This window comes from Colias croceus, chromosome 14 (assembly GCF_905220415.1).
Source record: "Colias croceus chromosome 14, ilColCroc2.1".
Taxonomy (NCBI): domain Eukaryota; kingdom Metazoa; phylum Arthropoda; class Insecta; order Lepidoptera; family Pieridae; genus Colias; species Colias croceus.
This window is the reverse complement of record NC_059550.1, coordinates 1,621,064-1,765,242: the sequence shown is the minus strand read 5'-3', so window position 1 is coordinate 1,765,242 and position 144,179 is coordinate 1,621,064. Positions and strand designations below refer to the sequence as shown.

At 32.2% G+C, this 144,179-nt stretch overlaps 3 protein-coding genes across 3 annotated transcripts; 2 read left to right on the top strand and 1 right to left on the bottom strand.

Moving 5' to 3' along the window:
- Window positions 1-22,414: 22,414 nt before the first annotated feature.
- LOC123697541 (60S ribosomal protein L7-like) lies at window positions 22,415-22,943 on the top strand. Its single transcript, XM_045644086.1, has one exon. The coding sequence runs from the start codon at window positions 22,464-22,466 to the stop codon at window positions 22,941-22,943; it is 480 nt and encodes a 159-aa protein (XP_045500042.1). The 5' UTR covers window positions 22,415-22,463.
- A 15,328-nt stretch (window positions 22,944-38,271) lies between these two features.
- On the bottom strand, window positions 38,272-118,523 carry LOC123697323 (connectin-like). Its single transcript, XM_045643794.1, has 4 exons — window positions 118,482-118,523; window positions 70,076-70,115; window positions 40,581-41,641; window positions 38,272-39,608 (listed from the first exon to the last, which is right to left on the bottom strand). Exons 3-4 carry the CDS (start codon window positions 41,629-41,631, stop codon window positions 39,121-39,123), a joined length of 1,539 nt encoding a protein of 512 aa, XP_045499750.1. The 5' UTR covers window positions 41,632-41,641; window positions 70,076-70,115; window positions 118,482-118,523; the 3' UTR covers window positions 38,272-39,120.
- Window positions 108,322-110,623, top strand: LOC123697540. The gene is made up of 2 exons (XM_045644085.1): window positions 108,322-108,328; window positions 108,637-110,623. The coding sequence occupies exon 2, from the start codon at window positions 108,638-108,640 to the stop codon at window positions 110,621-110,623; it is 1,986 nt and encodes a 661-aa protein (XP_045500041.1). The 5' UTR covers window positions 108,322-108,328; window position 108,637.
- Window positions 118,524-144,179: the final 25,656 nt, after the last annotated feature.

Below are 144,179 nucleotides of genomic sequence, written 5' to 3'. Positions count from 1 at the left end.
GGGCATGTCCGACTTGCGGGTTAACAATTTAATGATTGCCTTTGTGCATATTGAAATTCAAAACACAAACATTTAATAAATTACACTCTTTAACTACTATTGATTCGTCGTATCGTTTGTGCATATTGAAATATAGCGGTCTGCCCCGGCTTCGCCCGTGGTAAATATTTCACAATAAAAGGTAGCCTATGTTCTTTCTCAGGGTCTAAAGATTGTCTGTGCCAAATTTCATCAAAATCGTCAAGGCACGATTCGTACGAATGTGCCACGAGTCAAAGGAAAGCGGCTTTTTATAGTATTCGACAGCTAAGCATGAGACATGAAATAATGACAACTAAATTGAAAAGTATTCATAAAATCAAAAGTTACGTCTAACAATATTATTATGTTTAACTTGGATAAAAGTAAAACGAAACGAAAAAATAGAAGAAAAGGTTTTAATCTAAGTCTCTGTCAATGTAAATGTATTCTGATGAGTATGTACATAATATTATTAAGGCTTATATGGGAAAAAAAAAATGAAATATTAATATCATGTTTGATTTTTTTTTCTGTAGGTACTTAATCCCCATAAAATGCGATACTAATTAAATTAATAATTTGTTTAATAAAACATTGATTAGTAACGGAGGAAATATCATGTCTATCGAACAAAATAGAATAAACTAGGACCAAAAAATTTTAACAGGTATTCCAATTTTTTATTTGTTTCTATGTAAGGATGACTTGTTAAACATTCAAAATACTACGAACACTACCATGTTATTTCTAATGAAAGAATATTTGGAATATATTTCAATGTGACCTTTGTCATAACTTGTAAAATATTATTTAGAAATAATACAATTGAAAAAATAGAGTCCCAAGTGAATGTAACAAGTATAAAGTAATATTATAAATCATTATTCCTAATATTGCTTTAATTTTTAGAACAGCTTCAAAAACAAAATCTATAATTAGAAAAGTTAGTGGTAATTATCCAAATAAGAGGAAATATTAAAAACACAAAACTAACCGAAACTACGAACAAACACACAGCAATTAAGAATGTATCGTTACAAAAATCCGAGCTTGTCATACGGCACACGAAAACCGAAATCCTCTCGTATTCCCTACAATTCATGTTTTCATACAGTCAGAACTCGTATTTACCGATATTTACGCGGGCACGTTCCAATATTTTTCACCACCGGCCATTCTGCATACATTCCCATTACCGGTCGCAACGGGCTTTACCTACATTGTTAGTTATTGTACGAACGCAAGCGTTCAGTTAATAAGAATTAGAGGCGCTTTATAGTTTATGCAGACGAGCCTTTGTGAAGCTTTTTTGTTTAACTGTTGTTAGTGAATTTATTCTGTAGGTGTTTCGTATTAACGTTGGGTAATATTGCCAATATAATATAGCTTTACTTTCAATAAATATTTACGAATAAATAATGCAAATAATACAGAAATGTACATGTGTACGTTAGATAATAATTATAGAGTAAAAACATATTTTTCAGAATTGATTATATTAAAAACACAAAAAGTGGGCTATAAGTGACCGTAACCTAAACTAGACCTAATATAAAAGATACAATTTTTATTACTACACCAGTAGGTAATATAAGCGTATTTTCTCAGTCGTAAAAATACCCCGAACTTAGCAAGTTCAATAAACGAAAATATCCTAATACACTCAACGTTTCTCTGAATATCACCACTATTTCGTAAGTCAAAAAAGGTCGAATAAAGGGGACATTCCTCGAATTGCCTACCTTAGCTCATAAGCCGTGAAGCATATAAAATATAATTACGTGAGCAATGTGACGTAGTTTTGTGTGAGGATCGTGAGCCCCAAGGTAAGGTTAGGTAACTCTGACAAGAAAATTATAGTGGACAGCGAAAAATAACGTATGGTATTGGGTTAATAAGACCGTATGTGTTGTAAGTTTTATATTTGCAGTTTTAGTTATTGTTCTTGTGTTAAATTCAGATTTAGTTTATTATTTATTTTATTTTATTTAAATTTGGGTTTACGATAGCAAGTTTAACTTGTCCCTAATTCTATAAGCAACCAATGTATATATTTGAATTTAGTAATATTGTCATTTCGAATTCATACAAATCATGTAAAATATTGTACAGTGTACACATTAAAAAGCTTTGAAATGCTATAATGCGACGAAAACAAAGCCACTATCATATAAGATAGTACAATCTAAGCAACCATTCCAAAATCAAAACAAAAGAACACGCCCAACCATTTCCCTTGTCCCCAGTCCACCCCTGTAAAGGGCTGCAAGTTTATGAACATCTTAATTTGTGAAACTACTCCATTTAATGGCACGGATTTTCCTCATAACGTGTAGAATGAGTGTCGGAAATGACTTCATAAATTGGGCCCAACTCGAAAACGTAACATAATAATAATATAATAAAATACTTTCGCCATAAATTCACGAAAAAGCGAGCATATTATTCACGTTATTTATGATATAAACTGCGACGTCACATTTTGGGAATTATTATTAGCTTAACGCACGGTTTCACTTGCTAAAATGTATCGCAAAAAGAACGTTATTTATTGCTTTGGGATCATGACCTGTACTTAATTTAATTTAAAGAATAGTATTATAGATAGAAATCACAAATAGTTTTCTTGGGTTTAAGATCGGCAAGCCGACTAAGGGCTGATTTTTCAATCCTTGGTTAAAACTTATTCATCGAATAACGTATTCCCTAAGCGTATTCCCGTCCGATTAGGGCCCTTCTGGCCTCCTCCACTCAAGCGACAGCCCAAGCCGAGGTTCGAGATCCCCGTCAAGGGGGGACGCCCTTGTGCATGTCGCTACCAGGGTGAACCTTCAGTTCACCCCCGCGTCCGCGTTAAAATGTAGAAGCCCTTCTGGCTAACATTGAGAAACACCTTAAAAAAAATTATAAAAAATATAAAAAAAAAAAAATTGTATTCTAATTGTCAGTTTATAGGTGACATTTTATAATGTTCTGGTAATACTTTATTGGACGGATAACTTTTAACCAAGGATTGAAAAATCGGCCCTAAATAAACTTACCACGATTTAGATTTTACCAACCCTATTAAAGCAATTATAAATATAAGTACTGAATTAAGTCCATAAAAATATGGGCCATATATTACGTTACTGTAAGCACCAAACAATCAACTGTCCACAGCATTCATCAAAATATTCAAACATACGTTAATAAAAACAAAATAAGGTATGGACCACGCATTAATTCGAGCTGAATGAATTCAATTCCATTGTCCCATTATATACCGCCAGGGGGCGTACATCTATTGTTTACCATTTATTAATTAATCTACTGGCGACTAATCCAGGATATTTTTTAACGTGAAAAACCAGTGAAAAATTCCCGCAGCGCTAACTCGATACGTGAACACTTTATTTATTCCATCCATTCGTTTTAATGAATTATATCTGGTGTAGAAAAACTTTAATGGAATATGCTGTTTTTCGTTTGCAGTTTATTGGTATATTTTGAGTCTGATGGGAGTATGGTATAATATTATGTTTCTTTTGGGTTTGTTTTAGTGATCTTTATTACTAGGTTTTTGCGTATATAGCTTTAATTTCGTGCTTCAAATTTTAACACGCTTTTATTAGCTTCACTTGTGAGTTTGTATGCTTGCATGTTAGTATTATGATCTACTTCTTTAGACGCAATTTTGACCAGACTTCAAGAGGAAGTGTTAATTCAAATTTTTTATACTACTTATCAAGGATCAATGACAATTCAATATTTAATGAGTTTTTAACCTATTGCCTAGCTTCTATCGCGGGCCTTGAGCGCGAGGGCCGAATCCAGAAATTCCATAACGAAAAAAACCTCACGCTCCCCATGGGGACGGGCACGAAGGTGTGGCTTGAAGGCATGATATGCAATAGTCTAGTCTTTCTTCTATTTTTAACTGTAAGTACTTATGACGTCAACGTCAATTACTTTAAAAAACCATTACCATATTATAATATTCATCCATTGAATACTCTTATAAAGAATCCATGATAAACAGCACATAGAACTAAATCAAATGCCTTTAAATTTAGATTTTTTATTCTCAACAATAAACCTAAGCAATTTCAACATAACGATTCACATGAAACAGGAAATTAACAGCTCAAACAGACGCCTATCCAAAATAACAAACGTGAAGCGTAATGTATCATCATAATACATTGCTACTTACCACAATTTAAACCCCTTTGCCCTTAATTACCCCGTAATGTAAACGTTACATGTTTTTTTTTGTTTAATCGCGAAACAATTGTATTTTTATTTTCTTTCTGTCCTCATAACCCGGATTTTTGTAAAGGCCTTCCCTTTTCATGCTTTTTATGGGAATAAAGGGGCTCATATATCGTAATTACATAACAAAGGCTGTTGTTTCTTTTACCTGGATATTGTTTGAATATATTAACGCTTAAACCTTTTAATGTTAATATTGTGTTTTAATTATTGCAATTGTTTTAATTGCGTTTCATTTAACGTAAATGATGAGATTATTAACGTTAAAAAAGAGCGTGTGTGTGATCACACGTGTCAGAAGTGAAACTTCTTTGTCAAGATTCATTCCATGACGCAACCTTGAAATTTTACTGTCCACGCGCCTAAAGAATTATCACTACAAAAAGTATGAACCTTGAATACAAAAATATAATGTACGAATACTGTGTACTGTATGTAGGTACCTACTGAATTCATGTGTAGGTACTACGAATGTAATAATACTACAAAAAATATTAAATGTATATTTTTACAAAAGCATTACATCAGCGTTTTTCTTAAGTACAGGTAAGCCTTGATAAAACATTTTTAGCCTATCATAAAACATTTTTAGAATATCTAAAGAGGCTTCACTCTATTTATGTTACCACGTAAGTTTTCCAAAAGATCGGATAGTTTGATTCATGTTAGTAAGGAGAAAGATGATAGTATGAATCTTTTATACGATGAATAGTATGTAGTAGTATGAATCTATTTAATGATACCTAAACAAATAGATTTATAATAATTATTATGTATGGAAAATTTAGTGAATGTGTTTTTTAGTCAATCTACCTATCTAAAAGTGTATTCCATTATTTTTCTATTTATTTATTTTTCAGCGTACACTTTTTAATTATTACTAAAATATTTATTCTGGTTTATTTTTAAGTTTTAGTGGTAAGTATGTTATGAAGAAGGGCTTAGAAGAGATAAGTAGGGAAGTTCACTTTTATTACAAAAAATAAAATTGTCCCATAAAATCCCGATAAAAATCCATAAAAACCGGTCTGAAAGATTATATGAAACTTACACGCTTGGTTTCAACCATTTGTCCAACAAAACACACTACTACGCTAAAATTAGTCTTACTACATTAAATGTTATCCTAAAGAGTAATTTAAAAGCCATTAGATCCCTACTCAAATTTTATGAGCCATTAGAGAGTCCTCAGTAACATTGCTATAATATAGATTATATCTTGATTTGCATTCAATTAGAACTAGGTAGCTATGCAATTATTATATGTAGAAAATATTTAAATCCGAGTTCCTGGTAGTATTTTCGTAATACTATTTCGCGTAAAGAAATGTTTAAATCCGAGTTCCTGGTAGTATTTTCGTAATACTATTTCGCGTAAAGAAATGTTTAAATCCGAGTTCCTGGTAGTATTTTCGTAATACTATTTCGCGTAAAGAAATGTTTAAATCCGAGTTCCTGGTAGTATTTTCGTAATACTATTTCGCGTAAAGAAATGTTTAAATCCGAGTTCCTGGTAGTATTTTCGTAAAACTATTTCGCGTAAAGAAATGTTTAAATCCGAGTTCCTGGTAGTATTTTCGTAATACTATTTCGCGTAAAGAAATGTTTAAATCCGAGTTCCTGGTAGTATTTTCGTAATACTATTTCGCGTAAAGAAATGTTTAAATCCGAGTTCCGGGTAGTATTTTCGTAATACTATTTCGCGTAAAGAAATGTTTAAATCCGAGTTCCTGGTAGTATTTTCGTAATACTATTTCGCGTAAAGAAATGTTTAAATCCGAGTTCCTGGTAGTATTTTTAATATACTACTTCGTTTCATGCGAAAGAGTGAAATTGGATTATTTCATCCTATTTAAAATGTTATAAATGCGAAAGTATATTAATTATTTATTTGATCGTATGTATTTCTTTCATCATAATGGAGTTGTTGGATATCTAATATCCTGCTAATATTATTATAAATGCGAAAGTTCTTGAGGATGTGTGTGTGTGTTTGTTACTCTTTCACGCAAATTTTACTGAACCGAATACAATGAAATTTAGTACATATATAGAGGGTAACTAGAATTAACACATAGGATAAGTTTTATCCCGAAAATCCCACGGGAACGGGAACTATGCGGGTTTTTTCTTTCAAAACGCGGGCGAAGCTGCGGGCGGAAATCTAGTCACCTATATTTGTGACTAAAGAATTAAAGATATCTTTTAACTTTTAACATTTGAGAGAGTGATGTAATATTATAAGCTACTTTTACCGAAGTAAAACTCGTAAAGGATTTTTTAATAAATAAAATATTTTATATAATTGATCCCTGTTAAGGGACAGTAAAAAATAAAATAAATAGAACAAAAACTATTTGAAAAGCTTTAAAATGTTTTTATTTGCTGAGCCATCCTATCGAGGTAAATATTTGCATTGCATATAGGTCCGTGCTTTTGAAACACTCGTTTTTATACAGTTTTATGCGTGAAAAATATTATTTAATTAAAAACATTATTAAATAGCCTTATTTGTATTCCAAATACATAATAAATTACATTATAAATTTTAGAACCACGGTATCAAATATCCTTAATATATTATTATAAGCCACAAATGAATCTAAAATGATATTAAAATTTTGACGATGTTTTTAAATAAAAAGATTAAAAACCCGCCACAAAGAACGCTAAAATAATGTCTTTTTCATTAATCCCTAGTAATTTTTTCATCATCAAACGCGAGACCCTATTTTTGCTAATTATTCTGAGAATTCTTCTACTGTTTTATAAATTCACTAGAATAATACCTACTTTGTTCTTATTTTTTTAAACATTAATTAGTAACATTATAAATATGCATAATAATAACGCAACGCGCCTATTATCAGGAAGTACTGGTCCGATTTGAAAAATTATTTCGGTTTTAGATAGCCCATTTATCGAGGAAGGCTATATATCATCACGCTAACCAACCAATAGGAGGTGAAACCGCAGGGTGCAGCTAGTAGAAATATAAATGTTCTTAGTAACTCCATAAACTATATTCGCATAACAGATGCTTCAGCTCGTTAATTTCCTCCACTCCTTCACGACGAGTACAAAACGGTTAAAACCGTTAACTGCAATACTTCACTAAACACCTTATCCATAATAAATATCCACTACCACATTAGTAAAGTCGGTAAAAGCTATTCGAGAACACGTGTGAATCACCGATGCACTTAGCTTGAAATATCTTCTGCTAGTAATGATTAGTTGAGAAACGCAGAACATTTTATGGTTGTGCCAAATAGAAAGCGTATATCGCGTCAGAGAGCTTACTTGATGCCGCGCTATATCGCCGAATAGTGTGGTACTACGCGATATCATACTGTCAAACAAAGCGCCGACGGTCTAGTCGACCTTCTTCCAAATGGGCAGCGTTGGGCGGGTAGAGGCAATCACGATAGTGTAGAGGACCTAAATGTCTATGATTGGCCGTTACTTATTATAGAATTATAGATGTTTATTCTGAATCACTGTAAACATTGACGATCTGACAAAGCCAATCGGTTGATGTCATGCAAAAGCTTAGAGGTTTTGATTCACAAGTTTGGACACGGACTCTATAAAAATGCTTAATTAACTTTTTTTATAACTGGCATGACAATTCAAGTATATGCATGTCATGCTATCATTACCTGTCTAGGGACCATAATATTATCACATATTATAGCGCGGCGGCAATTTAACGCTCAACGCGTTAAGAACGCTTGCTATCTAGCAAAGCCATTATTTGGCTCCTGGAACTCTAGCATATTTCTATGACTCTAATCTTATAGAGGGTGGAATTTATGTAGAATGCTACGAACGCTGTGTTCGCTGTTTTTCACCGAAATGTGGGTTACAATGTTGAATGTTTTGTTCTTGCTTTGGAACAGTTCTGTGTAATGGCTTGAAGCTACTGAAGGGGTTATTTGGTACTACTCTAATAAGTACAATAAAGAACTCCTTCGTAAGTCAGATGTATCATAATTTGTTATTATTTAAGTCGTTTATGCAATGTTTCTCAAAATCAGCCATGTATTTTATTCTTTCTATTCCCTAAAGATAAAGTATTAGGACATTGATTTTAGACATACCTACATAACAACGTAATATGAGAACATTTAAATTATTTCTTTACGATTACTTGATAAAACTTTCTCTACCATAACGTCTATTTGTACCTTCCTGTTTGTACTTACCAAAAACTTCAGATAAACTCTAAGCATTGTACAATAATTTTATTCCAACATAATTTACAGCAGTAACGACAAGGATCAAGGAAACATAGAAGCTATTGTGTTCCACACAAAGGATGCATAAAGTCACAATATTTGCGAGTACTCTCTTTAAATTTAAATTTCAAAAGTATTCAAAACAGTATCACAATCGTACAAAGAATTCTTTATCGTTCGCTTTCAGTAAATTGTTCTTTGAGCGTCTTTGTTAGGATATTCGCACTTTATCTATATTGATCTGTAGAAGATTCTAGTAATATAACCGTATGAAACGCTTATGTTTCTGGAGAATGTACTATTCGGTTCGTATTAACAATTATCGCAAGTCTCTTTATCTACCCTACTAATAGAAATATTATTTCTACAGTTTATTAAAGCGGAGTAATTCAACTTAAAACTAGCTGCTTTCCAAGACTATATTCAGTTTCACACGGGACCAAAGTAGGCTATGCCACTTCTGAATAGCGCAGCTTGATATTTATGAAAAACAATTCATGATCAGTACAGATTAGACTGATTAGTACTTCCGAAGATTACAAACAAGCAAATAGGTCACAAGAAAAGGAATATTTCTTATATTACTATGGATAGTAATTTAATTAAATAACACGTACTTTTAATATATTTGCAACGGACGCGACAAACTGACACGAGTCACGTAAAACAAAAGTTATTTGAAGAAGAAACGGATATACGTCATATTCAATAGAAATAATTCAATTTTGCTCCGAATACACAATGATTTGTTGCAAGCTTTCATGTGAACGTGAAAAACGCATCACTGATGGATCCTATTCCTCTGTCATCATCAAAATAGATTTAGTTGAGCGACGCGTAAATATTTTTAGTGTTAACAATCAATCTGAATATAAAATATGGATACATTTACCGTCGCTTAGAATAAATCAAGTTTATAAACGCTATAAATTTTATTGTAGAATATCGCAACTTGTAAATTGCCTTTTTTGTGATTAAAACTCAACATGTCACTTTATGGATGTTACAGATTATGATCGTTAAATTGGTTTATGTGTTTACGGCAAGTAGAAGGTTAAAACTATGGGTTCTTTCTCGGTTATTGTTCGAAACACGATAATTGCAAATCACGTTTCATTCTGGATTCTGGTATGGATCTGGTCTAATACCTTAGCCCGCGATTCCTAATATTGTTGATTCCATTAGAATCTACATTCTACAGCCATACTACTTTTCTACCTTCGCTATAAATGCCCACAATAGGGCATTTATAGCGAAGAGAATTCCTTCTCATCCTTCATTTGCCTACTATTCGCAAGCAATTTCTATCATAATTGACTCCCGGATCGAAAACTTCTTTGAATCTATTTCAAACCAAAAAATAAATAAAAATAAATAATCATTTTCTACCCAATCAAGTCACCAAACCAGAACTGACGTGAAATCCATTATAAAACCCGTCAGAGCGCGCAATAAATACTTCGCATGATAGAAACCAAATCCAGCAAGTGCCAGGGAGCCACAGATTTAGAGTGGCAATTGTTTTTGCCTTGGCACCGTGTTCGACTGATTTATATGACCGCTTTCCAATTAGGCACTTCAAGTGCTTTTATTTATTGCACTCTTTGGTTGTTCTCACGTTTGAGGGTGTTTAGAAGTGACGATGGATCCGTTTTAATTTTTAGTCGGGACGTTATTTGGGAAAATTGGTAAAGATTACAAAACTAGCGATGCTTCTGATGATGCAAATATTTTGTGTTTATCGATTTTCATACTAAATGTATTATATTTTACAAAGTGCTTATGTTTGTAGAAGTTTAATTTAAAATTTAAACGTGTTAAATTATTTTAAATAATATTGTTTTATCTTACACTTGGTGCGTTACTATTGTGAAGAAGACTTAAATTAATGTTCATATTAAATGTGTTATCTCTGTATGCAATTTTAATTTCACTATGGCATTACTTATCTTATCGTTGTCTAAGGCAAATCTATATCTATACATATAATAAAATCGTAGGAAAGTCAAAACTGTACATTGAATATTTTTTTAAAAGAATACATAATCCATGATCTATAATCGATATAGAAGCCAAAAACATAGTTTTTAGAATTTTTGTCTGTTTGTCTGTTTGTCTGTTTGTCTGTTTGTCTGTTTGTCTGTTTGTCTGTTTGTCTGTTTGTCTGTTTGTCTGTATGTATTTCCTTGCTAATCTCAGAAAGTACTGAATAGATTTACTTCAAATTTTGCATGAATATTCCTTAGAGGTCGGGTGAGGATAGTTTATACATATTATCATGATATCACCTTCGGGGGAGGAGCAGTGAACCTTTATTTTTCTTACATATTCCGTGTACTACGACAGCGTACAATCTAAAGACTCATGTTTCAATGTTGGTTTCGAGTAAGCCATGCTATTATCTAGCTTTACAAAATAAATCTATACATATAATAAAATCGTAGGAAAGTCAAAACTGTACATTGAATATTTTTTTAAAAGAATACATAATCCATGATCTATAATCGATATAGAAGCCAAAAACATAGTTTTTAGAATTTTTGTCTGTTTGTCTGTTTGTCTGTTTGTCTGTTTGTCTGTTTGTCTGTTTGTCTGTATGTATTTCCTTGCTAATCTCAGAAAGTACTGAATAGATTTACTTCAAATTTTGCATGAATATTCCTTAGAGGTCGGGTGAGGATAGTTTATACATATTATCATGATATCACCTTCGGGGGAGGAGCAGTGAACCTTTATTTTTCTTACATATTCCGTGTACTACGACAGCGTACAATCTAAAGACTCATGTTTCAATGTTGGTTTCGAGTAAGCCATGCTATTATCTAGCTTTACAAAATAAAAACTATGTCATTTACGTAATTTGGGCAGAGAAACAGTTTAATGAATTTAGTAGTATAATAAAGACAAATTTGAAACAGCGCCATCTATGAGATTTCGTAAAAATCAAATCAATTTACATGTTAACACTACTGAACATACTGTTGAAAATTAATAATTTAAATATAATCATGTTATTTATTTAACTCTTTAACCCATATCTTCCCTTCCCTATAAGGTGCGCTTATATTTCGTGTGAATATACTACATTTTTAAAAGTGAGGGTAGGTAGATGTTTATTATTTTAAGTCAAACTAGACACCATTACAATTAATCTAACATTGATTGCGTTCATTGGTTACATTTTTAAAATCTTCGAGTTTTATAAATTTATAAAGAATAGAAAAAATTCGATCACGAGGCGGGACTCGAACCCGCATAATTTCGTGATCGAATGTTTCTATTCTTTATAAATTGAATGTCATAAAACCAAAAATATCAAATTCAATCTTCGTGTTTTGTGAATTTTCACCATACAAAAGGTAAGTTATTACTTTTATAGGTATTTATTTTTTATAATGATAGCAATTCGTGTATTTTATTGGTTTTATAAAGTATTTTATTACACTTTTAGAATGAAATAATAGAATGATGAATTCTTTTTGACTTTTACAAGATTTTGAGGTGCGTTGGGAACAGTAGTTTGTTGATAAAACTTTATTTGTAAGTAGCTTTTTTTATAGATTTACAATTAACTTTTGATTTTTTTATTTACAGATTCAATATTCATAAAATTATATCGCCTTTGGAAGACTATTTCTGCTGACAATTTTACAACACCACTTGAAAATTGATGATTTGATGATGAAGATAGTGGCAGCGAGGATTAAGTGGAAATTAGTAATCATCCGCTTCGTCAATTTTTGACTGAAGTTAATGTCCAACGTATGGTTCAATCATTGGAAGTATCTCGGGTAATTTTGGAGGATATTTTTCAGGAAGGAGAGAAGGGGCGGCCAACCATTTATCAAACTACATACTACGTTTTAGGACCGAAAAAATGTTATTGTCAAATGAAACATAAATTTTGCACTCTCAACTGTACAAGTTATGATTTTTATTCTGACTTTGCTCTTATCTGATTATAATATTTATCGTTATGGCTATCGAGGCACCGACCGTACTGGGATGAGAGTACATGACTCATCATCCAGGATTGCTTAGAGCATTTTCACACTGAAAAAGATGTTTTCTTTGAATCGTAGTTGCTTCATTTATTTATTTTTAATCATTTTACACAATATGTTTTATATTTGTCCATTTTCATTATATTTTATAAATAAAATGGAACCAACATAACTTTGTTGTGTATCATTTCTCTATTAATAACCCGTAGGCATATTTTACGAGGCCCCATTTAAGGTGCGGTCCTGAAATTATAAAAAGTTAATGTATACTTTTGCCTAATATAAGCTCAAGCTCATTTTTAGATAAAAAGAATTTAGTTATAAATTTATTAAAATTTAGTACATAAAAGAAATTAAGTATGTTACGATTTTATAAGAAAACACAGTATATTTATTAGGCGGCGGCCTGGCGGCGGTGATCTCTTCCAGGCAAAAGATATTAATCAGCTCAATAAAATTGAATAGTATGTTGTTAGTTATTCTTTAAATTTACTGATTGTAATGAGCATTTCCGCATGCAAGTTGTATCGTAGTTTAGATATATCATAGTTTTGACACATTAAAGTTCCAACAAAACCCTCAAATTTTTGGGCAGAGTTGAGCAAGATAATTTAAAAAATGTGCTGTGTTAAGTATTATAGAAAAGGTTAGTTCGTTGATAATTATTATTTCTTCATCATTGACATGTTGTTAAATGTTATTACTAAAATAAACTTTGACTGTTAATCATCTCAATTCTTCAATTCTTCAGTATTTACCTGTATGATTATTGCTTGGTAATTAATATGTATATTTTCATGTCGTATAGCTAATAAAATTATAAACATAAGTGTGATGTGAAACTAGCTGGATTTATTTTTACACACTCACAGCCATATATTTTATACTAGCTTCCGCCCGCGACTCCATCCGCGCGGAAAAAATTAAGATTTAGTTTTTTTTCTACGTATTTTTCCGGGATAAAAAGTATCCTATTTTATGCCCAGGATAATAAGGTATAATTATACCAAGTTTCATCGAAATCGAACCGTTAGTTTTCACGTGATGCCTTCACATACAGACAGACAGACAGACAAAAATTTTTTTAATCACATAATATTTGGGTTTGGTATCGATCCAGTAACACCCCCTGCTATTTATTTTTTCAATATTTTCAATGTACAGAATTAACCCTTCAACAGATTTATTATATGTAATATAATATAGATTAAAATAGTGTTAACAGTGTAAATCATAATATTTTTTCACAATTAAAAATATTTCCTTTTTTCTTATGGTGTTGGCATCGAATTAAACCGCGCTGTCGTTTCGTTCACTAAAAGTGATGTTATGAGGACCGAATATGTAACCGCCTCAACTTACCTACGGAAACGAGAGTAACCTGCGTTGTCTGTTAGTTATTGTATAGTCGAATTTAACGTTAGGTACATGGAAATTGGAATCTAAATATACCTATTATGTATACTTATATTAAATCTGTACATGAAATATATTTCCTAAATAACTATCACGGGGTGATTAGGGATCGACACTGATGCTAAAGAAGCAAACAGTAAAATTTTTGTCCGTCTGTCTGTCCGTATAACCGTTACAGAAACAAAAACTACTCGACGGATTTAAACGAAACTTGGTACAATTATTTTTCATACTCCTGAGCAGAGCAGTAACTCCATTTTTAAGCTTTCGTCGCGTGTGCAACCTTTATGGTACACAGAATAAAGCTACACAGAAATCATGTATGAAAGAAATGTTCTCCTTATTATATAAAAAATATCTCCCGACATCATAAATGTCTATCTTTTATGGTTGACTCACAATAACACGGTAACTTCCGATAGCTTAGGAGTTCGAAGCTTTCTGATTATATTTGTCTATAACACTCTGAATCTGAAACTTTTACTCAATATGAAGACCGTTTGACAAATGATAGGGTGCATAGATGTCTATCGGTACTCAGGAACTCCCTGGGCGTGTTATAACGCCTAGGCCACAGTATTACAATTTTTCCTACAGCAGGGCGACGAATGTATTTTCGCATAGCAACGGAGGGGAACTCGCGGGGGGTCAAGTGACGCGGGCCACGTACCATTAACATGCTTAGTTTGTGGTACCGAGCGCGAAAGAAAGTCATCGTGTTTTTATTTTGTTACTATGTAAACTAACGTAATTTAATACTTAGCTACATATTCTATATCGGTGCGCTCAAACTGTTAATCTACATTTAATTTAGATTATTATATTTTGAAATACTAAGTAATGTAGAATTTAAATCACATTCATTCATGTTTTCCTCAGATTTTCGATTTTCTCCTATTTTAAGATTTTCTTATCAGAGTTTTCAATTTTAATGTAGTTAAATTTTAAAAGAGACAATTAAGAACATTTAAAAATAAAGTGTCACGTATTTTTTTTAAACGACGAATGACCTAAAACGACGTAATCGCGGACGAAGTCGCGGGCAACAGCTAGTATAACATATCAAGATAAATGTGCTAAAAATCCTTTCATCTGTGATGTCCGATAATTCTTACTAAATATAAACAAAATATACGGTAGAATTCTTTTTCATACAAGACATCCGATAATCGTATCGTGAGGTATAAATAAATCGTCTCTTAAGTGAAATGTGGTAGCACGTTTTGTTGTAACCGTAACGTATGTGACTTTTAATTTAGATAGAAGTGTCAGGAAGTTGGTTTTGGCTAACAGAGATTAACAGATAAATACTAAAATTTTTAGTTTTAACGAAAAACTAGTTTGAAACAGACGGGTGCTGCGATAGTTTTTGGAATAACAAGTATGTTCTTTGCAACTTCAAATTGATAAATTCGTTTTGTATTTTATTGCTAGACGAAATGAAAACAAAACAAATAAGGAAGCTATACAAAATGACACTATAAAGTCGTAAAACTAATAAGTACCTCAACCCTTAAATATTTTTAACGCAAACAAAAACTTTGGCGATCATCTAAATTTATGCCATCCCAAAATAATACCGCAAAGAGGAACTGATATAAAACTAAAGCCATACTACTGGGGTCAAGAAATTCATGAGCCACAGAGCAATATAAATAAGTAAATTAGCCGCGCCATTTGAGGCTCGCTCGAATGACCACAAACTTCCTCTGAGGACACTCTGGGTGCTTATAATGAAAGTTAAGGGTCAACTGTATAATATCCATTGCAAGGGGCTTTGCGTATCGACTGTATGGAGTTTAGAAGTGTATTTTTGTGTTTGTGTTATGAAGAGTCTCTCTATGATGTTATATTTATAGTGTAGTTTAGACATACAATGTTACATATCCTTATATATTTACTCATTAAATAACAACTTATCAATAAATTAAATAAATGTCTGAACAGTGGTAAATTCTTTCACTTTAATGGACTCTTAAGAAAAATATTTACTCAAAAAAATATTTTGTGTTTATTTGCAGAATTCGCTAGATGCCGAGTAAAGCAGTGAACGTCCTACAGCTGTAAACGATGGAAGATTTTGGCAGTTTTAATAGTGCATTATGATACACAATAGACAATATTATTTAAGTTTGTTTAAATGGTAGTCGTAGTATCCATACGGTACCAATAAATGATTCAAATGTTGCCATTTAAAAGGACATTTAAATATAAAAAGCAAACATAATTTTCTAGACTGTAGGACAAGGACATCATCGTTTTTCTGATAATTGATAGATATCAGAATGCAGATATGTATTATTGACTATACTTGATTTTTTTCAATTTCTACGCATTTTTCTGTACCCATTACACAGGACAGTCTATGTGAACATACCCATACATTAAATAGTACATGCTGAGTAGTGCGCATAGAAGTTAGTTTCCGGCCAACGAAATTAGGGTCAACGGTGGGGAGTTAAAAACTTTCAGTTCCCTAATCACCAGTTTATGGACTCGATGTTTTGTGGATTTTAAAAGAAGATAATGAAGAAGTTTTATAGTGTTAAGATTATGGGAAGTGATCATTGTGTTAAGTACCTATTTATTTAGTCAGTGATAAGAAACATAATACGTAAGGCTGGAAGCTTATTAGGTAGATACTTTAACTAGTGTTCACCTAAGTAATAAGCTTCCTTCCTTATATAATATGCAGATAACTTCAAGTCTTCAACCCTTAATATAAATATAATATATATATTTAATATAAATTCAAGATGCAGATAATTTTATAGACATCTCCATAGTTTATTTTTATTCAACTAGGGACATGAAATCGTGGTTTTCTAGAATAATTCTGGAAATAATCGCCATTTTTCGTATGACTTTCAATTCATATATACTATATTGCATAGTAGTTGCACTCTACTGCACATATACAACATGCATATTATAGTTTACTGTGACATATCGTACCCAGTAAATTAATATCCGTAAGAATAAAACAAGGAGAGGAAATACATTTTCTTACCACGTAGGTAGTTGAACTACATTATGTACTCGAATACAGGAACACTACAAGCAAAAAACGGTACCAAAAAAATATGGCATAATAAAAGTGTCATTTGTCCATAGCATGCATGGTAATCGCTCAAATATCAACAAAATTCGTGCAAACAAACAGTGTTTGTAGACATTTTCTCATGCTATTAACTTTTTTTATTTAAATGAAAGCAGCATACTATCGCTTAGTTGGCGAGTGAAAAAAGTTTCTCATCCCATAACCCAGTTAATGGCTCTGCCCACCTTACTTTGGGAGTGGTACAATTCATCAAAATTCGTAAATTTTTGTATAATTTAAGACTTATTAATACGATATTTTGTCCACTGTTCGAATGGGAATGAGCCTGATCCACAAGTATGGCCAGAAGCTTCCAACGCGTGCAGATATGTTTTTATTGTTAAAAATAACAGTTTCGTCACGATTTTTTCCTTCATCGATTCGATTAGTGGTGATGCATGAAAATACATGAATTTATTTACTGCACGCTCGCCTGCAGGTCTCGACCTCTCGACATATCTATTTGAAATCCGAGTTCTTCACCACTGAAACACTACTACTTATCTACTAATTAATATTATACCTACATTAAAAAATATTATTTATTACCAAAGATAAGTACATCATTCAGTTCGACATCATCAAATTAGTTGAAACATGTAAATTGAAACTCATAGTCCTTCTCTCTGTGTTTAGACAATAGCTGCCTATTTCGTCGGTGATTAAACTAATGCGTGTATTATTATAATACAGTTCAAATTATATTTAAACAAGGAATAATTATTATGCTCTTATAAACATAATATTATCTATACGGAAATCAATTGAAAATTTACAAACAAAATACTCTTATTCCACTACATAATAAGTCAAAATTAAAAAAAAACCTCTCATTTATTTTTTGTCAGGCCTAATTTAGAGAAGGGCTTAACTGGTATTATGTAACTATCACTGAAAAAAAAACCGAAATATTTAATAGTAACCTTTAATTCAGATAACCGCATACCAACTGTTATTGTCTTATCAAACCTGATTTAGGATTTACACAGCAAAATCATATCATACCAACTCCCAAACAACTAAAGCCATGGGCACATCTAGCCAAAAAACTCCTACAAAAATCGCTTTCCACAATACCTTGTTCCCAACTATATAAGCGTAACTAGCTATTACTCAGATATACACATTAGTGTACTCTACAGCAGCTAGGGATTAATTAACCTCAAGAAAACAGGAAAAACAATTTTATTCCGACCTTCCGCCTTAAGGACTGAGATTATTTTTTTCCATGAAGATAATGGTTCACTGGAGTTAAGGTCTAAGCTTCAATGATTGGTTTTATATTTCTTTGAAATGAGCTTTTTCTGTGAATATAATTATTCAAATATATAAATTCAAATTATTTTTTTTATTAGGATAAACTTAATAAACAATATATTATTATAATCGATCTTTTATTTTTTTATCCAAAACTAAAAACAAAAAAAGGTTTTTTTATGTATAACTAGCGGTCCGTCCCGTCTTCGCCCGTGGTACATATTTACGTTTTCTCTGCATAAGAACCATTCTCGTACTTCAAGGAATATAATAGAAAAATAATTATCGAAATCGGTCCACCCGTTCACGCGTGATGCCGTGACCAAGGAAAACGGGTTTCATTTTTATATATACTTATAGATTTACTATTATTCAATAATATAGATTCGATGACATAACGTGCTTAAGTGGATTTATTTTAAACTAGAGGTCCGCCCCGGCTTCGCCCGTGGTACATATTTCGCAATAAAAAGTAGCCTTCCTTTCTCGGGTATCAAAATATCTCCCTACCAAATTTCATGCAAATTAGTTCAGTAGTTTAGGCGTGATTGAGTAACATACAGACAGAGTTACTTTCGCATTTATAATATTAGTATGGATAATGTAAAGAATCGCAATATTATGTTAAATTTTCAATAGGATTTTTTAAATAAGAATTTTTTTCAAAACTTAAGTACTTATACAATTCATTTTTTTATAAACCAAGCCAAAAAATAGATAAGAAATATTATAAGCTACGAATGGAAACCTGCTTCGTTCTTGCGAGCTTCAGATAACAATAAAAACAGTTTACTTAAATGAAAGCAAGATATTCTGCAGCAAAATAAATAATATGCATTTCTTCCTTTTGCCTTATGGTAATGATAGTTGTGCAAAATTAGCGATTATGCAGCCAAGTTTAAAATGCACCTTAATAGACTAATTATTTTTTTAAAAGGTCCCAATTTCCTTGACACTGTTCCCTTTTATAGCACAGCACTCTAAAAATAGGACATTTTGTGAATGCTTTAAAACAATGCAGTTATTCTTATTGTAATTCTGAAATAGGTAAGTACTTACTGTACGAAATTGTTATGCAATAGAATAGTTTTAAGACCTAGAATTGCATAAACTTTCAAACTTTATGCGTAGGTAAGTTTATTTTTTTATGTGAAGAGCAAGCAAACGAGCAGACGAGACATCTGATGGTAAATGATCATCGTTGCCCACTTGCACCCACAATACCAGGGGTATGGTGAGTGTGTTGCCGGCCTTAAAGGTAGGTAAAGTGTTGATTCAGCTTTCCACACAAAGCTAAACCAAGTTTTATTATAACGACAAAAAGTAGCCTACATCCTTCTCCTAGGTTCCATCCATCAATATTGATTCAAATGTAATGAATACGCAATAAAAAGAGACACATATGGATTTGTATTCGCATGAACATTTTTTATAAAATGTATATCTATTTTAATAAATCAACGTTTGAGTTTATTATAATTTACTAGATTTTTTTGATGAAACAGCTTATTTAGATACTGCCTAGAATAAAAGAATAGACTATATTAATAAATATTAATAAAAAAAATGTTTTGTGTCTTATTAGTACCGTAACATAACACTCATATTATACACTCACAAAATTTTCATCTTTATAGTACAGACAGTTTAAATTTCAATCAAGGGTATAATTTAAAAGCTCACGTAGCTGTTGCTATAAATGTTTTAAAATTCATAAATCGAAATTTTAAACGTTTCGAAGTTAATTATAATTAACCGGGTATTATAAAACCATTTTATATCAAGGAATCACTGACAATACTCAGCTCGTATCAAAGTACCCTCTTTTTATGTACGCGATTTCTGTTATTGGTATCTTTGATCAAAAGGTAGTGGTGGCTCAGTGGTAATGATGCTGACATCATTATACTTATAATCGAAAGTCTGAACTTTAAATCGATCAGTCGGGGGTTCGAGACCAGGCGAGCATGTAGGAAACAAATTGACTTTTAAAATTATATGCACATGTTGATAACATAACCACTAATAAATGGTGATAGAAAATCGGAAAAAAGGAAACCGACACGTCGAAGAGTCAAAAGTTCGACGACATGTGACATCTGCCTGCACTTGGCCAGCGTGATGGATCATGGCCTGTACTCTCATAGGAGGCCCGTGTCCCAGCAGTGGCAGCATTAAATGGGCTGATGATGATGATATCTTTGGAATATCCGTCATCACTCCATTAGTTGTATCTGTTAAACGACGGGAAAATCGCAATAATAATGCGCCACCATTTAATTTCGATTATACAGAAATTGGCAATTAATTTGGTAATCTCATTCTGTAAAATACTCAAATAATTTATTATATTGGGTTAACATAAATTGGCCAAATTGTCTTTTTATTCTGGCTTTCGGCCAGCTTATTTACAAATTATACAATTGTAGGTGTTTATGTGGTGTTTATCGTTGTATTTTGTTCCAATTATAATGAAGGTTTAATATATTTTGATATGAAATTATTTCTCAAATATTATAATAGAATGATAATGCATGAATGGTATATATCCATACTAATATTATAAATTCGAAAGTAACTCTGTCTGTCTGTCTGTTACTCAATCACGCCTAAACTACTCAACCAATTTGCATGAAATTTGTTATGGAGATATTTTGATACCCGAGAAAGGACATAGGATAGGTTTTATCCCGGAAATTCTACGGGAACGGGATTTACTTTGAAAACGCGGGCGAAGCCGCGGGCGGAAAGCTAGTAGTATATATATCTATTATACACGTGAAAGTTTGTGAGGATTTACCTATATTCAAAATCACTGAACAAATTGCGATGATACTTCACAGTGAAGTAGCTTATGTGCCAGAATTATTATTCTGGCACATAAGCTATATTAATACTTGCTTATGCTTGTTCATTCGCGGGTGAAACCGCGCGGCACAGCCAGTCTTCTTTAAACACAAATATAGTTTAAAATTAGGTATCTACCATCTAAAATGAAGATAATTTAATTAACTGTGTTACTTATAGAACTTAACCGGCATATTTAACTAAATCGAACTTGTTACAGACTTAATTTGTAGCCAACTTAGATGCTTCGATAAAAGAAATAAAATACAAAATTAAAGTTCGCTCCACTTTAAGTTTCACTCGGTAAAAGTAGACGAAGTAATTGGAGATAATAAGCGTGTTTTTTCTTTTAAATGTTTTATTTAATAAATTCTTGGGAAATATTTTTCATAATTGAAATATTTAATTTCAGTTTAAATTTAATTTAGAGAAAAACTTATAGAATTTTAAAGATATTTTATGTTATTTAACGAGTATAATTTTTTTATATTATAGATATTATATATATTTTATATATAGATAGTGAATAAGTATTTGAAATGGTTACAAGGTTACTTTATCGACTAGAACACACATAAAAATATCAGCCCACTAGGGCAAAATCAGTTCATCATCTAATAACCTATTTGAAAAGATCATGGTATATGTTATCTATACTAATATTAAAAAGCTGAAGAGTTTGTTTGTTTGAACGCGCTAACCTCAGGAACTACTGGTCCTATTTGAAAAATTCTTTCGGTGTTAGATAGCCCATTTATCGAGGAAGGTTATAGGCTATATATCATCACGCTACGACTAACAGGGGTGGAGCCACGGGGGTGAAACCGCGCGGAGTAGCTAGTGTAAAATATGTTTGAACCTTATCCCAAATATTTGAAGGCCCACATAATATATTTTTAGGTGTTTAGGTGTACTAAATAAAATACTCGCTTACGAAGCATGCATATTTATTGTGCGCGGCGTAAACGTCCGGCAACGACAATTTTGAGTTTCACACTGTATATAATACATTAAATTTATTATTACATTATGTGTTTTGTAAGTCAGCAAAACCCCTACAATATTCCCCCCCTTTTACAAAAAAAATAATATGGAAAAATTTAAACAATTAATATAAAACAGGCAGATACAGGTTACATGATTATCACACAAATAATCGGTCGTAAGCAAACGTGTCACATTACAAGTACGATACACATAATAAGCTACAATTGCGAAACAAAAACAAAATAAAATACAATATTATGATGATTACATGACGTTATCTGTCGTTCTTTTTAGAATTTGACACACGTGCCGCGTGGAGTTTTGCCCCGCAGCACAATGGTCGCGACTACAGACAAGAAGCCCGCTGAGAAGAAGGTGGTGAAGGGTAAAGAGGACAGCAAGAAGCTGCCAGCAGTCCCTGAGTCAGTCCTTAAGCACCGCAAGCGCAGGGAAGCACTCAAAACCCGCAGACTACAGGTGACCCTTAAAAGACGTTCAGCCGCCGTCAAGAAAAGGAAAGAAATCTTCAAGAGGGCAGAGCAGTATGTCAAAGAATACAGAATCAAGGAGCGCGATGAGATCAGGCTAGCCAGACAAGCACGCAACCGCGGCAACTACTATGTTCCCGGAGAGGCTAAACTCGCCTTTGTCATCCGTATCCGTGGTATCAACCAGGTTTCACCCAAGGTACGCAAAGTCCTGCAGCTATTCAGACTGCGTCAGATCAACAATGGTGTCTTTGTTAAACTGAACAAGGCCACCGTCAACATGCTCAGGATCGCGGAGCCCTACATCACGTCGGGGTCACCACTTTAGGTGTTTAGGTGTACTAAATAAAATACTCGCTTACGAAGCATGCATATTTATTGTGCGCGGCGTAAACGTCCGGCAACGACAATTTTGAGTTTCACACTGTATATAATACATTAAATTTATTATTACATTATGTGTTTTGTAAGTCAGCAAAACCCCTACATATTCATACCGCTTAATACATAACTATAGGTAAAGGAATTCAAATTAGTGAATAAATACTTACGAGCATTAATATTACGGACATCGTCCAATGATCAAAATCCATACGCATACCAGTACATAGAAACCAGTAAAAGGAATAAAAGGACCTGCTGCTCTATAATAATAATTAGTAATTACGAAAAATCTCGATACAGTAGATAGTTTTAACATTTGCAAGCCGACAACATCTATACATATTTTAAAACAAAGTCGCATTCCGCCGTCTGTGTCTGTATGCTTAAATCTATAAAATTACGCAACAGATTTTGAAGGTCTTTTTTAATAGATAGAGTGATTCAAGAAGATTAAGGTTTGTACTATTTGTTAAGTTGGAGACAAAACGGGCGAAACCGCGGGCGTAAAGCTACAGGTTGTATTTTTCATCACAATTATTTCATGAGTTAAAAAAAATAATGTACTCAAACTGAAACAAAAAAACATTTATTTATTCAATTAGACTTCTTCTAGAAGCACTTTTGAAACGTCATTACATATTTTTAACATTAACCACCAAAAGAAAGCAGTATCTACGGAGAAGAAACGGCAAGAAACCCAATAGATGCTCCATAGTTGCTTATTAATTACTCATTGTCATACTATCGCAAATATAACAAAGCAAAACTAAATAAATAAGGAACGAATACGTGTCCAAATAAACAATGCGTTCAAAGCATTTCTATAACGATAACAATAGACAGATATCGCGAAGAGCTCTTATCCGCATGTAACGGTTTGATGGCGATGCCGATATTACACGCTCTTACCGCAGCTGTGCCATCGATCCATTTATAGCATACGATATTATGTCGTGGCGGTGTCGTTTCGGATAGTGATAGAGTACGATAGTAATACGATTTCATAAAATAAAATATAACTGATAATATTTTGTTGCTCTAAATCTGTATTTTTAAGTAAAGGTAAAAGGGTACCAATAAAGTGACACGCATAATTTTTATTAGGTATTTAGTATATTCCTGATATGTTACTGATTCCTTCCACAATTTTCGTAGCAGTTGTAGAGAAGACTTCTAAAATATCTAAACTCTACTCTCTACAAATTAATAAACAGCATATAATGCTTTTGTTTTTATTGTACTAAAAAGAGAAGCATGGAGCAGGGAGAGAGTACAGGTACGTAGATTAGTGGAAATATTAAATTAATTTTAATCATTATCATCTAAGATCCTATACATAATTCACTGTAGAGATGATCATTCAGAATATTAATATTCTCTTTAGGATTTAACAACATTACATTACATTAACATTACATTTTGTGTTTTACATTCAGTGAGATAATTCTTGTTAAATAATGAAATTGTACCCCAATATTCATCATATTACAAAGAAGAAGTATCTATCGTATTATTTGTTTATCACAATTTAAATAAAAACTACGACTACCGATTTCAAAAATCTTTCACCAGCATTATTCCTTAAAACGGCATTATTCCTGAGTAACGTAGTCTTTATTTTTTGTTTAAATGTGTGTTGGATTTAACGTTTTTCTTTCTTCTATTTTATTTCGTTTTCATCCCATGTCCACCTATAATAGGTGGAACGGTGACGTGGATACGTAGAAATTATAAATGTAAAGTACTCTTTATCTTCACGATATTACAGTCGTGTCAGTCGTGTCGTATGGTGTAAATGAGATAGTACGGCAGTTCAACCGCGTTGTATTCGAGTTAAGTTCTAGTAAAAGCAACGTTGCTACAATCGTGATTACTGCGTTGTGTCGCTTTCGGCTCTTACGGCTTTGAACATTGAAATGAAAGAATTTATGGCGTATTGAGCAGGTGTTTCTTACTTGATTATTCGCTATTTGGTTATGTTGGGACAAAATATAAGAAACGAATTTATCTATCAAAATCAAACCAGATCTTAACGAATCGGTTTAGTCATTTTTGGGAAGAAAGATGAAAAACATTTTGACAGATTCTAATAAATTAATGTTTACTTAGTATATAGTATAGAGGCTAGATAATGGGCCTTTTTCACAATGGCCAGCGTTGGCCCAAAAAATGATCGTAGATGTTTGCCGCCATTACGGTGATTATGAATAAACATCAATAATGACGGCCGATCATAGACAGGCCCTCTATATTATCGTGACCGTCTCTACTCTCCCGACGCTGCCCATTGTGAAACAGGCCCATTATATGGAATTTAATATATTCAATTTTAAATAGTTTTAACAGTTACTAAAATAGCAATAGCTCTAGGCTTAAGTCTTCACCGTCTTCGTTAGTTTTATTAAACTTGTTCTAAAAGCTCGAAATCGTAATACTACACAATTGCTCTTTTAACTTCTAACAACAGCCGGGAAAGGCTTTTTACTTGTTTTTGAGAGTAAAGTACAAACTTGGCTTAGCTCTTAATGTAGGTGACTTAAATACATCCATTACTTTGATATTCACTTAAATCCTTTTAACTAATGTAGTACCTACTTATATTATATCGCAGGATATTTTTGGACATGGAGTTAATATTTAATACAGTAATAACATAATTATAATAGAGGCTCTGATATTGACTATTAAAGATGTGAAATTAAAAATTCATTTATTTACCAAAAAACTTGGTAGGTATACAGAGATGTTAACAATTCAGTACCCTTTATTAACAGCATGCAAATTATTTATACAAAAATTTGATGTCACTTAATTTTAATTTATGTCACAAACTTAGATTCTCTCGTAGTAGAAGTAATCGTGTATTTTAGTTAAGTAAATCTATTGTCTATGTAATAAAGTAAATCTGAAATATTCTTGTTTTTATTTCTTACCATATTATTCGTAACACTTAGTGAAATGCATTTACCCATATGCATTTAGCCATAAGGATAAATGATATGAAAATATAATAAGAAATCTAGAACATACAATATTATAACAATTCTAATCAATCACTATCCGAATAAAACTACACCGAATTCATCAAAAAAGTTCCTTCTAACGCAAAAAGAACAATTTGTATCACACACTAAACAGACCCATACTACAACCTCCATCAATTCAAACATCTTGAAAACGTCCCGCAGATTAGTGAAGATCAAAGGTCGAAACTTATCTCATTACTCGCTAATCTCTAGCGGTCAGACCGGACCACAACTTGTAAATATCATGTATATAATAATATGTATTATGTCATAGTGATAGGTGTTATTATTGGATACGTACTTCCCGCGCGGCTTTGGGTAAGTTTTGTGAGTGTACCGCGTCCTTTATGAGGAATTAATACAGGAAATTAAACAGACGTTTTATTGGATAATCATAGGGTAGTGAAAGTATGAAAATTTAAAATCATTGGTTGAAGTGTTATTATGGGTTTCTTTACGACAATTGCGTCCTTCATAAATTATTTATTTAAATTACACATTAAAGATCACTGCTTAAGTCCACCACCAACCACCTCAAGCCTTTCATATTTTTAACCGACTTCAAAAAAAGGAGGAGGTTATCAATTCGGCCGGTATGTTTTTTTTTTATGTATGTACACCGATTAGGTACTCCGAGGTTTCTGAAGTGATTTACGTGATTCTTTTTTTGTTCGATGCGGGATGGTGTCGAATTGGTCCCATAAAATTTTTATTCGGATAGGCCCAGTAGTTTTTATTTTATAAGCATTTTTGTCTGTACTTGTAAATGTAGCAAGTGCAAGTTTGAAGTCGGTTGTTTTTAACGCAGTTATATAGACTTTTTATGTGTATTATTTTTTCTGTATCGTTCATAGTAAAGAGTTTTCAATTATATTGATATACAATAATACACCTGCAAAACGTGACAAAAACACTCCTCCAAAATAAGATGTCACCTCCACAAGTACGCAGCCATGTCCCATTAACCAAGATCTTATAAGTTATCTCATTACTGGGCAATCCTCCTGCGGACAGCAGGTTTAATAAATGGAGATCATTGAGTACTGTAGGGTAGTATAAAGAGAACTGTAGTGTAGTTGCTTACTATGCATTGTCTCGGTTTGTCCTTTGTTGTATTGTTTTGAGCTGTTTTTATGGGGCTGTGCTAGAATGATGAAGTTGCTGTGCTAGAAGGATTGAAATAAATGCTTATGGATAAAAAGTAAGAAACAGTCAAAGAGTAATTTCACAGGACGAAAAGTATATATAAATAAGTATTATTAATTGCTCCTTTATAAGGATTAAAATACTAGTGAATATAATACACAATACCTTATATATTTCGTTGGTCAAACATTATTTTATTTTAATTCTTTATTTAACACACACATAGGTACAGAAAATAAGAAAAAGAAAAGAGAAAAACATACAAGATAGGTACACATTTTCCTCGTTCCTAATAATATTAATAATATAATATATTAAATAACAGTATAATTATATAACGTAACAGAGAATTTTAATGTGCTCTATTACATCTATATCTATAATATAAAAATGAATCCCAAAATGTGTTGGTAAGCGCATAACTTGAGAACGGCTGAACCAATTTCGTTAATTCTTTTTTTATTATATTCCTTGAAGTACGAGGATGGTTCCTATGTAGATAAAACGTAAATATGTACCACGGGCGAAGCCGGGACGGACTGCTAGTCTTATATATAAAAATGAAACCCGTTTCGCGTTGTCACGGCATCACGTGTGAACGGCTGAAACGATTTCGATAATAATTTTTTTGCTATATTCCTTGAAGTACGAGGATGGTTCTTATGTAGAGAAGACGTAAATATGTACCACGGGCAAAGCCGGGGCGGACCGCTAGTTGTTTTAATAAAAGCACAAGGCCTATAGAATTAATAATAAAGAATAAAATAATGAAGTCTTATTGCCCTGATTAAATAATTAAACGGTACGAAAAAGCGCGATTATAAAAGTTCTACAATCTCAAAGAGTTAGAACAAATAGGACAGATTAAAAATAACTAAAAAGTGCTACCATTGAAACTTCAATAGAACGTTTATTACAAAATGCAAATGCATAGCAATTTTTCAAGCAGCCTCTTGAGGGCCGGCTGAAACTTTTTCAATGACAATTAAAATAAATGCGAACGATTGTACTTTAGTGTGGTAAACTTTGTGACTCGTTAACAAAGTTAACTGTGGAAATTAATATCTAAGTTTATTGAGTTTAAAGATATGTTAAAACACCTTTTAAACTCAAGTAATGCGTGTTTAATTACGTGGAACATAATGTTCGATCCTGTTAGGTATTAAATAGTAGACATTGCAGTAGCCTTTTGCTAACAGGATACTAGCTTATTTTCCAATTTTAATAAATAAATAATATAAATAAATAAATCATTTATTTCACTTAAAACATTTTACAAATTAATGTTTTGAAAATCTTGTTTTGTAATAAATGGTGACTTAGTAGAGATAGTAGGTAGTACGAGAATTACGATTATGTCTAAATATTAATATACTATATAACAATCTATTTTATAAATAATACGTAGCAAATATACTTAGCCTTGAGTATCCATTTAGCACATGTCGGTTACAGTAGTAAAAGTTACGACCCGTATTTGCTACAACGTAAGAAAATATCCAACGAATGCTCGAATAGTAAGATGGCCTTTGCTGAACCGTCGAGTAAGCTATATGCTCGAAATATAAGAACTCCTTAAGAATAAATTATTCACTTCCCCGCGCACATACTGAAGTCCAGTCACTCGCACTCTCTAACACAAATCCACCACACTTGTTCCTAAATCCTCTTAATTTGACACGCTCCGAATTACACCCTAACACAAGGCAGCAAGATTCAATTTGTCATGAGCGAGCGTGTCATAAAGAGGTGTAAATCGTAACTATAAAATAGGGCTGCGACTACAGATTGTCGATTATCGAATTTCAATCACGTATGCTCATTATTTACGCCATGCTCAGCGACTCGAGACAAGATAGTCAGGTGTCTTTGATCCCCGTGCAGTCGTTTGACGTGATACAAATTGTTTATTTTGCACGCTCTGTGAATATTTATGACGATTAAATTGAATTTTCGTGAAATGTGGCACTGGAGCAACCGTGTGGTTATTTAAATATGAAAATGTTTGCGGATAAAATAAGGAAGATATATTTAGAATATAAGCCATCAAAGTCTAGTGTAACCCATTTTAAATGCCAAAAAATAAATGATTCACTTTATCTATTTAAAAAAAAAAATATGGTTTTTAGTCACGACTTTTAAATATAATCATTAATTATATTATATGATTGAAATTATTTCAAGTAATTATTTTTGTGATAAATAATAGGCAAATGAAAGATCGCACAATCCTTTTACATACTTAATTCAAAATTGTATTCCCCTCCCTCTCTAAAGTACAAGCAAAGCTCAAACACTTCGCGTACAGCTTTCCTATCTTGATTGCACACTCATGCATCGCTACAAAATCCTTCCTATCCCTAAAGATGTATGAATAAAAAAATTGCCATCCTCTCAACTATCGATACAAGCACATCACTAAAGTACAACTAAAGCTCAAACAGTTCGCGTACAGCTTTCCTATCTTGATTGCACACTCATGCATCGCTACAAAATAACAGTTATGCTTCAATTGCTAGCACATGTGAACTGGGAACGGATTTATAATAAATCTATTGTTCCTTTGCATAATAGAGAGGAGATGGGACAAATCGGAGGAATAATATTGTCTAGTGTAGGTGTATAGTGTGTTTATAGTGATCTTTAATAGAATGTATCTAGAGGTAATTCTTCTTCAATAGTCACGTATGACGACTTAGTTATATCTACCACATTTGTATTGTCTAACCTACCTACACTACGAATATTGTATGTATTTATTGATCTTTATTAGAACGTAAAGAAAATCGACGTATTTATCTTCTTCAAGAGGACCTAAGTCTATCGATATCGACCTAAGTCTACATATTATGTAGAGATTCAAAACTTGACGATTTTTAAACATGCCTTCTCGTACACTGAAATTAATGTTAAGGCAGAGATTAGATACTAGTTAAGGGGAGACGATACACTGTGACACTTATTTCTTCATCTATTCAATAATTAGTCATTCCATACTAATAAAATTTTCTTAAGTCTTGCAGCTGTTTGCAAGTACCACACCAAGAAAACAAAATGAATCTCAATTCAATAATAATTTTTTAACATATTATTTATTTGTGTGTATGTTCTTAAACCGATTACAATCATTTTAATCAACAATGTACCCGTTTGTAGTTTAGATATTTCCTCTTTGTCGTATTGTTATTTATAGGTTAGATTAATCTAAAAGTCCGAGGTTCAATCCCTAGTCTAGACGAGATAAAATGCTTCTGGATTGGCACAGAAGGCTGAAAAACGATGCATTTAACCAATATATCTACACAATCTAGGACCTCACTATTTTAACATGACATTTTTTTTTCCTTTTCTATAAGAAAATTTTCCATATAAATAGCCTTTGGTAAACATAAAAACAAACCATAAATTAACCTTCAAACAGAAAGGACATCCATTGAAATTAAATACGTTTTTATTTAATTTCGTTTCGTCATTGAAATCGTATTCGACAATAATCCACATTAAATAGATTCTTGGGTCTTTAGAAAATAATTCGCTATTCAAAGCGAATTACTTTTCCCTATATTAAGACGGCAATGAGTAGAATTGCGCATTTAAATATTATAATGTTTTGTATATAATTTTAATGTTGGATAATTTGTTAGTATTAAAATAAAATATATTTTAAACTAGTGGTCCGCCCCGGCTTCGCCCGTGGTACATATTTCGCAATAAAAAGTAACCTTTGTCCTTTCTCGGGTATCAAAATATCTCCATAGCAAATTTCATGCAAATTGGTTCAGTAGTTTAGGCGTGATTGAGTAACAGACAGACAGACAGAGTTACTTTCGCATTTATAATATATTAGTATGGATAATTAAGTAACTAGCTTTGTATCTTGACCTGGATCAGTATAGTTTTAGTATAGGTAGTATAGGTGCAGATCTAGACATGAATCTATCAGCTCTATGTCTAGTTTCGCCCTAATTCCATTAGCAGTTCGTGTGTAAAAAGTTTCAAGCGTCTGCTATGCATAAAACAAACTTTCACCGTTTTGTAATAGTTTGCCATAGTAGCCTCTTGTTACCTACGTCATATTTTATGTTATACAAAATATTATTATAATCTTTAAAAAGCAGTTGTTACGCCGTAATAGTTTTGACTATGAAATTTTTAACATTATCTTAAAATCTTTTCTTGTCTCTATATAACGAATGTTAATCGTTTTAAAAGTTATTGGTAAATTAAAAGTATATCAGAGCATATTTAAATTAAGCCAATTTTATTGATTTTCCTTTGTCTATTATATTTACTAAAACTAGCTTTCCGCCCACGGCTTCGCCCGCGTTTACAAAGAAAAACCTGCGTATCTCCCGTTCCCGTGGGATTTCCGGGATAAAACCTAGCCTATGTGTTAATCCAAGTTACAATCTATATGTGTGCTAAATTTCATTGAAATCGGTCTAGTAGTTTATGCGTGAAAACCATACATACATACATAATTACAAACCTTTCCTCTTTATAATATTAGTATAGATAGAAAATATCTTCTGTCTCTATCACATCAAGTTATTTGGTAATAATCGAATTAAATCACATCGATTAAAAGCTATCAATACACAAGGGAGGAGTTAGGACCCTTCAAGTATCAAAGATAGAAAGATGCCATTCCAAGCCACTATTTATTGCGGTCAACCCCAAGGGTCCTAACTTTATGGACCTAAAGGACCTAAAGTTCTAAAAATAAACCCTTTTTAAATTTATGGCCATATGTGAATTTGTTATTTTATTTAACTGTTAAATCAATTAAACTATGTCAATTTTTATTACGTTTTACTCCAGAAGTTATTGTATTATAAAGAGTGGAAGTAGTAAGTTTTACTTCGAATAGTTAAAATTATGCATTACTTACATACCTATTATAAGGCTTGATATATTATCTTTACATTTAAAATTACTTACCTTTTTGAATAGTAGAGTTATTCCTTTTCTATGTTTATGTTTATTACGTACAATAGTCTCAGTTTTTTTCATTAATTTTATTTAAATAGGATGATGTCATCACTACATAGTATAAAACAACGTCGCTGTCGCTGTCTGTCCGCCGCGATGTACCTATATGCATAAACCCTTAAAAATACATAACGCATTTTGAAGCGGCTATTTTTAATATATAGAGTGATTCAAGAGAATAAGAAACTTGTAAAATAGAATTCAAGGTTTTAGTATATAGTTTGTAATGTTATAGTCAAAGCGTGCAAAACCGCAAATGGTAATGGTAAAATAAAAACGAATATTTTACCTCATAAACATTTCAGACCATTAAAATATAATATTAAAATTCATTCAGATATCGCATAATTAAATCCCTCAAAATCCTGAACACATTGTAACCTCAACCGTAAATTAATCGTTAAAAAGCCCCACTTTTTGACACTTTTACCGTCCGCCCGTTAATTCCCGTCTCGAAGATGCAAATGTCCCTAAAGCTCATTAAGCCGATCTAATAAATTTCATCCCGTTTGCTGGAGAATTACAAATGTTCTCATTATTGTTTAGATTGGCTGATACGTTATCACGACGTGGTGGGAATTGAAAGGCTAAGCGGGTTGATATAATCGTTGTTTTTACGGGTGAGTTGGCGCGTTTAAAACCTTGTTTATGCTTTGTCTGTGCCGATACATCTTTATTCTTTATATTACATACAATGCTATCGTTGGAATTTTTAATACACTTGTCGTCGATTATGGCGTCCACAGAACTATATCAGTTCTGTGATGGCGTGTACCCTCATTGGAGGCTGCATGGGATTGGAGGCGCGTGTAATGATGTATTTACGCAAGTTTGAAGTTAGAGAAGGTACTATATACTATTACAATTTTTAGTGGAAACTTTGCTGATATGTGTATGGTTTTTTATCTCTTATTTATAAGTAAATATTGTATTGAATTGTTTCATTCATTCTTTTTTTTTGTACTTTCATATTCACATACAGATCTTATTATTTAGCGAAAAACTATAATATAATTATTTAATCCTACTGCAACAGGACTTTACCTCCTACAGGTACATGGTTTACTCCACCAATACTGGATCTAAGTCTGAGTAAGCCACACTCAATCGAAGTTGTTACTAACAAGTGTCTACTCGACTTGAATCGAAGTCTATTGTTAGACTATTTTGCATTTGTATTTGAGAAACGTTCATGTAATGATGATTGGAGAGTTTAAATAGTGATGTATGATGTTGGGAATTTACTGTAATTTACTAGCAAATTTAGCTTATTACGAAATAAAAAATAATGTTACCCTTCCAAAAAGTGGACGTTCTCTGTTACCAATAGTTATTTTGCAACCACATTTATTTATTATGAATTTAATGGATAGTGTTGCATACTAGTCAAATTTTATCCCAGTAAATCCTTCTAATATAATAGGAATTCAATTTAAAAAAAAGTTTGTGAGAATGTATGTAAAATGTATATTTATTATTTGTTACTCTACACACAAAACCCCCTGAACGGATTTTTGTGATAGATAGGTATTTTGTAGTAATGTAGTTTCTTTACCAGAATTATAAGCTATCATTTAATTACTTTTACTTGTTTTTCCTTACTTTCCGATTATGATACTTACTCTACGAAAGTAGTAGAAGAAATAAACTATTAACACATTCTAGAACTCAATTAAAATAACACCTCATATTGCAACACATTAATATTTCACCCGTCTCGTTTGCAGTTTCTCAGTTATTACTGAGTCGCATAAAACCGCATTAAATTGTCAAACTTGCGAGTGTTGATCACGACCCTCAGTTTACAAGTTACCAACTCAGCTGACCTACAAATGTTCCTGTATAACTAGTATTTTAGTAGTTGGAGTTAAAATACTTTAAGAAAAGGAAGTAATAAATGATTTTGTGATAAAATTCGTCCTTTAAATTTCAATTTAATGTTACTTGACGCGAAATTGATAGTATACCTACGTAGATATGTTATGTTTTCATTTTTTTTATAAAAGTGGGGAAATCTTCCAAAGATACCCACAGCCCCCGGGGAAGGAGCCGTGGATTATGTCGGATTCTTACCGACTAAAACCCCACTGTGTTCTGTCGATCCTCTTTAATGATGGGGCCGCGGATATTGGTTGGAATTCTTCCGCGACATGTTATGTTATCCTAATAATTATCTCTCACATTCAATTGCTAAATATTTTATATTACTATAATACGATACCTATATCGTATTTCTAAGTTTTATCTGTAACAGCTGTTTGATGACCTAAAAAAATAAAATAAAATAAATATAAAGTCTTCGCTTTAAATCCCGGTAAACAAAAATGTATAAACAATGGGCGATTTCATTTTAATTGACTACTATATATCTATAGTTTATTTTTGTAGCATTTATAAACAAAATACAAATCGTGAGGTTTAAAAAAATCGTAAGAACCTCTAAAACAAGTCCCATAAGAAAACTTCCATCCCTCTCCCTTACATCCCTTACAATTTTACCATATACACAATCTACCCCTTCAATTTTATATAGATTAGATCGCCCCCTTAGTAAGAAGATCCCAGAGGTCCTTTCGCTCCCTGGGAGTAATAAAAGTTAGGAAGTAATAAATACGATATTATGTCGCTCAAAAGTAAAGAGAGGACGATTAATAATTCTGCTATGCATTTTCTCCATACTTTTTGAGGCGACACATCTTTTTAGACTATAGTGAGATATAAAATATAGACTTTTACATTAATAGAATTATCTAAAAAGTATGTAATAGATCCAGTTTAAGTAAAACTATGCATAAATCAAAGTGCTGCCATGTTTAACGCACTTAACTTCCGTAGGTACTTTTACTATGATATCTAATGAAGGATCATTAATTAAATGTTTACATAGAATAAAAGAAACTTTTGTTTTAAAAAGGAAGCTTTTATTTTCACATGGATCGACAGGGTTTTATTAATGAATATAAAATAACTTAAATAAAAGCCACGCTATAACTTCTATACAGGGTGTCCCACTATTGGTATAGGTACCTACTAAGCGCGAAGGAACTTGTAGTTTTGCATAAAACTTCTCTAATGTAAGCATTTTGTATATGAAAACATATAATTATAATATTGTGGCTCACGTGCTGGTGGCAAAGTTGAGCGGGTTGCTTGTGATGGGTGTAAATATAGAGTTTTAAGGAATTCATATATTTGAAAAAAAATGCGTCTGGAATAATCTTATAAGTATTTTTTTACGTACTCAGCGTATGCAAAACTATAACCTCTTTTGAGTTAGCTTTTGAGCTTTTACCCTGTATAAGACATGTTTTATTTTAGAACCAAAAGTTTATCTACAGTACACATGTATTTTTAAACAAATCCGATTAAAACCGAGCAATTTCTCTTGAACACAAACTAATACTAGTTCACTATCAGATTGGGTAAGAATTAAGTTTAATGCTCTTAAGACACCACGTATCTTTAAGCCATAGCTTTAGAGGAAATTTATAGGTGGTGTTTATTTAATACAGATTTATTTCAGCTATGGTTGAGTACGGAAATAGTGTTTTAAAGAGTTGTGGTGGCTCATTAAGAAACTGTCTGAGAAGATTTAATACTGTATCTATAAAACCTCTGTATTGATTGTTTTTCATGTAATAGAAGTTGTAGTTAAAGTGTAATATGTACAATTAAATTATTTTATTCGTAAGTAATTTCTGTGTATTTACTTTAATGCTTTTGCTATCTACGAATTAGGTATGTCGAAAATATCTTTACCTATATTATAATTTTTCATGTAACTATATTATATTATCTTAGTTACATGAAAAGTGCATAAAGATTATTTAAAAGTATTTAAGATTTAATGTAGAGTTTAATAAATGAGAAGTTTTATACAGTTGGCTTCGTTTGTTTGGCAACGAAACTTTTACAACAACCCCTATTAGCATCAAGTCCTATTTTCGTAAAAAAAATTGCATCCTCTCGCTATTGCATATTCATTGCCAGTGTATAATCTATCTTCAAGGAACATTTCTTCAAAATTGGTTCAGTTCTTTCGTTCGTACGAAAAAGTACAAATACATAGGTAGGTAGGTATATTTTTATTATTTATCGAGGAAGGCTATATAGGCTATATTATATTATCATCACGCTAAGACCAACAGAAGCGGAGCCACGCGGGTGAAACCACGGAGCGCAGCTAGTATTTCTGTATGGTTGTTTCATAAAGAAAACAAGAAAAATATTGGCCTTTCCCGTTTTTGCCCACTCTTTCACGGCTAATTAATCTACTATGTTGATGAAAATTAACAAGGCTCATCAGATGTAGGTATGTTTGATGTACCTACGTACTTATGGCATATCCTTTTTATATAATTAACATTTTTTATTACATAATAGATTTCCGCCCGCGACTTCACACGCGTAATAAAAGTAAACCATGGTATTTCCGGAGTAGGTAAGACCTATTCTTTGTCCTTTCTGGAGTCGTGCTATATCTGTAGCAAATTTCTTTCAAATCGGTTTAGTGGAAGAGGCTTGAAGAAGAAATAAATAAACAGACAGTCTGATAGACAGACAGTTTCGCATTTAGGTATTATTATATTAAGTAGGTAGGATTAGATAGCTTTTTCTAAGTACAATCGATAATGCGGGTTGTAGGTTGATCACAAATTTCTAGCATTCCCCGAAGAAAATCAAAACTGATAAATACAATTTCTGCGAGGCTTAAAAATCTATCCTCACAGATAATTTCGGATGATCACGAATGTTTATTGTTGTTCTGAAATTCATTTATTAAATGTTTAATATTATTTTCTCTTGATAAGCCTTTACCTCACAAAGTGATGCGGGCCTTTAAAAGCTCTTTCTCACAAATAATAACTTGCTAGTAATGTGCCCTTGCTTTACTTGTTTTTTCTCTCTGAATAATTATAAATTATTAATAGTACTAATAAGTTCAGTATTTGTTGATATAATCATAAGTTTAATTTCCTTTAGTAAAATAATCATAATAATATGATAATTTCTGATTATTACACGCTTTAGTACTCATTAGTGTGTAGGAATTAAAATCAACTCATATACTAACTTACTCGGCACACGTTGTTTGCCATCTATTTTATCTATTTTTAAGTGATCATAGTAACCTTGTTCTAAGAGAAACCCACTAATTGAAATCATAAAAAATCGGTCGAGTCGTTTCAGATTAGTTTGATTACAAATTTACATGAGTTTCTTACTTTTAGGATGTATCGATGTTAGGCTATTTCTTAAAAGATTCTCAATTATTTAATCGAATTGAAATAATGTGACACTATGATTATAATATACTACTAGCGGTAGTAGGTAATAGTACTAGCGGTCCGCCTCGGCTTCGCCCGTGGTACATATTTTGCAATAAAAAGTAGCCTATGTTCTTTCACAGGGTCTAAAGATTGTCTGTGCCAAATTTCATCAAAATCGGTCCAGTAGTTTATGAGCCTATTCATTACAATCAAACAAACAAAGTTTTCCTCTTTATAATATTAGTGTAGATAAGTATATAGGTATACTAGCTTTCCGCCTGCGGCTTCGCCCGCGTTTTCAAAGAAAAACCCGCATAATTCCCGTTCCCGTGGGATTTCCGGGATAAAACCTAGCCTATGTTACTCATGGATAATGTAGCTTTCGAATGGTGAAAGAATTTTTAAAATCGGTCCAGTAGTTTATGAGCCTATTCAAACAAACAAACAAATTTTTCCTCTTTATAATATTAGTGTAGATAGGTACCTATTATAGGATAGAGTTACAAAAATAAAACCAATTTGAAAAATGTACACATTTATTTGATACAAAAACGCTTTGTCAAAATATCTTATACAACATATTATTAAAACATTTAAAACGTTAAATACACTAAAAGACGAAATTACACAATTGCTTTTTAGATAGACAAAACACATTTACTTGCTTACTTCTACTTAAAGTTAAAAAAAGGAATGCTAAAATTATCTAAGTCTTTCCGGAAATTAGGGGTGAATTCGGTTCTATTTTTTTTCAACATTTATAAATCTATTTTATTTTATGTAGACATAAAAAAAGACGATGATAATAAAATGTTCGGATCTTTTTTTCTATACTCAATACATTTATTACATTTTTAATTTTCATTGCGAACTTATTCATTGAAAACAAAAAGGTTAAATATCATGGACATTCAATGCCGAATCTGTTTCAATTTTATCTCATAAAATAGTCTTTGAAATACATTTTATTTCAGTGTCTGATTATTAATTCTTAAGCAGAATTGTTTAATAAAGGCTTGAATTCTTTACATTAAGTTACAATATTTTTATACTATAATGAATTTCAATAAACAAACAATTCAGTTTGTCTCAAGTGATATCAGAAATAGAGACCCCTTTTTTGATGTAGGTACTCTTCGTCTATTATAATAAAAACCTTTAAAATTATTATACCAATCATAGATATATTTTGACTAGATCAATTCATAAGCTCAATTAAAATACACTAATTACATTAAACATTAATTTTTATCCTGTTTCGGTAAATATTATCTACTATTTAAAACACCTTTTACCAGAAATCACTGCATCGTAATTGATAATATTTTGAAAATGTGTAAACCATAAATTGAGATTTGACTAGACAATTGGTGAAAAATAATGTAGTTTAACTATAATATAATATTCTTACGCATTGGTTTATAATATTCTATGTTATTTACCATTATTATTTACAAGATGGGGCACTATATTACAATACTGTTATTTATTATTACCCTAGAATAATCACTTAATTAACATCTATTGGAAAACCTATTTCTATTAATGAAATAGTTAAATTAATTTTGTCATATATAATTGAATTTATATTCTGTTGATTAGCGTATTTCACAATCGTTATATACATATTTTGTTAGATTAAAAGTCTATACCTCATTCATAATGACTAGAATATTGGCAATATAACCTAAGTGTTGAAAAAAATAAAAGACACACTCCAGACTAGAATGCTTGTAAGGGAAACTCGTTCAGCGGAATTAATGTCGTGAAATCTAAAGGTTTTCATTTCATTCTGTATTGGTATCACTGGGTCTACAATGAACGGTGGGCTCTCTGTTGTAGTCATAGTTTCTTTAGGACAAGGCAAATTTTCCGCTGGGATCTTTAGAACGTTCCTCTTAACCCCCTTCTTTCCTTCGCTGCTATCGTTCTCATCAAGTTTCCTATCTGTAGTGTTAAATTTGTCCACCACTTCAACAGTGGCGCTGGTGTGCAATATTTCCAAACTATAGTTGATCTTTGTATCATCAGACATCTTGTTGTAAGCTGAACTAACTATTGGCGTATCCATTTTGCATGTAACTCCGTCAAGGGAGTCCTTGGTGCTTTGACTTTTCGTCTCGTTACGTAATGAATGCATCCATTTCAGTCTGCAGTCACAAACGAAGTTGTTCTCTGTAAGCAGAATTAAAAACTAATTAACATACATCAACAAAACTGAATTGAACTCGTTTTGCAATACGACGAAAAAATATTCCAAAGCTTACTGTTATGACTACGATCGTATGGCAGAATAATATACTTAAACGCGAACGATTTCATGAGCGATATCAAGATGGAAGATACATATATAAAATATTGGATTTCTAACTTCTCTCAAACAATATTATGGCCCACAATTTTTCAGAAAACTTTTTCTTGGCGTCCTTTATCATGTAGCGCATGACAAATGTTCAGGAGACAATTCTGAAGTAACTTTAGCCGGCCCTGGGAGTAAAAGTTTTGTTAACATTATTTTTATGACAATTCTTGTTAAACGGTGACGTAAATATTTTCTTTGTTACGTTTTATTTGGGTCATTGTGGCTTGAGGGCGTATCGGTAATGTCAATAAATTATTATTGTTGGTCACATGTTTTGTGGTTGTTATTTATCCAATGATTGTAGGTATGTTGGTGTAAATTTTAATCAAATATATTATAGTCAACAACATAATTATGAGTATAATTTGGTTGTGATTTTAGAAAGCTATGGAGCAAGCAATTTTGACATTTGCCATACGGGAATATTCATCATAATGGAACTGAATTTGTATATATACGTTCGTTTCGAAGAAGTTTAATGGCTGTCTTTATCTAATATATTTTAAATGTGTAAATTTGCCAAAGAGAAATGTCTGGATAATTATGCTTCATCATTAGTAAAATTACGATAATAATATGTTACACGTGGATAAATCTTGTTTAATTAGACATACGTATGTACCAAAACTACTTATTGCAAAGATATCTGCGCCCCGCGGAATCATAAATGAACAAACTTCTAACTGTATTAAACTTTAGCGGTATCTCAAATTCTTCTCGTTAAACATTCAAAATGTTTTCGAACTCATTATAGAACATATGAGGCAGTACTAAATATTCATTACCTTCGAGAAGCAAATTGCTGTTTGGGGGTTTCAAATTATCCAATATGGGTTTTATGTTGTCGAAAGTCAACGCGTGTAGTTCATTGGAACGCAGATCGAGGGCGCTCAGGCCTCGGACTCCTTCGAACAGGCCAGAGGGGATCACGGCCAGTTTATTGTCATCGAGGGACAGCTTCCGGAGCTGCGACAGCCCGTCGAACGCCCGCGCCGATATGTACTTTATTTCATTCTTCCCCAAAAGCAACTCTTGTAAATTCCACAATTCGGCAAACGTGAACTCGGTCAAATTGTAAATGCGATTCTTCCTGAGATCCAATTTCCGCAAGTTCGCCAATCCATCAAACGTGTGACGGTTCAAATGGAATATGCTGTTTTTGTTCAGGTCCAATTCCAACAGATTGAACGCGTGTTGGAAGGCTCCGTTGCTAATCGTCGTTATGTTGTTTTTGGTGAGCGTCAGCTTTTGCAATTTCGGAAGATCGAAAAATGAATCTTTTCCAATTTCGAGGATCATGTTGTCTTCCAAATTGATTACAGTCAGGTTCGGGAGGTAAGCGAACGCGTATTGCTGGAGGGTTTCAATTTGGTTCTGAGAGAGTGACACTTCTTTCAAATTAGTCAGATTCGCTAAGGCAAATGGGGCAACATCAACTATGTTTCCGTACTTTATGTTTATGGATCGAAGCCTTTGTAAGTACTGAAGCGCTTTGGTTGGCACGTAGCCTAACGCGCCGTCAACTCGAACGTTGAAAGACAAAGTTTGCAAAGTCGGTTGTGACGCGAAACTTTGCCAGATGAGGTCGTCCCGAGGAATGCCTCCGTTGAAAACCCAGCACTCGGCCTTCGTCGCATTTCTTGGTTCCCTTGTGTTCTCGCAATAGCAGTGTACTTTCGAATCTCTGTCGGTGATGTCGCAAATGTTTTTTTGGAAGCCGCCTTTTTCTTTTGTCCTTCGTTTAGTATTGTCCCTGGCTTGTACGGCGGATGACATTTCATTAGCCAGAGCCAATATAATCAATAAGTATGTGACCCAAAGCGCCCGCTGCTCCATTTTAATTTATCTGAAACAAATGAAATTAGTTTCATGAATTCACTGCATATTCTGATAGTAAAAAGCTTATATACATTTAAGGGAAATCTCATTTGCATTATAACATTAGACTGGAATTAGTCACATTAACAAAGCTAAATTAATATTCAATTGTATAATTAATGCATATAACTTTATAAATGTTAGCAATGGCCTGGTGTGAATTCAGTTTAGACTTTATTATCATTTATGTTGAATTCCAATTCAAAATACCATTCAAATGGTATTTTTACTCATATATTGATAAACTCGCGTTTAACAAATAATCCTTACTGGCTAAAACAAAATTGTATAGGTAGATGAAGCTCTGGAAATAACAATCTAAATTATCTGAATTCCTCGAAAACTGCCATTATTGTTTGAAAATACGATACGCAGATAGAAAATTGTTTGACATAGGAATATAGGTACTATGTATAACCCTGTATATTCCAGGTATCATATAAACACAGGCAGAATCTAGTTCAAAATAAATAGCCATATTATTATCATGTACACAATGCTGATATTAGGCTGCTTACTTCGTTGGGAAATAGTGCATTTAAAAATAAATCCTATATCACAGCACAAAAGAACTATAATACAATTACAGCACATTGTTGAAAGAACAATGGTATAGAAGAATAAAGTAGCTAGGACATTGGATCTTTTTAAATGTAAGTTAAAAATAAATAACAATAGAACTACTCGAGTAAGCGTTTCTTTGCGCTTACAAAAAATAGATGCTATGGATTTCTGAACCGCAAGGAAGATCCCTTACAAGACAATCTCTTTAGTTTTTACTCATAGAGGCACTTAGGTCAGCAATTTCCTTTACACCAAAAAGACGAACAAATCAACATTCAGTGAAGTTAGAAAATAAACAGATATACAGTCTATCCTTCCAGCCTATTTCTATAAGAAAATCCGCTCTAGACAATTACTGCCGTGAGACGGCACCAGGTGCGAAAGAAATCCATTTCTCGTGTACCATGAATTTCAAGTACTTATAAATAAAATAAATGTTACGTCGATTGTCTTACTTATTTCCTTTTAAAAGTAAACAATCAACCAATAACCAACTACACTTAACTTCTCTTATTCCTTAACATTTATCAACCGTCGAAATATTCACTATATCAACCGTATTTTTTATATACCTAAAAGTTGGTACCTTTCAGTTGGTCCCATTTACATTTTATCCAGTTCTGACCATTTGAAGGCGGTTAAATTTTTTGATAAAAAATAATTAGGTATTAGTCCTCCTTTAATCTACGAGTAACCATTTGCCACCGAAATTGGCAAGACAATATTGGTTTCATTTGCACACCAAATAAAGCCAGGGAGCTACCGTGTTTTAACGTCTCAACAAATATATAGTCTGTACCGGTATAGATAAGCAACAATATGCTTGTGCGTTTCTAAATTTGAATTTCAAAGCGCTTCCAGAATTAGGTTACGAGCGCTGTGGCGAGCCTAAACAATAAGGCTCTATTGAATACCCTGGATATTGATTTTAACGCTCTGCTATTTTGCGTTTCATTTTATCTATTCACGCTTCTGACGATGTATACCGGTAATTTTGTAATTAGCTGGATATTTTGGATGGGTTTATTCAATACATACTAACAAACCGCATGGGGCGTGCGATCTTTCAGCATGTCATGTTAAATTTGAAATTTTATATGTGGATAATTTTGAGTTAATTTAGAAGTAGATAATCTATACAAATATTATATAGCTGAAGAGTTTGTTTGTTTATTTGTGATATAGTGATGTATTGGTGTATTATATCGAGTGCTATTCATAACACATGAACTTGTCTTCGCCTTATATATAGATATTGAAAAGTTCACGACACGTTCTTAGACATACTTTACCTAGCTAATTAAGTGAGATTTATATTACTGATTAGCCTATAGTATATGGCTAGATCGTAATTTTCAATAATGATACCATAGTTAGGTTCAAAAAAATTGTTTGTTTGAACGCGCTAATCTCAGGAACTATTGGTCTGATTTGAAAAATTATTTCTGTGTTAGATAGCCCATTTATCGAGAAAGGCTATATGCTATGTATCATCATGAGTGTAACCGCGGAGCGCAGCTAGTATGCTATCTCAATCAAACACATAGGTACAAAACTAGAGAGAGACTATTCAATCGCAATATTATGGTCGTCAATGACTGATTAACAAAAACTAATATACCGCTGAAATTTGACGAACATATCGCAGTCAGGTTTAATACTGATTAATCTGGAACCAGGTGAAACTGGAGCAAACATGTAGTTAAATACAAATTATATGGAGCGCGTTTTACCGATGTATGAAACAATTCCTCACTTAATTATTCTACAACATTAACATGACTTTAAAAAGTAACTACCTCCTATAGTTTCTTGCCACTTCTCTGTATAAACTGCTTTCTAAAAGTGGTAAATAGTAAATCTATCTCATGATTCAAAAGTCTTTCTAATTCAATAAATAAATGTGTGACTTTGAGTATACATCTAGAAAGTATTTAGTATATTGATAAACGCGTGAGCGTAGAACCAAAAGCCTTTGTACTCCCTAAGCTTTTAAGAAAGATAACAAACCCAAAAAAAATACAGTCGCATTGAGAATCTCCTCTTTTGAATTCGGTTGAAACGCCATTTCATTCATCTCTATACCTATATAAAACTGAATTCCTATGGTCATAGCAACGCGTGAACGACTGACGATTTCCATTTTGATGAGTTTGTTTGTCTTAGGATCTTATGTAAGAAAACCTTAATAAATTTGCGGCTAATAATCAAGAAAATGCGAAATCTTAACGGCTATTTGACAATAATTTGCACGAAGACAGCACGTCTGTCGGGTCAGTGTAGTCGATGGGTCAGCTACTCTATACAAAAATTTCTTCATACTAAGGGCCGGCGCAGATATTAATGGCGAAGCGCAGCGCAGCGCATATTTCACTGTCAAACTATAAACATAAAAGTTAAGTTAGTTAGTCATAGTTCTCATTAAAATAAAATTAATTTTCATAATGCTATTTCAAAAAGGACAATGTCGAAAATAGTTTAACAATTAAAAATTCGCTGATTTTGCCACATTTGCGCTGCCTCTAAGAATCAATAACTGTTCAATGAAACAGAAATGCATCTACACAAGGGACACACAATTAGGACATGAGTGCATACACAATTGCTAATCTTGTTGCAGCAGAGGACGTATCGCTACGGATCACTCGATGTGCCTAATTAGAAGCCAATTTGGTTGCGTTTAATGTCTCCTACATGGTTTTACGACTCGGCAAAGCTAGCTTATTCATGTTCACAGATGTATTATCAACAACTAGCTTACCACCCGCGGCTTCGCCCGCTTTGTCTAAAACCTATTAATTAAGTATATACTAAAAATTTCCTCTTGAATCACTCTATCTGTTAAAAAAACGCATCAAAATCCGTTACATAGCTTTAAATATTTACAGGGGCATAGGGGCAGAAAAAGCGACTTTGTTTTATACTATGTCGTGATATCGAATAGAACATTTTGAATTGAAAAAAGAGCGTGTGTGCTGAGCACGCGTGTCAGAAGTGAAACTTCTTTGGCTATAATCAAAAATACCAAATCGTCGCCTTACTACATGACGTGATGGATTGCTATGACGCGAGCTTGAAATTTTACTCTCAACGCACCTAAATAAGTTTCACTTCAAAAGAAAAATACTTTATTTTATAAAGTACCTTTTATAAGTTACCTGCGTACCTACCTTAAATTGAACAAGATATTATTATTACGTTTGTGATACAATTTTCAACTATTTTTTGGATCTTATCGAAATTGTATTGTCGAATATTAGATACTAGGTTTCCGCCCGCGGCTTCGCCCGCGCAGTCAAAGAAAAACCCGCATAGTTCCCGTTCCCGAGGGATTGCGTCATTTTCCCGGTATAAAAAGTAGCCTATGTCCTTTCTCGGGTATCAAAATATCTCCATACCAAATTTCATGAAAATTGGTTCAGTAGTTTAGGCGTGATTGAGTAACAGACAGACAGACAGAGTTACTTTCTCATTTAGTATAATATTAGTATGGATTAAGAAAACATTATTGGAAACAACGAATAGGTTGAATAACTTGAAAGTAATAATATCAGTAATTTTAACTGCTTAGCAGAATTATTATAAGTTAAGAACTAATACAGAATAATTTCTAAGAACTGCAGAAAAGACTTGACCATTATCACTCGCCTTACTTTGCGCTAGTTTCGAAAAACTCCACACTTTAACCAGTTAAACACCTTCACTCAATAAACTTTTAAAACTAAAGTTTATCCATTCCACAAGAGATTTTAAGTAATAAATCTCTCCCGTATCAAGGGAGAGACCCTTTATCATTTGCCGCTTAACGCAAAACGGTTTTCAAGATTATTGCTACCGAAATCGGCAATCTAATCCTTCTGCAGTACATTGCTCCTTATGCTTAAGTTCTGCTCTCTACCCTCTAATACACCAGCAGTGTACTACGTGCCGGATTAGAATCACATCAATTCTGGCATCTGTTACATTTGCCCTTTTTGTCTCAACCTATCTTTCCTCTAAGGAGCATTTAGAAAGGGACCTATAACGTGTTGTCCTTTAAATGGGTTGTCTGATTTATAGAAATGTTGCTTGTAAATAGACATTCCCGTTATTTATTGCCTGTTCATGTGTGTCTAAGAAAATTTCGGTGGAAAATATTGGAGTCGTGTGCAATACATTTTTCGTGGGAAATGAGAATCCATTTATTGTGCCTGATATGATGGATCTTATTCAGAACGCAAATGGTTTTATTTATATTTTGTAAATTTATGTTTTAATTGAATTTCAGGGAAGTGAGAGTGATATTATAGAATGAAAGCTTTTAAAAGTATCATGTTTATTTTTTTACGTAGACCGTGTAATTTTTTACAGTTTCGATAATCGTCGAAAAAAAATCAAAACAGTTTTCATAAGAAATGTTTTAATGAGTTAGCAGACGTATAAAAATACAATTATTAATGTAGCTAGGCATATTCATTCAAGCGCACAAAGCACCACAGAACTCACCAGAACTCACATAGTGTGTAAACCATTCCGACCCTGACACTAACCTATCGCCTATAACTATCACTTAAAATCATTAAGGCCTTACAAAACTGCGACTAAATAATTAAACAACGTTAACACATCCGCTAATCCCTTTGAGGCTTAAGGACAGACCCGATTCAATGTGCTTAATGAGATTGTGTACAGGGCCGGACTCGCACGTGCCGCGACTTGTTGTGGACGCTGATTCATTGCGCCCATCAATTTGACGTGATATGTAGACAAATTAAGATGACAGTGTCTTATACGTCACGGATTATCTTGTTGGGCAATTTGTTTCGTTGCAAGTTGACTGAGAGCTTCGGATTTATTAATCTTTGCTTCCGTTGTTTGTCTACGTTACATATTGTATTATAATAAATAGTAGAGGAGTGTTGAATAACTTTAAAATAGTAAAATATTAAGAGTTATTTTTATATGACAAGTTGCAAACTTAACGTAACTTAGACGTACAGTAAAAATATCTACTAATTGCCTAAACACTATTTCTTAATCTGAATAGCTACAACCATTAAAGAAATCGTTTCGAAAACTATGTTATCTGTTCAATGACTAACCAAATCTTCACTGTTATTAGAACTGAAAATATACAAAAAAAAGTTTCTTTAATATCCTTTTCAGAGCTAATTTCCCCGCTTTGGCATTGCCTTTACGAAAAAACGTGACAACTAATTTGTTCAAATGCGCATTAGGATCCTATCTTGACGGCGTCCTGAATATTTGTTCAGGTTAAGAAGGGTTAATCTGGGACTCAAATTACACAAATTAAATATAAAAGCACGGTCCCTTTCTCTATACAGGTCAAATAGATTATACTGACTGATTCTTTAATTGCAAGGGCACATCGACGTTCTATATCTGGGATTCAATACGTACACGTGCAGTGAATAAAAACAACTGTAAAATGTGTAACAAACTTTAATATATTATTACTTTATTTAAATTAAGAAGATCAGTTAAATCAAAATATTAAGAGTTATTAAACTTATTGCTGAGAAGTTGCAAATTCAATACGCACAGTAAAAATATCCAATAGTTATACTATTGGAATAACTGGTACAGGAAAAAAATATATTTTACATCTTTTGATTAAATTACGACCAGTTAAATTAATTTTTGTTTATTTAACAGTATACGATATACATTAATAGTACGAGCGCAAAACCCATGTTCCCTTCTCTGTCGTTCTCAGTATTATGACAGGAATACCGACACGAACAAAAGACACAGATTATGAATTGAATTATGAATATTAAGAAAGGAAACTATATTACCCTAAATCCGTCCCTGTATAAGCCTCTCCGTCACGCTCTTTATCCGTGGTTATGTGAATTTGTAATCACACGAAACATGATTAAATTTTAAAGTAAATACAAGTAAAATATTTTCGATTACACCTTTCTCATTAATCGGATTACCGCTCGCGATAATTTAATATACAATGTAATTACGACACTAAGTACGTAATCCTTAATAGTATGTACCGTTTACATTATAAAGACTTTTTGAATAAATCTTTCTTTGTGAGTGGAGTTTTGGCATTTAGTTATGAAGAAAACATTTATTTTAACTTTTTTGTGCATACAATGCACCAATAGGTACCTACATGTACGTTTACAAATAAGGAAGAAAAAATTACTTATTTTTTTGGTTAAATGCGTTAAATAGTCAAAATATTTTGTATTTTAAAAAGAAAATCATTGTTTTTTCATAACACTCGAAGACCCACTTTGCAAGAGAAAGCACGGTCGCACTTTTCGCAGTTTTAAGCTGTTTGTTTCTTACATTTTATTATTATTTTGCATTTCCCTCTCTGTCTATTTTTGTAAACTGTCTAGTAAAATACATTATCTGTGTTTCGAATAAGTAAATGCGAGTTATGTTATATTATTACATATTAATAATAGTAGTAAATATAAGAGTTAATAAATGTTATATACCTAATAATAGAACATTTTATTTTATTTTATATAACTGGTCTTTTAAGGACACGATATCAAAGCTCATAAAGAAATCTAACGAAAAACTTGAGAATTTCATTAAGATAATTCTTGCAAAAAATTCACTTGTTTGTAGAAATAAATGATTTAACGTATGAAAGCATAAACTATTATACGTTTTATATGATTTTCCAAACTAACAAGAGCTTGCAGTTTTCACATAAAGTCGTGAGTTTTATTCTTATGAATGGCGCGCAGCTTTAAAGTTCCCGTGAGGCTTATAAAATACATTTCATGTGAAGCAAATATATACCTTATACTATAGTATTATAAGGTACATATTTCTTTTTCGACACAATTCAAGACAAAAATCGACTTTACTCCATGATGTGCTGGTATTGCCCGCGCCTAAAGACTCACTTCAAAATCAATAACTGTTCAATGAAACAGAAATGCATCTACACAAGGGACACACAATTAGGACGATAGTGCATACACTATTGTTAATCTTGTTGCAGCAGAGGACGTATCGCTACGGATCACTCGATGTGCCTAATTAGAAGCCAATTTGGTTGCGTTTAATGTCTCCTACATGGTTTTACAACTCGGCAAAGCTAGCCTATTCTATTCATCAACAACTAGCTTACCGCCCACGGCTTCACCCGCTTTGTCTAAAACCTAATAAATTATATACTAAATATTTCCTCTTGAATCACTCTATCTGTTAAAAAAACCGCATCAAAATCCGTTACATAGCTTTAAATATTTAAGCTTAAAGGGACATAGGGGCAGAAAAAGCGACTTTGTTTTATACTATGTCGTGATATCGAATAGAACATTTTGAATTGAAAAAAGAGCGTGTGTGCTGAGCACGCGTGTCAGAAGTGAAACTTCTTTGGCTATAATCAAAAATACCAAATCGTCGCCTTACTACATGACGTGATGGATTGCTATGACGCGAGCTTGAAATTTTACTCTCAACGCACCTAAATAAGTTTCACTTCAAAAGAAAAATACTTTATTTTATAAAGTACCTTTTATAAGTTACCTGCGTACCTACCTAAAATAGAACAAGATATTATTATTACGTTTGTGATACAATTTTCAACTATTTTTTGGATCTTATCGAAATTGTATTGTCGAATATTAGATACTAGGTTTCCGCCCGCGGCTTCGCCCGCGCAGTCAAAGAAAAACCCGCATAGTTCCCGTTCCCGAGGGATTGCGTCATTTTCCCGGTATAAAAAGTAGCCTATGTCCTTTCTCGGGTATCAAAATATCTCCATAGCAAATTTCATGAAAATTGGTTCAGTAGTTTAGGCGTGATTGAGTAACAGACAGACAGACAGAGTTACTTTCTCATTTAGTATAATATTAGTATGGATTCAGAAAACATTATTGGAAACAACGAATAGGTTGAATAACTTGAAAGTAATAATATCAGTGATTTTAACTGCTTAGCAGAATTATTATAAGTTATGAACTAATACAGAATAATTTCTAAGAACTGCAGAAAAGACTTGACCATTATCACTCGCCTTACCTACTTTGCGCTAGTTTCGAAAAACTCCACACTTTAACCAGTTAAACACTTTCACTCAATAAACTTTTAAAACTAAAGTTTATCCATTCCACAAGAGATTTTAAGTAATAAATCTCTCCCGTATCAAGGGAGAGACCCTTTATCATTTGCCGCTTAACGCAAAACGGTTTTCAAGATTATTGCTACCGAAATCGGCAATCTAATCCGTCTGCAGTACATTGCTCCTTATGCTTAAGTTCTGCTCTCTACCCTCTAATACACCAGCAGTGTACTACGTGCCGGATTAGAATCACATCAATTCTGGCATCTGTTACATTTGCCCTTTTTGTCTCAACCTATCTTTCCTCTAAGGAGCATTTAGAAAGGGACCTATAACGTGTTGTCCTTTAAATGGGTTGTCTGATTTATAGTAATGTTTCTTGTAAATAGACATTCCCGTTATTTATTGCCTGTTCATGTGTGTCTAAGAAAATTTCGGTGGAAAATATTGGAGTCGTGTGCAATACATTTTTCGTGGGAAATGAGAATCCATTTATTGTGCCTGATATGATCGATCTTATTCAGAACGCAAATGGTTTTATTTATAAGTATTTTGTAAATTTATGTTTTAATTGAATTTCAGGGAAGTGAGAGTGATATTATAGAATGAAAGCTTTTAAAAGTATCATGTTTATTTTTTTACGTAGACCGTGTAATTTTTTACAGTTTCGATAATCGTCGAAAAAAAATCAAAACAGTTTTCATAAGAAATGTTTTAATGAGTTAGCAGACGTATAAAAATACAATTATTAATGTAGCTAGGCATATTCATTCAAGCGCACAAAGCACCACAGAACTCCCCAGAACTCACATAGTGTGTAAACCATTCCGACCCTGACACTAACCTATCGCCTATAACTATCACTTAAAATCATTAAGGCCTTACAAAACTGCGACTAAATAATTAAACAACGTTAACACATCCGCTAATCCCTTTGAGGCTTAAGGACAGACCCGATTCAATGTGCTTAATGAGATTGTGTACAGGGCCGGACTCGCACGTGCCGCGACTTGTTGTGGACGCTGATTCATTGCGCCCATCAATTTGACGTGATATGTAGACAAATTAAGATGACAGTGTCTTATACGTCACGGATTATCTTGTTGGGCAATTTGTTTCGTTGCAAGTTGACTGAGAGCTTCGGATTTATTAATCTTTGCTTCCGTTGTTTGTCTACGTTACATATTGTATTATAATAAATAGTAGAGGAGTGTTGAATAACTTTAAAATAGTAAAATATTAAGAGTTATTTTTATATGACAAGTTGCAAACTTAACGTAACTTAGACGTACAGTAAAAATATCTACTAATTGCCTAAACACTATTTCTTAATCTGAATAGCTACAACCATTAAAGAAATCGTTTCGAAAACTATGTTATCTGTTCAATGACTACCCAAATCTTCACTGTTATTAGAACTGAAAATATACAAAAAAAAGTTTCTTTAATATCCTTTTCAGAGCTAATTTCCCCGCTTTGGCATTGCCTTTACGAAAAAACGTGACAACTAATTTGTTCAAATGCGCATTAGGATCCTATCTTGACGGCGTCCTGAATATTTGTTCAGGTTAAGAAGGGTTAATCTGGGACTCAAATTACACAAATTAAATATAAAAGCACGCTCCCTTTCTCTATACAGGTCAAATAGATTATACTGACTGATTTTCTTTAATTGCAAGGGCACATCGACGTTCTATATCTGGGATTCAATACGTACACGTGCAGTGAATAAAAACAACTGTAAAATGTGTAACAATCTTTAATATATTATTACTTTATTTAAATTAAGAAGATCAGTTAAATCAAAATATTAAGAGTTATTAAACTTAATGCTGAGAAGTTGCAAATTCAATACGCACAGTAAAAATATCCAATAGTTATACTATTGGAATAACTGGTACAGGAAAAAAAATATATTTTACATCTTTTGATTAAATTAAGACCAGTTAAATTAATTTTTGTGTATTTAACAGTACACGATATACATTTATAGTACGAGCGCAAAACCCATGTTCCCTTCTCTGTCGTTCAAAGTATTATGACAGGAATACCGACACGAACAAAAGACACAGATTATGAATTGAATTATAAATATTAAGAAAGGAAACTATATTACCCTAAATCCGCCCCTGTATAAGCCTCTCCGTCACGCTCTTTATCCGTGGTTATGTGAATTTGTAATCACATGAAACATGATTAAATTTTAAAGTAAATACAAGTAAAATATTTTCGATTACACCTTTCTCATTAATCGGATTACCGCTCGCGATAATTTAATATACAATGTAATTACGACACTAAGTACGTAATCCTTAATAGTATGTACCGTTTACATTAGAAAGACTTTTTGAATAAATCTTTCTTTGTGAGTGGAGTTTTGGCATTTAGATAGGAAGACAACATTTCTTTTAACTTTTAGGTGCATACAATATCTATGCACCAATAGATACATGTACCTACATACAAAAAAGAAGAACAAACGTTAAATGCGTTACATTACAGAAAATCATTGTTTTTTCATAACACTGGAAGACCCACTTTGCGAGAGAAAGCACGGTCGCACTATTCGCAGTTTTAAGCCGTTTGTTTCTTACATTTTATTATTATTATTATTCCCCTCTCTTTCTATTTTTACTTTTAAACTGTCTAGTAAAATACATTATCTGTGTTTCGAATAAGTAAATGCGAGTTATGTAATATTATTACATATTAATAATAGTAGTAAATATAAGAGTTAATAAATGTTATATACCTAATAATAGAACATTTTATTTTATTTTATATAACTGGTCTTTTAAGGACACGATATCAAAGCTCATAAAGAAATCTAACGAAAAACTTGAGAATTTCATTAAGATACTTAATTCTTGCAAAAAATTCACTTATTTGTAGAAATAAATGATTTAAACTACGTATGAAAGCATAAACTATACGTTTTATATGATTTTCCAAACTAACAAGAGCTTGCAGTTTTCACATAAAGTCGTGAGTTTTATTCTTATGAATGGCGCAGCTTTAAAGTTCCCATGAGGCTTATAAAATACAATTCGTGTGAAGCAAATGTATACCTTATACTATAGTATTATAAGGTACATATTGCTTTTTCGTAGTAGAAGTCAATGAAACTTTTGGAAGGAGTATATTTCTATTGAAAATAAATATAAATAAACTTGTATGAAATATTATCGTTTGAGTAATTTCGATTATTCGGTACATATTATAATTTGCCTGAAAATCATTTAGGTTTATTTTTTTTTATAAATAGCAATATCATATCAAATTTCCTTACTATAACTTAGTAATGTATTTCTAGTCTCTGTTTCTAATGGTGGTTGAACGTTTAGTTCAAATTAAGTAAAAAAAAAAAAAACATTATTTCTATCACAAAATGAATGAAAACGTCTCAAGCAATATTATACTCCCCAATAAACAGACCAGCTTTGATTGAGATATTAGTAAAGTTGGAGGCGTTTTAAAATAGCAGGATTATACGAAATTCATTAAATGCCCCGCGACTTTCACCAGCGGCTCATTCAGAATCCTAATTCAGTTAAAGGGTGAGATTTCCCTTTGAATCCCCTAATAAAATAATTTCAATGGCTAAGGGATTGTTCAATTTAATCACGTAAGCGTCAAAAAGACGGAGGAAGATAAAAACAATTTACCTTAATCAGGATTCATCGTAAATTAATTTAAAAATAATGTTTATTAATGAAGGTACGAGTTGAGCTTTTTTGTATTAGGAAAATAGCTCTAACTGCTTTTGAAGGGTAAATTAAATTATAACGTTTATTAATTTTCTATATTATCTGTGTTATCATTCGAAAGAAAAATTACCATCCATGCGTAACCAAAAATAAATATTTCGGGACAATTTTCCCACACGGCACCATCTGATCCCATACTAAGCTTTCCCTTGTGTTATGGAAACCAGATGGCTGATAAATATACATATATAATTTTAAATAAATACTTATATAGATAAAATAGAAACGTAAACACCTTTGAAGTGTAAAAATATCTCCACTTAATTATACCACGGGCAACCTTTTCCAAATAACATATGGAAGGAAAAATCCTTAAATCTAAAGTAAGCCGAGAGCCTGTAATTACGACTTTAATTCGAAAAAGGTCCCGTCAATCCGATTGGATCGGAAACGATAACTTTTTGTTGGTTTCGCCTTTAATTTCAAACGTTACAGAGGATTTATTGAAAAAATTTACATCCGAAACTCCGATTTTGGCGTTAAAAGATGGCGTTTTAAGCTTAACGAACTCGACTATAGTTTTATGAGTCGTGTTGTTATTCCGTACTTTATTTTGTTGATTTATGCCTTCTTGATTTATGTATTAATTTGAATAATATCTCTTATTATATACGACTTTATCAGACTAGTAAGTCAGTTATCAGTAGATTAAAAGCAACAACACTAATCGTATTGTGTTGTAGTTTCATGCAATGAATTTATATTTTTTTGGTTTTTATGGCATTCAAAGGCTTTATAAATATAAATTTATAAAGAATAGAAAAAATTCGATCACGAGGCGGGACTTGAACCCGCATCCTTCGCGCCATTCCGGGGCGGATGCCTCACCAACTCAGCCACTCGTGACCCGCCTGAGCAATCGAATTTATTCTATTCTTTCAGTTTTATGTGTCTTAATGCTTCATGCAATGAATTATTACACTATAATTTTTATGTTCTAGGTGATAAAGAGTATTTTCCTTACGCTATAGAACAAAAGGGAATTTTGTCATAGTTTTGTAGAAAACATTAAAACTTTTAAAGCCATTTAAATCTTCACATGCAATTTTTTATTACTTTATAGACGTTCCAAGAAATGTATTATTATTTTAGCATTTAAAGCGTCAATTAGAATACACGTTTAGTATTTAAAATAAAGATAGATTAGCCGCAACACAGCGCGTTCCAAACTGTTTAGAGTTAAACATACCTACTATAAAATTAAGCCAAGAGTAGTTGTTTGGTTACGAAATGGGTTGTAAAGTAATTTAGCTGTGATTAGAGTTTTAGGCTAATGTTCAATGGATAGGAAATGTTATGTTAATTAATGTAATAAATGTTTAACGTTTGGTTATAATCTCTAGCGTTATTAAGTTCCCCAGTGGAGGTTTTAAATTCATATTTATATTTATTTATTTATTCTTTATTTTCCTAGATAAATTACAAATTGAGACGTAACTAGGATATATTGTAACAAACGGCGATCTTATCGCTACATAGCAATTTCTTCCGGGCTACAATTGCTACATATTAAACACATAAGATATTTTTTATAAAAAAGTAAAATAGGTATACAATTAAATATATTACAAACGAAAATACATCAATTCTTTAGCTGTGATATTATAATTTCTCTTCACGTCTGAAGGATATTTATTATTGTTTGATTCTAGTCTTAACAAAGCTTGTTTTAAGGTCTTAAGATCAAAAAATATGAAAATTTATTAATCGGAAACACATTTCATAAAAATTATAACAAATTAAAAATCTCACAATTAAATATTATTGTACGAAAAATCTATTAAATTGACACAAACATATTGCTTAACATCGCAAACAAACTACAACAAAGTATTAGTTTAATATCAATCAACGAACAAACAAACTAAGATATTTCTGAACGCGAATTGGTAAAGTAATGATTGATCGGATAGATTGTCCCAGTGGGAATTTGTATTAAAGTATATAATAAATATTATCTATAATATCAAATTATATTATGTGTTTTCGGTTTTTGTGAAATTATGTAGTTTGAAACATGTAATTTTTTCTTTTAATTTCAACGACCGGCCGAAATTAATTTATCGACTAAATGTATTTATCACATCACACAAACAAGTAAAATAGTTTTTGAGTGTATGTAAGTCGTGCGTTACAAACACGGATTGTTAAGCATCTATAATGAATCGCTGAATGTGTAAGAGCATAACTCGAGAACGGCTGAACCGATTTCGTTCATTCTTTTTTTATAATTAAACTAGATTTCCGCCCGCGGCTTCGCCCGCGTTTGCAAAGGAAAACCTATCCTATGTGTTAACCCAAGTTACGCTCTATATGTGTGCTAAATTTCATTGTAATCGGTTCAGTAGTTTTTACGTGAAAGAGAACTTTCGCATTTATAATATTAGTAGGATATATTAGATTAGATAGATTGAAGTACGAGGATGGTTCTTATGGAGAAAACGTAAATATGTACCACTGGCGAAGCCGGAGCGGACCGCTAGTTATTTATATTTATATAAAAATAAACCTTTTTCATTAAAAGGTGCAGAATTAAAAGGTGCAATATAATAAGTAGGTATATGTTAAGTATTTTTACATAATCAATTGCACTGTGCAATCTAAAGTAATATAAAAGTAGATACACATTTTATTTACTCATATAACGATAATATGAATATTGAATAACAGGGTTTACTCCGTGCCAACGACCTCACAAAAATACCATTGAATATAATACAAGCCCAGACATATTATCATTGGATTTCGAAATAAAACCTGAATTAAATCCCGTGGTATCACATTCGCACACAACTGTATTAATTAACGCAAACTTTGTAAAACCAATATTATGAGGGAACTTACGAATCGCTGAATTTTCAACTTAATTGACCGCGTTCGAGTTTAAACTTTCGGAAAATTACTTTTATGCTATATCATTCGATTTTACTGGTTTATGTAGATACATACTATATTTTGTAATTTATTGCATTTATTAACGTACATTGACTCTGTACATTTATGTTCTTGTGTTATGTTAATTTTAAATCAGCATACTAAAAATGACGCAGTACCTACCTATCGTAAAACATTTAAAATTTAATTTTTTTTATTATGGAATAAAAAATACAAACTATAAATACGTTAAAAACGATAGAATTTGACGAATGTTAAAAATCTCTCACTAAACCCATCACACTGCGTTGCGAACTTTACCAAAAACTAAACCTTCCTTACAGTTCCTTTTTTTTTTTTTTTTTTTTTTGTGGAGAATGCATTTAAGCATAACCGTAAATCATATTATCTACTCCAAACATATAAAAAATATTCAAATGTACATCCATATATTAACATAGAAAATACGCTCTCCATAAAAGCTAACCACCCCTAATCACTCTAAACAATAACTCTAAACGTAATTTTATACGTCAATCCCATCAGGGTAATCACGATGTGGTCAGGCTACAAGGGATTGGCAGCCGTGGCCACGTCACGTGCCAAACATGGACCATAACCTAACCGGAATGGGAGGTTTTATTTTATGGTAATCAGCCTTTGTTTTACCGTGAATGGCGCGCTTTATGTTAATTTTTGAACTGGTCAAAGTATGGTAAGTGAATTGTATTTTTTTTTCAATTTTTGTTTTAGTAGCCAAACTTTAGAATACTATGAGATTCAATTATATTATGTTTACTTTACGGAGTCTAGAGCTTTTTTGAGTTCGGAAAAAAGAATCAATAGCCTAGTAGGTACCTAAATATATACCCAAATTTTAAAAAGATAGTGTACAATATCAATGACTTAATACGAGCCCATAAGCTCACACACAAAGCATTCTTTCCAAAATTGACGAGGCAATTTTGTTCCTCTTTACAGGAAAGAACATCGTAAAATTCGCCAAAAATAGACCTACCGTGAGTTCTGTCGATTTTTCCTAGTATCACTTTTTAAATCTCATAAACCAATAATTTAAGGATTCCTATATAATTTGCAATCATAGCTGTTAATTTAAAAAAAGAGCAATACCTCTACTCTTTGTTGTTTGTACTTTGTTGTTTCTACTTAAACACATACTTAGTATAAAATTAAAAGCTAGATATTTACAGTCAACTATTTGCTGAATAAACTATTCAAAAAGACTGAATAAAATTTCTGCCTATTTAGGTATAAGGAATATGTTAGCTGGCTATTAACCGATGCATCCGCTACGCGTAAAAAGTTATAGCCGCCCGCGCTCATAAAACTATTTTATTCGATGCAAAAAAATAATTTCAACATCTGTGACTAAAACGACTAGAAAATATCCTCCCGAGGGCTTGGGTGTCAAGGAAAGCTGATTGAATTTTCGTTCCGCATGATTTACTGGCAATAAATACGGATCGACGCGACGGACCGCCGACGAAGCGCCCCAGTATGATCAATTTGAGACGGCACGAACGGAATTTTGTCAGAGTTTTTGTAATAAAGGACACTTTTGTTATGTGATGTGATTTAAATTATTATTTTACGTTTATTGGTTAAGCCTTATTGCTTTTTTGGTAAGCCTTTTCTAATGGAAAAGTATGCTATATTGATGTGGATCAAAAATGTTGTTTGGTCGCGATTTTTATAGAGACCAATAAATGTTATCAACCTTTCTAATTAATGTGATATAAGTTGTTATTTATTGGTAGGTCCAGTTTATGTTAGATACGCGTAACTAACTGGTTCATTATAAAACATGATATTATTATGCTCAAAATATATAATATTAAAAAAAAGTTCGACGACATGTGTCATCCGCCAACACGCACTTGGCCAGCGTGGTGGATTATGGCCTGTACCCTCATAGGAGGCCCGTGTCCCAGCAGTGGGAACGTATATGGGCTGATGATGATGATGATGATATAATATTGTTGAACAAGGTTTAGAATAATGTTCAAAACAACAGATGATATTTCATGCTTTAATTGAATCAAGGACATTAAAATGATGTTCATTATTTTAATAATAAATTGTATAAATCCTTAATTATTAAGGTTTCCTATAACAAATAAAATATAGTGTCATAAATATTAACAATATAGTAATTACATCGTCCCATAATATTTCTTGTAAGTTGTCTATTAATGAGTGTTTTTGTAAGTCTAATAAATGTGTTTACTTTCCTTTCTCGATTCCAATAGTCAATATGACAATCATGTAAATGATAGTTATTACATAAAGTAGGCACTTAGTAGTCTGACCTCGTACATCTCATAGATAAGTATACGCTAGAACAATCCAATCTGTAGGTATTCTATATTATGAATACTAAGTTTGGTAGAATTTTCTTTTGAAAAAAGATAGGACAATTTACCTTAGTTTGGGTATATATACATTATCTAAAATTATAAAGCCGAAGCTTTTGTTTGGTTAAATGTGCAGGAACTAAGTCTGCGATTTGAAAAAATATTTCCGTGCTATATAGCCCACTTAAGGAAGGATATGGGCTATTTCTTATATCATCATGCTTAGACCAATAGGTGCGCAATTGCTCCATGCGCGTAAAACCTGCACTGGGCAATATTCTGCTAAGGTGATGGCTCCGTGGTTGATACTTCCAACTTCTAAGAAAATTTAACAGCTTGGAATGCTTCCAAAAGTATACTTGATTTAAATTGAACAACATCATGACTACTCATATCAGTAAGTACCAAGAAAACTAACATGTTTAAAAAAAGACCAGTGCCATCTGCCAATCTACATTTGGCCAGCATGGTGCATTATGGCCCAAGCCCTAAACCCTCATAGATAGTAGGTATATAAGTTCCAAGATGCTCCACATAGCACATCTCAGGTGTATTCATCTCAATACAAAGTACAAACAGTACACTAGCAGACAAATACTGAAATATTACTCACAGCCAAGACATTTATAACAATAAGCCTTACAATTTATGATGTGTGTCGTTCAAAGTAATACAGTTAAAGAAAACTATGTTAGTTTGATGGATTTCGTACTATGATTACTGCAAGCGATCTCCAACTTGGCACTGGGAGGCTGTCGAGATGCCAGAGAGGTTTCGGAGCGCTCCACTTTATTTTTATGTCAAGTCGAAATGATACGGTTAATTTTTATCTTTTAGGTACTTTGGTATAGAATATTTAGATTTTTTGGAACTGATATATTCTTTTAGTTGCTGTTTTGTTCTTAATATTATAGATTTTTAATTTACAGTTCGTAGTATGAGAAATTAAGAACCGAAGGCCTGCAGGTTCTTAGTAATAATTAAATGTATGATTAAAATAGTCGGCATTTCAATTATGTTAGAGTAATATGCAAACATGAAATGAAGTAGGTAATTAGAAAATTTTTCATTTACAACAATTAATCAAAAGAGATTATGCAATACTAGATTTCCGCCCGGGTCTACAGCTACGTACATACCAAAATTCATTGTAATCGGTTCAGCAGTTTTTACGTGAAAGAATAACAAACATCCATCCATCCATCCTCACAAACTTTCGCATTTATTTAGTAGGATGAGCAAAGCTTTAAGGTTGTGTTTTTTTGTAAAGTATCAATAGTTATGTACCTATGTATATTGTACTCATTTATTTGTAACGGTATTTTATTCAAGTGAATATACACGCAGTCACATTAACGTAAGTAAATATTCCGACTACCCGCAAAATAAAAGAACATTTTGGCGCCAAAATGAAAAGATACAATAATCATAATAAGACCGGTTATAACAACAGAATATCACGATATCGCCTTTAACAAGGATGAAACGATAAAAATTTATTTTTCGGTTTTCGCATAAATATCGATTTATGTTGTCGGTACCGATTCGATACGCAGGCTGAATATAAACACAATAATACCGGTTTATCTTTATTCCTGTTTATCTGTAAATGAAGCTGTCGAATTATTTTCGATATGGCAACTTCAGAAATTGTAAAAATACGCGAAAATTATGTATGATAAGGTGGTTTAACAGAATGATAAAAGTAATATAAAATGGTAGTCTCAATGATTCGTTACTTCAATTTAAAAATAAGTGAAAATTACAAAAATAAAAATATTTACTTTTGAATTATTATCTATAATACTTTGAAAGTGTAGTGTATGTGAGTGAAAGAGAGGGAAGTATTATGTCATCTCTTGCGCACATGCAACGGTGACACCGCTCACACAGCTCAGTTGGCTGCAGGCGGTCGGAGTGAGAGGTCGTGTGCGTCTAAGAGCCGATAATAGGGAAGGACTTACACTACATTTTTGGCGACGAGGTAAATCGGGAATAATTGTAAGTAATTTTCTTTGATACTAAAAATTACAAAACAAAAAAAAAAGGAGGAAATAGGTGTGCTGTGATAACTATTGAACTAATTATATCCACAGTCGAGTTACATCGAAGCGAATATTAAAGTTAATAATAATATACACACATACTTATTTTCATTATGATATTTTGTGCCGCTTACATAAAATAATTACCCGCACAAAGTACAAAATAACATGTGCGTGCCTTTCGAGAGGCCTCCGCGCCGTAGAAAACGAAGGTTTCGTTTACATAAAGATTTAGCAAAACCTCTTAAACAATTGTAGCCAGAAGGATAAAGTAGGTGTTGTAAATTGTTTTTCGTAAACATAACTACACTGATAGAAAGGAATACGCGGGCTGGCTTTATTGCTCGAGCGTATGGTGCCTGTATGATAAATACACTGTACAGTGTACAGGTATACAGCTAGCGTCGTCCAGTATGTACTACTCACGTAGTCATGCATAGGACTGTAACTGCGTTATGCGAGACTAAATGTGATATTTTGTTTAGTCGATGCTGTAGATTATTATTTTGGGACATTTGTTTACATATAAATTTATTAATACTGATATGTAAGAACATGCTTAGATGATTGGTTAAACATGATTAAATGAGCTAAGAAGGTTCGATTCCCGATCAGCTCAGAATAGACTGGTCTGATTACAAAATAGAATTATACCAAATACCCACTTATATCTTATTTAATTACTCGATGTGAAATTGCACGAGTATTATTTAAGATTATTCATTATTGGATAAAAGAAGTAATTAATGGCTATCACGCAAGGAACGTAAGTTTCCTAGACAGGCTAATTAGTAAATTACCAGATAATGCCTGGTGGTCAAGAAAAATCGGGTGACGCCCGTGTGTATTTTGTAATGTTATATCAGATGATGCCTGGTAGTACAAAAAAAAACGAGTGACGCCCGTGTGTACTTTGTAATGTTATACCAGATGATGCCTGGCAGTCGTAATATAATTACAATACAGTAGTACCTGTAGTGATGTGATACGGGTGATGCTCGTTTAAAATGTTTATATTTTGGGTGATGCCCATATTATGAATTTTAAGAGGAGGCTCCCTTTCTCATTTCTGGCACTGAGAGACCGGTTACTGTACTAGATGGTAATACAGCCGTAATAAAGTTGAATATCGCGTGCGCTCTTTGATCGCGTTCGAGCTCGAAAAGTAAGTCTCAATTCTTATTTCGTTTATAACTAAGTAAGGTAATAATTAATCTAGAAAAATAATATCTTGGGATTCGATAGTAAACTCTATTTTCTTACTGTTAACATTTATTTTAGACGTAAAGTCCAAGTAAATCTTTAAAAAATGTAATAATCCTTAAAAAAAAGGCATAATTTTTGAATAAAAAAAAAATGAATCGAGTGAAAATGTTACAATTACGTAACTGTCTTGTACATCGAAAGAAAAAGACCCAATATCATATACTACAGTTTCATTTTGATTGTATGTGTGCCTGTTTCAGAATATTAATGCAAAAACACATAAAATTTAGGGAGCTTCCCCTTAAATACGCGATTTTAAAAAAAGATGTGATAGTTAGTCATCATTTCATAGTGTTTCTTTTAAGATTTATTGTATCTTCGAAAATACTTATGGTTAGTATTGTTATCCAAATAAAAAATGGAATAATACAATTTTAAGATTATAAATAGTAAATGCTAAAATATTTACAGTAGTTTTTATTATTCGTATCTAAAAGTGACTTAATATTTTCGTAATTTCATAGCAGATTTTGTTCACAAATAATCATAATGATAACAATGCCTAAAATATATGCGATAGGTATTGCACATTTAACCGACAACTATAAAGTTAGACAGGTTACCTAAGTGATAGTATAATAATCATAAACAGGGTAAGGTAATAAAACAATGAACATTCGAAAACAAAAATAAATGGAAAGAGAGACATACAGAGTAGTCTCAATATTCATTATTTCAAACTAGCCACCTGGTAGACGTTGTTATGCTCTTTATTGGAATATGAATATTATCCGAATTGGTCAAGCCGATACGCCGCGCGCCGAGTTTTGAGTTTTACACTTGGCAACATAATAGGTATTTGGCTATTCATTTTTATTGTTTAAACTATGTGGTGTTGTAGCTGAGGTGGAAAAAAAAAAATAATAATAATAATAAAAAAAAAAAAATAAGAACTACTACCATACAGTCAATTAATTTAGTTAATTAATAAAATAAATACAAATATCAGTAACAATAAGGGTCGTGGTGTGTCTAGGACCAAACCCTCCGGTAGGGCTCTTCCTCTTACTGATATAGGTGGACCTAACATGGAGTGCGCGTCTCATTGCGAAGGCCAGGCGGTAGGGTGTCTTTAGGGTTGGTCGCTGAAGTCCTTCAACAGGAATTAAGGAGCCGAAGCAAGCAAGACGTAGAAGGATTTCCTCAGCGGGAACGTCGCAGTAATCCTTCAGCGCAATCGTAGCAATGTCGTAGTACTACTGAAGATGGGTCTTAAGCGGTATGTAGCAGCGTATGAGGTTCCTTATCGGAACGTGGCAAGGACGCGACAATTCCCTGCGCGGGAACGTTGCAGGTATGTAGAAGCTTTCTAAACGGAACGTAGCAGTAATGTAACACTACTCCCTCAGCGGAAATGTAGCACCCCGGTTTGGGGTTATAACACACTGTTAATTATTACATGTTGGAACGTTGAAAACAACTTTTACGTAATTTATACAATAATATACCGTGAAAGACAATAGTTGGACAATAGACATTTGGCATAAAATATGAATCGTTAATTGTAGATAATAATTACTTTGATAGATAGTGTATAGTGTCAAACAACCTGCCAAATGTACACTTAAATATTTAGATAGATAATAAAGGTCAATTTCAAGACGAACATTTAATGTAAAATAAAAAATGGATCATAACCACATCATACCGCAAATATTGGTATATATGCAAGTGCATCTAGTTATTACTATATTAATAACGACTGTTTTTATAATTTAAAACACCAATTTTATTAAAGATGAGAAAATCAGCAACAGAAACATCAACATGAATAGATTAATAAATATTTAATATTATAAAAGTCAATACCTACACTAATAATCTTAACTACAAGTTTAAAAAGTTATTAAGAATTTTATAAGATTTACAACGTAGCAATTCATATAAAATCCAAGTTTTAATGGTGGTTTGTAAGACTGGTCTGATTTCATATTCATAAAGTACTTACGTCTTACATCTTTTAAGAGCTCATATTATATATGAGAGATATCGTACTAGATTGAAAATAAAAAGATATTATCAATTAAGAAATACCTTAAAGATTTCTTGTCAAAAAAAAAAATGTATTATCGCGAAAAGTTCACCATTCGTGCCTTAGTCAGAATATAATATATTCCAAGTATTAATCTCTACAATATTGAGGTGGTAGTGGTATTGATTTTGAAATGCAAAATTGAATATTGCAAATACTTATATAAATATAGGTAAAAAAAAAAAATTGTATTATTGATTGTTACAGTTAACATTGTACAGTTAAAAAAAAAAAAAAACATTTTCAGACCATTAATGTGTGATTAATGTTTAGCCCATGGTTTAGCCATTATTATTGTCATAAAGTTATCTTCTTTTTCTTTTTTTTCAAGTGGCTATTACGTTGTCAGTAATACAAATACATACAAATGTTTTCATAAGTAACAAATAAATTAAAAAAAAAAATAATAAAAAATTTCATCAACAAAATGATACATTGTGATTCGTTTTAGGTTCGTTACATAATTAAATTTTAAATATGTGTTATTAATGTAATAACCATACAATGAACAACACCGCGTGTGTGTTGAGGTTACAAATAGAAGGTATAAAAAAAAAAGTAATAATTAATCACGCTTTACTAAATATTAATTATTGTATTGTCAATACATTGTTGTAATATTGTCACTGAAGTTAAATCTGTACGGTTTGGGTAGGTCATTAGCGAATCGAAAAGAATCGGTTGCATACAGTCATACGAACATACAGGAGAAGCTAAAAGCGGTTCAATAGAAGTCAATGGCACAATATAGTATGCTATTGTACTGTTGCAACCTGCAGAGCAAGCTCCACAAAGCCTGTAATTCTGTCAGAGTGGTTTATACCCAAAAGTTGGTATTTAAATTATTGATAATTATCGAACTTAACATTGTAATACATGTGACATTTTCATATTGCGTGACCTATCGGAATTTATACAATTAGGAATTCAAATGCGAACCATAAATGCATGTTTCTGTATGAATTAAATATTTTTAATGCGCTATAAAAAAAAAAAGCTGCCACTTTCTAGCCTCTAAACTATCACCAAAAATATATCATAAATCGCTTTATTGCGATACTAAAGAGAGACGGACAAACGAATAAATAAACAAATCTTCCCTGTGCCTAAGGATCATATATGATAACTTGTTGTTGCTTAAAAAAGAATAAATAATGAACCAATTAATGTTTGGTTAAAATTTTGCCGTATAATATTTATTATATTATTTAGGGTACAGATATACATTTACATTCCGATTTTATTAGGTATATTGAATTAAAATTGGAACATATATTGTTTTAGTAACGAAGTACACATACAGAATATAGATATTAAATAATATTTAAGTATATACCTAGTCTATAGGCATTTTACTTGGTAATAATTGTACCGAAGTTTTACTTAGATTGTTACTAATCCAATTATAAGATTTATAAGGTCTTTTACAGCTATTGTTTAATAATAATTTTAATATGTGGGAAAACAGTGGTTACTTAAATGGTGCAGATGCCGGTGCAGGTAAAGTGAATTAAATTATGCGTCAGAAGAAGCAGCATTCACCTCTTCTAAATGACCTGGAGTGCAGGTCATGATAAATAGTGAGGAAAAAGAGAGAAGATAACCTATGTTAGTTCCACATCAACAAGGTAGTGCAATAGTCATGTAAGGAAAAAATAAAACAGGTTAAGTACAGTACAGGTACAGTACAGGATTCAGTCAAAAGTATAGTTAAGTTACAGAAGGAACATAGTTTAAACATTATGCCTTACATATACATTAAGTTACTGAAAACGATTTCGTTCCATTGGTTAATAAATAAATAATGACTAAATAAACTTAAATATAAGTATACAACTTATTCATGGTAGATTGTCGTATACTTAAATAAATTGCCATTATTGTTATTATAAATACCTATGTAAGATGTTACATTTCTATGATTTTGAAGGAGCAACTATGCCTATATATTCTTGCCGGCTCTTCTCTGTCGAGACGGCTTTCCGAACCAGTGGTAAATCCATATTTTTCCTTATACTGACGATTTGAAAACGTTTCTGGACGAGGTCTGGTTGATGAATGAAGGTTTGAGTTTGAAAAAATTATTAATTAATATTGATTTGAATACATTTATTGTAAAAATTATTATAATTTTGAATACACATTACGTATTGGAAAAAAAAAGAAAAAAAAAAGAAGAAAAGGAGAGATGTTGCTTATAGATAGAATTATATTACTATAGGCCAGGTGACACATTCTACTCTATCGCTGGTATGGAGCGGACGCGTCCCTGAGTTGTGTGTACTAACTGATATTGGTGTTTAGGTATATATAGACTAGCATACCCGAATAGAGCATATTTTATTTTATTTAATAAAATAATTGGAAAGAATTAAAAATTTCTAAAATAAAGGAGGGATGTAGTGTATGTGAGTGAAAGAGAGGGAAGTATTATGTCATCTCTTGCGCACATGCAACGGTGACACCGCTCACACAGCTCAGTTGGCTGCAGGCGGTCGGAGTGAGAGGTCGTGTGCGTCTAAGAGCCGATAATAGGGAAGGACTTACACTACAGAAAGTTAGGCCATGAATTTTTAAATGAATAAAATCTGATAAACGTTTGTTAATGTTGCTACGAATGCAGCTGTAGCTTCACGCTTAAACGGCTGAGTCCGTTGTGATCAGATTTTATAAAGATAAACGAGACCCTGCAAATGAAAACAATATTAAAATAAATCAATCACGTATTTCTCACTTTTCCTGCTTAAAAAATAAAATATTAAACAGTTTAAATTTCACAAAATCCCTAAACAGCTTAAACTTGAAGAGTTGTTTAATTATTGTGTTGCGAAGTATTATCTCTTCAAGTTTGGACTTTTAATTTTGCAATTACCTCCTCGCTTCGAGAGGATTTAACTGCCTCTTGCGGGAAATTCATTAAACGCTATTAAATATAATTAGTGTTAAGTACGATTGCTTTTATGGAATACTAGCTTTCCGCCCGCGGTTTCACCCGCGCAGTCAAAGAAAAACCCGCATAGTTCCCGTTCCCGTGGGATTTCCGGAATAAAACCTATCCTATGCCCCGGGGTAAAAAGTAGCCTATGTCCTTTCTCGGGTATCAAAATATATCTCTATATCAAATTTCATGCAAATTGGTTCAGTAGTTAAGGCGTGATTGAGTAACAGACAGACAGAGTTACTTTCGCATTTATAACATTAAGTAGGTATGGATATTACATTGATGATATGAAAATATGTTACCGATTTGTGACAGTTTCGATTCAAATCAGTAAAAACAGTTTCGGTTGAGTTACAATAATTTTAAATATTTATATTCGTAGGAAAGTACATCGTCTTCTACCTTAAAAGAACACAGACTAAATATTGATTAGTTAGAGAATTTATTTAATATTCATGCGGCCAAATCAGTATGGTTACACGGATAGTATAAGTGACAAACGAATAATTTATTCTTAAAATGAGTCTGTAATAAGTAGTGCTTTTCAAGAGCATCATAATTTTTTTAACTTTAATATTATTTTTGGACTTATCTTAAGAAGATAACACAGATATATTTCACTTCTGTATCTTTTTAATTGATTTAATTCCCATAAATGTAAATGCGCAACAACACAATATACCTACCATTTATACAAAGAAGAACACTAATGTAGGAAGTATTTTTTAATTACTATCATTATACTCATCTTCCTTTTATTGCAGAAATTGCATAGGAATTAAAAATAATAAAGATAACTTATAAAAACAAAGCTAAAAATTGCACTACTGAGAACTGTATAAATTGATTAAACAAGAAGTGAAACGTACAATGTACATCTTTAAATAAAAATAGCTTTTAATATTCACGCACCATTATCTTTGTTGTTTCGTTTTAAAATAATTTAAATATCCGTGTTATATTACAGCGTTTTATAATTTTCTACTAGCGGTCTGCCCCGACTTCGCCCATGGTACGTACATATGAAAAATAGATGTTGGCCGATTCTCAGACTTACCCGATATGCTGCACAGAAAATTTCATGAGAATCGGTCCAGCCGTTTCGGAGGAGTATGGCAACGAAAACAGTGACACGAGAATTTTATATTAGATATAGGATAGATTTATTGTACAACTCCCAAAAGATTTTCCGCCAATCATACGTATTGAATTGAATGATCTTTATAAGACAATCTACATACAACATGTGCTGCCAATTTACTTCACTCTATGGAATATTGATGCATTTGGACACTTTTTTATTTACACGCTTGATACATAATACCTACACATATTATTATCACTACATAGTATAAAACAAAGTCACTTTTTCTGTCCCTATGTCCCTTTGTATGCTTAAATCTTTCAAACTATGCAACGGATTTTGATGCGTTTTTTTTAATAGATACTTAGAGTGATTCAAGAGGAAGGTTTTAGTATATAATTTATTAGGTTTAAGTTAAAGCGGGCGAAGCCGCGGGCGGTAAGTTAGTAACGTATAAATGGCATTTTCATTAGGTAACTGTTTCAAACTACAAAAAAAGTAATCAAGGTCCACAACACATTCATAAATCCGTTCAAGTAGTCAGTAACAAATAACCTCCCAAAAACATCCAGAAAAATTCCACAATAAAACTTACATAACGACTTGATATTTAAGGACCGTGTCCAATAAATGGATTATAGCTATTAGGGCAACAGAGGATTTCTAATATAAAAATTGGTTTCTGCTATCGCGGCTGAATTGAAGTTGGATTCGAGCCAAGAGCGATACTGCAAAACCGAGTTTTTGCGCTTCTTTATGATCCACTGCTGACGATTTGTCCGTACAATTGTATATGGGGGGATAAACAATAATCCAGCTCGGACAGCATCGTTTTTCATCTTCTAGAATATAACGTTAGAACGTTGTTCGTGTGATCTTTGAGTGTGAACTAGGTATGTGTTAACACGGAATGTACACAAGAATATCAGATTGTTTTAATGATCAAAAACATGGGTATCATTAAGATAAAAAAGTGAAGTCTCCCCTAGTGAAGTATGGGTCAGATACATTGTGCATACATCTGTTTCACTGATCAATGTTCTTTAGGGACAATAGGTGATCAACCTTTTGTGTCTTCAATCTGAATTTTAATATTACAGTATTATTATATTAAAATATGATATTACTATACCTAGTACTTTTACAATTATATAATACTAGCTTTTACCCGCGGCATCGCCCGCGCAGTCAAAGAGAAACCCGCATAGATCCCGTTCCCGTGGGATTTCCGGGATAAAACCTATCCTATGTCCTTTCTCGGGTATCAAAATGTCTCTTTGCCAAATTTCATGCAAATTGGTTCAGTAGTTAAGGCGTGATTGAGTAACAGACAGACAGACAGACAGAGTTACTTTCGCATTTATAATATTAGTAAGGATTATTATAGTACTTCGATTCAATACTAACCTTCTTTATCGAATAAATCCAGAATGCTGCCCATTCAAATCTGTAAATAAAACATATTTTCATTAATCTTTGTATACATTATAACAAAAGAATGGTATATATTCAATATTTTATATATTCTGTGCCAAATCCATAAGATATTTTACATATTTATAACTACGCATTCATAAAATACGTTCTCTATATTCCTTTTATAGTATTATCTACTTTGCATTAAAAGCCCAAAGATACGATATTAAATAATCATTTTTTACTCATATACCTAGTAGAAGGTTTCACGTCTTTATAGTTACAAATTAATTGTAAAAGTTAATAAATGGTAACATTTTAGTTTAGATTTAAAAATACATGAAAATATAATGAAAAAGTTATTTATCAAGATGCGTGATTATTTATCTTATTTAGGGCAGATCAAACATCATTACAATTTATTTATTTACCCTAACTGTTATGAAAAACAAAAATGCGTAAACCATAGCTCCCCTAAGGTACACCCCCCGCTATTTCTTCGATTAGCCCATATTTTACGTCAATTTAAATAAATAATGTTCACGGAAGAAAAAATATATGTTTTTCTATGTTTTAGATGTATAACGGAAATAGGAGATGTCGAATAAATCTTATGAATATTTGATTCAACCGTGATCAGTTCAAGTTGTAAAGGGTGAATTCATTCATTCATAAAAATTTTCACCTTCCGTATGATAATGCCGAGAGGCGAGATGTCGTTTTTATTTTTGAAGATATATTATGACGATTTTATTTTTATATACCTATTGTTATATTAAAATGTCTAGTCCGTCTATGTAGGTTATCCATCTATTAGTTATTAAAATTTATTGAGTTCAGTATAAATAATATCTCTGGAACTTAAGAATGATTAGGAAAATATTATTAGGTACCTACTCCGATTATTACTTTGTTTCTCAGTAATTAAATTCATCCTTTATAAGAACCTACTATAGATCATTATTTTAGGTCCCAATTAATTTTAACTAAGAAGAAAGGCAAGACGACACATAATATTACCTATTATCATATTCTGATAAACCGCTACGTTATGTACGTCTAACAATAGTCTGAAAATACTCTCAAAATTATTAAATATTGTTTTTCTTATGCATTTAAACTTTATTTTGTAAAAACCTAGTTAGAATTACAATTCCGTAAAATATCTAATGCGTTAAATTGGAAGCTAATATTTCGAATCACAATATTTAGAAAGTTTACAATATCGCGAGATAGATAAAAGTTGTACGATATTACAGTAAAATATTATCCCACCAAAAACATTTTCATGTAAAATGTTGCCAAGACGAGCCCATATGACTCGCACTGTCAAAAAGTTATCAGATCTCATGTAGAGCCAAGCTTCTAACACTACACGCCCTAACTCTACAAGGCCTAACTTCACAAACTCTACACCTTAGTCAAAATATGTGGTTTGGCCATTTCGCTACATTCACATCGGCGTAAGGTGAATAATTAATTCACTGTTCATTACTTTTGTGTTATACAATAGTTCTTGTAGTAACGAACGGCCAAGCCACATATTTTGACTAAGGTGTACTAATTCCTAACATCATAAAGCTGAAGAGTTTGTTTGTTTGTTTGAACCGGCTTATCTCGGGAACTACTGATCCGATTTGAAAAATCCTTTCGATGTTAGATAGACCATTCATCGAGGATAGGCTATATAGGTAATATCATCTCGCTAAGACCGACGAGTGTGGAGCACTGCATCTAAAACCGCGGAGCACAGCTTTATAAAAGTAAATACCGCAACTCGTAAAAAGTAAATATTAAAAACAAAATCGTTCAACAAAAATTCATCCCAAAACCAGTAGCCATGAAGTAATAAAACTTGTGAAAGAATTTTCGTTACCGCAAAAATAACGTCGATTAAAAAGTTTCGGCGACACAATTATTGTTGGCAACAAAAGATACACAAAGATAATTAATTAACGACCCCTCGGTGTGTATAAAATTGTATCGTCTTTATTTCTTTTGCCAAAAGTAAAGTTTAATACGTCCAGCGTAACTTGGCCGTTATTGTCTAATTTTGGGGTTCCCTGCTAAGGTTTTCTGTCATTGTTAAGATTGATTTATGGGAACCGTTGGTCGTTGCATTTTCTTAGCTTTAGTCACGTTTTGTGAGCCTCATTATTTCGTGAAATATTGTAAAAATGTTATCGTTGGTTCACGAAATTATAATTTACTAGCTGTGCTTCGCGGTTTTACCCGCATTGCTCAGCTCCTGTTGTTTTTAGCGTGATGATATATTATAGCCATCCTCGATAAATGGACTATCTAACACTGAAAATTTATCAAATTGGACCCGTAGTTTCTGCATTAAACTCTTCAAGCGCTAATATGAGTACCTATAGAATATAAGTCGAAGATTTTTAACAGTAGTGTTTTTTATACGCAGTAAATCTCAGCCATAATACGAACTACACAGTTACCTATAACGATCAATTCAATTACCTAGCTTTCTTATTCATTTAATGAAAACATTTAGGTCCCTACCTACCTACTTTCATAAAGTTAATTATCTTAATATTTGAATTGCTAAGCAAGGCTAAAGTATTTTAATGTTAAATTTTCAACTCTAAAAACAACAATTTCTTATGATATCGTATCATAAGAAATAAGCGAGTATAATTTAGAACAACAATCTTACAAGTCTACATAAAATAAATTCCGCATATCATCAAAGAACCATGCATAAAATACATACGTAAATTCAATATTTGTCACCTTTATCTACGGAACCTCCAATGATAATATTTTCATCCATTCCATAAACAGAAGTTTCCCCGTTTCGGGTAATATCTCCCCACTTCCCGACTCATATCCTTACAATATTACTTAGGGTATTATTTCCGTCCCTTTCTCCCCCACAGAGAATCGTGTTTGGTTAGTATACCCATCTCTGTTTACTTTCTAAATACTCTCTAACACTATGGTGTTATTGTTACCATTAGAGTCTACAAATTGTAATCTTGTTTGCTTTGTTTTTCCTTATTGCTTACCTTTTCTTTTATAACTATGATGTATAGTTTTGTATGATAAAATGTTTTGCTGTAAGCTTTTAGACATTTATCTTTTTTCTCCTTTTTCTGAAGCTTAGCTCTATAACAGCTAATCTTTAAATTATACATGGTTTGCAGTTTTAAAAAAGAAACATAAGGATTATGTTAATGGAAATATAAAATATCTTCTTATCATATTTTTTAAAGTTTTTTTTATCTACATATAAAAACTTATTTAATAATTCCTAATAATATGTAGGTATCATCTTGAAAACGTCGTAAACGTTTATTGAAATCGAATTGAAAGTGTGTTAATTTGTCTACAATATCAAAAGTCTTTCTATCACAAGTCCTTCAATAACAAGGTTCTTGAGTATGTTAACTATAACATATTCGCATTTTACTATCCAAGAAAAGAGGGTATAATATAAAAATTGTGAAGTAGAACTACGTACAGTAAAGGGCCTCTTCACATCAAACAATGGGCACAAAGAGCTAGGAAATCTCAAACTAACCGCAGTACTTTGCTTTGAGAGCAAACGGAGCAAGGGCGGGTTAAGAAATGTTCAAAATAATACCGTAAATAATATAGTATTACAATGATATTGTAATACTGTGATAATACGATATTCAAGACTAAATATCGTTCCTTTGGTATCATTTATAGCTCAAGGGATTAAAGCAAAAATAATACAAGTTAAAGTAAGAACGGTTAGCATCTGTGCAAACTGCAAAGGAATCGTCGATACTAAACGCTCATAAATATGAAGTATCTCTCAGTTTGAAGATGTTGTTGAAAATAAGTGTATCGAGGAAAGCACCGGTATTTGTAATTTTTCACTGGATAAGAAAATATTTTTTCCCGTATTAAATGGTCTCTGTTTAATAGTACAATAATTTTGAGCTAGATGATATTATGCTCTTAAATATTTATTAGTTTCAAATTTTATAGTAATATTTCACCCATTGTCTTTTAAGCGCCAGAGGGTTCAAATCATTACCTGAATTACTTTTAACACAAACATAACAAAAAAGTAATAACTAAAGAATCATTTCTCACACAAAATTCATAAGAAATTCTTATTCATAAACTACACACAATAACTCACAACAAACGTCAAACATTTTCAATAAACAGAGTTTGAAGAACAAACAAACAAAATGAACTGCATAAAACTACAGTTAAAGTTCCACATGCAAATCAAATAGAAAACTTGAAAACTTTTGATGCATAGCCCTGTCGTCTTGTTGTGAAATGGGTTAGCTAATTCAACCATTGAGTGGAATTTATTCCAGCCAAGTGGAAGGCTAATTTTAGCATTAGCAGGAGATCCTATGAACCTTTGTAATAGATTTCTGTATGACCATAGGTATATTTTAAAGTTCAGTTTAAACATTTGAAAACTTGTGATGCACAGCCCTGTCATCTTGTGAAATGGGTTAGCTAATTATTCAACCATTGAGTGGATTTTATTTCAGCCAAGTGGAAGGCCTATTTTAGCATTAGACCCTATGAACTATGTGATGTCTATATGACTATATCTGTCCAGGTAGTTATTATAAAACTAATATCAAATGTGAAAGTATTTGTGAATTAGAAGAATGTGAAAAAGTATTACAAAAGGATGTCTTTGAGCATAATATTTAATCTAGTTTAGTATTAAATTGTTATAAAAATGCTTTTTGTTATTAATATGAGCGTTTAAATAATACAGTTATTAGTAAGTACTAGTAGGTATCTTATAATAATTAGATTGTAACTACCTACATTTAATATGATAATTTACCATACAAAGCTGCTACGCAGATATAGTGTTAAATTGTAATTATGGTAAAATGATTCTCGAGAAACAATATAATTTCTGTAATACATTGTAATATATATTACGTTTATCAACTATATCAAAAACAATTTTTATACTGAAAGATAAAATTAAACTGATTAGCTATCATTTTTATCCATAATATCAACACCAACCCCAAAATTTCAAACGAAAAGCAAACTTCAAAGCGCGACACCAAAAAGAAAAGCCAAACTGTACTTCTTGCCAAAGTTTCGCATGCAAATCAGTAGCATGCAACGAAACTCCAACAAAAAGTGGCAATTCATAGCCCTGTCACATGGCGTCCAACTTAACCCTGTTGCTAACGCGACCACTGAATAACTGTAACACGGGGTGCTATTTTTAGGATTTGTTTCTGGATGAATTATGGGTTAAGTTTTGTAGAATGTGACTGTTTTAAAGATGAAAAATGAAGTATTTTGAACTTAGTTTATACATTAAGATGATGGACTATAGATTTGGATATCGCGTTTGATATGTGGAATTTAAAGGAATGTCTTCACAGTAAGCAAGTGTCCAAGAAATTATTTTTGGATCCCTTTATTCATGTAGGTACATAAAATTATATGTTAGGGATATCATGGACTGGCTTAGTGATTGACATGACTTAAAAAATCAGAGGCAAAATATAGAAATGTTCTTGGATAAAACTGCTTTTAAAACTCAAAACAGTTTTTTAACCAGAATAAGTTTTCCGTGTCCATATCCTTGAAAAAAATCAATATGATTCATCAGTAAGATTGTCATATAAATAAAATTGATCTGGTAGATAGCTGGCCTTTGACCTGAACTAAACGCATTGCCCCTAATGCGTATTCGGAGAAATAATTATTTTTTTATTTATTTATTCACACGTTACAAATACCATATACCAAATACTTATAAGACCTATCTATTAGTAGAAGCACTTGTATGATATTATATACGAAAAATCTTCAGGTAGTAGTAACTTGGCTGTGTCCAGATTGATGGTTTGCCGTTTAGCTAAATGCCTCCTTGTCTCAAAGATTAAGTGAAAAGTCTGGCCCGTCTATTGTTAGACAGCTGTTTTTCTTCTTCCTTTATTAATAGGACCTCTCAATATCATCTGAGATATTTTCTACCGAAATATTTTTAGAAAGTAGATATTGGATGGTTTGTCACAATATTTTAACAACTAATTGATATTCTTTGGCCATTTAGTATTATTTAATGGATATTAGAGAAAGTAAACTTCACAATGGGCAGTGTTGGCCTAACAAATGATCGCCGATGTGCGGCAATTATGAATAATCTACAATGACGGCCGATCATAGACATATAGGCCATCTACACTATTGTGATTGCCTTTTCTCGCCCAACACTGCCCATTGTGAATTCGTCCAAAAAAGAAAAGATTATAACTGACTGTAGCTGAAAAACTTAATAACTGAATAAACAGAAATAAAAAACAAAGCCACAATAAATTTAATCATCCGTGAAACCCATGTAATTCACCATCGAACACTAACGTGAATAGATAAAAAAATACGCGCGAAATGGCAAAACATTACAGAAATATGATCTTTAAGTCCTGGACGGTAACAGCTAAATCCCGTTGTGATACGCTAATCCCTGGATTTTACTCTGAAATCATTCGTGCGAGAACAATATAACGTTATTTATCATCCTGTCTTGTCATTTAGGGACATTTTGGATGCTCGGCAGATATAATATGGCGTGAGGTGTTGAATGCGGTAGGGTTAGGGTTGCCACTTAATGGTAAATCTGCGAACATTGTGAGCTATTATGATGTTTTGTGAGGTTTATTTAACAAGATCTTTTTGTCGTTTTCAAAGGCATTGTGTACAAGTAGCGTTACAGGTTTTTATTAAAAAGAAAAGACATTCTGTTATTTAAGATTTACGTATAACAATTAATTTATAGGTATTCTTATTTTGTGTTTTTTTACGCTCATCAAGAAAATTAATATGAAATATGGGTAGAAATTGGCTGATGCATAATAACGTATCTATTTGTTATTTCAATGTTATAATAATCTTATTATAAATAATTCATACCACATAAAATTATTATTCTAAATGTTAAAAAAAGAATAAGATTAAAGTAAACTAAATGAAAATACATTTTCCCTTATGTATACGATGTTAAATTCAACTTGTGTCAAGGGGTTTTGAGAAAAATTACCGCACAGGAAGTTGAGAGTATGACGGACGCGGACGTTAGAGATAAGGGTCCCATTTTGTGAGATATTAAAGAATTTATGAGCTAAATCCAAATGTACGTATATTAGGAATACGTAAATTTGAATTAATGTATGCTTTTCTCATCTAGAAGTTAGTTTAAATGTTATAGAAAGATTTAAAATAGGTACAGTTTAAGTTTAATTAACTTTATGTTGTTTTATTATTTATTAATTTTGAATTATTCTTTCTATAAGTAGGTATGTTTTTTATTTGACGATAATTAGGCAAGGCACAAGTATTTATTAGTATTGCATGTGATACTAACTATAACATGACATAACAAAACACCAAAATTGAATCAAATACATTAAGGCTTCAGTTTTACTGACGAAACTACATACTGCTTGTTGGCCTGTATCGATCTCTCAAAAACAGTGTAGTGGTACTTGTTGGTCTCGCTTCTAATAAAACTGTACATTCATTTATATTAGAATACGTATTTAATCTAAATAAATAAAATTAATATATTTCTTGATATCATATAATTTAATCTAATCAATGATCAAGTGATTGCTTTTCGGTAGTTTCTCCTTTATCAGAGCTACAACCAATTTTTATGCCTCTCATGTCTTACAGGATTAAGATTAGATCAAATATCGAAACTACACAAAATTAAAGAAACTATCATCACTTGGATTGGACTATCTTCACTATTAATATAAATATCAAATATAAAACTTAACCAGCCAAAGCAAATACATACAAACTATCCTAGAAAAATCCCAGAAATACGATCTACCTCAAACTACACCTATAAACAAAATATTCCGCCACCAAATAAAACAATATTAAAAAAATAATTTCCAAGCCACCTCCAACTATAAAGCCTCGATAAAACAAACTTGTGGTTCACATAAAAATAAACATTACGCAATTGTCATGTAGCAATAAAAAGTTGGACTATAAAATTGTTTGTTTCACCTATACGCTATAAAACTATCAAATACTGTTGTTTTACAAGCATTACATTTATCTTCTTGACAGGTTATAGTGCTATTTTCCGATTTAAAATATGCTTTTTGGTAAAGTAGGTATTTGCTAGGTGAAAAATAACGTTGTAATTATGTTTCGAATGCTTTTAAAATATGCAATCGTTGAGGAATTCGATCTATGTATTAATTTATTGTAAATTCGATCTTTCGTATTGAATACAGAAATTTAATGTTTAATCTATTTTTATAAAAAATATATTACATAAAATATGAAATAAAATGTCTAATTACACGAAAAATTTTCGATTTAAATTTTAGTAAATATTTATTTATACAGGGTTACTTGTAAAACACCAGCAACCTCGCAGGACAAGATAGCTAACATCTTATGTAATAACATTTGTTCTACGACTTTTGGCATAACGCAATAAATTATTTTTAAATGATTTTTTAAGCTTTTATTGTACACTCCTCACATTTGTAAGTCTATGTTCTATTCATTATCGAATGGAAGACGCGACGCCCCCTTCCCCCTCTCGTTCGCTTCCCCTTTACGTAATTTTTGTGATACGCGTAGAGTTTATAATATTCAGATGGAAAATGAAATGAATATTTATTTTTGTATGAAAATAAAATCTAATAAATTATCAAAAGTCGTAGAACAAATGTTGTTACTTATGATGTTAGCTATCTTGTCCTGCGAGGTTGCTGGTGTTTTACAAGTAACCCTGTATATTTAAAATATCTAATTAATTGAATATAGTTTTTGTCTACAATATAATACGGAAGCAAATCTATTATTTACTAGATAAAATTTAAGTAGTCTTTATAAACCAATACGATGTAAATTAAACGTATCCAAATCAACGAAACTCTACATAATCACATCAAAACATAGAGTTTAAAATACAGAAAGTTCAATTTATCTCTACAAAATGTTGCGAAGGCTCTATGTCGACATGTCAACGTCATCTCGGAGGACACTCAGGCTTTACAAAGAGCTTTTGCTTCCCCCTGAGCGCTTGAAAAAGCTGTCTCTATATACAGTGGATACTACACGGTCAGAAATCAGAGTTCGCGAAATTAATTTCAAAGGGACGCTTATTTTTCACCTTTGGAATTGATGTTTTATTTATTTAATTTTTAGTACCTACTTACAGTATGAAACATTCGAAGTTCGATGTGTAATCTGTTTAAATGTGTTTTTAAAAATTATTGAATGTTTGTATGTCTGTGGCATTCGTAGCTTTAAAGCACAGAAAACACTTTTATATGCTTAGGTATACCTGTTATACAATAATATGTCTATATAATAATATAAATTCACTGTCTAAATAAAAATATAATATAAATTCTCTGTCTTTTTTATTTACTACTAGCGATCCGCCCGCGACTTCGCCCGCTTTGTCTAAACTCAATACCTTCCTCGAGAATCACTCTATCTGGCATCAAAATCCGTCGCGTATTTTTAAAGATTTAAGCATTATAATATGTAGTGATTCACAGGAATTGAATCTGAAACTTTCTCTAAGGTCCATGGGAATAAAACGAAAAAGTAACCTAATATACATTACTAACCGCATTCCTAACTCATAACAAAATTATTTGCTCCAAAGGAAACAAAAGTGAACGGAAGGATTTTATTAAAAACTTTCACGGAAGGAAACCTCTATCAAACTTAGATAATGGATTTACAAGTTTTTCCGTGCGGTCCGAGGTAAGAGGACAGTATGTTTTTTAACCAACTTGAAAAGAAAGGAATGCACACTTTATTCTACATAATAGAAACAACAAGAGAATGAATGAATATGTAATCCTTCCGATACATATATATAAATAGAGCGGTTGTTACATGGCACCTCACTTTTGTTAGAGATGCTATGGCAACTTTATCTCTAGTGAGTAATTTCTCCCAAGCAACCTCTAGTGAACTGGAAGCCTATAAAAAAAAAATCCACAGTCGTCGCTTAAAAAAAGGAGAGCTAATATGAAAATATAATATTTATTATACAAATTACTGCTTTATACAGTACCTACTAGTTTACCGCCCGCGGCTTCGCCCGCTTTGTCTAAAACCTAATAAATTATATACAAAAACCTTCCTCTTGAATATCTATTAAAAAAACCACATCAAAATCCGTTGCGTAGTTTTAAAGATGCGACATAGGGACAGAGAAAGCGACTTTGTTTTATACTATGTAGTGATTTGAATGTCAAATTACAGTTAATAAGCATTGAAATGTAAGTATCGTTATTTTATTTTGATTAGAAATGATGAATTCTCGTATTCCCGGAACTATAAAGTGAAAAAAACAAACAACTCTATAAAAAGATTTAATTCCTCAGTTATTCATATAAAAATCTAATAACCATTGCTTATAAATTATATTGGCTCGTTGAATACAATGAAACAATTTTCTAGCAGCCGAAGCCGTCTCAATCAATCTGTCATCTTAAAGCCGCTCCTCTCAGCAAATTACATGCAAATCCTTTGGATTTAGACTACAAATAAATAAATAAAATATTCCACAGACTAGCATACTTGAGAAAATGCACAACTGTTATATATTTTTTAGTTCTTTGGTGGTATTATTTAGAAGGTATTTTTGAATAGTTATTTTTAATAGGTACTTCATATACTTTAAAAAATTATAGATACTCACTCAAACACTACCTATAGTTTGTTTGCAGTTACAGCATATAAATTACAGTAATTGTAGTGCTACTTCAATAATTTCATTAGTACACACGTAAAAAGGCAAATTTTAGGGCACTTAATTATGTAGAGTAAAATAGTTACCTTGATATTTTATATGAACTAGTAGATCAAGAGCCCATGACGGCCAGACCTTCCTTTCTTTAGGAAAGTTGAAAGTTTCTCTGTATATGTCTCCGATACAGATAAGAACGACTAGCGATTATCAAGTCTGAGTTGTGGTTACTTTGGCAGGAAACAGGTAGTAAAGGTGTATAAAATTGTACCTAACTTTCATTATACTTTAAAAGCTAAATTTTATATATGTTACTTGGGGACGTATAAAAAGATGTTACCTCAAGAGCCGGACAGTTTTCATGGTTCTTACATCTTACCAGACACATTTAAAAAATAACTAACATATTATTATCATCAAATTAACGTTACTACCTAAAAGTGTATCAAATATGAAATAACCCAATAAAAACATTAGTTTACTATAATAATTAATGATTATTATTATTATTATTAATGATTAAAAAATAATAGTATAATAAGTTATTACTTATCTTTTACGGGGACTTATGTTGATGGAATTTCACGTATCTCGATGACACAATAACAAAGTCGTCGTGGGCTCTTAGATTATAGAATACAAAGGAATAAAGAGTTCATTTTGATAATAGGCATAACAGATGACAGTTCACATAGCCGTAATTATAATATTACAAAATCAACATTGAGCTCGTCAATTCCAAACCAATGGCTAGTGAAAAAAGACAAAATTACCTCATAAACGAAAACTACTATCATCGCACTTATGCCTCTACATCCATTCCAATCTATTCTAATATTTTAAAGTTAAAGAGTTTGTTTGTTTGTGTGTTTCAACACGCTAATCTCAGGAACTACTGAGTCCGATTTGAAAAATTATTTCGGTGTTAGATAGCCCATTTATCGAAGAAGGCTATATCATCACGCTAAGACCAACACTGCGGGTAAAACCGCAGGGCACAGCTAGTTTATAATAAAAAGCCAATTAAATATCCACAAGACGAAACTCGTATTGATACAAAGAAAATCATAAGTCAAGAGTTTCTACACCCATACAAACTCGACTTCAATTTCTTATAACGCCCCGATTCTTTGCACTCACATCACGTATATACACTTGCTGGAGATCTAACGTAATATGACAACTTGACAGATATCTATCTCATCCCACTAAGTGACGTTCCAAACGAACGCATCTATATATATAAAAATCAATGCCACTTTTCGTTGTAATTCCATAACTCGAGAACGGCTGAACCGATTTCGATAATTCTTTTTTTATTATATTCCTTGAAGTACGAGGATGGTTCTTATGTAGAGAAAACGTTAATATGTACCACGGGCGAAGCCGGGGCGGACCGCTAGTAAATATTAAAGATGGAACATTTCGCGGCGTAGCCTTAACGAAATGTAATAAAGCCCCAAATTAACTTTGAGCATATATTAGGAACATTATTTATATGTTTATTACATTTTTTCGCGAAACTTTCAAAGGGATTCCGTGGAAATTTCCAAATTGCGACGTGCAGGTATTCGTATGGATACGTAAGTATCTAAGAACTCCGTCAGACTAGTCCTTTATAAATTCCCAGTTCATAAATATAGATGCTTTCGCTTCAGTACTTACTCTTTGAAAACTGCTGCATACAAACTTGAGAGCTCTTACAATGTCATAACATCCTGGTAGCTGATGGAAGTTTATTGCTAGTTTGACGAAGCGATCAAATTGATAACATACCCCATATTTCCTAGGAATAAATAGTACCTATTCCTGGGAAATATTATATAGTTTATATTTAGTATAGTAACTGGCTATGGCACAGCAGTGGACATGGAGCAGGTAATTTTATATTTTATGTCTAGTATAATTATCACGTTTATTTTTAAAACAATATATGGGGTTTTGTTACCCACGTAAATGAAAGTGGTAGATTGTGTTAATCCTTTAATATACCTTTCAGTTACAATATTATTTAAATCTATACAGATGTTTCAATGAGTCTAGTTAACAGAGTACGGAGCCACCGAGCAAGTAATGAGACAATGAATAATGGCTACGTATATTAACTGCGTAGTGCCTATTGCGTATCAACTAGCTAGTGAAAATTAACGGTCGAATCCCATTCGAAATTCGGCCAAGTGCGTTCCGTTTCGGAACGCCACAGATAATAAAATAAAGATAGGTAATATAAGTGGTAACGCCACAAATATAGTTAAAATCATAATTGTATGGAAATAAATGAAAATAGCTAGTAGTAATAAATAGAAAACTCTAATAAATTTATCAAAATTTAATTTCAATAAAGTTCATAAATTGACTTTCATACTTGATTTATAGCGTATTTCTATAATTAACTTAATTTATAATATTCTGTTAATTAATACAATCTTCTCATTAGATCTACGAACTTTTGATAACACGGTGAATCGTAAACTATCACTTGATTACAATATACATATTATAACGTTTGTATACATAGTGTCTCAAATTATGATTTCATGATGATGTTCATTACAATTTTCAGCTAACTACTGTTAACAATTACAGATAATAACATAATTACCATAGACATGCAAAACCGATCGAGCATTTCAAAGCGATTCATACACCTTCAACATAACTTCTCATAGACATCAAACTCAAACTCAAACTCAAACATTCATTTATTCAATTAGACTACTATTTAGTAGCACTTTCGAATCGTCATTACATCTGGTAAAAAGCACTCGTAAAATTGCTCCAAAAATCTTACTTTCATCGTTAAATACGTAGCAATAAATCTAGCTATATTCCTCTTTCATATAATTGTATTGTTAGGAATAACATGGCTACGTGTGAAATGCCGGTGGCTTGGTCACGCTCCAAGCGAATAAAGCGCTCAGAGCCTAAAATATAGCTTACATTTTATCTACAAATGCGAGATAAGCCAGAATTCAAGGATTAGTAAGGTCTACTAGATTCTGGTACACCTGGAATGTGTATTTTTAGTAAATGATGAATGGTCTTGGAGTTTATGGTATTGTTCCTAATTTGTCTCTGGAGATTTCAAGTTATATACAATTATGTGAAAAATACTAGTTGGATATGTTATTTTAGGGCCTAAAAATTCGTCAGTCCGTTATTCTTTAGTTTGGCATAATTAACTTCATACTATTACAAAACATAACAAATTAACTTTTTTAAATTCTAAAAAGATTAGGATAAAAGTTATACTAGGTATTGTGTCGTATTGTTAATTGATACATACCTACTTCCAAATAAAAATCCTCCATACGAGATACGACGATCGTTTTCGAACACAACGAACAAAAATCAAATCGGAATAACCAACAATATTGTGACATAATTCACAACATAAAGTCAGCCATCTAATTTCCCGCCAATATTGAAAACAAATCATCTGATTGCACATCTCGTTGAAGACCGTACAACTATTGAATAAACACCGCAAAGTGAAATGTCAAACGCAGCGTGATGTCATATTTTAAAGCAGCAAGCGATTGCATATAGCCGCACTCCTCACTCCACTATTGAAACGAAAGAGACCGCAGCATTTCCTCTCCGAATGACCATGGCTTTGCTATTGACGTGAGGAAATTACTCGTTTAATCACTGAGCACTTTAAAGCTTGTATATTTTAATTAAAGCATTTAAGTGTAATGAAATTATAATTAAAGTATCTTGATACAAAGGCTGTTTTTGTAGTTAATTATGAATGAAGTATATTTTAAAATAGCGATTAAACAAATAAACGATTTAAATAGCGTGCTGAAGCGTTTTGGAAAATGCAATGATTTGAACGTTATAATATACTGTTTTGATAATTTTCACAGGCATATAATTTATTAACAGCTGTGAAAATTTGCACCACTTATGTACTTTTCATTTTCTAATGAAAACCAATTTTAGGTCAACAACATTTTCTTCTTTTAAATTTACGATTGTGCACTATTCATCCACACTAAATAAATTGGTTTACAAAATGATAAAATTAATAAAAATAAAATTGACTCATGTATGGAAACTCAAAATAATTTTATATGCTACATTTTCTACATTTTCATACTAAGTCTAGAGAACAACCCAATTTTTTTCAACTAGACATTTTTAGAAATGCCTCTAAATCGTAATACTGTACAGCAATTCCGTAACATCGGTTCAGAGAGCAAGTTACAGCAGATACTAAAATTAATCCCCAGTGAAGTAATAAAAAGTCTGTCTGGGTAATACTGAATGAAATGCGTCTGCCCCAAACCCCACAATGGTCACGGGACTTTAATAAACTCAGACATTATTACATGTACAGACTTCTACATATTAAACTAGGTTTTCTAGAATATCAATATCACCTAGATCTGTATCACGGAAATCCATTAAGTCTGGAAATCAATTGTTGATGTAGTACCTTTAATTCGAACGTGACATAATAATCGAAAAATGAAGGCAATTTGAAAAAAAAATCAGTCAAAAATTGGTGTCAGAATTATGGATTTCCAATACGAGTTTAAGTAGTGTTTATTTTTTCAAATTAAAGCTTACATGGTAACAAAAGAAACAACAGAAGCTTGTATGATCAGACAAACGACCTGTCTGTACCTACCGTCACCAAAAAAAGGATAAATTTAAATATTACTATTAGGCGTAATTAAATCATATTACAAACCCGTACACAAAATTATTATTACCTACTTCCAATATACAATTTTTGATCGTTATCAAGTTCATGCGTCATAAAGCTTAAGACAATGTTTCTGAACGACATGCCGGAAATTGTGACCGAACAAATGGCTTGACGCGTTGTTTATAACCATTTGAATAGCGCCGTTTATCATACGAGTGGGTTATACTGAAATAGATGACTTGGGTTAATTGTGCGCCATTCCAACTATATTTCAGGGGGTTTAACAATGCTATCGGTCAGGAGTTAAGGATAGTATTGAATGGTAAATGAGCATGTGAGGTTTAGTGGGATATATCAAATACTATGAGATTATGTATAGATACATTTATATTACCTCTGTCTTTTACTAGTACGTGGGTACGATTGAACCACTTATTGGACAAAGAAGGTTGATTGCAGTTTTGTTACAAAGCAACCTTTTATAAGTCAAACTGTATTCATGTAAAGAATATTAAAACTGTTTTACACTTTAAACATCTTTATTTACTTGAAGAATTTTAAGAACATTGCATTCTTAACAAACCACATCAACTGTTATACACTAACTGTTCTAACTGTTTCTAACTAACATGCTACTTCTTCGATTTAGACCTTCAAACCTTTAAGTTCCTTTTACGCCAAACACATTGTTTTACTATATAAGATAAAGCACTTATTACAAGGCCAAAAGTTTTCTCTTTATTGACAAAACACGTGTACAGGCGAATCGAAATGCCATTACCTAAAGTAATACGTTTAACAAACTTTGTAAATACGAGGGAATTTGGTAAATAAGTATCTCGATTAAGAAGGTTGGCTTGGAAACAACTCTTTGCCAAGAAAGTATTGACAGTTCATCATAGGGAAAATATCTTCTTATATATTGAGCAGTCTTTTAAATACGCTTTTTATAGCTTCATTTGTATGTTTGTATGTAAAAGAACCCCTACACTCCTATAGAATCGATTTTGATACATTTTCAACGGATCATTTAAATTGAAACACATTGTACACTTATCAAGGGATTGGATCGGTGATAATACTGTTAGAAATAATTACACGCGGGGCCGGGTTTGATATTAGTTTGAATGTAATAAGAATGTACTGTGATTCTACACAGCTACCTAATTTATGTAGGTAGTTGATAACAAATCGCAGCAAGTCAACGACTATTAGCAAAATGAGGGTAGTTGGGTCAAACGTCGTATAAACATCGTCCGAGCCCCTAGCTAGGCAGGATTCGTACGAATGCGCCACGAGTCAAAGGAAAGACTTTATAGTTATCGACAACTAAACATGTTTTGACAGGAAATTGTGACAATTATTCATCCACAAAAATATTAAATCAAAAGTTACGGCTAACAATACAATCATTTCATAGGTAGGTATAAGCTTGATTTATTTAAACTATATTTTTTATTTATATATAAGCATGAATGTGCTATGTACGAAAATAAAGTAAACAACACCGTTGTAATTATTGCTTGAAAGAATAAATACATTACGCTGATATCAACAAATCTCTCGAATTCTCAGCCACGAATGCTCTTGAAGCTTTGAGCCTTTGAATCGGGCACCTTAAGAACTAAGTAGGACCTAATTAAATATTGTCAAGCCTCTATTATTACAATACTAATTCCTGACGAAACTCAAACTTCTGAAAGCGCTTTGTGCAAATTTGAAATTGTGTAAATTTCACAAGTACGTTCATAATAAACAATGATTTAAATTTAATATTTAGATTTCGACTCGGAGTTTATGATTATCTTTCTGTATTTATTCGTAATATCAACAAAGATACCTATCTCGTTATAATTTTGAAATTATACGAAGATTCCGTAAATGAATTTGGAAACTGTTTCTGTTATTTCATTTCGTGTTTATTTTGTACTAACGGAACTCTAAAACGTTTCAAAGCTAAAAAATCAAATAACAAGTCAATTTTATGTACCTAATAAATATATGAATAGGTACCATAAAATGAAAGTATCTATAGTACTAATAGATATTATAAAGAGGAAAAGTTTGTAATTATGTATGTAGGTAGGTATGTATAGTTTTCACGCATAAACCTCTCAACCGATTTTGATGAAATTTGGCACAGACAATCTTTAGACCCTGAGAAAGAACATATGCTACCTTTATTTCGAAATATGTACCACGGGCGAAGCCGGGGCGTACCGCTAGTATCTATTATATAAAATGAAAGTATACCTAGCTATAAAATTTTTCGTTAAATGTTTTTTGCTTCTTTCTAAATATTAAACGTTTTATTTGATACCTAGAGATAAAAATCCTATCTTCAAATATTAAGTAGATTATCCCAATTTAATGAATCGGCGATACATGGGCGATTGAAAGAAATATTTTATAACACCTCAATTTCCCCGAATGTTAATAATGTCATTATGAAATTCGGTATTATTCCTATTGTTTAAAATACTATACAATTAATGGCCGGTAATGGGCACATCGATCATACGGCCCATTGTCGACGACACGTTGTTTGAGCTAACAAATTGTATGAAATATTGTGCGCTGTGATGTTAGGGAGCGTGCACACTGGTACAATTATAGGAGTATAAGGTGCCGTGTGCACTGGTATAAATTCAGCTGCTGTTAGGTGGTGTTTACACTGGTACAACGGATATGTTAGGGAGTGTTTACACTGGTACAATAGAAATGTAAGGTGTACATTGGTACAAATTCAGATGATGTAAGCCGAGATGTTAGGTGGACGTAATTCGATCTTATATGGCATTTACACCAGTAGGTACAAAACTGAAGTTAAGTTGCGATTACATTAGCAAAACAGAAGTGAAACGCAGCGTTTATACTGGTATAAAATCGCCAAGGATGTTAGGATACGTTTTCGTTGGTACAACAAAGATGTTAGGTGGCGTTTACACCGGTAACGTCGAGGTATCAATCTTGGATGTTACAAGGATTTTGATAAGAAAGTTTGGGCGCTTTATCTGGTGAGGAATGTTGCATTGCAAGATGGAGTTTAAAATTTTGTGCATTTAAATGCATTATTTATGATTTATTTTTTGGTTTGTTACATGAAAGAAAGAAAGAAAACATTTATTTCAACACACACAAACACACAATAATTACATTATAAAATATTAGTGAGAAGTAAGTTATGAAAACATAATACATAGGTACATAAGGGAGTTAGAATCAGTACCTAAGTACCTATTATTCGCAGCAAGTTATTATTTTTCTAAGGGTATAACAGATAAGTAGGTACTTTAATTATTATATTTTAGAGAAAGTAGGTACACATACTACTCATTGTGGTCAATCATTACCAATAGAAATTAAATTCTTGTATGCTATTAAATAGAAGTTTAAAAGCACATGCTGTTTCTTCATAATAAAAACAAAAAGTATGTAGACTTTAAATGAGCAATCGTAATAAACAATAAAAATAAACCAAAAAAACTCAAATTCAAGCTTCAAATTGAACAAACGTAACTTCACAACAAACACTTCCCTTAAAACTGAAAACGTAATTCCACTAGCCATTGCAATTGAAATGCAAAGTCTAACTAAACGAAAGGGAAAAAATACACAATTTCATATTCAACATGCATAGAGATGAGTTTGCTACTGTACTCTTTATACTATGGTATGAAGACACAGAGAGGAATACAGAATAAACATCTGTACTGTACTGTAGGTATACAGTGTAGGTATGTATAGATTCAAGAATTTTAATTGCGTGGAACAAATAACATATATTAGTGTTTTTTGAGAGTCTTGTATGTTGGAATCAGGAGTTTTATTTGATTTAAATCGCGATTTATTCAACATATTTTAACGAACGAACTTCTCTTAAATAACATCAAGTTCGGATTCTATTGATAATCACTCAAAAGAGTTTTGACTGACAACAGAATTAGGAGATTTTTAAAGTCTTAGGGTTTTTAAATCAACTATCAGTAAGTACATCAAACTTTAGTATAGATATAATTGACTTTTCATTCTCCTGTAGATTACAACAATATGATTTGAACCAAGAAACTTGTACCTTAGCTTTACATTTGCATTTTTTCATTATCACCTTTGATTCTTTAAAATCAATTGTAATTTTATTTGCACACTTTTGCTTCAATTTTAACCAGAAATTCTTGTTCTACATTCACTTTAGGTTACATAAGTGTCATTTTACTCTTTATGAATCAATTGTAAAACTGTAAAACAAGCATTTCACTATCGGGCGAGTCAGCTGGCCGTGACAGGGTTTAATTTATCCGACCTTTTGCTTTGACTGGCCGACTATTGCAGCGATTGTAGTCCTTGCCGTGAAATTCAGTTTTGATGCGAGGAAGCTTGTTTAGGCTAGTTCTTACGTACGAATAAGTGTATATCTGGTTTTATAGTTAGTAAGTTTTAACGTTGACAATTCAAAATATTCAACCCAAGTGTTCGATATAAATTAGAGATTAAAAAATTAAAGATTTCCTAGAGTTTTTCAAGCGCACAATAAAGAAACAGTTCCTTAAATTATGACATAAAAACTAAACAATTCCATATTACATCAATTCTATTCCCGCTTCCTAAAATATATCCACATTTAAATACATTTTACGATTGTAATTAAGCTAATAAAAACACCAGAGAACGTGCGAGCGAACAAAAACAAGGGTCGATTTGATAAATGGTAGCCTTTCCAATGTTGATTAAAAAGAGCGCAAAAAATTAATATAATATGTTTTCCCTCCCACTTGAAGGAACGACCCGCAATTTTTCCGTATTATATCCAGTTTTTCCGAGGGAGTGCCGTGAGGGCCCTCCACAACACTCAAGCGACTCTTTATTCTGTGATTGTTTGGAAAAGATTTCACTATTGTGGCGAGTTGCTATTATGTTTGACGGTCTATATAATGCCCATAGTGAAAATATGGACGTGTTTGAATACAGTATGGATTTATGGAATACATGGCTTTTTTTAAGAATTGAAATACTAAGTATGAGTTGTGTGAAAATTTTATAATCGCCTCTTAGTTTTGATATACCGCACGCATTATTATCTATATGAAGTTTTTAAATAAGTATTATCTTTTAATGAGTGAAATTTAAAATGTATTTTGAATAATGTTTTCAAATAAGTCAAAGTCGTGATTTATTAATTTAATATTTTACACCTTCGCGTCTGTTTGAATAACAGGGCTTAGTATCTAATATATAATAATTTTAATAAATTACATAGTTAATAGTTTATTTTTAGTTTCCAAAAGACAAGATATTAACTATTCCAGAGTGTTGTTTTTTAGATTTTTAGATGAGTTTCAATCAAACAAGGCTAGACGAAAGACGCGGGTTCGAATCCCGCCTAGTGGCAGATATTTTCTACTCTTAAATTTCTCATTTAAATCAAAATAAATTTTACATGGAAAGTTTGGATACCAAAGGTCGATAAAATAACAAAAATACTCCACTGTCTCCACATAATGCTTTAAAAACACACTGTGTAAAGTCGGACTCTTATCGTCAAAATAACATAACCTCCAATATCAAATAAAAAACAACATCAAATAATCACAAAAACGCAATATAATTTCACATTTAAATTAGTAATTTCACAAGCGAATGCGAAGATCACGTGGGACGTCCCGAGATGCGTAATTAGATTTTTGGTTTCCGAATTACGATTCCCTTTTAAATAGATTTTCTACGCTCCAACGAAACTGGGATATTTCTGCTTCAGTTCATACGAGAATACGTTTATTTTCATAATTATAAAATAGGATATACTTAGTACACATTTATCTATAGGTACCTTCTTAAGTTTAATTAAGGATCGTGACAAATGAATGACGCTTTCTGAATTAATTATCTAATAGTGTGGATTTTACGTGTACGATGTTAGGGAGTAGAACAAGGGAAATGTTGGGAATACTAAGGTTATAGTGTTCATTGAAAAAATATATTTTCGTATTCATTTATAACTAAATTTACAAACTTTCGATTCTGCAGTAGATAAAGTATTCAGTTTGATTTTATGATTGAGTTATAGGTAAACTCGAGCAATGCTTTAAAAAACCTATTAAGTATTGTGTGTGTAATGTGTAATGTGTGTGTAATGGGTACTTATTACATTTACCTATAAGTTCTAAGATACTGTTAAGTTAAAAACAAATTATATATTATCTTTTTGTGTTCCTTATTCACGTGTAACTTGCGAAAACGTTAAGCATTCTGAGAATCTGTCTATTCATGGATTCGCGTACAATAAACTATCAATAATAAATAAATTATATTAACAAATAAAACAAATACAAAATAAACAACACGTTCACACAAAAACCTATCAATACCTACCTTCGTTAAGCAATTATCACTCACTTACAGAAATTATCGGCTATTACACATCAACTGCTGAATCGACAATAAAACAACCATTTGTTATTTGATAGATATCGTTTGTCTTACAGATTAGTGCCATAAATACATTTGATGGAACGTTAAAATGTTTATTTGTTTGCCATAAACGAAGATTTATGTGTGCTGTAAAATATTTTTTTATGTCTGTATTAGGTTGTATCATTGTGATGTTAAAAATTATTGCATGTATGTTATGACAAAAGAAATAAAGTGTATGATGAGGTATGCATATTTTAGGTTATCTGTGCCCTGTGGTCCGTATTGCTCTGCTCCTATTGGTCTTAGAGTGATGTTATAATAACCTATAGCTTTCCGCGATAAATAAAATAATGTTTCAAATCAGATCCATGGTTTCTGACATAAGATCGTCCAAGCAAACAAACATACAAACTCTTCGGGTTTGTTAGTATTGATTTGCAACTTGGCTGTTTACTGCAGACTTTATTAAAGTTCTCGTTTTATACCTTTTGCAATAGACAATAGACATTAACACAAGAAAGCTTCATCTTTTACCTAGGAAAGAGTATTAAGAAAATTATACCATTTACATTCTTACTAGGTACCTACTTATATAATACCTACCTATTTCATAAAAATAATATAATTGTATTGTTACCCTATTCTAGGAAAAATGGAAGGAGGATTTCTAAACACATTAAAAGCTACTGATATAAGAAAATTTACATTCCAAGATGTTATCTTCTAATAATAACGTCTACAATCAGCCGACAGCTGTTAATTCCTTGAACCCGATGAGATTTTAATTAAATAGAAATGAGAACAAAGAAACAGTTTATTTTACGTAGAAAATATTATATAGAATAATAGTTAAAATAACTGAATATCCAGTTATGGAAATTCAGTTATTTCAACTCCTTTGTGACGCAAATTTTTATGCTTTTTAAGAAATTTTCTATGATACTTATTAATATTAATTAATAAGATATTAATTCCGTATCTATATTCTATACTAATATTATAAAGATGAAGTGTTTGTTTGTTTGAACGCCTAATCTCGGGAACTAGGTACTGGTCCGATTTGAAAAATTGTTTCGGTGTTTGATATCCCATTTATCGAGGAAGGCTAGGTATATATTATCATCATGCTAAGACCAACAGGAGCGGAGCAATGCGGGTGAAACCGCGGGGAACAGCTAGTAACTAATATTTGGTAAGTACTTACGTATACATTTTTGATTGGAGCCTTGAGTGTGTTTTCTGTAAACTTTTGGAATACTTTAATAAGTTTAATTTGAAATAGGTTTTGAAGACAAACAATATTAAAGGATGAAAGATAAATTTATACGCAAATTTTGTTCATTTATTCAAATATTGTAGCGTTTTATACCTTTGACCTTTTTAGACAATTATTCATGATAAAATAATCGTCGTAAGACAGAGCTTTAGAATCATTAATTTTAATTTTAATTTATAGCTTTATCCCACAATGATAAAAAACTAATGTCGAACGAATAAAAAAGAGCATGTGTGCTGAGCACACGTTTCAGAAGTGGAACTTCTTTGGCAAGATTCAAAGTTACCAAAATCGTCGCCTTACTCCATGAAATGACGGTATTGCTATGACGCGACCTTGAAATTTTGCTCTCAAAGCGCCTAAAGAAATCATATTGAAAAAAAAAAAACTTTTAAGCTATTGCATAGCTTCTATCGCGGGCCTTGAGCGCGGGGACCGAATCCAGAAATTGCGTAACGAAAAACCTCACGCTCCCCACTCCGACAGGCACGGAGATGTGGCTTGAAGGCATGCTATGCAATAGCTTTACCGCGGCAGTCCCCGAGTGCCACAAGTCTTTTTTTTATCTTTTAATAATATCTATAAATCGAGGGATAAAAATAGCTCATAAAAATCATAACTAAAGCGTAGACATCTCAACTAGAAAGGTGAGCTAGATCCCCTAATCCGTTCTGAAATTGGTCCTCACCAAGACTTAGCCTACGCAAGTAATGTCGATGGAATCATAAGAAGATATTTTTGCCTTTCATATTGTCATTACTCATTACGTTTTCATAACGTTTGTTATTACAAATTTTATAATTGAGAAGTTTATAAAGAATAGAAAAATCTAATTTAGGTTTCAAACGATCGTTTTTTTATGGGGATACATTATTTTGTGAAAATTAATTAGCCCACCCACGATAATTTTTTTTAAAATTAACACAATTTTATTCCGTAGTTTTAAAGATCTAAACATAGATACCATAGTGACTAGTGTTGCCCAAATTCAGTCTTGGTCTTGCAGTCTTGGTCTTGCGTCTTGCGTTTTTGCAAGACCAAGACCAAGAACAAGACCGCGTATTTTTAGCAAGACCAAGACCAAGACTGACCGTGCAAGACTTGAGCAAGAACAAGACATAGCCTGCAAGACTCTTGCGTCTTGCAGCTAAGACTTAGCGCTATTTCACTGAGTAGTTAGGTGTAACAGTTCGGTGTATAGGTAGGTAGGTACGCTTAGGAATTCTATGAGACGCAAAAAACTGTATCAAAGAATATGAAAAACTGGACCTATGCGCATTACTAGTTATTTATTAATCTGCTTGATCTTTACTATGGCAAGACCAAGACCAAGACCAAGACTGGGAGCGCAAGACCAAGACCAAGACCAAGACCAGGTGTATTGGCGCAAGACCAAGACTAAGACTGGCTAAGTCTCGTCTTGTTCTTGCATTTGGGCAACACTAATAGTGACGGACAGACTATTTGCGACTTTGTTTTATGCTAAATAGAGTAAGTTAATAGGTACTATGTATTTCAATTTAGACGACCTCTAGAAAAAATTGGTTTTCACAATAGGTACTCCAAAAGTGATAGGTAATGCACATAGAAATTTTAGTCACAGTTCGGTAGCTGTCATATTCCCGGAGCTTCCGAAGACGTATGTATAAAGAGCGGTTAAATGCATTTTCTTCATGCATAATTTAGTAAAATTTGTTTAGTCAAATGAAATACATTTTGGAAATACGACAATTAGCGAAGATTTGCATGTGCTTTCTTAATTTTGGAGTACCTACTGTAAATATCTGAAAATTCGCACAGAAAACAATAGAACTTTGAAATTCCGTAGCAATATATTATTTACAAAATATTGCATGAAAAACTACACGAAAAAGCTAATATAAAAACACATCAAAACAAGATTTGTTAACAAAAAGTCGGAGCAATATTGTCTTAACGCGTTAAGAACGACGTAAAGCGTGATATGTTATAAATAATTTATTACGCCGTAAAAGCCCTGTACCGCTCTTTGTGGAGTGTGAATAATAAAATGTTAAGTATATTTGATGCTGAGATTCCGTTTTGTCTTAATATACGGAGCTTTTCATTTAGCGCCGATTTTTCAATCCTTGGTTAAAATTTATCCATCCAATAAAGTATTACACGAACATTTTATAATGTCACCTGTAAACTGTCAAATACGGACAGTTAGAATATATTTTGAAATGGTAGATAGTCTAATTAGTGTTGCCCAAATTCAGTCTTGGTCTTGCAGTCTTGGTCTTGTTCTTGCGTTTTTGCAAGACCAAGACCAAGAACAAGACCGCGTATTTTTAGCAAGACCAAGACCAAGACTGACCGTGCAAGACTTGAGCAAGAACAAGACATAGCCTGCAAGACTCTTGCGTCTTGCAGCTAGGACTTAGCGCTATTTCACTGAGTAGTTAGGTGTAACAGTTCGGTGTATAGGTAGGTACGCTTAGGAATTCTATGAGACGCAAAAAACTGTATCAAAGAATATGAAAAACTGGACCTATGCGCATTACGACTAATACTATAAACATAGCGATTAAAAAAATATATATTAAAATCAAACTGAGTGCATGCATGGTTATGTTTTAACCATGGGCACTTTGATAATGCAGCATCAAAGGTTTTGTACTTACAAAGAAAAACAATCGTTGCCGCCACGCCGAAATCATAACATTTGACACTATTTGATTGCCGCCATAGGTAGGCGTAGGTATACTCATGCAAAATAATTTCGAATTTTTTTAAGAGTACCTACAGGTGTTCCAAAGAATAAATAAGTGTCAGAGTGCTTAGATTGAAAAGGAATACATTATACTGATCACGCAAGTATCTTTACTATGGCTATGATAATTCAAGCTCACAATGTTCCAATTCTAATACGTTTTTCTAAGATTTAAAGTAAACTTTAATAAATAGTAATAGACTAATAGGTAATTGCAAGACTCTTGCTGCAAGACCAAGACCAAGACCAAGACTGGGAGCGCAAGACCAAGATCAAGACCAGGACCAGGTGTATTGGCGCAAGACCAAGACCAAGACCAAGACCAGGTGTATTGGCGCAAGACCAAGACCAAGACTGGCTAAGTCTCGTCTTGTTCTTGCATTTGGGCAACACTAAGTCTAATACGTTATTCGATGAATAAGTTTTAACCAAGGATTGAAAAATCAGCCCTGTCTTATTTTGATTTAGGTGTTCGTTCGCGTGTTCTCAAAGTTCTCAAAGTTCGTGTCAATATATAATTCCATCGCCTTTTTTATATTTTAAGATTTTAGTGACAAGAAATGCTACTTTTACTTAATAGTAATAGTAGCAATAATAATTTTAATAATTTAAAAACTGACCGAAACTCTGCAAAATGAAAGACAATGAAACAGACATAAAAATAAATTTTGTTTATAGTGTACCTACCTACGTAATATTTTGTTTTTAGTAGGTACCTTTATTAATAGAAAAACAATTATTTATCCATTTATGTTTTTGTACTTACGTTATGATAAATAAGAACAGAAATATGAATCCTTAAAGTCTACACATTACACAGTAAAACTAAAAATAAATATTTCGTTTGTCTGTTTGTTTGAATATCTTAGTCTGGATAGACTTTGATGTGGTTTCAAGTACCAAGAGTGTTTATTTAGATCTTGAGTTTCAGCTATGTACCTAGTGCTAACATAGAGTAAAGACAGCCAGGTGGATTTCAATATTCTGAGTGAGAGCTAACTCAAATTGAGGTTAACTAAGGTAAATTTCTAACATTTGAGATATGGTTTACTCGAATAAGGGCTGATTTTTCAATCCTTGGTTAAAACTTATTCATCGAATAACGTATTAAACTACCATTTCAAAAATGTATTCTAATTGTCCGTACCTAATTGACAGTTTACAGGTGACATTTGTCATTTTAATACCTATGTTCGTGTAGGTAATACTTTATTGGACGGATAAATTTTAACCAAGGATTGAAAAATCGGATCTGAATGAAACTAGATTACGTATAGGTACATATATGTGTGTGTGTTAAAATTTTTTGGAAAGCTCTTTATCATCAGTTAGTGGTCTTCAGACCGTCACGTCATGGAGTAAGGTGACGATTTTGGTATCTTTGAATTTTGCCTAAGAAGTTTCAGTTCTGACACGTCGTGTGCTAAGGCTCTCACGCTCTATTTTTTATTTATTTATTTTAATCGATGAATTGATCAAATTAAATTTTAATAAAAGAAAGTATCATACTGCAGGATTATCTTAGACATTCCCCTGTCACGATGTTAGTTACCATCATACTCCTCCAAAACGGCTGGACCGATTCTCATGAAATTTTGTGTATACATCAGGTAGGTCTGTGAATAGGATAACATCTATTTTTCATACCCCTAAATGATGAAGAGTAAAGCAGAACAACGTTTGCTGGGACAGCTAGCGTTGTATAAAATTTAACTTTCCAAGCGTTATAAACAAACCCTCTTTTATTTGTTTCCTTACTAATTAAATTATTCAATAATGTTCAACAAAGATTTCAACTTCAATGTTATTTTGAAGCGATGACCTTTATGCTTCGCCGGATTTCTTATTAACGAAGATAAATCGTTCAAACAAATTGATTTTTAATTGGCCATCAACATTACGCTGTTTCGATGCTTATTATTAGGCTTTTGTGATTAATTATTTTATTTATTAATAAAATTAGATACTTTAAAAACACTGAATAAAAATAATAATAATCATACCTACTTAGGCATTACTTACAGATAATTATTTACCATCATCATGTCGCTCAAATCACGACGAAAATGGTGATAAAAAATATTATGTTTTAAAATATGTAGCTTTTTCCTCCATCATATTTTATGTAGGTTTTTCCTGGATAATGAACTTTCGAAAACCAAATGACCATTTTGAATTTATCCATAAGCGATGCGCTAAAAAAATCATTCCTCTGTAAAAGACGATTTTACGGCTTCTGGATTTTCTGTTTCTATTAATGTTATTTATAAAAATACTAGCTTACCGCCCGCGGCTTCGCCCGCTTTCTCTAAAACGATTTGAGATTTAAACTATCCTATCTCTCAAGTTGGATCGAACTGCACATGGTGTGCGAATTTTATTATAATCGGTTAAGTGGTTTAGGAGTCCATTGAGGAAAAACATTGTGACACGAGATTTATATTATATATTAAGATGGATCAAAATTCAAAAACGTTCACCTCAATACGTGTATGTATCTACAACTTTGTATATCGTATATTCGTTTAGAACGAAGTACTACAGCTGCAAGTTAAATATTTCCTTTTCTTTGCAGACGCTTGAGACACCTCAACTCGAGAACGCTTCAACGCGTTCTATTTTATTCCTTTTTATCTTGATTGAGTGGAATATAACGGATTATATTTTAGTTCTGTTTCACTTTAAATGGAGAATATTGTGATTGTGAATTTAGAGGGAATTCTTGCTATTTATGAAATCAAGTATTGAATAGGTGAAAAATCTTAAAAATTTAAGAATTTGCAATCTACATATATTTAGTAGTTAGGTAACTGTATGGTATGATACAGAACACATACTAACTATTGGAAACTTGGAATAGACTATTAGAAGTTTTCAATTGTTTGAAATATTTTCCAGAGTCTTCTTAGAAATATTACTTCTAAGAACTCCTAATAAAAACGGCTTGCCACTTCAGGACTGTAGAAAATAACCATACCCAAATACCGAAAGTTTCCATAATTCAAAACGCTCAATACAAAACAAGAATTCATGATTTGAGGCGTTTGTATAAGAAATTGGGACGGCGTAATTCCCTTAATTTTACAATCATTCCCCTGGCTCCCATACCGAAAAGTACCGACATTCGCCTCTGCGTAACCAACGACTATGTCATTACAGCGTTATTTACATAATCGCCCGACAGTTTCGCAACCACATTTAGCTCTTATTACAAAATAGCAGGGTTCAAATTTCATCGCCGGCTCCCCGAGTGTTCTGTTACAGATCTTATATTAAAGACATTTGAACATTCCAAACGATCGGCAATGACTTTATCAAGGCTGGCTGTTACTCGGATCTTTAATCTTTGGGGATTTGAAAGCAGCGAATGTCACAATGTTTAGAAGCGTTTAAAGCTTATTTGGACGCGAATTATAACCTAATTTTAATAATAGATAGCATTGATAGATCTACTTTTAGACGAATTAAAATTAATGCATTTTTGGTAACTACAAATTTCTTTACGATGTCAGTACCCTGCTATTAATTTTGTGTTCATCAAATTTGTTGGTGAAAATATGAATGAAAATTACTTCCTTATATTATAATGTATCCCCATATTACACAGCTATTGAAATAACAATAAAAAAGTTACGTGTAGGTAGTGAGAAAAATATTGGTATTATACTAGTGCCAAGTGTAGTTAGTTATCAAAATCAATTTTAGAAGGACCACGACTGGGCTTGATTCTTGTCAAGTTGTGACATAAAATTCTTATAATAGAAAAATATCTTAAAAAAGCCTTGCTCTTTATTTTCGTGCTAAAAACCATAATATTATTAAGTTAAGTTAGTGTCTTATATCAAATTCAACCATAAATCATTATCAAGAAACACATACAAAGTTTTGTCCAAACACCCACGTAATAAAAATCTGATTACTATTTATTACAGTCAAGTATATGCATTAAATTACACTGAAAATTCCCAAGTGTCCTCAACAATGTTATTTCTGAAACCACAACAAACATCTAAACTTCAGGTACCTATTCGTATATAAATTAGAATACCTACAATGGTAAATAAATTTAATTCGATATTATACCAAAGTAGAATAAGTAAGGTTTGTTAGACAATGGATAGGTATCTAAAGTGCAATAGAGATAAACTGTTGAAACTGGTAAAATAATAATTGAAATTAAAGCAATTTAGATGCAAGTAAATTGTAAATAAATACCTAAATCAAATAATAATACATCTCATAATACATAATCTTCCTCTATATAATTAAAACTTTACTGAACTATTTCACATAGTAAAGTTCCTTCCTTTCCTTTTAATAACTCAGGCCTAACCACAGACACAATAGAAAATCTACTGTGTCGTGGACCGATCGGGCCGCTTGGGGCTCAATGGGTTAAAACAATTTTCTAGTCAAAGTAATTAACCCTAGAAGCCTAATCTATATAGAACGTACACAAAGCCTAAATATACGTCTCAGAGGCGTACACATATAAAAGCCCTTATTTTAGGTATATTGTTTAATTATTATTGTTTTAATAAAGCGGAAATTTGAATTTGGGAAATAAACTAAAAATAAAACCACACTGTTATCAATTATAACTATAATTACAGTTGCTTGTTACAACATAAAAATCAATATGCATAAATTGGAACAAAAATATTAACTTCCTAAAAATCAACTAAAACATACATTTTTTTTATATAGTATCAATTTTTTTACGCTAATTATATATTTTTAGATCAAACATTACAACTAACCAGTCTTTAGAGGACTAGATTAACTTTAGGAATAGACTACACATAAATACACCTTGTGCCCGCCATACACAGATTTTTTACATTTATATACACTCTAATTTTGACATTCATGGTTGGATTAGTTTCTTTAGAGGGCTCAGATTCTTGAAATGACGCAACGAATTCAGACACCTCATAATTTTCGTCTTAACTTTGAACGTCGTCGATAATCTGGTCATCCTCAACTTTGGAATCTGAATCCTCGTGAGGACTGTCTTCTCCGTTGAAAATTGTGATAATGTCGTCTTTATTGAATATATTTGACCGTAACATATTTATAACTGAAACAATGTCGAAAAAAGATATAAAATACACGAAAAACAATCAAAAGTAAAATCACTTAATCTTTATCATCATTTAGTTGAAAGTTACACAAAGCCTAAACATACGTCTCGCAGGCGTGCAACACTTCGATAAATCAAAAATGGCGGGACTTACCTTAACGATACAGGCACCGTCCTCTAGCTCCCGTTGACCACTGAGATAACTAAAGAGGATGACGCACTAGCTTTAACCGTTAAAAAGAGACATCCGATATTCGAAATCGTATACGCCTCGCAGGCGTAGATTAGGCTTCTAGGGTTAAATAAATAAAATTGATAAGTCCTTTTTCATATCTACATTCTACAGTGCGTATTAAGAGTACAATAACGCATTAAAAGTTTCCAATTTCTTGCTTATTCGTCCCGGTCTTCGGATCGTTGGTAGTTTTTAAAATGGCTATGAATAAACTTACTTAAAAATATGGTTTTTATAACTAATATTCTATTCCATCTTTTAATTTATTTCTAACACATGCACGTGGCACAAGCAAACACGAGACACTCCTAGCAAATGAGACTTCTTTCAACCCGCAGCTTATTTGCGGCCATGTTCTTGTATGAAACCCTTTCACTCCCCGTTTCCGCTTGAAAAACAATGTTTTCTATTCAACTAAGTATTTCACATTGCAAATAGGTGGTGTGTAAAATTCTGGAAAGCTTATATTTCAAGGGTAAGTTTAAATGTCAGGGTTATTAACGAGATGAGTTAAAAATGTAAATGAAAATATTTACCTAGTCTTGGCTTCATCATGTCATTACTGGACTAATTGGCGAAGAAAAATATATTTTAGGTAGGTAGATTGTAGTATAGTGGTAGTGGACGGCAACAGGGCTCCTCTGCGTCTGCTCGATGGAAAACCAGATGGACGTAGAAATCGAGGAAGACCAAAGCTCCGTTGGTTGGATGGCGTGGAACAGGACTTAAGAACGATAGATGTGAAAAATTGGAGAACCCGGGCAAAGGATCGAAATGTCTGGAAGAAAATACAGGCCAAGGCCCACTCGCGGCTGTAGAGCCTCAGATGATGATGATGATGATGAGATTGTAGTATCATACTTTTAGTCATACTAAAAGTATGACGTCATGAGATGATCAACCTTATGTGGCGTAGGTACCCTTACCCTAGGTAGGTAGGTAGGTAGGTAGTAGGTTTTGGTCTTGGTATAAGGTAGTCTATACGATTATATTGTACAAGGTATGCCCTGCGGTTTTACCCGCATTACTCTGAACATATTGTTTTTAACGTGATGATATATAGCGTATAGCCTTCCTCCTAAGATAGATCATGTACCTATGTACATGATCTATCTTACACCGAAAGCATTTTTCAAATCAGACCAGTAGGTAGTTCCTATGAGAATAGCGCGTTCTAACAAACAAACAAACTCTTCCTCTATATAATATTATTAAGTATAGAAGTATAAACTTCCTAATGGTGATACTTACTATTTGTAAAATAGAGTAGGTACCTATGTAATAAAAAAAAATAAAAATAAATGAAAACTTTATTGACATAAAAATAGGTCATGTCCATAGCATGTCTATTTTAAATTGATTAAAAGTTATACATAGAGGTTTTAGTAAAAATCATATTCGTTATTCAGCATTAGTACTTAACGAACAAATTCATAATTCTGAAACTAAAATCTGATTCGTAAAATTCGCGCTAAAAATATGAAATTCTCTAAAAGGGGATCGCCATATTGGATTTAGCGCTTTTTATATTCTTTCACGAGTCGATTATTACAATTGCTCTAGTTTTCGAAGTCGGAAAAAACATCATGCAATAAACGCATTTAAAATCCATCGGAGTCTTACATTTTTGAGCTTTCATATACCTACCTAAATTAAATATGAAAATTATCATAATAAACCAGCCATTGATTATGTTTAGATAAGAAATACAGTTTAAAAAACACGTTTTTATGAGATACCTAAAATATGAAATTGTTGTATTGCCATCTTAGAGTATATAATATTAAGATTATCACAGATCCTTGATTTAAAAACTGTCCATATTATGATAATATATTGGTAGGTAAGTACCTAGTAAAAATAAACAAAATCAGTCAGCTGCATACAAAAAACTATAAACATAAATGTAAAGCTATTAATAGGTAATCAAGCTAGTTAGGTATTCAAGCTAATTCTTGCAATACTCTGTATCCGTACATCAAAATCTATAAAAACATTGAAATAAAGCAGAATGTTCTAGAACCGTCTAGACTCAGTGGTCAATACTCAATAGGTAGTTAGGTATTCGTATAATAGCTTATTCGCGTAGTTATCCGTATACATAATAGGGTCATTGCGCCTGTTCGCGTCCACCTGCCTATTCGTGTCCATTTTGCGGACATCTTTTAGAAAATTCACGAAAATAAGTATACTTTAAGTAAAATTGTAATAAGAAAAATTTCAGATAATACCTCAATGTATAAGAGACATGCACACATATTCAAAATATGCCTGCGGACCGCCGCGGATTAAAAAAAAATATTTAATTTTGGCTATTAAACGAGAGAGCTAAAACGCGCGGGATTTTGAAAAAAAAATAGTGCGCAGCGTCGCATTTGACGGTAAGTATCTTATTGTTAAATGTGAATTTTTGAATATGTGACTGTTTCTTTACTTTGCTAACAAAACATGGAATAGTATGGATTATAAATCAGCTTATTTCTTTTACAATTAATAGCTAAAATAAGGTGGACGCGAATTACTACACCGAATTTGTACAACTTCCATTTTGCGTCCACGGTGGGCGCAAACTATATATAACTATAGTGCATAACAATAGAACATATTGCGTCCACATTGTTTTTCATTACGTAGCAATGAATTGTTTGTTAAAATATGTAATTTAAAATAGATTGTAAATTTTTGACTAAGACCACAAGTTGATAATTTAAATTTTCATTCAAATTAGCAAATTTTGATGCTATTTTTTCATTTTATAAGGGGTATTCTGTGAATGAGACTTGATCATCAATTCGATATCCGTCCGTCTGTATGTCCGTCTGCCGGTCTTTCTTTCTGTCAAGTCCCTTTTTCTCAGTAACGCGTGGAGGTATAAAGCTGAATACTCAAATCTACAGTCCCTTGAAGCAGTGAAAAAATCAAACTTATAAGCAAAAGATACAGCCGTTTATGCTGCAAATTTTCGCTGAATTGCAACTGAAATCAGCAGATTGAATTGATGCTGAATACAGACACTTGAAAATTGGTACGAAGCAACGTCTTATAGCACAAATAAGGGAAACATTGAAAAAAATAATCATTTACAGTTAAAACATACGAAAAAAAACAGGTTAATACGGAAGCCTCGATGTGCAAGTCCCACTCGCATTTGGCCGGTTTTTATTATATCTATAGCTATATTCGTAAATAAATAATTCATTAAAATCTAATTATTATTTGCATTTATCTGATAAAATATTACCCAATACATTCTTAATTCCTTTTCTAAGCTGGTGGACGCGAACTGGTCCACAGGTGGACGCAAATTGGAATTTTTGGACGCGAACTGGGTAAAACGCCTAATTCTGCTATTTGTCTAGATAAATAAAAACCACATAATATTTCCAACACAATCGAAAGTAAATCTTAAAATAGACTATGTAATGAACACGTCACATAAATTTTGCGTTGAAATTTGTTCTGGAACATTTTTATTTTCTCCTTCAAACTTTCCAACTGCACTAAGTGGACGCAAACTGGCGCAATTACCCTACATTATCCCTTGAAATAATAAATAATACGATGAAGCAATCAATCATTAGTTGGATCGTTAACGTCATTTTGTCGGAATAACATCTTTATTTTATTTGATTGATACTAATTCCGTGTATTTGGGTAATTTGTTTCCATTGAGTTAGCAGTTTGTTGAAATCGGGGAGATTTGTCCAATTTATTATATCTATAGCTAACTAGCTGTTGCCCACAGCTTCGTCCGCGTAGTAAAAGGAAAAACAACAGCATCTCGGAATAATCCTGCATCAGGTATCAAACTACATAATATAATATATATAGGTATCGTTAGGTAAGTATATAAATAATAGATACCTATGTGTACGTACCTACTTCAAATAATAGATATCTATTATATGATGCAGCTACTACCTACAGCAATCTTTTTCAATCCTAATCAGTGTAGTTACCTAACTATAAGTGAAATAATTTTCATGATCGGATCAGAAAGCACTTCAAGATTAACCTACAAAACAATAAACATAGGTACCTAGTTACCTACATACTTAATCAGTTTTATTTTTATCATTTTCACTTTCACTTTCAAAGTGAAATTATAAAAATAACACTTTCACTTTATAACACTACATAGATAATAATATTACCTATACCTAGGTATAACCAATTTAGAACAATTTAGATTAAACGCCCAAAAAAAATAGGTCATCAAAATGCTCAATAATAATCTTATTAAGACAAAAATATTACACTTCTAATGATAAATTCACTTGATTGGTTATTTTAAAAAATGTTAAGATAAAATATTACCTTTTTATACCAGCCTTGCGTCTACGCATCTCGACCAATGAACGAATTTGTACGCTATTGGTTCTAAATTGACCAATCAATAATAATCTGCGTACACGCGGCTTACCTTCTTTACGTGTAATTGGTCAATACTCAGCCAATCAAAATGCAGCTTTGATTAATTGCAACCAATCACAGCGCGGCGTATAGGCAGCTTACAAGTGATAGAAAGAGAAAGCATTCACTGATAGAAATTGATCGATCAATAAGCCAATCAATAAGTGGATAAGCTCCGCCCCTTTTTTATTAAAAAATTGCTTCATCATCATTGGTTTATAATTTATAACCAATGGAAATTCAAGAATTTATTAAGAGAAATTTAAAAAGAATTCTATTGGTTGCATAAGATTTTGAAATTTGATATTTTCTACCAATAGAGAAAAAATAATATTGAGAAATAATTTAAATACATTTTTGTCTCATTTATGTTAATAGGTATCTAATAATGTATTATAATGAGTTTGTATTTTAAAATTAATTTTTAAGCGTCCGTAGGTACCTACCTACCAGGAAATGGGATCCTATTAGTAAGACTACACGTAGGTAGTCTGTTATGTATGTTTGCCTATCCGTCTGTCCGTATGTCATTACTCATTATTGTGTATCTCATGAACCGTACGAGAGTTGAAAGTCTGTGATAATGTTACTATTTCCTACCTGTAGGTACCTAAAACAATTATTAATTAAAAATAAGGTGAAGCACCAGTTGGCGCGGTCATAAATTGGATGGGTGAATTTTTTTGCAGTTAGGTACTACCTACAATGAAATAATTTATGTTCGTCCTATGAACCTTTATCGGTCACCAAAGTTCATATTTTCATGATCAGTCAATTTAGAGGTAAATAATACACACGCAATTCAATCCTTCTAATTTATTTACCATGTTTTAGTTCAAAATTGAATTCGCAAACGTAGAGGAAACAATAGGGTCGAGTGCTTGTAACGTATTTGCATAGCGTTTTAGAAAACACAGCAAGACGTGCGACGTCACGCCTCGGTTTTGGGTGAAGGGGGCTCTCGGCAGAATTGTTTTAATAATTGCTCCAGTTTAAATTAGGGATTTCTTTTTTATGTTTTATGCATACGAACTATCAACGAGTGTGATCTGAGTTTCTAATAAAAATTACTACGTTAAAAACAACCGACTTCAAAAACGGAAAAGTAAAAAATAAAAAGATTATATTAGTAGGATACAGGCTGATTTAAAACGATTTTCATGCATAATTAAAACATTGAAACGTTATTATTTCATTCGTAAATTATTGTCAACCATGAAACCCCAGCCCCGCTTTGCGCACGGATGAAAATAGGTACCTATATGCTTACATTAAAGTTATGCAAGAAAATGTTAATTCGTTTGTGAAACATCTGTATGAAGTATTTTCACCCGATTTTACTCAATAGGTATTTACTGTACTAATAGATCTAAAATTATACCTACATAATATTATAGTGAAAATCGTTTAAAAATAAGTATTCAGAATAATTTAACTAATATATTGATACACACAGGCTTTATTCTATTTACTTAGTAACAACTACCTTTACATCAGTCATCGTCAGGACCTGACGCCCTATGATGTCGAAATGTGCTGTAGGTGCTACCTATTACGCAGTAAGACCATCAGAGCGACGACTCTGACGCGCGCTACAAAGCCATTGACCGACGAATTCCATAAATTATTATTAAATGACAACAGAACATAATACTCGAATCAAACAACAATATTCAACATTTATGAAGTCCCAGTATACACCAGAATATAAATATTCAAAGTAGCCAATATTGGAAGATGTCAACGTTCACCCTTAAGCTCCAGTATTGCACACCTCTGTTGGGAAGCAGCCAGACCATTTATATACTGCATAGTTTTGGTTTTATAATTAAAGTAGAATGTATGTAGGTATATTGTATATTATGCCCTGTTAGTCTGTTAATGTAGGTGAAATAATTATTGCGTTGATATTGTTATTTTGTTGTTTAGTATTTGTGTTATGTATTTATTAAATGAAAGTAGGTTAAAACGTGTGCTTGTAATATATTTATTCCTATAATAAAACAAAATCACCCGAATTTGTAGAGAAATAAGAGTAGGTAGTATTTTTATGGAATGTTTCGGAAATTAAGCAGTTAAAAATTATCGTATACCTACATACCCAAAGAAATATTAACTTTATTTTTAGCTGAATAGTTCGACTATGTTCATTCAAACCTACACCTAAATATTTAGGCAAGCTTAATACTAATACCAAATAGCTATTTTTATTTATAGCAAACATAAAGGTCGCGAACTGAGGTCCGAGTGACCATTTACCCTGACGTCGTATTAAATACTTTATGACCTGTGGAAAATATCCGTGTCCCATAATGGCCCTTCTTCACAATCGAGAGCGTTGGCCCAACGCGTCGATGTTTGTCTCCATTGGCGATTACGAATAAACATCTACAATGATGGCCGATCATTTCACATTTAGCCCAACGCTGCCGATTGGACCCGATGGATATGACTGGCTATTTGAAGAACCCTCGTGAAATATAGGTTGAAAAAATAAGGTAGGTAGGGGAGCGGGGGGCACGTTGTTACAGGGGTAAGAAGTTACACGCGTTTTTTACCGGGATTTTAAACTCTTTGATGGACATAATTAGACTCATTTGTTTTCTTATAATATCGTGCATTATATAAAAACAATCAGTGACCTGCCAAGCGCTGAGCTGCTAGGTTGTGTGCGTGTGTCCCGATTTCAACCAAGTAAGTAAAAAAATCCTTTACGAAATTTTTGATTCCTGATGACTATACTTTTTATTTTGTCAAAAATTTTAACCTTGAACGTTCATAATATATCTACCTTTAATTTAAAATATTGTTTTATTCTATTATCGATATCCATTAATAATGACTTCAATTTATATTAAAAAACGTGCCATGGGGCAAGTAGTTACAATTGTTTGGGGTAAGTTGTTACATGTAACAACTTACCCCAAAAATATTACCTTATCTGGTATTGTACTGTTCGTTTTCTTATTTTAAAAATTCTACGTATTTTTTGTTTTTTCCAGAATGAGAAACTATAAAAGAAAAACAGAAAGAGGTACAACTAGTAAAGAAGTTTATGAATCTGCTGCAGCAGAAGTACTGCAGAATAAAACGAGCATTCGTAAAGCAAGCGAGATGTTTAATTTGTGTCCGATGTCCTTATCCAGGTATGTCAGAAAAACAAAAAACAACGAAAGTTGTTCTTTGGGTTACGTTAAACCTAGATTGGTATTCTCAGAAGAAACAGAACATAAATTAGCTTCTTATCTACTCAAAAGTTCAGAAATATATTTTGGTTTACTACCAACAGAAGTACGCAAACTAGCTTATCAATGTGCTCTAAAACTCGATTTAAAAAATATTCCCCCCAGCTGGCATAAAAATAATACGGCTGGGCCGGACTGGTTTAAAAGTTTTATGGATAGAAATCCTCAACTATCTCTACGAACACCAGAAGCTACATCTTTGAGTAGAGCAACATCGTTCAACAAAACCAACGTTAAAGATTTTTTTGACAAACTGCAAGGCTTGTTCCAAAAATATGAATTCACTGCTTCAAGAATATGGAACGTTGACGAAACAGGTGTCACGACGGTACAGAAGCCTAAAAAAATAGTTGCTGCCCGGGGTCAAAAACAGGTCGGTGCGATCACATCTGCCGAAAGAGGGACACTTATTACTCTTGCATGTGCCATAAATGCTGCTGGGAATTCAGTTCCACCGATGTTCGTGTTTCCCAGAATGAGATACACGGATCTTTTTCTTCGTACTGGACCAGTAGATGCGATTGGAGCGGGAAATTCTTCGGGATGGATGACAGAAGTAGAATTTTTAAAATTTATGGATCATTTCATTCAACATGTCAAGCCTTCTGCTGAACAGCCCGTTCTGCTCCTTTTGGATAACCATAGCTCACACGTAAATTTTCATGTCGTTGAGAAAGCCAAAATAAACAACATAATCATGCTGTCATTTCCACCGCACTGCTCTCACAATTTACAACCATTAGATGTAGGAGTTTATGGTCCTTTTAAAAACCACCTTAATCGAACACAGACTGCCTGGATGTATAATCATCCAGGAAAAACCATGACGATTCATGATCTTCCTGCCGTGGTGAAAGATTCACTGCCTTTGGCCCTAAATCCTGCAAATATCATGAGTGGATTCAGATCAACAGGGATATGGCCCTTCAATCCTGACATTTTTCAAGACAGTGACTTTTCGCCTTCTTATGTCACTGATCGCCCTAATCCTGAAACAGATTGTCCCATGACTTCGCAGAACATCTCCAATTTGACACTAGACCTGGAAAATCCAGAATTGTTAGATTCTACACCTCAACTGAACATAAGCACCACTGAAATCATACAGGCAATAGAAACAGCAACAAATCCAATTCCTGACACTACTAAAAATATTCCTATTTCACCTTGTCCAAATCCCGTTAGTTCGCAAGATACAGAATGTTTGACTACATCACTGACTCAAAAAGAAAATGAAATAGAATTGTCGATACCAGGTCCATCTGGTATACAAAGTAAATTTGAAAATTTTTCACCTTCAAAAATAAGACCCTTTCCTAAAGCAGTAGCTCGAAAACAATCTATCAACAGTCGTCGTAAACGCAAATCCACTGTGCTAACCGACACACCTGAAAAAGACTCATTAAAAAGAGAGTATGAAGAAAAACTGGCAAAGACCAAAAAAACGTGTGACAAAACTAAAGGAAAAGGCAAAGGCAAAGGTAAAGGAAAAGGAAAAGGTAAAGGAAAGTCCTCGAAAATGAGCGAAGAAGGAAAAGAAAAGGTGAAGAAAAAAATTTTGGTTTCCGATTCAGATTCTGATACTGATGAATGGTTTTGTTTAGTGTGTAGCGAAAGTTATAGCACCTCGATAAAAGAAGATTGGGTAGAATGTTTAGAATGCAAAATGTGGGCCCATGTCAAATGTGTAACGGGGAATGTTTGCTCATTCATTTGCATTAATTGCAATTCTGATGAAGACTGATTTAATATTTGTGTGTGATATTGTTACCTACCTCTATAAAAATTACTATATATCTTTCTATAATATAAGTGCATTAAAAATGTTAGAATCCAAAGTATTTTAGTTTGCCAAAAGTTTATTAAAATAACTTATTAAGAAGTGGAAGTGAATAATTTAATTACTACAAATTGTTATTTGCAGCCTAAGTCTGTGTTTTTATATAAGATTTAAAAATGTTCCTGCCAAAGTGATTTTCTACCAAAAAAAACTTAAATAATTACCATAATAGATATTATAATTACTCATAAATGTTAGAAGACTGTATAAAGTGATCTCTATTGTTTATATCGTTTTGAAATACTAATAAACAAATATATATCACTGATGATTTTGTTCATTTATCTACCGTAACATCGTGCCCCGATGATGTAACAACTAGCCCCAATTCCGGGGTAAGATGTTACAATCTACTTGTTTAGTTAAATTCTCCATTGTGAAAAAAATACATAAATTTTAATAATTTTTCAGTCATATTTCCATAGCTAAATAGACATACTAACATTACAAGTTATCAAATGTATAATTTATTTGATAGCTTTTGTCATATTAACAACTATCGAAAAATTGTAACAACGTGCCCCCCGCTCCCCTACTATGTGAATATTAAATGGACGTGTAACTGTTCCTACTAACCCTTATGTTTATATATTCTGTGAATAATGTTTATGTTTGAGTTTGTTAATACTTTGTGACCGTGATGACCGAAATTATATCCGTGTCACATTAGACACGGTTAAGGCAATATTGGACGTATGACCTGCCTGACAGCTTGAAATGTTGGTTAAAAATATGTATTTGAATAATGAATAAACATATTACTGTACAGTAGGTGCTCTCTTTACAATCTATATTATTAGATATACTGTTGGAAATTTAACCCGATTATGAGATTTTTTCCGCCAGTTTTTGTCTGTTCCACTTATTACATATCTACATAGTTTGTGCGGCCATGAAAGTCGCGAAGTGAGGTCCGAGGGACCGTTTGCCCTCACGTCGTGTTAAATACTATATGACCGGGGGAGATATATCCGTGTCACATTAGACCCGCTTAAAGCAATCATTGGTAGGTATGCCTATGCTATTTGGTGACTGCCCGTGCGAAATATTGCTTTAAAAACAGGTAGGTATGTAAAGCCCGATCTATGGCGAACTTTTCGGGCGTAGAAGTGTGCATAAATCAAGTTACCTATTCATTATACCTAACTATAAGATTTAGTTTAGGTACCTATAAATGTATATAAACGTTTAAATAAACATAATTTATATTCGCAGCATATATGAAAATGATTGAAGAAATACCCGTCAACACACAATTTCTTTTTCAGTAAGGGAATTTAGTCTTCAACATAACAGACAGGGTCTTTACCTGCTTTACCAACACATTCAATATGTATTTTTTTCCAATAGTGTGAATCAAATTTATATGATTTGATAACCAAGGTCTGCCTAGTTCTTGTATGTATGTTTTTTATACTTATGAAAGTTTGTTTCAGTCAATAGCTCCAAATAAGATAAATAATAATTTTTTTTTTATTACTCAGAATTAGGCAAGCATTTGACAATCGCTTCACCTGATGGAAAGCAACAAGCGTGGTATACGTGGGTAATAATAACTTTTATTTGTATTATTTTTTGTTATTAGACTGACGCGGACGTCTTATCTCTTTGTATTGTTTCACATTAAAACCATAGCACCGATACTAGTAACATTTTGAATAAATATAGGTAGGTAGGTACCTATATTCCAACAGTCGGGTCAAATACAGGCTTAATAAAAAAAATCAATTCTTACATGTGGCGTTTTTCCACAGGTCCCCTCCTAAACAGATGAACGAATTCTAATGAAATTTTTTGTGTTTTCAGGTGGATTCAAAATGGATTATATATTATAGATGTAGCGAAGCCGGCGATACCAGCCATAGTATTTAATAAATAGGACCACTCAAAAGTCAATCTCCTGTCAAAATCATTGTCCTCTTTTGAAACGAATCAACCGCAAATTATTCCCGATAACTCCATTCAAGCTGACATCATTAAACAATCTTCAGCATAGTTGTGCATTCGCCTGCGAATTGGGTCATACTTGTGTTGGGAGATCATTTGCTAAATATAGAGGTTAGGTATGATTGAGGTTAGTTATTTATAGAAGGTGTGATTATGTGTGGAAACAAAGGATAGGTTGGTTTGGACGTGTAAATAGTTATTTTGGTAACTAACTGACAGTAAGGGATTTCACAGTATTTCGCAAAGAACTTGATATATGTACCTAATTACTTTCTTTAAACGGAACTCAGGGTAAACATGACTCTAGGAATTTATCATACACTAGCTTTCCGCCTGCGGCCTCGCCCGCGTTTTCAAAGAAAAACCCGCATAGTTCCCGTTCCCGTGGGATTTCCGGGATGAAACCTAGCCTATGTTGTTCAGTGAAGATGCAGCTTTCTAATGGTGAAAGAATTTTTGAAATCGGTCCAGTAGTTTATGCGTGAAAACCATACATACAACCATACATTACAAACCTTTCCTCTTTATAATATTAGAAGGAAGATTTTCCGATTAATCATGCAATATTAATTAACAAACCACAGTGTTATTTAATCTAAAATTTCAATTGTATTATGAATGCTTTAAAGTTTAACAAATGAAAAGGACAATCGAATAAAGTATGCAACCAGCAACTGTAACTACTGAGAGAATAAATCACGGAAACAATTAATGAACGCAACACGCAAAACAAAACCTAAAACGAAACCTATTTTACATGTGTCGCTCAGCCGTAAAAAACATAAAAAATAACAGCAAAAAAATGGCGTAGTTTCAACAGAATTGTTTTGTTAAAATATTTTTTATGAGATGTTCCGTTTGAGCGGAAATCGTGTGAAGTGATGCGTATCACAAATTGAGGCAACAAATAAATGGTTAAAGTAAATTAATCTAGTTATTGGGATAAATTGATGTCCTGGGAATTACATGGGATATTGTATTTTAATATAATTTATGTTATATCAGGGTTATATTGATGGCAGCGGTGGAAGCGCTTATTTTTCAATCAGTGTGTTATGGTTTACAAATTATATACTTATCTACTAAATAAATTATATAAGTGTTTGTAAGAAAATAATTGGAAACGTTTTATACAATTTTAGAGGTATTATGTCTCCAAACGTACATAGGTACCTACGTAACCTACGTTAATACATATCTAATAAGTTTTTAGGCAGTACAATGCTGAATCTTAGTGTTCTTATTTTTTAATTAACCAAAATTAATATGTTTACCATGAGTAGGTAGGTATAATCAAATTTAATCAATATTTTTTAAAATTATTTTTCTTACTCTAATTAGGCACAATACTTTTCACTAATCACTAAGCTCTTTAACATTTAATCAGTCAAGATAACTCTTGGTCTTGTTAATTAAATTTACAGGAGTTTCCAAAATAAATCGAGCGATACCTACACTATCTTTATAAAAAACCGGAACGCATTTAAACAATTTACGTATCGAGTTTATCTCCATGGCTTCATTTATAGACTGAAAAGCTTTTATTACAATCAAATATATCGTTGTGGTCCAACATTTCAAACTGCACAATAATTTTCATGTTTCTGAAAACATGCGAATATCTACTTTTGTTGGAGTCAAATGTTGGATGGCTTAAATGCTAATTTTGTTTATTGCAGGCCTATTTGTGTGTTAACTGTGTTAACGAAAATATAGTTTAAATGGGTAAACAATATTATTAATGACAGAATATTAATAACTAGCTTCCCGCCCGCGGCTTCGCCCACTTTGTGTAAAACCTAATGAATTATATTATAAAACTTTCCTCTTGAATCACTCTATCTATTAAAAAAAACCGCATCAAAATCCATTGCGTAGTTTTAAAGATTTAAGCATATCTACCCCTTTGTATGCTTAAATCTTTAAAACTAATAGGGACTGTAGTGACTAACCCATTTAAAAACAAAAGATCTAAGTATGGAAATATTAAGTAATTATTACCAAAAGAAAAACGTCCGTTACGTAAATGGTTACATTTCTAAAGAAAGACCGAGTTACTTTTTATGAACGATGAATCTATCCGTCGAAACACAATGAAAAACAGCGTATTTTCGAAAATTCTAACAAGCAAAGAGATAAAGAAAAATAATAACAATGTAGCATTTATAGTAAAAAATATTTTGTTTAAATCTCAAATAAACATTTCAATTTCCATTCCAGTATAAACCTAAGCTGAATGTTAGAAACTAACTTATTTAGTAAAATAACAGATGTGTTAATATAACATGCGTTAACTTAAAGTTATGTTGAAATTCAGTGCTTGCATAATGTTCCTAACTTAATATTCTGGTTGTTTGTATGATTTAGGTCTCTACATATGCCAGGAATACCATTCTACGCCATACCGTGCTTAGTTCAAGAATTATTGTCCTCTAAATATTAGGTATGTTGTTTGAAAGAATTTTATTGTAGGTATTTTTTGGCCGGACTCATTGCTTCTTCATATTATGTTCAGTTAGTTAAATCTGGCTGTTATAACCTACTTTAAATAAACTTTAAATGCATGAAAAATATCTATTTGAAAAGCTGTTAAACAGGCTAATAGGTAGGTACATTATTAACATGTTTTTTGGAATGATAGGTACATTGTTTTAACCTAGGTACCTATGTTCCTACATAATTTTATATACCTACCTATTTAAACCTGAACCATTGCAATCCTATAATATTATGTTGCTATAAAAATAATAACCACGTCTATACTTCAACAGCTCTATATCTACATAGACCTACAAAAATACAGACACCCCGTACAATTTACATCTACCCACATGTAGACTCAATGTAAAACAAGGAAGGATTTAAAAACGTTCCCTATGAATAGTTTTTGTTCAAGTTCTGTCTTCCCTTTGGAAATGTTCCAAGTCTCTCGACCTAGAAACTAGATGGAGAATGCACTAAATTACTTAGTGTCGTAAGTGTTAATTACTTATTGAGGTCCGAATATTTATGGTGCCTGTGGTTTTGTCATAAATGTGATAAGGTTTTATAGCTTTTGTCGTCATAAGTATTAGCGTAGGTACTTATTGTATTTCATAAATTAGGTACTGTTTTCATTTGTAAATATTATTTTTAATAAAAAACAAAAAATCGATTGTATACATAATATTGTATATACATAATATTGTCTGATATACCATGGCAGTTTTCAAATTAAAAAAGAATTATCAAAATAAATTCACTCTATCGAAAGTACTGGGGTAATAGACCCAAAACATAAAAGAAGGCAAATTGAAAACCTCTTTTTTTGAAGTCGATGTGAAAAACTTTGAAACATCGAAACGCTTTAGAAAAGTAACCTAAAATCTAAACCCATCAATATTTGAACCAGATTAATTTACCTATTACGTATCTACCTATAAATTAATATTATAATTTCCATAATAATCACGCAAATATAACAAGCAGGTTCTAACAAACACAATCCAATAATTTTCCTTAAAGCCTACATAGTAGGTATAAATCCATAGAATTTAACCTTATATGTTATTTCCCCAAGGCATGACTGGAAGCTACAAGCTTCCAAAAATGTAACTGTAAAAATACTTAAGACAATAGCAACGTATAAATCAAATAAAATCGTATTCCTGTAATGTTATTCGCAAAGAAAACAAGATACGGAATATGTTACTGGTTTATTTGAATATTGATGGAAAATAACTTTAATATACAGAATGCCAAAGGCGAAATATTCTTAGAAAAGGATATGATTTGTAAAATATAATGTTTAGGAAGGACAAGGGTCGATCTAAAATTAGGCTCTAGGCATTTATTATGTACCGTGAGAGTCATAAAGTCATACAGTCATACAGGTCTGCAGAATTATATTCTTTAATAATCTTACTAGATTTCTAACACGCTTATAATCGTATTATTAAAAAAAATACTGTACCTAGTTTATAAATTTGTAACGTTTCCATCAATCACACAGTTCGTTCCCTTGCGATTCATTTTCCATTAGGTTTTTGAAAGCTTATTGAAGGAGTGGTTCTTGTATTCTGACTCGTACTGATTGCGGCGATTTTTCAATTTGTTAATTGTGTATGTGGGCGAATTTTTCGTTAATCTTTTTGAAGTGAAAAACTTCTTTAGGCGCGTTGGGAGTAAAATTTCAAGGTCGCGTCATGGCAATAGCGTCACGTCATAGAGTTAGGCGACGATGTTGATATCTTGCCAATTAATGGCAAGTTATACCTAAGGATGTTCAGATGTTAATTACAAAACGATGAAACAACTTTGGGTATAGTATCTATCTATATTATGATGATAAAAAGCTTTTTACAATACGTAAGCTTAAGCAAAACGCTTTCTGCAGGTATCTTCTATCACGTGCCTTTAATATTAAAACTTTCGAACTATAATAATTTTTTATAGGTATCTAAATAAAACAGCTAAAATGACTAAAGGTATAAAAGTAGCGCCCAGTGGTTCAAATTCCTTTGATTTAGCAAGTAGGTAATGTTAGTAACTATTTTGAAATCTGCGGCAAAGCTATGAAAAATTCACGATGTGTAAATGCACCATTTCGATATCTATAACTATAATATTATTATACATAGTAATAACAATAACATTATAGGTATTCATTACCTACATAATATACCAACGATAATAACGTACCTATAAACACTATTTCTATTAGAGATTTCAATTAACTCGTGTCCTCGTTCCAAATGTCTAAAACGTATGTAAATTGAATGGAAATTGTTACTCAGTTTCGCGTATGAAATTGTTCACTCAATTATATTGTTAGCTTCAGCTGTCACAATAAATGCGAATGTTATCTATATATACCTATACATACAGCTTACCGCCCGCGGCTTCGCCCGCTTTGTCTAAAACCTAATAAATTATATACGAAAACCTTCCTCTTGAATCAACTCTATATTACAAAAAAACCGCATCAAAATCCGTTTCGTAGTTTTAAAGATTTAAGCATACAAAGGAATAGGGACAGAGAAAGCGACTTTGTTTTATACTATGTAGTGATTACACACATATACCTACATATCTATACATATACATATTATTACTAGCTACGCTCCGCGGTTTCACCCGTGTGGCTCTACTTCTGTTGGTCTTAGCGTTATGATATATATAGCCTATAATAGCCTTCATCGATAAATGGGCTATCCAACACCGAAATAATTTTTCAAATCGGACCAGTAGTTCTTGAGATTAGCGCGTTCAAACAAACAAACAAACTCTTCAGCTTTGTAATATTAAGTATATAGATTAGGTATAACAAAATCGTAGGAAAGTCAAAACTGTACCTACATTGATTTTTTTTTTTTAAGAATACTTGGGGCGTGATCTACAATAGATACCGAAGCGAAAAATATAGTTTTTAGAATTTGTCTGTATGTACCTATGTCCGGGCTAATCTCAAAAAGTGCCGCATGGATTTACTTTAAAGATACAGAGATAGCTTGAGATCTAAGGAAGGACATAGCATAGGTTTTATCCTTAAAAACCCACTAGAACGGGAAGTATGCGGGTTTTTCTTTGACTATGCGGGCGCAGAAATATAGTCAAAATATACATTTTAATACGAGTGAGATTTTTTGAACGGTATATTTTTAGAAACCGGATTTTTCTGCTATTTCTGGGAGATTTTTAAAACCTCCGCCTATCGTTGAATGTTTATTGACAAAATGTTTTTGCTTAATTATGCCGATTTTAGCATAACGTTTTTGGTAAGACTGTTTTTTGTGTTCAATTTTTGGTTCTAAATTATTGTAATGTATTTACTTACCATTAACTGCTATACATTGGAAGCGTTTTCTTTTCTTCACCTGAAAAATAAAAGAAAATCATTTAGTAAACCCAAAAATTAAGAAGAACCGGCAAGAAACTCCATAGTTGCTCTTTTAAAATCATGTCGATATAACATAATATGTAACTTATATCTAAATACATAATGTATTATAATATACCAAAGAACTGTCCTCTGGTTTTTACGCGACAACCCTCCATGGGTTTTTATCGTCCATAGGTATTATATTCCTGAATAGGTACTGTAGTACGCTCTCTGTACTACTAATATTATAAATACGAAAATTGGTGTGTATGTATGGATGTTCGACGTTATTCTTAACGCAAAAAGTGCTGAACCGATTTTTATGAAATTTAGCACACACATAGAGGGTAACTTGTATTAACACATAGAAACGCGGGTGAAGTCGCGAGCGTGAGGTAGGTGTATTTATAACCGGGGCTCTATTATTTACAAAATATCACTTGAAAGACAACTTGAACTTCGTTCAAACAACCAAATCTTCTTTATATTACATTCGTGTCTCAATTTCAGATGCTTAGCAACAGTTACTGATTATTCCAACAGAAGAAGAAATAACAAAAATATATCACAGCACACTACATTAAGTCCCTGTTTCTTTGACCTATATCTCTTGCAACACGAATTTACATTAGTTCCTTTGTGACGACACTTTGAATGTTAAATGAACTTAATTCATGAAGTTTCCATTCTTTCAGAGCGAATTAAAAAGTTTCACTAAAACACTGAGATTTATTTTGTGAAGGTGGTGAAGTTTTGATGTTTTAGCGTGAAAGAGGAAGACGTTTCAGCTTGTGTTTTATTTCGTTTACATTTATGAATTTTAATTTTGTTCCTGATGAAGAATTTCATAAATGTTATAATAACGAGACATTGAGTGAATGAATGAAGAAAGGAATGAATGAATGACGATATAATTATGGTTACAAGCTGGTACCAACGGTTTTACCCGCATTGCTCCTTTTGGTCTTAGCGTGATGATAGCCTATAGCCTTCCTCGATAACTAGTAGGCATTTATCTAGTAGTTAAATAAATTTTAATTAACTGTTAAATAGTCCAAGAGGCTGCAGAGATCAAATCGGATTCGCGATTCCTGAGATTAGCGCGTTCAACAAACATCATACAATATTAGTATAGATATAAAATTAACTGCGTTAAAAACAACCGACTTCAAAAACGGAAAAGTAAAAAATAAAAAAGATTTGATATTATTAATTACTACATATTATTTAGATGTGCTATTTATTAAATAGGTTTGATGTCGGTGCACGGGCTTAATACTAAGTGCTTAGTGTTTGGCACCGACTTCAAACCTATTTAATAAATAGCACATCTAAATAATATGTAGTAATTAATAATATCAAATCTTTTTTATTTTTTACTTTTCCGTTTTTGAAGTCGGTTGTTTTTAACGCAGTTAATTTTATTTAATACTTTTTAGTGTAATTTTCAACACGAATCAAACGAGCCCAAACTCGATAAAGTTGAGTCAATATATTACTGAGTTCCTATGGCCACCTTCCGATTCCATCATCAAATCAGCTCTATATCATGATAATGTTTCATCGCTATCCAATTTACACACTTATACAAAATTTCAGCTCAATCGGTTACCGGGAAGTGAATCAAAGTTACTTGCTACATTCCAATTAAGTCATCGAGTACAGACAAAAATGCTCATAAAATAAAAACTACTGGGCCTAGCCGAATAAAATTTTTATGGGACCAATTCGACACCATCCTGCATCGAACAAAAAAAGAATCACGTAAATCGGTTCAGAAACCTCGGAGTAATCGGTGTACATACATAAAAAAAAAAAAAAAAAAATATACCGGCCGAATTGATAACCTCCTCCTTTTTTTTGAAGTCGGTTAACAAATCATATCCAGTTGCAAGCTTCATGTGAACTCAGATCAAAGAGATTACTGATGCTATCAAATGGTTCTAAACCAGCTTATTAAACAACTAGGAAGTGAATAGATTCATTCCTTAATATTAATCTAAAGCTCTAGGTATATCAAACTTAATGTTTGTGTTCGAATCATCTTTATACAGAGTGTCCCACTATTGTAGAGTATAAAACAAAGTCGCTTTCTCTGTCCCTATGTCCATTTGTATGCTTAAATCTTTAAAACTACGCAACGGATTTTGTTGCGATTTTTTTAATAGATAGAGTGATTCAAGAAGAAGGTTTTAGTAATATATAACTTATTAGGTTTTAGACAAAGCGGGGAAGCCGCGGGCAGAAAACTAGTAATATATAATATGATATTCCAATTGTTATTAAGGTAACTTTTTAAACATTATATCACATGTCTATTTTTCCATTTGAAACCTAAATCATACCGGCTTCATAATTACAGATTGACGTAAATCTAATAGGTATTCCGTACAAGTTGCGTTGAATTAATTGCGAATGCAATCAAAACTGTAATATTAATGCCATTGGTATTTCAATTAAATAGGTACACGATTCGTATTGCAGTTCATGGAATCTAACTCAGTAGTAATTTTAGATAAATATTGAACTCTAGTGCAATTATAGCTTTGAATATTCAACTTCCTACTAGAAGTAATAATGCATTGATGTATGTTTGTTACTCTTTCAAGTAAAAATCACTGAACGGTTTTTGATGTTACTTGGCAGAGATGTAGCACAATATAAATACTAGCTATCCGTCCGCGGCATCACTTGCTTGGTCTAAAACTAAAACCTTCCTCGAGAACCAATCTATCTAATAAAAAAACCTCATCAGAATCTGCTGCGTAATTTTAAAGATATAAAATAATAATGTGTAAAGACATAGAGATGGCGGAAAGTGACTTTGCATATAGTTTATACTTTACGTTCATTTCGTGAATTAATAATTATTATTGTATGCTATGTAGTTATAGGTAGTAAAAACATGAATGTTCTATAATTTTAATCTATACAGGGTTACTTGTAAAACACCAGCAACCTCGCAGGACAAGATAGCTAACATCATAAGTAACAACATTTGTTCTACGACTTTTGGCATAACGCAATAAATTATTTTTAAATGATTTTTTAAACTTTTATTGTACTCTCCTAACATTTGTAAGTCTATGTTCTATTCATTATCGGATGGACGACGAAACACCCCCTTGCCCCTCTCGTTCGCTTCTTGTTTACGTAATTTTTGGGAGGCGTAGAGTTTATAATATTCAAACGGAAAATTAAAGGAATATTTATTTTTGTATAAAAATAAAATCTAACAAATTATCAAAAGTCGTAGAACAAATGTTGTTGCTTATGATGAAAAAATTTAAGTGTGTATTAAAATAAAAAACAAATCATCAAAATCGGTTCACCCAATTGAATGTTCTTATGAAACAAACAGAAAAAAATCCAGTCGAATTGGGCCACCTACTTTTTTGAAGTCGATTGAAAAGAAACTAAACTTGCAATATGAAGCCTAGGTATTAAATGAAATAATTGCATGTGACACATTTTATAAAAATCATGTTAATATATTACACAAAGCAAAAGGGCAATAAATTAAAAAATACACATAAATCTCGTCCTCTTTATAAATCACGTAACTCAACACGACACGTTTATTATTTTAAACCTTATACTCAATGAATAATACGACCATTATAATATGTGGTAAGAGTTATTGTTAGTATTTTTAAACAAGCATGTTTGTATACAATTGACTTCTTCAATTATGCCGCGTTATAATCCATACTTTATTAATATTATAAATGTGAATGTAACTCTGTCTGTCTGTTACTCAATCACGCCATAATTAACTCCTGAACCAATTTGCATGAAATTTGGTATAGAGATATTTTGATACCCGAGAAAGGACATAGGCTACTTTTTACCCCGAGACATGGGACAGGTTTTATTCCGGAAATCCCACGGAACGGGAACTATGCGCATTTTTCTTTGAAAACGCGGGCGAAGCCGCGGGCGGAAAGCTAGTACCTCTATAAAATGAAACATTACCTAAATATGATAAAATTTTATATAACACATTTACATGTTTAATATTTAGACCGTACACTCGTCAGTTTAAAAAAAACATAATATTTTACGCAGGTCAGCTATGTCTATGAATAAATTAGGATTTTTGTGCTTTCCATTATTTTAAAATGGTTTATTTTATGAATAACTTTCAGCTGACCTGTATTTCATATTAGAATTTTTCAGAGTAAAACTACTAAGTACCTACCTAATACTGCTTAGAAACATTGCAAGGTCTTTAAAATGTTGACAAAATCATCATTCATTCAGTTATTATCCTAATCCAACAAATCCAAAATCATTAAAATCCGTTCTAGGGATACAGCTGTAATAAATACGATACTTTTTTTATATATTTATAAGAATTTAAATAAAAAATCCCTTTGAATGTAGCTGGTATGTGATTGTATTCCCGCGTCGTCAATGTAACAAGATTCCAAAGAAGTCACGACGCATTCACAACATGACACCAAATTGAGTTTTAAGCCAAGTTTTCCATTTGCCTAACAGAATGTTGTATTAGCTCGGATTACTGCATATCCTATTCCTTTTTAATATATTTTATTACATTAATAACCTATTGGAAATGCTCTTCTTTGTAACTAAATGCGAAATGAAACAACAATGTTACTATTTAATTATTTTTAAATGATCTTAGCCACGTAAATAAATGAAAAATCCTTGATCCATTTTCTAAAATAACTGCAATTCCGCTTCAATAACTTTACGAAACATTATAAATAAAATTGTTACAAGCGCATTTACTCTTGTATTTTTAAAACATTGTACAATTTTCCGCGGCCATGCAATCGCTCCCGCGAGACGCGAAGCGTTTGAGCTTTACCCGCAGTATTGTATGAAACCTGAAAAGAACTAACAAAATATAATAAGAACTCCGTATAAATATAAATGTAATAAAACAGAAACAGGATTGCTTAATGTTATACAATCACCGTTTCGAAGTCCAAGACGCTTCAATTCTACTGGAATTCTGTTACAGTGAAGATTTAGTCAAATTAGGGTCGATTCATTCAAGAAAAGTGCCATCTTTATAGTTCGTTAGACATATACAGGGTTTTCGTTTTAAAGTCGCTAGCATTAAAGTTGGAAATTGTGTGAAATGTTTCTGTACGTTGTAGGTATTTTCTGGGAGATATGAAAGTTAGCGAGACCATAGTAAAAAGAGAGAAGTATGTTATCTTATAACAAAAGTACATCGCACCGTTTGTAATTTGTATATACGCTGAGCGCTTGGCCACGGCCCCCGTTCATGTACATACGCACGCAAAAACAACGCTGCGAATCGCGGTCGGTGTTTGTTTAAACAATTATTTAAAATATCAATGTGACAAGTGACAACCCTGGCCTCGCGAGTTTAGGTACCACGCGCTCCTAAACTTTGGAGTTGGACTACTTCTCTCTTTTTACTATGGCGAGACTATTGTTGCCTCCCCGTTTCGTCCGGTAGCTGCGACCTCAGGCCCCGGGTTATGTCAACAGTTGACTTTTCCCGGATATGCGCTGCCTCTTACATTCCTACTTATGGAATTTGTAATAAAATGTGCATTGCAGTACCTAGTCGTTATTTTGTATGTGTATTTTATTTTACGTTACATCATGTCATTAGATGTGTTATGCTCAACGTAATAAAAATATTAAGTTATAATTAGACTAATACCTACATACGCATAGGTACTATATTATTTTAATATATTGTATAAAAGATAAGAAAATGCGCAAAGTTTTTGAACTTTTTGTCAATAACAATAACAAAAGAATAAAACAGGACATATCTTCAGAATTTCAGAAAATCCAAATCAACATCACAAATCCTAATCCAATCAGATAAAACTAAACAATCTCATACATACACGAAAAGTCTTTTGATGACGTCAAATTTATCACCCAAGCAAGTTGAGATCCCAGGAATAGCAATGCACCCATAGATTCCGCCCGGAATATAGATTCCATTCGGAATTTCCACTATGATAAGCAAATTTCGATGTCAGTGAGTCTGCCAGCCGCAATCTATAACTGCGGTTGACAGACAAACTATAGTTTGACGTTATAGATTAGCGATCGCTTCAGGCAGGATTATATTGAGATATAGAAGTTCCCTGTTTATAAGCTAAGCACGATATTCATATATTTGCTAATTCCAATACCTAAGTAAATCACTACATAGTATAAAACAAAGTCGCTTTCTCTGTCCCTATGTCCCTTTGTCCCTTTGTATGCTTAAATCTTTAAAACTGCGCAACGGATTTTGATGCGGTTTTTTTAATAGGTAGAGTGATTCAAGAGGAAGGTTGTAGTATATAATTTATTAGGTTTTATACAAAGCGGGCGAAGCCGCGGGCGGTAAGCTAGTTACGAAATAAACTATAATTGGAAATGAAACATTAAACATATTTAGGTATATGTGTGGCATTGACTCGAATGACAAAAACCTTACATTACTGGCTGTGAAACTTGGCAAATAGATGTTCGATTTTGTCTTAGTTTAATCACAATCATGCTTAGTAAAAAGCACATAGTAGATATATTTTGAATGTATACCAATTATAGTATTAGGCTTATAAGCCTATGAAGAATATTCCAGCATTGAAAACAAGTTGCAATATTTATAATTTAAAAAACATAATAACCAACTCCGAGCATAAAATATCGTGGACATATTTAAATCCCATTTCAAAGCGATTTCTTGACAATGAAAAGAACAATTTCTCAGCAAGAAAATCTGCATTTACGTCGCGGAAAGAAACGCACAAGACAAGGTTGGTATGGAATCAAAAGGATACAAATATCTGGCGTCTTGCGGGTGACGTCACAAGCTTGCATTATTCCGTTTTAATGACGCGAAGACATTTCGTTGCAAACAATACAAGACTCAGATGCAGGGCGGTCTCTGACCTACATTATGGTACTGTCATAATGGAATAATAAGTCGACGAAGGCATAAAAACTAGGTTTTATGACGTATTTATAGCGCTATGTCGCTGTGTTCTTGATGACAATGTTTCGTGTAGTTGGCTAGTATTTTCCGGGGTATGATGGTATGATAAAATGGATGAGTGTTCTTAACATTAGTTGAGTTCTTTAAGTTCTTTAAGGTTGTTGTGATTGTAATTGTATTCCTTAAAATCATTTTTAAAATATTACAAATCCTATTCCTTTCGAACAAAATGAGTGTGTAAACATTTAAGAAGTTTTATAATATGTAAATTTTATTACACACGACAAAATAAAGAACGCTAACTATTTATTAGAATTACCTACTTACTCTCTGTAGATACAATATCTGTCCCTAAGACTATCTTTAACAATTCAGAAGCAGACTCTTATTTCTTTTCAAAATTGCTTCTTTTAAATCGTCTGATTAAAATTCAGTAATCTTAAATCGGAAATTGAAAAGAGACATTTTAATTTCGGGTAATATTCATAATGAGGAAATGAGGATTTCATTTGAGGGTATTCCGAAAATAACGAAATGACGGTAATTAATTATTGCTCAGATTGTAATTACTTGCACCTGGAAAAATCTACGAATTCATTTATTTGTTGTGTTGAAAGTGAAGATGTATGTTGCTCTATCACGTAAAAAGTGTAAAACAGATTTGGATTAACTTTTTTATAAAGATAGGAGGACTTAAAAATGTAATAAAGACAAAGATAGAGAACTTAAAATACACCTAATAACATGAGTTAAGCAAGTGTCACTATTAAAATGTTAGATAATTTTGTGTGTAAGTAGTTTTGATATTTGAAATTTTTATATTAGTTTCATGCCTATTTTGTACCAATTTCATCGCCTATAAGAAACAGATTTCTCAAGACAATTTGAAATACAATTCTAACAATAAACCAAGAAGATAATACGAATTCCTCATTAATAACTCTTGAACGATTTTTAAACAAGTTCTCGAAGTCGATTATAAATTTCCAGATTTTGTCTGCACAAAGTTCAAGATAGTTTTGTTCAAATGAGAAACCGATCAGAACTTATGAAATACCGATGGGAACCGGTAAAAACCGATTCCTATATTTTAAGAAGTTTTAAATTATTTTGTGGAGTTTCGAAATTAACGCTCTTATAATTTGACGACGTTGTCTTGGAAAAAAAGTGTCATAATGCCTTTGATATTTAACCCGATTGAGGTCAAAGGGCTGTCACAATTTCTTACATACTAAATGATGTACTGCAGTCTGCAAGGTTAAAAATAAGATGTGGTAGCCCTCGATGCTTTTTCCACTACCTACATACTTCGATTATGTAATGTGACCATCGCTTTTTGATGCGGTAGTTTGATTTTTAGCATTGCAAATTAGATTTAAGATCTGTGTTCACTAGAAAAAAGACTAGTCTTGGTTTATAAATCGACATTGAGCAAAAGAGTTGACACTCGTCTTTACAGGTGTAAAAATACTTTTAACCTCGCAGAATTTAACCGTGGGTTCGTCCGCGGGTGGAGCCGCGCGGCATAATCTGGCCTCTTCATTCATCTTCTTCTTTCTTCGCGGTTTCACCCCCGTAGCTCCACTCCTGTTGGCTGTAGCGTGATGTTATATAGCCTGTAACCTTCCTTGATAAATGGGCTATCTAACTCTTGGGAAAAAAATCATAGAGACCATTTTTGTAGAGAATTATAAGATCTAGAAAGACAGTTTACGAGAAAAACTGAAAAAATCTGAAATTTTGACCTTTGACCCCAAATAACTTTTGAAGCACACATGGGATAAGTGGGGACTTTTCAATTTTTATTTGTTATGGTACACTCCAGCTCCTCACCAAAATTTGGCTTTGTCGGAATTATCCTTATTTCAAATGCTTAACTTGACCGGATTAATAAATGCACCCATACTTACTACTACAACTATCTGTGATCAAGACAACTACAATATTGTAACCAATACAGAGTTTAACAAACATTAGCTCTCGCAAGTAATGAAACTGGTAACAAGCATTTAGTATTTGCAATAGATTTCTTTAGCGTAAGTCACTCTTTGTAGTCTCATTCGCTGACTTATTTAAACTCTTAGACTTGAATTGGATTTTTCAAAACGAAATTAGATTCGATACGAATCAATTTAATAGTTGGGTTGTAAATAATCAGAAATTGAGTGTTTAATGGAAATTCTTTGGGATAGAATTTCAATTATAGATATTGGTAAATACTTGAAGTAGATACCTAAGTGTTTTTCGAGCCCATTGTTTTCAAGTGTCAGGTGAAGAAATGAATTTAGTAATGAACTAGGTTTAAACAACACCCGGTTCGGTTACTCGCTCTAAATATATATTCTATACCTAACTAGATTTCCGCCCGCGGCTTCGCCCGCGTTTGCAAAGGAAAACCCGCATAGTTCCCGTTCCCGTGGGATTTCCGGGATAAAAACTATCCTATGTGTTAATCCAAGTTACCCTCTATATGTGTGCTAAATTTCATTATAATAGGTTCAGTAGTTTTTACGTGAAAGAGTAACAAACATCCATACATCCATACAAACTTTCGCATTTATAATATTAGTAGGATAGATATCTACCTCTACTTCTACCTAGTGCTTAATTAGTCTTTCATAACATAATATTTTAACCTTATACAGTACACACATACCTGAGAATATATTTCTATTTATTGTAGTGTAAAAGCCCCCTTTAAATAATAACAAGTATTACTAAACGATCATAGGAAATTAAGTGCAGATTATACAAACCCGTAAAGTTTATGGAGCGGTGTTTGTCTATACAGTCTGTTACCATAAAATCTCAAGTCAACAAATATTCGAAACCAATAAATAAATATGAAAGCTAATTTATATTCAAATGACAATATTAAACACACTTGGCACATCACACCCACGCCCTTTATCTGGTCCAGGCTGGAACTCTTCTGTATGGTAATGAATAAATTTGCGTCAGAATCGATTTCAATGGAGTCAATATTTTCTTCCACAGAAAGCCAAAGGAAAGGCAATTATCGGACGCTTTCCATCTTCGCTCAAATTGAATATAGGACACCATATTTTTTTCTGCCGAGCTTTTTCACATTATTAAAGGAGACCTTTTTTGTTTGTTATGTGTTTGCTGGTATAAAATGTTAATGAGGACGGATAGAAATGAGGCAGAATAATATTTTGATTGTTAAGAAATTAATTTGTCGTTTGTAGTTATGAAAGTGAACATTAAAAGTTTTTGGAAATCCAATCACATTTGATACTATCGACGCAAAATTATACCATTGTCTGTACCATAAAAATTGCCAAACGCAGCTATTAAGTTCACATTAAAACCAAAAAGATAAGATATTGTTGCTGATTAAAGTAATATTGAATGCCAAATACGAGATAGTGATCTGTTTGAATGAGATCCAATAATTGAATATGAGTCTAAGCTGTTTAGAAGTTAAGATAAAAGGGACTATTTCAAATACTTCTCAACCCACGATGACCATTAGCTTTATCTAAAAGAACCGTGATCAAAGCCTTTACAAGAACGACAAATCGCATGTAGCTCTAACGAAAACATAAAGGAACCAACCACGCGCAGAGTCCAGGGACTCAAGAATCCTCCAACAATAGACCTTTCATAGATCAAAGGAATAACATTTTAAATTGTGGACTTAAAGTTCCGAGCGAAATTTTTAAGTTATTAAAATTCAATATTGAAACTATAAATTTTAAAATTTTACGATACGACAACTTAATTGAACGTGTATCGATTGAGGAGCTGAAGTGATGCAGAAAGTTTTTAATGAAATATCAGGCAGATTTATGAGACCTTTCATTATTTTTTACGCTATAATAAGATTGCTTCGGGATTTAATTGAATTATGCTGTAAAGCGTATGAGATTAAAACTGCTTACATTTTCAAGATATATCACCTTATCGTAGACCCTGATCTAACGGAACTTTGGCATGTTGATACCAACTTTTGCGACATTCAGCAAGTCCTACTAATAACACAAAATATATATTAAGTTGGATAAAAACATGAAACTCGTCTGTTTAGTTTATGTAGAAAGAAGAGAGAGTGTTATTCCTTTCTTTTAGATGAAGAATCAGTCAACCGATTACACTAGTTACTGGAATATAATACAAAAAAATTATCAGAAAAAGATACTTGGATATCAAGATTCGGAAATTGTAAGATAGATACGTCTCGATATTATGCTTCAATTGTGAATATAACATACCAATTTTATTTTTAAAAACTTGCTCTATTCATTTCACATACCTAAATCATATTATTATAATGTTGTAAAGATAACAACGTTAGGTAGAAACATGTATAATATCAACTAATTAGCGAAATCCTCTGTAAGACAATATCCTCTAACAGAATTTCAAATAGGGTAAGATCTTCATTATTGTTTGATTATTACAATACATAATATAATTATAGGGATTTTGAGTAAGTTCAGTTACCTACTAATTTAGTATTTTCTTGTATTTTATTGTTACGAGAGTAAAATATACATTTTACTAACAATTAACAGATTTTAAACGCGATTTATTCACTATACTTATTATTAAACCCGGCGTTTAAATCTATTCAAAACCTTTATTTTTGCTAAAAATCCTTTTACCTTAGACCTTATTATAACAATATATCAAAAGTAACTTTAGCAATTAATTAAAGAGAGATTAAATTATTATAGAATTAAATTACCAAAATGTCTATAAGAGGCACACCAAAATCTCAAATTTAGCTAATCCATAAAAGCACTAAATCTTCTATTCTTTATAAATTTATATTTATAAAGCACTAAATCTTGCTAAATCTTCTTAAAAAAATATTATTTCGCCTCGTAGGTCTACTTGGCTAATTACCTATATTTAGTAGTGAAAAAATATTTATATACTTACCTATAGAGATATCTATACCAAAAAAAACCCTTGAAAATCTCAATAGAAATATCTAAAGACCAAAATATTTGTTCAATATCTTAACACAGTGAAAGAAAACATCGCAAGGAAACCGGCATCAAAGAGCAAAAGTTTGATGACATGTGCCAATGTGGATTATGGATTTAATCTTCATAATATGCGGTTCTTCGATATCAATATATGAAGACTATCAATAAGTTTGCATTTACATTTTACACACTATATGCAAATTTGTTAGAAATACTTGAAGATTCTTATTTTATAATTGTTTTTCTTAAAAAAGTAGTTCAAAATGAAACTTTATTAATCTTGTTCCTGTTACTGTTTCAAATGAATATTCAAGTTACATAGACATGAAATGTATCTAGTTAAATACCTATACACTATACAGAGTAGGTAGCTACTAATTCATAAAACATCATCCATAAAACAAGCTTTTATGCTGATCCCTTTGATAAAGAAGGCAATACTTTAAAAGATAAAAAAAGTCTTCAAACAAACACTTCCATCGTAGATACGTCAATGCAATAAAACGTAGAAATTTAAATGCACCAAACGAAATATATCGCGTGCAGTTAATAAATTATTCTCTACAGGGAACCGCAAGTTAGCGTATTCCTCCAAGGATTATCTCTTGGTATATATAAATAAAAGTTTTATGTGCATTTCCACGAATATTGTCATAAATTGCAACTAGAACACGACACTTTGCGAAGTTTGCTCGTAAACCATACGCTGTCGCCTCTGCTAGTTTTTAACACATGCATCAAAATAATAAAGGATTGTGTGTTTTTGATATAAAAAACCCACATGCAATATTATTTAAATCAAAACATGTAATTTTGTAATTTTTATAACGCACTTTCACTATCAAATTTTATAAAAAAGTCTCTTCCGCGTCTGTCTGTCCGTGTGTTTGTTTAGATATTCACAATATCGAAAAGGATTGATGTGTTCTTTTAAATAGAGTCATTCAAGACAATGGCGGGCAAAACCGCGGGAGGAATGCTAGTGGTAAAGAAAAAATCGACCCAAACAATATTAGGTATGTTTATTACAAGAAAGAAACTACTTCACTCCATAATTTCAAAGCATTCCTAAAAATATATACCAAAATGGATCTAAATTCTAGATTTTTCTATTCAAGAGCGACAATCTCAACAAAGATGTTAAGTACTTGCCTATCAGTAAATCCTATAAAACTGACACTCACATAGGAATGCTTTTAAACCCTAATCTTAGGCTAGTGTCGTAAAAGATTTCAACCAATGAAAATCTTTTCGCGTCACTCGAGTCAATTGAAATGATGCTTTATTTGAAGGAGAATATAATTGATTTTTGTTTGTAATATCTACAAAACTACTCCACCGGTTTTGAAATTAATTTTATCAATTGGTAGTTCACTCTTTAGTTTTCTAGGTTGTTAAAAAGAAATAGTTTGTTTTGTGTCTGTTTGTATGCTTAATATTGGATTGTTAAAAATATATTCGTAGATATATCCAAGTTATATTTGTTTATATTTGTTTGTTTTAATTCTCTTCCATAACTGTAAGTTGTAATTATTTCTTGATGGATGGGAAGTGCAGTCTATCTATGATTATTTAATAACCTTGTTATACTTTAAAAGTATAAACTTATTATCATTATAAATGAAACAGACTGTATAAACTCTACTCTTCAGTTTTATAATATTAGTATAGATTGCGACTAGTAGGTATATCCAGACCAATTAAATGGATTATCTATAAACTCTACTCTTCAGTTTTATAATATTAGTATAGATTGCGACTAGTAGGTATATCCAGACCAATTAAATGGATTATCTATAAACTCTACTCTTCAGTTTTATAATATTAGTATAGATTGCGACTAGTAGGTCTGTCCAGACCAATTAAATGGATTATCTATAAACTCTACTCTTCAGTTTTATAATATTAGTATAGATTGCGACTAGTAGGTCTGTCCAGACCAATTAAATGGATTATCTATAAACTCTACTCTTCAGTTTTATAATATTAGTATAGATTGCGACTAGTAGGTCTGTCCAGACCAATTAAATGGATTATCTATAAACTCTACTCTTCAGTTTTATAATATTAGTATAGATTGCGACTAGTAGGTCTGTCCAGACCAATTAAATGGATTATCTATAAACTCTACTCTTCAGTTTTATAATATTAGTATAGATTGCGACTAGTAGGTCTGTCCAGACCAATTAAATGGATTATCTATAGACTAGGATTTAAATTTATTTTTATCACACTTTATTTCTCCGTTAGCTGATAGCGATTAGACTAATTCGAAGCCGTACAATAAAAATAATTGGCTAATCAGTAATGCTGGCTTGAAAACGTTGCAATTGATACTTGAAGTTTTATATCAGATAATAGTTTTTTTAAAGTTAGTTTTTATTTACATCTTACTTAGTAGTTCATTAACATACCTAATATCGTTTATTTAAAGACTTTTGCTTTTTTGCCTAAGGCTCGTTTAGAGTAAAATTCGTCACGTCATGGAGTAAGGCGACGATTTTAGTATCTTTGAATCCTGCCAAGGTAGTTTCACTTCTGACACATGTGCTCGGCACACAGGCTCTTTTTTATGTGTCTAGTGGCTCAAATTTGAAAATATAACAGACAAACTAAATTATTTTGGCTTGACAGTCGTATTGTATTGCGTAATTTAAGGCTACTATGAATCGGGACTAATTGCTAATTTTACGTTTTACTACGACAAATTACAATAATTGTCTTATTATAATAATTATTGTCTTTAGAATTTACTTCTTTGTCTGATAAAATAGAAAATGAACCTTTAAATACTCATATTATAAAACTGGAGAGTTTGTTTGTTAGTTTGTTCCAACGCGCTAATCTCAGGAACTATTGGTCCGATTTGAAAAATTATTTCGGTGTTAGATAGCCCAATTATCGAGGAAGACTAAAGGATATATTCATATATACCATCACGCTAAGACCAACAAAAGCGGAGCCACGCGGGTGAAACCGTGGGGCGCAGATAGTGATAATCTAAAATAAATTGCTACAAATGTATGTGATAGGTATGTGAACATAACTTATAGGTAAATAATTCAAAACAAATTCAATTATAAAATAAACACAACATTGAAAAAGATTAGATTCTAAAATATTCACATGAATTGAAAAAGTAATCGAGAAATCCATAAAAACATCAATTTAACGTATGCTACACAGAAATATATGTATGCTACATGAGGTTTAAAACTTAAAATAAATATTAATATCTGCTCCATTATTGAACATTTAAATACGAACGCTTATGCCATTTAAATGAATTAAATCGAGAAAGTGCATTTTATTTATAAAAGTTTAAAATTTCAGTGCTACGGGGCATGTGTCGAGATAGTCATATTACCTACATTATGTCACAAAATTATTGCGGTTAAATATTAAAAAGCTAGTTTTGTCGGGTCAATTTAATAGGACATTATATTTATCGTGATTCTTTGTGAAATTTTAATAATAATCTCTTCTATGATTGCGTATAATGAATAAATATTGAGTTTAAAAATACTTGATAATTCTTTGATTATTGACTGACTTGTAATTGTATTTGTTGTGTAATTGTATCAAAGATAATATTATGTACTTGCTAAGTACAATGATTATCTATAAATAAGTAAACTAAGAGGGATACAGCGATAGCATCCTTGAATTTATCTCTATTGGTTCTATACTAAACGTTATTTTGAAATGATGTTGGTACACTGCAAGTAGATGAGGAATGAAATTATAAACAGTCCATTTTATGCATCCAATCAAATAGTTTTTGCATAAACTAACAAGTTTTTTGAATATTCATTTTTGAACCAAATAGTAACTGTTTAAACAACATTCATGTATTAAATTGTCTATTTTCAAATAATCAAAACATGCCGATATAATTATGCAGGTAAGTATATTAAAAAAAGCGTGTGTGCCGAGCACCTGTGGCAGCAGTGAAACTTATTTAAAAAAATTCTTAGATACCAAAATCGTCGCCTTACTTCATGACGTGACGGTAGTGCCATGACGCGACCTTGAAATTTTACCCTCAACATGCCTAAGAAGTTTCAATTTCAAATTCACTTTTATGCCATAAAAATCATCAATTTAATAAAAACTTAAATCAAAAATAGATTCAACAAAAATGCAGGAACTCACGAAGCTATCTGATACGTCTCAGTTAAAAACTTTCGTCTCTCCGGTCCGTCTAATTTCATCTAAAACTTTGTTCAGTTAACGTTATTATAATTATTATTTCAACTATAACTTCGTTGACATAATGTGTCTTCTGAGAAAATAAATAACTTAGCTGGCCAAGTATCCTGTTTCTAGCTAATACTAGAAACAATTGTTTTTAGAAAACAGCTGAAAAGTTCTATTTTTTAGTTGGTTAATTCGCAGTAACATGTTATATTTTACAATACAACTCGTGTACATAAAGTTGTATCATTCTTAAAATTCATTTTCAAAAACCTTTATATTTTTACACTAGCTGTGCTCCGCGGTTTTACCTGCAGTGCTCCGCTCCCGTTGCTCTTAGCGAGATGATAAATAGCCTATAGCCTTCTTCGATAAATGGGCGCCTTCGATAAATGATAAATAACACCGAAATAATTTTTAAAATCGGACCAGTCTGTAGTTCCTGAGATGAGTGCGTTCTTACAAACAATTTCTTCATCTTTATAATATTAGTATAGATTATTCCTGAAATTTTCTCACTCATTTAATGCCATCAACATCAAAAAATTATCGCGATAATAATTATTTCTTATTATCTACATTCTCGTAACAAACACGTACGATTTTAAAAGCCAAAGTTGTTCACAACGTCTAATTTTAGAACAAAAGCTTGGTCCGGGCTTAACCTCAACCACACACGGCCAAAAGGCATACAAATTAGTTTGTTCATTGATGTCCACTTGCCAACTGTTCAGTGTTCATCGAAAACAACTGAAGTTTCTGGAAGTTTGCTTAGGGCCAGTATCAGAGGTTTTGAGTTGTTCTGTAGCTTATCTGTCAGTTTGCCAGTTAATGTATGATCTTATCAAGGATCGGCCTATTGGAACTGGCAGTCAGTACTGTACTTATAATAATAATAAACTCTTTATGGCTCTTTTTGACGTGACATATAAAGAACCTAGCAAGGATAATATTTGATTTGTTTCAATTTCACATACAGTATACGTAACAGAAATCCCATAGTATGTCTTTAACCCATTGAGCCCCAAGCGGCCCGATCGGTCCACGACACAATGGATTTTCAATTGTGTCTGTGATTCCGGGGTCTGAGTTATTAAAAGATGTACACCCTTAACATCACAAGAATTCACAGATCATGACCATCAACATGCTCCTTCTCTTGCTCTGTTACTACCTACATCTTTATCATAATTTCGTTTGATAATCCAACCTTTCCTTTATCCGAACTCCGAAGTAACGTGTTTTAAACACTATTCATTACTTCCTTCCACAATCGTTCCAACTAGTTGTATTTGTCATCCAACACCTACATTAATTATTGTATCCGAAACTCCAACTTTCTAATATAAGTTGTAGCGGAAGCGTAGTAATATTGGCCTGATGGAAAAACTTGGCAGCGAATTGTTAGTTTACAAATAAAGTAGTTACAAGTCGAGTCGGAGTTTTATCAAATTCGTACCATTAGGTTAGCGTGAAGTTAGCGGCTATTTGAATAACCATTATGGAGTCGTATTCAGTTTGTTTCCTTTGTGTAAACTTGCCAGTTTGTATGGCTTCGTACAAATAGTGTGGTATGATAATATAGTTTATTGGGTCTCTTATAAAATTTTCTATACATTTAACCACTGTAAAGTGTGTATGTTTTCTTGATAAAGATTAAGAAGTAGGTAACTTTCTAGCGTAAGTTGGTAATTATTGTAAAACAAGGTTGTAGTAAACTTTGTGAAACGTTCGATTTTAGGTTGTACCTAATAGAAAAACGATTAATGTTAACATCAGATAGATAACAACCAATTAATTATCATTATAGCTTACCAACTACTTCTTTATTCATAAACTCCATTACCATGTATTTATTTATTATTATTTGGTTTACAATAATCCCGTTGACTATGATCTATCTCAGTATATTGATGGATATCCATCCAACCCTTCCTAGAAGCAACGGATCATCGGTATTTGACATGCATAGGAAAACTTTTATATCCACGAGCAGTCGCATGAACAAAATAAATGTATAACGAAATCCCCAAATAAGAAAGGCGTTTTATTCAATACTATTGAAGGTCCCTTAACGTAATATATTGGGAAAATAACGTATCTCGAACGCACCTGTGTCTCATGGACTGTTTCTTGGAATCAGCTCTTTTTCGCTTAATTTAAAGATATGACATTGGACGGTGGATTGTGTTTACATTTGTAGGGTTATTTGTATACGTCAGCGGAACTACTGACTTCCTTTATGGTCTTTTTAAGGTTCTTTATTTGATTATTATTTATACGGTCCATGGTTTATTAAATTAGAAACTTAGCTATGTTTTACTTCATTTTTTTGGTCCGTTGATTTAATGATTGATATTTTTGCATTTAAATTATAATTTAAAGTTTAAATTCTTGGAAACAGATTTATATCGTGATTGACTTAAGCCAGTTAGTAAATGTAGGTGTCCAATAGCACTTTGCTTTTAATTACACTTATAGTAGGTATATTATCTTAAATCAATTTTATTTTCATTATAAAGTATTTAAATTACAACATTTAATTAGTTTCTAAATATAAATATGTAATCAAATACTAGAGCTATTGAAACGCATATCCAATTATAGAGGGGTTTGTTTCGGGTAATGCGATGTAATAAGATATATTCGATCAGACCGGATTATTTGCTACTCTGGGGTATAATGTATCACATGGCTACAGAATATTATTTATTCTATGTGTTATAGGTACTTTGTATTGTCACTTGATGGAACTGCATTTGTAAATATAACATTATTGCCGTTGACTATGTTTACTTCAGTAGTTTACTTATCTGATTTTTATTTTTAAATTAGTAAACTTATTTTATTTGATTCCGATGCATCATGGTCAGTTATGTATTTTTTTTTCATTTCGTTCGTTGTTATAGTTTATCTGTGTTGTTGTATATTAAGCTTAATATTTTCTTCTCTGCCTTACAGAAAGCTATGAATCTACAGACCAGCAATACTGAACTGTAAATAGAAAGTATGTTAAGACAAAATCACTTTCTTTACTTATTTCCAATATTCAAGAAATAATTGCATCACTACATAACAAACCATAACACAGAGCATAACGATTTAAACTATGGATTTAATCAGTCAACAAAGGACATTTCATATTAAACGATGACGTCACAACTAAATGACGTCATGAGGTAATTGCACGCAGCGGCGTTGAATTAGACTGAACATTTGTGTTTCAGAGATCCCCTGATTTCGTGAGACACATATGGGTCACGAATCACGATAATTCCTTTGCTGAAATGAAACAGCGCTGTTTGTATGAACGCATAGGATACACAGAGCACATAACATGCATTTGTTTGTACTTATTATAATAAGTTACACTATATGTATATACATAATATTATTGTGAAATCTTCTTTGTAATTTTAATTTTGTTTAATTTTTGTATATAACTTTATAAGAAAGAAAAGGCAATTTATACTCTAGCTAAATTGCCTTTTCTTTCTTTCAGAACTCGATTATTACCTACAAGAAATTCTGTCTAATTTTTGTTTTGTATGTTTATGTCAAATGTTTAACTTAAAATGTGATATAATATTTTATTTCCGACACGTTAACAATCCAGACTTCTATCAATAAAATCTGAGTTTTCGTAGTATAACGTGCAATATCTTTTTTTACGATCTAATAATTTGTTATCCTTGAATAAACATACAAATATTTTAAATCTATAATATTCGATGAAAATTCACTTCCAACATTTAAGCAGAAAATATTCATCATAACATTACTCAAAATAATCAGTTACAAGTAGGTACGTAGGTACATAAACTCGTTGAAACGTTCGCGTTTCGCTTAAACCGAGTTTAGCGACGAATTTAAACCGTCACAAGATTTACTTTATCTTTGTAATTTAATTTCTTCTCCGTTTTAATCTTTCATTGATTTGCATCGAAATTAGCTTTTAGGTATGCGGGAATTAATTCATTCTGACGATGATTGAATTTGCTTTAGAAAGCGTATTGCATAATATGAAAATGATAATTATTGTAGTTTTCAGTAAAGAACGCGTCTTTCATCAGAAAAATGTAGGTTTATTTGCGAAAAATCCAGGTTGTATTTAAATGCAAATAGACCGCCTCCTTGATACAGAGGTTGACGCGTGAGCATAAAACCGAGGGGTCCTGGGTTCGATTCCCGGTGGAGACGAAAAAAAAAAGTCTCGGTCTGGCAGGACACAGAAGGCTGATCATCTACTTGTCTCGAAAGAAATTCGATCAGGGAAACAGATGTAGGTATAATGCATCTGCATTCTGCCCCTCACCCACTAGGGGACATGGGACTTCACTTATTTAATGCAAATATCGATTCATTCACATTTATGTCATTAGGAAAACACTCGAAATGGATAAATATTTTCCTTCTAACAAATGTCCTCTTTTCCATAGTGCAAACGTACCTACAATACATAAAAAGGTAAGTAAATAATATCACTCCACGTATGCAATAAAATACATACCTAGATGAAGATGAACATCTACGCATTAATATAAATAAAGCTTAGAGAGTAGGTATATTACAACTGAGTTGTAGAGCAGTGGTTATATTTTAAAAGAAATGCAGATATTTGAAAGAAAAGTCTTACTACGACATGAGTCGTAAGAAATATTTATTTTAGCATAATATTATGATCGACGGCAGTAATATAACGAAATTCAAAATTGGTGTCTAGAAACAACAAATACATTTCAAAAGGATGAATGAAATCAATCAAAAATATATTGTGATAAATGAAACAACACAACAAAGGAACGTTAAAAGTTCCAGCTGTCTAGTTTAATACTTTTACTAGAGAATATTGTGTTTAAATTGAGAGCAAAATAGTTCTTAAATTTTCTGAATGATTGTATAAGTGGGTACCTATTCGATTAGATTCGGTTCAAGATTAGGTTGGGTCTTGTTAAGGTTATTCGAATTTATTTGTAAAGATATCCTTAGAAAAGTAATTTAAAGAGAGGTCCTAGATTCGATTTCCAGTGAATATAAAAGTGCGGATCTTAAAAGACACAAGAATACCAGTCTTCTTCTAAAAATTGAATCAATAATTGTTCTTCATATACTAGACTACCTGACTATCATACCTACGATTATTTGAACTAATTATGTTTTGGTTTTTAGGGTTTTTTTTTTAAGTGAAACTTTTTTATCGGGGTTGGAAAAAAATTTAGATTAACATTTTTTCGTTACGCGTGTCATTTTTCCGTTACGCGGCCATCTTTTTCTTCTAACTACCACGCGTGATTTGACGTATTTCTGTAAAAGTGTAAAGTTGCATATAGAATTTTTTTGAAAAATAAGGTCATAAAGAAGTTTCACTTCTTACGTGTGTACACGCACTTATTTTTTTTGTTTCAGACTTATTAAAATGCTGCGCAAGAAAGAGCAAGACTGAAGTATGAAATAATCCTTCCTCATTCAAACCTTTCAATAAACCTACAGCTATTATGTCCATTCTTAAATGTGAAGGCACTCCCGTGTCCTAGTAGCGTCATAAAAACAATAATCCAAGTACAAATTCGAAAACATTAGGTACTTAAACACAAAAACCACATAATTCAAATTCCCATCTGCTTGCAAATGTTCCGGGCGCGCAATAGACGCCATAACAAAATTATAAAGGTGCCCAATACTTTATCTTAATTTCATAAAATACTGCATCTCGAATACCACAGTTCCAGAAACAATTCCCAACTTTTGCAGACTTATTAAACTGTACAGAAGTTCTGCATTATCGATCGCTATAAAACTTTATTAGGGATTTCGTTTTTAATCTCCTGCTATTTCTGAGTTCCTGGTACCTACTTGGTATAAGGTGGGAGTTGAGATAATTTGTTTATTTTAAGCCTCTTTAAAATGAAGTATATTCTGATTTATTTTTTGTGAGTTTGACGTATCTATGTAGGTGGATGGATTAAAATACAATGTTTAAAATTACAATGATTAAAATACTTGATATAAAAATGTATATATATATATATATAAGATAGATATTGAGATAAAATAAATCGCTACTCTTTTAATTGGAGGATTGTTTTAATTCTATACAAATATATCTATAGGTAAGTATAATCCGTACTAATATTATTATAATTTATAAATGTGAAAGTAACTCTGTCTGTTACTCAATCACGCCTAAACTACAAAACTAATTTTCATGAAATTTGGTAGGTATGGAGATATTTTGATACCCGAGAAAGGACATAATATAGGCTACTTTTTATCCCGGGAAAATGACGGCTGGAACTATGCTAGTTTTCTTTGACTGCACGGGCGAAGCTGTGGGTGGAAAGCTAGTTTAAAATAAATTTCTTATTAGACTTCAAATTATGATCATAACGCGACCAGTAAACTCTTCATAATCATCTCTAAGAGCCTTACATTACTGCAAGCAGCCACGAAATGAAAACAAATTTATAATGTGAAATACGCCAAATAAACTCGAGCACTCGACACCACTCTGCTAATTTTTCACTCGCTAAAACAAATAATGGAGCCTCACTTTTTACCGAAACTTTAACAATGTTGAAACTGGACTTGAGAAGTATTTAGTTATTTGTGAAATGGATTTTTCTATAGCATAAGTAGCTTTTGAACTTTTAATATTTCGAAATTTAAGAATTTTAACGGATTTAAAACGCGATTTATTCGTTACGATATTATGTTAAGCCGTGGTCACGGTTAGTCGATTTTTTACTTATCCATTACTTTAATGACAAAATATAATAAATAAATAAAAAACTAAATGTCGAAATATATTATGCTCTCGATGACATTATCAGCAAGCTTATCCATAATATCTTTATGTATTAAACCGTTATTTTCGACAGTTCGGTATATTTGATTTCACATCCACAATACGGGGTCTTAAGGGCTTAGGCCATAATCCATCCGCTGGCCAAGTGCGGGTTGGCAGATGTCACATGTCATCGAACTTTTTGATTCTTTGACATGTCGGCTTCCTGATAATGTTGGATTTTTTGGAGGATTTATATTGGCAAATCTATACTTAATATAATAAGCTGAAGAGTATGTTTGTTTGAACGCGCTAATCTCAGGAACTACTCGTCCGAATCGAAAAATTATTTCGGTTTTAGATAGCCCATTTATCGAGGAAGGCTATATATCATTACGCTAAGACCAACAGAAGCAGAGTCACGCAGGTGAAACCGCGGGGCACAGCTAGTGCCATATAAATTTGCGTTTATACCGTTGTATTAAATAGATACAATTCATGAGTATTAACATATTTCATAGTAAATTAATATTAATTAAGTTGCTGAAACAGATAGATACGATTTAGCAGTTACACACTTTATAAATATAATTATCTTGGTTTATGAAATTTACTGAAATATAGTTAAAAAATATAAAGTACAGTAAAATGTTACAAGTACGTAAAATTATACATACCTAATAGGTATACCAGATAAATTTCCGATCATAATATTAATTCTCACAAACCAAGTAACCAATTACTTAACCCTTCGGGGTTTTTTCTATTTAATACCGCCAACCGTATCTATTGTATGAGTTTATATTAATACATACATAATTTAGTGTTTAATAATCAATTCGCATTAATCTATTTTATAATTATTAAAACGATAACCTCTTAATGGATTCAGGTTACAAATAACTACCCTCCATTTATGACGACTATTGTTTCATTACTAATTAACAATATGTAAAAAATAAATATAATATCCGTCTCTTTTGTTAGGTACTTATGAAAGCTCTGAAAGAAGAAAGAAGACGGTAAAATCAAAATATCTCCAAGTAACTTTATATGACATTAGATAAGATAAAACTATAAAACATATTTTACGAGATATAAACTTTCTTGGGCTAAACGGGATAAAACTATTTTATATATCAATCCAGGTTTCAAACTATCGTTTACCGAATTTCTTGGAAATCCATCTATTGAAGGATGGAGGGAGCTAAACAACATTCTTCATTTTATGAAAAAAACTAGCGGGCCACCCCGGCTTCACCCGTAGTACATATGAAAAATAGATGTTGGCCGATTCTCAGACATACCCGATATGAAAATTTCGTGAGAATCGGTCCAGCCGTTTCGGAGGAGTATAGTAACGAAAATTGTGACACGAGAATTTTATATATTAAACTAAGTTTTAGTACACGGCTTTACAACGTACTAAAAGCTAGTTTTTTATACGGCGAAGAAGTAAGAGTTAATAGTAAAGGAAAATTAGTATTTTCCCACATATCAATATGTACGGGGTTTCTCAATAATGGTGGATAAGCTAACACGAGTGTGTGCAGATCATCTCTCCTCATATTATAGTAAGTATCTGTGTGGCCAACCATTAAAAATCGGCGCAAAACATTAACAAAACGAACATCCGCATATACAAAAAATGAATCAGTCATAGCACTAAAATAGCCTTTAAGCCATATTATTCGCTCTATTCACATTTTCACTAACAAAATATAATTCACACCTCGGAATAATTTCAACCATAATTTAATAATCAGTAGGTAATAAAAGAAGTAAGTAATAATATATCAGCATTGCACCAATGTTCTTACAAAAACGTGAAAATTGCTCGCAGCTTATCATAATTTCTAAAGACAGTTCCCGTATGTCGCTATTCCAAGGAAATTTAATTTCAGAGACCACTATTCCGATTAAATACGACCTTGTTTCATATGGAAAAAGAGGGTACTTTTAAAAAACATATTCCTAATGGCACTGACATTCTCATGATTTATTTACCTGCTGGGTTCTGTATTCGTAGCTGAGTGGTTTCTGAATTAGTTATTTCATCTTGATTAGGTAGTACATGTTATATACATGGTTACATATTATTATGTAGAGTACGATTTAAATTATATAGAAGAAAGGATGGGAAACAAAATTGAATCAAATCGTTCTCCGTTAATCATAGTAGGTTAAACACTCAGGTGCATAAAATTGCACACCCCGTACATTTAAAGTTCAACCTCAATTTTTTTATGTTCTTAACGTATTTTGGAAAATATGAAATATCAAATGAAAGGATATTTAATAAGCTTTCTAAATTATTATCTATATTATATTATTTAATATAATTTTAAATGTATGTATGTGTATGTATGTGTGTTCTTAATTCGAGGCTTTTAAACTTTAAATCTTTCATATAGATTAATAAATGGGCTGTTATTTCAGAAACTACTGATACAAGTTTTAAATAGCTTGCCCGGTTGGATGAAATCTTACAAGACTTTACTAGTTCTAACATAGACTACTAAGTTGAAACTTGTAGGTACATGTTACGATCTGCCCAAGGGTAGCATGTTACCTACATTTTGAAATAAAATAACAGGCTAATCTATTATAACAGCTATAATTATTCAGAAGACACGACTACAAAGTCGTGTCTTCTGAATAGGTACTCGTTTGAATGTTACACCAAAAATTTTTTTTTGGTGAAAAAAATGTTAGTTAGACAATAAAAAATGTATGAAAGTTGTCCTAAAATATTTTTTTTATTT

Bases quoted from the DNA above. Each gene is read 5' to 3' on its own strand.
- LOC123697541 (XM_045644086.1), top strand. From the start codon at position 22,464: ATGGTCGCGACTACAGACAAGAAGCCCGCTGAGAAGAAGGTGGTGAAG.
- LOC123697540 (XM_045644085.1), top strand. From the start codon at position 108,638: ATGAGAAACTATAAAAGAAAAACAGAAAGAGGTACAACTAGTAAAGAA.
- LOC123697323 (XM_045643794.1), bottom strand. From the start codon at position 41,631: ATGGAGCAGCGGGCGCTTTGGGTCACATACTTATTGATTATATTGGCT. The intron at 39,609-40,580 runs GTAATGAATATT...TTCTGCTTACAG, and splicing joins CAGCAATTTGCTTCTCGAAG to AGAACAACTTCGTTTGTGAC.